The 144,179-nt window shown below is 41.7% G+C and overlaps 1 protein-coding gene across 2 annotated transcripts; it reads right to left on the minus strand.

Annotated features, from left to right (window-relative positions):
* Positions 1 to 2,219: 2,219 nt before the first annotated feature.
* SLC22A2 (solute carrier family 22 member 2) lies at positions 2,220 to 94,716 on the minus strand. Of its 2 annotated transcripts, none has more exons than XM_004044915.4 (11): positions 94,199 to 94,716; positions 92,473 to 92,576; positions 86,400 to 86,554; positions 85,068 to 85,236; positions 83,036 to 83,150; positions 81,292 to 81,398; positions 79,420 to 79,634; positions 78,142 to 78,250; positions 77,326 to 77,438; positions 60,210 to 60,309; positions 2,220 to 2,838 (listed from the first exon to the last, which is right to left on the minus strand). In XM_004044915.4, the coding sequence occupies exons 1-11, from the start codon at positions 94,610 to 94,612 to the stop codon at positions 2,796 to 2,798; spliced, it is 1,644 nt and encodes a 547-aa protein (XP_004044963.2). In that variant the 5' UTR covers positions 94,613 to 94,716; the 3' UTR covers positions 2,220 to 2,795. The 2 variants fall into 2 exon arrangements, with proteins under 2 accessions (XP_004044963.2, XP_030868468.2); XM_031012608.3 differs by lacking the exon at positions 2,220 to 2,838 and adding an exon at positions 46,651 to 48,919.
* Positions 94,717 to 144,179: the final 49,463 nt, after the last annotated feature.

Below are 144,179 nucleotides of genomic sequence, written 5' to 3' on the forward strand. Positions count from 1 at the left end.
TATGAATTGCGAAGATTACGTTTTCCACTGCCTGCTGGAGTACAGGCCTGAGGTAAGAAAAAAGTCACACAATTACAAGGTCATATTCCTTGCACAATTAACTTTTATAGCCTTAGAATTTATGGGGTTGTGCCATCTGTTGGTCCGCAGCTTGCTTTTTCAAATTAACTTCTTTCCATTTCAGCACACAGGGGTCTGACTGGTTTGAGCAGCTGCATAGCAATGTATTGAGTGCCATCATTGATTGAACCATTTCTGCTTTCTGTTCCTAGAGTGTGGTCCCCTTCATGTGAATGTCAATGATGGGGTTGTTAGTTGGTTCTCCCACCTCATCCTGTTTGTCACACCCCCCGCTTAGTGGTCCAACTCTCCTTGGGGGAGCCAGTGGGAGCAGTTAGGGCAGCGGGCAGTCCCCTGGCTAGTCACCCAGGGCCTCTGCACCAGGCCCTCTCCACCGCCTAGCCCAGACCCTCCTGCCTGCAGCCCAGTAGGATGGGCGGATCAGCTTGGATTCCTGTGTGTCTTGGGTGCTTATGGTGCTTGGCCCACCACAGAGAGCAGGTAAGGCACTGTTCTGTGTGTTCCCGGACTCACCTGTGCTTGGTCATCCTCTTGCACATCCTCTTGTGCCTTCCTTTTTTTTGTTTTTGTAAATGTCAAAGCTGTAGACTCTGTGTGCAAAACATATTTTTCTTGGTGAACCAAATCCTGTTTGCCTCATCTTACATATTCATTTTGTTCTATTTCTGTATATATAGAACAAAATATGTATTACATTTTATTTTTATAAATATATTTTAATGTATTTATAAATGTATTTTATAAATGTATTTATGTATTTATCACATAAAATACATAAATACATTTATTACATAAAATACATAAATATATTTAATGTGTAAAATACATAAATACATATGTATTTATTACATAAAACACATACATTTATGTATTTAGGTAAAACATTTATTGTGTATAAATGTATTTAGTAATATATTTATTGTGTATAAATGTATTTAGTAATATTTATTGTGTATAAATGTATTTAGTAATACATTTATTGTGTATAAATGTATTTAGTAATACATTTATTGTGTTTAAATGTATTTATAAATACATTTATTTATATATATTGCATTTTATATTGCTTACAACAGAGCTTACAAAATGATCTCAAACTTGCAGGGCTGTATTTGAAATCTCTCAATAGGTGCGTTTCCTAAACATATCACTTAAGCATTTTGCCCTGACTCAATTAAATAACTTTCATCTCTAATAGGCACTATCCTTAGTCCTCAAATGCAAGAGACAACGTTTTTACCTTCCAGCCCTTGAGAAGTGTACAGGGGAGGGGACCCGTACTGTCTCCAGTGCTGCAGTCCCCTTGGGGCGGGGGTGGCTGACAAAATAGATCTCAGGGGGATAGATGGCCTTGGTGCACAAAAGAGATCACAACAGCCAAATGGACTCCCAAAAATGTACTGCCTGTTTCTGTGGCTCTCACACAGACCCTGGCTGGTGACACTAGGATGGATTCTTTGCTAGTCCCAGGAGGGTAAAATGGGGATCCTATGAGCTAAAGAGCAGCTGAGAGGAGACGTGAGTAATCCATGACCCCATGTTCCATCCTCTTCATAGCAGATTCTAGCATTGTTTCAGGCTAGCCCTGGACAAAAAGGCTGAACTATTCAGAGCATCATGCTTGGGCATTCAGTTACCCTAGTTCAGGAGGGACACTTTCAGTTTTCATCTATCCCTCAAGGGAACCTCTGACTGTGACTAGAATTTCCACCCAGTCTCGGGTGGCCTGCAATTTATCAGCACACCCTTCATTTCCCAACTGCTCTCTTTCTTTTCCAAGCACAGCGCACGTTTTCTTTCTAGCCTAAACACTGGCTGCTCATAAAACCAACCCCTGCCACTTATTGTCCAGCTCAGAGGTCCAGACCTCTCTCTAACTGTTCCAGGAATGTTCAGGTTTTATCAGCTCATAGTCCCAGACATGAGCATTATTAATAACATTCACAATTGCTCTTCTTGACAAAGAGCTCTTTAAACATTGGATCGTTTACCCGTGGGAGGCAAGGCTTTTGTGGCCTCATTTTCATCACTCTTAATTTGTACTTTTAGATAAACGTCTTGAAAATATTTGCAATTTCACCCCGATTTAGTAATCATAGACACTGGTTTGTTTAACCATCTATTTGTTGGATGCACCACAGCAATTGAGATGATTGTCCAGTTTATGGGTGCCCAGATAGACCCCCCCCCTTCCAGTTCAGGACATAGAGAGGAGGCTGCCTTTTGCTTGTGGCTGCGGCCCCCCAGGGTCCCTGGGGTCATCTAAACCTCACTAATGGAGCTGTCAAACTTTACCTCTCTCCTCAAACCCAAGTATTAAACTCCTCCCACCCACGTATTCATTTAGGCCTTTATTTAGAAAACTCCCATTGAGTACCTGTTATGTGCCAGGCACTGTCTTAGATAATGAGAATTCAACAGTAAATTAAAAACAAAAGCAAAACCAAAAACCTCCGCCCTCAGAGAAGTTACTTTCTAGTGGGGGAAAACAGACCAAAGCAAAATAAGAAAATGATATATTATTAAATCTTTAGAAAGGATCAGGCCTTGTGGATAAGAATAAAAGAGCAGAGTTCAGCAGTTCCAGTTGGCAAAAGCTGGGGAGGAAGAAATGACGAATCTTGTCCAGGACTTGTTGAGTTTGAGCAAAGATGTCCAGTGGGTGGTCGGAGATGGCTTTGGGGCTTGAGCTCATGTCTGGAGAGGGAGAAACATCAGCATTTGATGGATACTGAAGACAGGAAATGGATGAGCAGTCTGGAATGAGAAAAGATGGCGTTCAGAACAAAACCCAAGATGGAGGACAGAATAGAGACTTCATAATAAAGACTTGGGAAACTGCTGAAAACAAATGGTAGTGTGGGGTATAAGTCAGCCAATGATCATCATTTCGCTGCTATTTGGGGAAAACCCTGTGCTCTCTGGCTTATTCTGACTTAAAATCTAGCAGAAAATATGATGGGCACTTAGAAGGAAATCCCAACCTATTCAGCAATTTAGTGACTACAACATACTAGGCAGCTGGTGGCTTCATTCTGCCATATGTAATTTGCAAGATGGTCTTGGGTCCTGTCTTTGTTCTGGAGGGGGTGAGGAGCAGGGTGCCTATGTTCTAGTTCTCATATTTATAAAATGGGGAGGGATTTTCCACCTTACATCCAAGGAGGAAAAACTACTGGAAGAATTATACTAGCTTCTATTTATTTACCATCTCATTTTCTTATGTGTGTTCTAAACATATACACAGTTGAAGCAATATTCTGATAGAAACTTCTTTTTGTCTTTAAAATTGCTGTCCCATTCCCATACATGTCAGTAGCTGGCCACAGTGGCATCCCTGCACCCTCGAATAGTTAAGTTGCTCACGGCACAGTCTTGCTTAAATATTTTTAAATTGCTGGATGACATCCTTTTTTTAAAATTTTTATTTTTAGAGACAAAGTCTCACTATGTCTTTCACCCAGGCTGGAGTACAGTGGTGCAGTCATAGCTCACCACAGCCTCAAATACCTGGGCTCAAACGATCCCCTCATCTCAGCATCCTAGGAGCTAGGACTACACGCATGCACCACCATGCCTGAGTAGTTTTATAAAACATTTGTTGTTGTTGTTGTTGTTGTTGTAGAGACAGAGTCTCCCTATGTTGTGCAGGCTGGTCTCAAACTCCTGGCCTCGAGCAATCCTCCCACCTTGGCTTCCCAAAGTGCTGGGATTACAGAGATGAGCCACTATGCCTTGCCTACTCTCCTGTTTTTTATTAAGAAGGAAAAATGAAGATTTATGAAGCTTTGGATAATATTATAATGTAGAGATGTGGTTTGGTGGGAGGAAATAAAGCATGGTACAACAAAGTTAACCAAAAGGATCTTTTATGTAAGAGAATTAAACAGTAGAGAAGAAAAGTTGATAGTTCACTAGGGAAATTTATTTTTACATGAGAACATGATACCCAAGGACTTAGTAAAATCAGTCTAATGGGAAACTCTACACGTGCTATGACTTTGAAGGTTTCCCTGGTCCCCTCAGTGGCTGGGGCTGCCTCTGATATGGGGCTGCTGTGGCTGGTCCTAAAGACAAGAAAAATGCAAAGTTCAAGAAGGTCAGGGAAATGTTTTTGCCAAAGAGCAAGGACTCTTGGAGATGTCTAGGGTAGTGGCAAAAGACAAAGATGCCTAAATATGGATGGTGCCCAGTGCCAAGCGGAGACAATTTCAACATCCTGATGACAGTGGTTAAAGTCAAGCAGAACAAGTTGAGCCTATAAACAAGTCCATGATAATACTCAGATGGAACAAATAGCAAGCACACCAAGGAAAAAGCACATGAGTTTCCAATAAAGTTTACAAGCTGTTCAATTAGTTCAACAAAACTGATGTGAGCCCTCCACTCAAGGTGAAACACCAACATTAATAATCATAAATAAGAAGCAGATGTAGCAAGGAAATAATTAAAACATGCTTAAAATATATGATGTCTATGGTTTGATCATTTTAAATTACAATATTTTGGCCATCCAGTATTGTAGTGACTTAGAAACCAAGGTCAAATCTTTCAGAGGCTCAATCCAAATTGAAGATGATACATTTGGAATTGAGAATGTAGACCTGCTTTGCCCCAATGGGAATAAAGGACCTGCAGGGTCGGAGGCTGGCAGCTGGAGGCTAGAGGCCCCGAGGCATTCCCCTCGCTGTGGCTTTCAAGGCTCAGATTCAGCTACTGGCCAACAAGCCATGGAGTTATGCCTTGGGCAGAAACAGCCACAGAACTGTTCATCACTTTCAAAGATAAAAAAATTAAAATGGTATCTTAAAACGTTATAGTTTAGGCTGGGCACAGTGGCTTACACTTGTAATCCCAGCCCTTTGGGAGGCTGAGGCGGGTGGATCACCTGAGGTCAGGAGTTCGAGAGCAGCCTGACCAACATGGTGAAACCCTGTCTCTACTAAAAATACAAAAATTAGCTGGGTGTGGTTGTGAGTGCCTGTAATCCCAACTACTTGGGAGGCTGAGGCAGGAGAATTGCTTGAACCTGGGAGGCGAAGGTTACAGTGAGCCAAGATCAGGCCATTGCACTCCAGCCTGGGTGAGAGAGTAAGACTCCATCTAAAAACAAAACAAAACAAATAAAAAAACAAAACTCTTTAGTTTATACTGAAAAATCTGAATTACAAGACAGTTCCTCCTACCTTAGCTGTCATACTCCTAACGGTAATTACAGTCAACTCTTCAAATGGTACTTTAAATTCCAGGCTAGAACTGTAAGATTCAGAAATTCCCACAGCCCCAGGCTCCCTCTCAACCTCCCTGCTCAGGGAGGGTGAGGTCAGGTGATGACACAACCTGTACAAACCTGATAAAGCCACCAGAAAGGGACCTGGGGGCCGACCACTGAGGAGGTCAAAATGGTCACCATCGTTGTGGAATTGGAAAACAGTAATCAGATATATGCACTTAAAACAATAAGTATTTGGGGTTTTCTAAAACAAAATTTGAGGGAATTATTTGATGCTGATTTACTGATTAGAGTTAGCCAAAAAGTCTACTGAAATGATAAAAACCCTCTGGCCATGGAAGGCTGAACGGGGAAGAGGTGTGGGGTGGGTGGCTGAGCGGGGAAGAGGTGTGGAGGAGGCAACAGTGTTCCTGGACCAAACTGAGGGTGGGGTTGCTTATTCTCGCAGCTCAGTAATGAGATGCAGACGAACTGGGAAAGAAGAGAATTTACTTCAGTAACCGGGTACAGGGAGAAGGGCGGGAAAATATCACCAGACCGACTCAAAATTATAATGTTTTCCAGAGCTTCTAGACCTTCTGAGCTATATGTCTATGTAAAAGTGTACATTCTTCTAAAGACGTAAGTGATTAACATTTTCTAATCTCTAAAGTCTGAGTCCTGAAGACCTTCCTCCGGAGCCTCAGTAAATTTACTTAGTCTAGATGGGTCCAAGTGCTAGGGTGATTACCCTTATCTTGTTTCCTGCTAAATCATGGAGGTTTGGGGAATTCCTTTAGACCCCAATAAAACTTGTTTGTGGATGTCTGGGGAATTCCATCAGACCCCAGTTAAACTCGTTTAATCCTAAACGGGTCCTGTTAAAAATTCCTTAAAAAAAAAAAAATTCCTTTGTTATCTTGTCATGCTTCAAGGCCCAGGAAAAGCCTAGACAAAACTCTTGGTGGGCTTTTGTTACATGTCAGCCTTTGTATAGGGACAGAGGCTCTATCAGCTTTTAATATTTAACTTAACCACTGAGTCAGTGCTCAAACAATTGTCATGGAGGTCTGCCCGTTCAGCTGTTAGTGAGACCTAGCCTGCCACAAAAGGAAGAGGTATCTATGACCTAAACCAAGGGCATGAAGAAAATTGTCTGGGGATTTGGGAAATATAACTTGTGATCCACAGTCATTTAAAATGGGGAGGTTCTAGAGACTTCCTTTTCCAGGGTGGTCCCAGGGATCAGCTGCTCTTGACATGACTGGTGGTGTTCAAAGCTCAAGACACAGCCCACTGCATCCCTACCACATGGTCTCTGATTTTGCAGGGTCCAAACCAAAGGCTGCTCTCTTTGTATGAGAAAAACATGTTTAAGACAAATGAGCCTGGGGCTGATACCTGTACCCCAAATGCCAATATGCATGAGTGGCCCTTGAAGCCTTGTTCCTGTGCTGGGTTTGTTCTAAAGAACAGTTGTGTAACATCTGACTACTACTATCCAAGGAAAAGGATAGGTCATTCCACATTTGGTGCAGAAACCCTGGTTAATTTGGTTAAAGGAGCATGTCTTCTTCCAGTGAGAGCCACTGTGTAAAGGATGCAGAGACTTGAATTAATGATTAGTTAAAGAAAACTGTGCACTGGGTAATTTTTAAAATTCAACAAGGCAAATGTAGTTGGTGAATTAATGACCTGTTTAAGACTAATGAATGATGATCTTCTGATAGCAATGGTAAAAAATGCTCTTACCTGGGTATTCTTGGATCATTACAAAATTAACCATCATTCTGGGGCTACACAGCCAACCATTATCTCCCCCCACCAACTTTTATTTTGTCTTGGGTAGAGTCCACATAACGGAAAACTATGGCTCAAGAAATTTCTTACCTGTTTTCATTAACTGATGCATCCATCATCCAACCATCCACCATGAACTCAGTTAGTAGTTGTTAATTGACCATCTATTATGTGCCAGGCACAGTTCTAGGTGTTGGGCTTTCAGTTAGAGAACAACAAAGGCACGATCTCTTGCCTTCATTGAATTTATATTCTAGTTGGGGGAGACAGACTAAAGACATTAAGAGATGATCAAAATACTTTCAGAAGGAGATAAAGTCAGTCAGGATGATAGGATGCAGAAAGACTTGAATAGATGCCCGGGGCTAATTTAGTTTAAGTATTTGTGGAACTATTTTTTCTTTTTTCTTGAATAGAGAGTATTAATACATGTTTACCATGGCTCCTGAATGAGTGTATAATCCCCTTTTTCTATTGAAGAAGGATTAATATTATGTAATTTCATTGATTTGAAGTTCTTTTCTTAGGGACCTTTCTGGATCCTGGTTATAATACCCCTCCCAAACCTACTTAGGGAGAAGTTTATGTCTTAGTTTAAGGCCTGTTCTTGTTCAGTAAACTCTACTGACATTAAACCCTAGCAAGGCTGTGAATACATTTCTTTATCAAGTTACAATTTCTGTTTCCTTAACCTTCAGTTGCTGGAATGGAATGGCCCCCAAATTCATACATTTTAACCCTAGGCCATGGGCACACTATTTTATTTTTCTGCTTCTAATAGGAACGGTAGCTGAGGGCCCTAGCCCTGCTCAAAGGCTTGAAGTTTCCCAAGCAGAAGCTGAAAGAAATACAAGTGGTACAGAGATACTGTCTGGGCGTTGCATTTTATCAGGAAAAACGAGTGGGTGGAATCCGCTAACCAGTATCAGACTATCAATGCCAGGAAATTTCCATTTCATTGTGAGCAAGAGAATCAGAGCAGTCTGGTCCACAGACAAGTAGCAAATGCAGTTTGCAGCAAGTGCCAAAACATGGGGCAAAGGGAAACTAGAGCAAATCTTAACTTTTCTATTATCCAGAGGTCCGTGCCCCAAAGATCTGAAGTGTGACTCACACATTGTGTGTGTGTGTGTGTGTGTGTGTGTGTGTGTGACTGTGGCAGTGACCTTGTCCATGGGTCTTCTACAAAATCATATTTATGTGTCATTGAGAAAACCATCTCATCTACTAATTCTGAAAAAGTGTAGATTTTGTCTACAAAAAAAATGAAGAATCAGAGAAAAGATAACCAACCATTAAAACCATTTTAGGAGGTCAATACAAAATGACAAACCTGAGATATCATAGAGTTATAAGAATTCCCCCTATGAAAAAGGGGAACATTTTTGAAAATCTCTATGCATGCTCTTTCCAAGATTCTAGAAGACAATGAAGTCACAGAAAGGGAAGCATTTGTTAATACATATATTGCTTTTAGAAAAAAATACCATCTGGAAAAGCAACAGAAGCAACGACGAGTAGATTGAATATTATGGAAATCAAATTTGGGAATTAGAAGATAAGCTTGAGAAATTCTGCTAGAATGCAGAGAAAAGAGACAGAAATGAATATGACGAGTAAAAAGATAAAGCACAAAGAAAGCAGACACAGTAGATGCCATGTGCATATGCAGAGGGGTGAAGTTTGAAATTAACTCCCATTTGTTTTGCTCCTGTGCTTGAGGCTTAGCCTGAGTTCCACAAAAGCAGAGGGGAATTTGATCAGGGAAGGAATCCCAGGGATGCCAGGAGTGTGGGAAGAGAGAGGTAGTGGAGCTGACGGGAGGATGCATTATTTTGGTGATCTCCAGGAACATCTGATCAAGTCCCAAGACCATGTATGTATGTATGTATGTATGTATGTATGTATGTATGTATGTATTTATTTATTTATTTTTGAGACAGTCTCACTCTGTTACCCAGGCTGGAGTGCAGTGGCTTACTGCAACCTCCACCTCCTGGATTCAAGTGATTCTCCTATCTCGGCCTCCTGAGTAGCTGGAATTACAGGTGCCTGCCACCACACCAGGCCTGACCATGTAGTTTGATCGCACCAAAGTTATTCCTCGAGCTTGGGAGAGCCCGGAGCACCACCTAAACATTGGAGTATTTTATCAATACTCTCCAATTTAAATGACAATATTCTGGTAGAATTATTTAAATGTGAAATATAAAACCATTTGAAATACTAGAATATGATAGGGGTCAACATTTATGTAATTTTTATTCAAGCAAGACTTTCTAAACATAATACCAATTAAGAAACCACAAAGGAAAACAAGTATAGATTTGTCCACTTAAAAATTTAAAAAAATTTCTCTCTATGAAAAATACCAAATAAAAAACTAAAGGGCGAATGACCAACTCCAAGAAACAATTTGAGAAAGGCTCTGACGGAAAAGAGAATATCCCAGAAGGAAAATGGGCAAAGAACAAAAATAGTCACTTCATAATATAAAGAAAATTAGCAATAACCATGAAAACATGTTCAACCTCACTCCTCAAAGAAATTCAGATAAAATGGCCAGGAGATATTATTTTTTGTGTGTGAGTGTGTTGTGTATGTGTATGTCTGAGACAAAGAGAGAGAAAGAGAGAGAGAGACATGCGAACGGAGAGGGAGAGGGAGGGAAGGAAGGAAAGAGAGAGAGAGCGAGAGAGAGCGCTGTGTGTGTGTGGCAGAGAAGACATGAAAAAGCCACACTCTGGCATTGTTTTGGTGAAATTAATTTGTAACACATTTTGAAGGACAAGCTGATGTTTATAGCAAAAGTCTTAAAATGTTCCAGCACATAGTAAAGAGAAAAAAAACTCCCTGATTTTCGCAATACCCATACTCTTAACCACTTCTTTCTACTGCCTCAGAAAATGATTGCAAGTAAAAATGTAAAGTAACTGCCCTAAAGACAGTTCAGTGTTTCCCTCCATCCCCCTCTCTCCCTGTCTTTTCCCTTCACCTTCTACTCTCCTCCTCACCACAGCACAATGACCGACTTTGTTCCGTTTAAGAATCCTGTTTAATGAATTTATGGTACTCTATTTAACTAGGGACACTGTATTTTGTACTGCTGTTACCAACTCTTGCCTCTTATGGAATACTTTAGAGAGAATCACTCCACTAATCTTAGTTAGCAGAGCTCCTTAGAGCGAAATTTAAAAGCAGGGGTCGCGGGGGGTGGTCTCCTTTTTTTTTTTTTTTTTGGAGTTTCCCTTGGTCCTCTCATCAAGTTAATTACTATTCTAAGTATACTTCACGTGGAACAGTTATTCTCTCGTACCTAGAACAGAGGAAATCTTTATTTTAAAATGTGAGCTAAGATAATGCTGTGTCAGTGTCTGACCTTGGGTGGCTCATTTCCCAATTAGGAAAACTGGAGACAGCCAGGCATGGCTTTGGAGGAGTCCCCTGAAAGCACCGTAGCTGGTCTCCCTTGAATATCCAGGCACAGACATTTCCCTGGCCTCCTGACTTGGTCTGTTTGGGCTGGTACAACAAAATACCTTGGACTGGGCAATTTATAAATTATTATAAACAGAAATTTATTGCTCAGAGTTCTGGAGGTTGGGAAGTCCAAGATCAAGGTGCCAGCAGATCTGTTTCTTGGGGAGGGCTCTCTGCTTCACAGATGGCACCTTCTTGCTGTGTCCTCACATGGTGGAAGAGCAAAGAGGAACTGACAGGCTTCCCCAGGCCTCTTTTATAAGGGCACTAATCCAATCATGAAGGGTTTGCCCTCATGACCAAATTATCCTCAAAGGCCCTACTTTCTAATACCATCACTTAGGGGTTAGGTTTTAACCCATGAATTTTGGAAGGATACAAACATTCAGACCATAGCACCTCCTAACAAGCCATGGCTAAAAGAAAAAAGCTACCTACCCTCTTGGCTGTGAGAACACATTTTTGTGCATTTTGTACCGACCCATGTTATTAAGGGCCCTAAACAGAAAGCCTGGGACAGTGGATGGAGTGTTGAGAGCCTGACATGCCCAGTTAAGTCCTGATGTGAGAACCCCAGCCAGGGAACATGCGGACTTGGAAAATACTTCTTGAATGGCAGCAGCCTTCAAGACAAGAGTCAGGCAACATCATAGTTAGGTCAAAAGGTTGATGCTCCGAGTCTAAATGGTTTTTGTATATGGGCCATTGTAAAACACACATTTACACAATAAACACTGTGAAACAAAATTGGAACAGGCCTGTTTGTGGCTCTTAATAGTACAAATTGGAAACTGGAGAAAAACTGTGATTTATTTAAAAACATTTTTGTAAAAGCTTTTGCCTTTTCTGGAGTGTGTCTCTTGATGATACGTAATGATTCTATTCAAGGTCTATGACTATTACATGAAAAACACTACCTCAGTCACACACACAAAAATCTGCCATGTTAATTGGAACCTTTTTGTATTGTTGGTGGTGGGAATGTAAAATGTTGCAGCTACTGTGGAAAACAGTATGGTGGTTCCTCAAAAAATTAAAAATAGAATGACCATATGATCCAGTAATTCCACTTCTAAGCACATACCCTAAAGAATTGAAAGCAAGGTCTCAAAGAGATATTTGTACACATATGTTCATAGGAGCATTATTTACAACAGCCAAGAGATGCAAGCAACCCAACTGACCATTGACAGATGAATGCATGAACAAAATGTGATGTATACATGCAATGGAGTGTTATTCAGCATTAAAAAGGGAGAAAATTCTGATACATACCACAACGTGGATGAACCTTACTAAGTGAAATGTGTGAATCATGCCAAATGAAATAAGCCAGTCACCAAAAGACAAATACGGTGTGATTCCACTTATATGAGGTACCCAGAGTAGTCAAATTCATAGAGACAGGGTAGAATGGTGGTTGCCAGGGGCTAGGGGAAGGGGAGAATGGAGAGCTATTGCTTCATGGGTATAGAGTTTCCATTTTGCAAGATAAAGAGTCCTGGAGAGAACGGTGGTGATCATTGCACAACAATATGAATGTATTTAATACTACTGAACTGTACACTTAAATGTGATTAAGATGCTAAATATCTTGGGTGAACTTTATCACAATAAAAAATCAAGCTAAATGCCCCACAGTGCTGTGGTGAGTTATTTCTGTGCATGGCAAGATAGTCTCAAGTAACAGATAAAGTTAGGTTTTCTCTCACATATTTGACTTCCAGCTGGTTAATTCCCATTTATCCTGCAGATCTCAGTGAAAACATTGCTTTCTTCAGGAAGTCCTCCTTGGCTCCCAGCCTAGGCCAGGTCTCCCTGTAACATTCACTTCTCCTCTGGGCTGCCGTTTCTTAAGTGCATTCTTTGTGTCAGTCGTTGCTCTTGGTGAGTATGTTCAATTCACCACGATAACCAGAACTGTAACTTCTTGCTTAATGTTTTCTCTTCTGCTACAACATGAATTCTATGATCCAGGAAAAGAATCTGCCTTGTTCTATGCTGTGTCTCCATGTCCAGTATAGTACTTGCTAGACACTTAATGAGTATTGGTCAAATAAACACTACTGTGAATGTCAATAAAATGTCTACTTTTGCTTGTCTCCCTGTAGATTTTAATACTGCTTTTCTCTTATGCATTGAGATTGGCAGAGGTTTTTCTGTAAGATCTATAGACAACATCAAGAATACAGTTTTAAAACCAGAAACTCTTAAAAATATTAATGGCAAATCTCATTTAGCCATTCTTGGTAGCTGCCAGAATCCCAAATATGCATTTCTAGTAGGTTCTCATGTCTTTGGTGACTGACTCTGCTGTGTTTCTTCTAGGCTTCTAAAGACTTAACTAAATAGAAGATGGCCATTAATGTCCTTCCTGATGTTTTTATACAATATCCTTTACTTTTCAAAAGAGAAAAGGCTTGAACTTTGGATCATGTAGTAGCCAAAGGTAGGTCATCTTTATTTTATTTTATTTTATTTTATTTATTTATGTTTTGAGACAGAGTCTCACTCTGTGGCCCAGGCTGGAGTGCAGTGGCTTGATCTCGGCTCACTGTAAGCTCTGCCTCCTGGGTTCAGGCCATTCTCCTGCCTCAGCCTCCCGAGTAGCTGGGACTACAGGCACCTGCCACCACACCCAGCTAATTTTTTTTTTTTTTTGTATTTTTAGTAGAGATGGGGTTTCATCGTGTTAGCCAGAATGGTCTCGATCTCCTGACCTCGTGATCCACCCACCCCAGCCTCCCAAAGTGCTGGGATTACAGGCGTGAGCCACCACGCCCAGCTGGTCATCTTGATTTATACTGATCCCCAAAGGGTTCCCAGAAAGTCTGGGGTTCACCCAAAGTTTATAGGCCAAGGAGTATTTGTGTTTCTCCCTCTCTTTTTTTTTTTTTTTTCACTCTACTCTTAAAGCTGTTTCATATGATCCCATTTTAATGACAGCTTCCTCCAATACTCTAGACTGGGCCTGCAATACGTTAAGCATTTCAGGGAGTTTACATTATTGTAGCTTTAATCCCAGAATCAAGTTAATTACTATTCTGTCAGAATCAGCTGCCAGAATATTTATTACTTTAGTCAATCGAAGCTGGCCATTCAAAACTTTGTTGGTGAATGCTTGCTTTTTTTTTTTTTTTTTTTCTTGAGATGGAGTCTCGCTCTGTCACCCAGGCTGGAGTGCAGTGGCACGATCTTGGCTCACTGCAACCTCTGCCTCCCAGGTTCATGCCATTCTCCTGCCTCAGCCTCCTGAGTAGCTGGGACTACGGGCGCCCGCCACCACGCCCGGCTAATTTTTGTATTTTTACCAGAGACCGGGTTTCACCGTGTTAGCCAGGATGGTCTAAATCGCCTGACCTTGTGATCCGCCTGCCTCAACCTCCCAAAGTGCTGGGATTACAGGGGTGAGCCACCGCGCCTGGCCGAATGCTTGCTTTTTTGTAGTTTCTGAGGTTAGCAGAAAGCTTGGTATGTTGTTTAATCTTACTGATACAGTTAGGTTGCAACATATGCAATGAGAGTTGCTTTCCATTCTAAATACTGGAACTTTTCTATTTTAAACATATATCAAAGGAAGTAAATAGGTTATTCGAAATCACATTTTCAAAAGATTACTACCAGATTTTTAGTGTTATCATCTGCTTTGAATGAATAAAAACATAAAGTCCATTTCATCTGCTTGCTTTCCAATTTTTAAGATTACTTATTGTGTCAACTGAATTAACATTGTTTTCTAACACATCAAAAGAGGTTGAATCTTCAATAACCAAAGAAAGCTCAAGTACATACTGATGTGTTTCTTTTTTTAGATAAACATTTATTAAGTTACTATAGCTTCTTTGCTCTCTTAGAATAGGAATTTGCAGGATATTTCCTTGGTTACTAACTTGCCTGATTAGTAATTAAATTTTACTTTATTCTGATTAGGGAAATACATTTTCCTTCAATGAAATGGAATGGTATATACTTGCTACAATTACCAGATAAAATATGGCCAAGAAAGACCCAGAATTTCTCCTTCGCTTATGAAACTTAGTTTGGCTGGATATGAAATTCTGGGTTGAAAAGTCTATTCTTTAAGAATGTTGAATATTGGTCCCCAATCTCTTCTGGCTTGTAGAGTTTCTGCCAAGAGATCAGCTGTTAGTCTGATGGGCTTCCCTTTACAGACAAGCAAATGCTGAGATATTTTGTCAAAACCAGGCCTGCCCTAAAAGAGTTCCTGAAGGAAGCACTAAACATGGAAAGGAACAACTGGTACCAGTCACTGCAAAAACATGCCAAATTGTAAAGACCATCAAGGCTAGGAAGAAACTGCATCAACTAATGAGCAAAATAACCAGCTAACATCATCATGACAGGATCAAATTCACACATAACAATATTAACCTTAAATGTAAATGGGCTAAATGCTCCAATTAAAAGACACAGACTGGAAAATTGGATAAAGAGTCAAGACCCATCACTGTGCTGTATTCAGGAAACCGATCTCATGTGTAGAGACACACATAGGCTCAAAATAAAGGGATGGAGGAAGCTCTACCAAGCAAATGGAAAACAAAAAAAGGCAGGGGTTGCAATCCTAGTCACAGATAAAACAGACTTTAAACCAACAAAGATCAAAAGAGACAAAGAAGGCCATTACATAATGGTAAAGGGATCAATTTAACAAGAAGAGCTAACTATCCTAAATATATATGCACCCAATACGGGAGCAACCAGATTCATAAAGCAAATCCTTAGAGACCTACAAAGAGACTTAGACTCCCACACAATAATAATGGGAGACTTTAACACTCCACTGTCAACATTAGACAGATTAACGAGACAGAAAGTTAACAAGGATATCCAGGAATTGAACTCAGCTCTGCATCAAGCAGACCTAATAGACATCTACAGAACTCTCCACCCCAAATCAACAGAATATACGTTCTTTTCAGCACCACACCACACCTATTCTAAAATTGACCACATAGTTGGAAGTAAAGCACTCCTCCGCAAATGTAAAAGAACAGAAATTATAACAAACTGTCTCTCAGACCACAGTGCAATCAAACTAGAACTCAGGATTAAGAAACTCACTCAGAACCGCTCAACTACATGGAAACTGAACAACCTGCTCCTGAATGACTACTGGGTACATAACGAAATGACGGCAGAAATAAAAATGTTCTTTGAAACCAACGAGAACAAAGACACAACATACCAGAATCTCTGGGACACATTCGAAGCAGTGTGTAGAGGGAAATTTATAGCACTAAATGCCCACAAGAGAAAGCAGGAAAGATCTAAAATTGACACCCTAACATCACCATTAAAAGAACTAAGAAGCAAGAGCAAACACATTCAAAAGCTAGCAGAAGGCAAGAAATAACTAAGATCAAAGCAGAACTGAAGGAAATACAGACACAAAAAACCCTTCAAAAAATTAATGAATCCAGGAGCTGGTTTTTTGAAAAGATAAACACAATTGATAGACCGCTAGCAAGACTAATAAAGAAGAAAAGAGAGAAGAATCAAATAGACACAATAAAAAATGACAAAGGGGATACCACCACCGATCCCACAGAAATACAAACTATCATCAGAGAATACTATAAACACCTCTATGCAAATAAACTAGAAAATCTAGAAGAAATGGATAAATTCCTCAACACATACACCCTCCCAAGACTAAACCAGGAAGAAGTGGAATCTCTGAATAGACCAATAACAGGCTCTGAAATTGAGGCAATAATTAATAGCTTACCAACAAAAAAAGTCCAGGACCAGATGGATTCACAGCTGAATTCTACCAGAGGTACAAGGAGGAGCTGGTAGCATTCCTTCTGAAACTATTCCAATCAATAGAAAACCAGGGAATCCTCCCTAACTCATGTTATGAGGCCAGCATCATCCTGATACCAAAGCCGGGCAGAGATACAACAAAAAAAGAGAATTTTAGACCAATGTCCTTGATGAACACTGACGCAAAAATCCTCAATAAAATACTGGCAAACCGAATCCAGCAGCACATCAAAAAGCTTATCCACCATGATCAAGTGGGCTTCGTCCCTGGGATGCAAGGCTGGTTCAACATACAAAAATCAATAAACATAATCCATCATATAAACAGAGCCAAAGACAAAAACCACATGATTATCTCAATAGATGCAGAAAAGGCCTTTGACAAAATTCAACAGCCCTTCGTGCTAAAAACTCTCAATAAATTAGGTATTGATTGGATGTATCTCAAAATAATAAGAGCTATCTATGACAGACCCACAGCCAGTATCATACTGAATGGGCAAAAACTGGAAGCATTCCCTTTGAAAACTGGCACAAGACAGGGATGCCCTCTCTCACCACTCCTATTCAACATAGTGTTGGAAGTTCTGGCCAGGGCAATCAGGCAGGAGAAGGAAATAAGGGCATTCAATTAGGAAAAGAGGAAGTCAAATTGTCCCTGTTTGCAGATGACATGATTTTATATCTAGAAAACCCCATCTTCGCAGCCCAAAATCTCCTTAAGCTGATAAGCAACTTCAGCAAAGTCTCAGGATACAAAATCAATGTGCAAAAATCACAAGCATTCTTATACACCAATAACAGACAAACAGAGAGCCAAATCATGAGAGAACTCCCATTCATAATTGCTTCAAAGAGAATAAAATACCTAGGAATCCAACTTACAAGGGATGTGAAGGACCTCTTCAAGGAGAACTACAAACCACTGCTCAATGAAATAAAAGAGGATACAAACCAATGGAAGAACATTCCATGCTCATGGGTAGGAAGAATCAATATCATGAAAATGGCCATACTGCCCAAGGTAATTTATAGATTCTATGCCATCCCTATCAAGCTACCAATGACTTTCTTCACAGAATTGGAAAAAACTACTTTAAAGTTCATATGGAACCAAAAAAGAGCCTGCATCACCAAGTCAATCCTAAGCCAAAAGAACAAAGCCGGAGGCATCACACTACCTGACCTCAAACTATACTACAAGGCTACAGTAACCAAAACAGCATGGCACTGGTACCAAAACAGAGGTATAGACCAATGGAACAGAACAGAGTCCTCAGAAATAATGCCACATATCTACAACTATCTGATCTTTGACAAACCTGACAAAAACAAGCAATGGGGAAAGGATTCCCTATTTAATAAATAGTGCTGGGAAAACTGGCTAGCCATATGTAGAAAGCTGAAACTGGATCCCTTCCTTACACCTTATACAAAAATTAATTCAAGACGGTTTAAAGACTTACATGTTAGACCTAAAACCATGAAAACCCTAGAAGAAAACCTAAGCAATACCATTCAGGACATAGGCATGGGCAAGGACTTCATGTCTAAAACACCAAAAGCAATGGCAACAAAAGCCAAAATTGACCAATGGGATCTAATTAAACTAAAGAGCTTCTGCACAGCAAAAGAAACTACCATCAGAGTGAAGAGGCAACCTACAGAATGGGAGAAAATTTTTGCAACCTACTCATCTGACAAAGGGCTAATATCCAGAATCTACAATGAACTCAAACTAATTTACAAGAAAAAAACAAACAACCCCATCAAAAAGTGGGTGAAGGATATGAACAGACACTTCTCAGAAGAAGACATTATGCAGCCAAAAAACACATGAAAAAATGCTCATCATCACTGGCCATCAGAGAAACGCAAATCAAAACCAAAATGAGACACCATCTCACACCAGTTAGAATGGCGATCGTTAAAAAGTCAGGAAACAACAGGTGCTGGAGAGGATGTGGAGAAATAGGAACACTTTTACACTGTTGGTGGGACTGTAAACTACTTCAACCACTGTGGAAGTCAGTGTGGCGATTCCTCAGGGATCTAGAACTAGAAATACCATTTGACCCAGCCATCCCAGTACTAGGTATATACCCAAAGGATTATGAATCATGCTGTTATAAAGACACATGCACACGTATGTTTATTGTGGCACTACACACAATAGCAAAGACTTGGAACCAATCCAAATGTCCAACAACGATAGACTGGATTAAGAAAATGTGGCACATATACACCATGGAATACTATGCAGCCGTAAAAAATGATGAGTTCATGTCCTTTGTAGGGACATGGATGAAGCTGGAAACCATCATTCTCAGCAAACTATCGCAAGGACAAAAAACCAAACACCGCATGTTCTCACTCATAGGTGGGAACTGAACAATGAGAACACATGGACACAGGAAGGGGAAAATCACACATCGGGGACTGCTGTGGGGTGGGGGAGGGGGGAGGGATAGCATTAGGAGATATACCTAATGCTAAATGACGAGTTAATGGGCGCAGCACACCAATATGGCACATGTATACATATGTAACAAACCTGCACATTGTGCACATGTACCCTAAAACTTAAAGTATAATATTAATAAAATTAAAAAAAAGAAAGACCGAGAATTATGTATAAATGCAACGACACATAAGCTTCAAAGTGTATAGCCTGAAAAATGGTGCTTCAGGGATTTAAAACTCCAACTGGTGAATTGTAATAGAAATATAAATTTTGTAAATGAAAAAGATGGTGAATTAAAAATCAAACCTCTTTCTTTTAAATGAGTTATATTTTTCTGGCATAGATAAATGATTATACAGGAAGACTTTCGCTTCTGACAGCGTGGAATAGAGAATTAGAAAAAGGACCGTCAAATTTACTCAAAGTAAGAAAAATGGAGAAAAAGAGCAGAAAATAATGAAATACAAAAAAAGAAAAGATAATGTCAAGGAAGCCAAACCTAGCTCTTTGAAAAGATTAATGAAATAGACAAACGCCTGGTGAGACTGATCAAGAAACAATGAGAGAAGGCATGAATAGACAATATCAAAATAGAAAAGGGGCATAATTACGGATCTGGGAGGTATTTATTTTTTCTTTTTAAATAGCCAAGTTCAAGAGCAAATTTCTGGGAGATATTACGAAGGTAAGAGAAAAGTGTCCACAACTTTCTGCCTATGCATTAGAAAACTTAATGAAATGAACTAATTCCTAGAAATGCTTAAGTACCAAAATTCATTGAAGAAATAGGAAGCCTAGATCATACTACAGCAATAAAATAAAATGAATGAGTGGTTAAATGCTTCACCACAAGAAAATATCAGCTAGATGGCTTTGAAGGCAAGCCCCACTAAACTTTCAGGCAGCAGATTTTTCAATCCTTTGCTAACACTTGTTTTTTTTAAATTTATTTTATTATTATTATACTTTCAGTTTTAGGGTACATGTGCACAATGTGCAGGTTTGTTACATATGTATACATGTGCCATGTTGGTGTACTGCACCCATTAACTCATCATTTAACATTAGGTATATCTCCTAATGCTATCTCTCCCCCCTCCCCCAATCCCACAACAGTCCCCGATGTGTGATGTTCCCCTTCCTGTGTCCATGTGTTCTCATTGTTCAATTCCCACCTATGAGTGAGAACATGCGGTGTTTGGTTTTTTGTCCTTGCGATAGTTTGCTGAGAATGACGATTTCCAGTTTCAGCCATGTCCCTACAAAGGACATGAACTCATCATTTTTTATGGAATCAAAACAAGTGTTAGCATGGAATGCTAACACTTGTTTTGATTTCTGTGTTAATCCAAGTCCTCTGAGAAGCAAATGCCAAAGCAGAATTAAAAGTGCAATAATTTTATTGGGCAAAATTCTTGTGATATAAAATGGTATGGAGCTGCGGAGAACTGTCAGAAAGGAAAGGAGAGGAAGAGAGGGGGCACAGAGGCATCCTAGACTCTTGGGCAGTCAAGGAGAGGTTTGGCAGAGTTGGAGGGCAGATGAATCACTCAGGAATGGACCGTCTGAGTCTCCCTGCAAGCTCAGTCATCATCTGGGCGCAGCCCAAGGGAAGCAAGGCCTTGGGCACATACAGCAATGGCACTCAGAGCCCAGCCTCGGCTCTGGGTTAGTTTTGCTTCCTCTTGCTGATCTGTGTATACTCATAGCAGCCTCAATTGTAAAACCAGGACTGGATGAGAAAGGAAACATAGAAGCCATTCCTATTTATTAATATAGATTTAAAAATCCTAAACACATACTAGAAAACCACATCCAACAATAAATAAAAATGATAATGCTATGACCAAGTCAGGTTTGTCATACAAACTCAACAGTAGTTTAACGTTAGACAATCTATAAACATAATTAACCACACTAGCAGGTCAAATGAAGAAAAACTCTTAGCAAATGAGAAACATAAGGTATTTTCTTAACCTGATAAAGTGGCTGGTTAACAATCTACAGCAATTATCATTTTTAATGATGAAATGTTATAATTATTCCCTTTAAAATTAGGGCTAATGCAACGATAGTACACTCAATAAGGCTTCAACACTGTGCTGAAGTCCTAGCTAGTGTAGCTGGAGAAATACTGGAAAAGAAGAAGCAATACTATCATTATTAATATATAACATAATAGTTTGTGTAGAAAATAAAAAAGAATCTACAAAGTGTCAGGAATAATAAGACAAGTATACAAAAGTAAATTGCCTTGCTATGTGCCAGCAGCAATGACAAGAAAAACATAGTTTCATAAATATATCATTTAAAACAGTAACAACAAATAAAAGATAGCTAACAATAAATCTAAGATTTGCAACACTTGTAAGAAGAAAATTTTTAAACTTTACTGAAAGATATTAGAGAAGATTTAATTCAATGTATAAACATATGATGCTCTTGAATACGAAGATTTAACTTTACGAAGATGTTAATTATCTCCATATTGATTAAGAGGTTTAAAACAATTCCAATAAAAAATCCCAACTAGGTTTTGAGTTTCTAGGGGAATCTGAAAAATTAATATGTAAGAGCAATGGCCTAAGAATAGCTAATACACAGAAGAAGGAGGAGGAGAAGGAAAGAGGAGGAGGAGGAAGAAAGAGGAAGAGAAAGAAAAAGTATACTTGCTCTGGCAGATACAAAGACTTATGACAAGGATACAGGTATTGACAGAATCATGTTGATGCAGGGATTGAAAGTCAAAACAGGAAAGAGAGCTCAAAAACAGATGACATCTATTTCTATGGAAACGGAATTTAAGACAGAGAAAGAATAACAAATTACTGGGTAAAGAAGAGACAGTTTTCTTGCCATACACAACAGTTAAATCCTGAGAAATTAACAACTTGAGTGTGAAAAGCAAATCTTTGAGACTTTTAGAGGCTTATGCATGTTCAGGCTCTGTGTAGTAAAGGATTTCTTAAACAAGATATTACCCATGCAAATCTAAAAGATAAATTTAGCTGTGTTAAACTCAAGAATTTCCTTTCATCTAAGGACACTAGAAAGATAGTAAAAGACATGTTGCCAACGGAAAGAATATATTTGCAACATTTATAACTGATAAAAATATTAGAGCAATACATGATTTTTTTTTTCTTTTTTGATGGAGTCTCGCTCTGTTGCCCAGACTGGAGTGCGGTGGCGTGATCTTGGCTTGCTGCAACCTCCGCCTCCTGGGTTCAAGAAATTCTCCCTGTCTCACCCGCCCCCCCGAGTAGCTTGGATTACATGCTCCTGCCACCATACCCAGCTAATTTTTTTATTTTTTAGTAGAGACAGGGTTTCGCTATGTTGGCCAGGCTGGTCTTGAATGCCTGACCTCAGATGATCCACCCGCCTCGACCTCCCAAAATGCTGGGATTACAGGCATGAGCCACTGCTCTCAGCCAGCAAGCAATACATGATTTGAGATGCCAGGCACTCATCCTCCACACAAGAAAGGATAAAGGCCACGAAAGAGAGCTAAGGTTTGACTGGAGGTCGAAGGGAGAGTGCTGGAGTGTAGTGTGGAGTGGACAGACACTTCTGAAGCCTTGTCTCCCCTTCCCAGATTAGGCTGGCATGGAGTGTGGAAGGACTTCCAAATGTGGGGAAAGGAAAGCAGAAGATCCCAACCAGCCCCCATTGCCATTGCAAACACTAACAGCTTTTACTACAGAAGAATCCCATAGTCCTTGCAAGCCCTGAGCCCAGTTTGGAGAGCTGCCAGGAACTCACACAGTTGTATTGCTCCAGATTAGAAGTGCAAAGTGTGCACTCCCTTCCTCCCACCCACTCCCTGTGAAGCTACTTTAGCATGGCACCACCTCTTGAGTTCATTCTACTCTGGCAGCCAGCAGCCACTGGACTTTTCTAGCCCTGAGGCTTTGTCTTCATTCCACCAAGCCCATACAGGTGGCTGAACACCACAACTCCAGCTGTGCAGATCCTGGGCCTAGGATCAGCTGTGACTCTAGTCCTGCACAGTAGGGAAACTAATCTCTGTGACCTCCACTTCCAGCAAGAGAAACAGTCTGGCAGTCCCCCCAAGGCAAACTTGCCCTTGAGCCAGTCAAACTTCTATGTGCCTTCCCCCAAGCAGGCAAGGTCCTCAAGCCACTAAGCAGCTGGCATGTCCCCAGGCTGGCAGGGTGTCTACATGCCCATACCCAGAGCCTGAGAAATAGCACAGGTAGTTCCTGGCCTGCCCAAAGGCCCTGTGCCCACAAGCAGAGCCTGAGTAACAGTCTTGTAGGTTGCCCCTGGCAGACACATCCCCAGACAGAGAACCCCCAGGCCAATTGAGCAGACTGGTACCTGTGTTCTGGTCTTGAGAAACATCCTCATGGGCCATACCTGGTAGACACCTCCAGGCTGGCTGTGAAACCACATGCCTGTGCCCCCAGCCAGAATAACATCACTGTGGCCCCAACCTCAGCAAGCTGACCCAAGTTGTCTGACACACTGCGTACGTGCACATGCCCACAACCTGAGAAACAGCCCAGTGAGCCCACACCTGGCAAAGTTAAACTGCCAACACAAATGGTCATAGCCTAGGCCACTGAGACACTCATAAACATCACTGGTGTGGATTATAGCTGAAGAAAATACATATAAACAATAGTATTGTGTCCACCTAGAACTAAAGCCAATGCACTCCACCAAATTGACATCCCAAGACCCACACATATGAGTAAGTCTTTTTCTACAAAGTGCACTCCATAAAATTGGAAGAGGTGAATTTTCCACCAGATGCATAGACATCAATGTAGGTATACATCAAACATGAAAAAGCAAAGAAACATGACACCTCCAAAAGAACAAAATAATTCTCCAGTAACAGACCCTAATCATAAGGAGATATACAAAATTCCAGAAATAAAATTCAAGATAAGAATCTTAAGGAAACACAGTGAGATACAAGTGAACACAGATAATTCTAAAAAACTAGGAAAACAATTCATTATTTAAAAGAGAAGTTCAACAAAGACACAGAAATAATAACAAAGAACCAAACAGAAATTCTAGAGCCAAAATAACACAGTGAATGAATTAAGAAATACAATCAAGAGCTTTGACAACACATTAGGCCAAGCAGAAGAAAGAATTTCTGAACTTCAAACAGGCTTTAAAAAATATCACAGGCAGACAAAAAATAATAAAAAGTAAAAAGGAATGAAGAAAATCCATAGGATTTATGGGACACCAGTAGGTAAACAGATATTCACCTTAGAGTGTTCCAGAAGAAGAGATTGGAAAATGTATATAAAATATACTTAATAAAATAATAACTGAAAAATTACCAAGTCTTGAGAGAGAGATGGACATCCAGATTCAGGTTGCCCAAAGAACCCTAAACAGATTCAACCCAAACAGGTCCTCTCCAAGGAACACTATATTCAAATTGGTAAAATGTAGAGACATAGAAAGAATTCTAAAAAAAGCAAAAGTGTCAAATTATATATAAGGAAATAACATTAGACTAACAGTGGATTTCTTGGCAGAAACCTTACAGGCCAGGAAAGGATGGGATGATATAGTCAAAGTACTGAATGAAAAGAAAAAAAACCTGCCAACTTAGAGTATTATACCCAGCAAAGCTATTCTTCAGAAATGAAGGATAAATAATATCTTTCAAAACAAATAAAAACTAAAGGGATTCTTCACCACTAGACTAACCTTACAAGAAATGCTCAAGGGAGTCTTACATCTGGAAGTGGAAAATTGTTAACTACCATTATAAAAACATGCAAAACTATAAAACTCACTGGTAGAGCCAATAAACAAAGGAGAAAGAAAAAAAGGGATTAAAACCTTATCACTACAGAAAACTGCTCAACCACAAAAATAAGCAAAAAGAGAAGAAGGAACAAAAGATGTACAAACAACCAGAAGAAATTTGATAAAATGACAGGAGAAAGTCCTTGTGTATCAATAGTAACCTTGACTATAAATAGATAAATTTCCCATTTAAGAGTTATAGCCTGGCTGAATGCTTTAAAAAAAAACTCAAAAAAACAAAAACAACAACAAAAAAGGCAAGACCCAAGTCTATGCTGCCTATAAGAAACTCACCTTATCTGTAAAGACACACATAAACTGAAAGTGAAAGAATTGAAAAAGATATTTCACACAAACAGAAACCAAAACCAAGCAGTAATAGCTATATTTATGTCAGACAAAACCAACTTCAAGTCAAAAGCTGGAAAATGAGATAATTAAGTATATTAATAATAAAGGAATCAATTCAGCAGAAGAATATAACAATTATAAATATATATGCACCCAACATGGAAGCACCTAGATATATACAACAAATATTAGATCAAAAGGGAGACATAAAACTCAATACAATAATAGCTGACAACTTCAGCACTTCACTGTCAGCATTGGACAGATCATCTAGACAGAAAAATCAACAAAGAAATATCAGACATTTACAGAACATTTCACCCAATAGCTGCAGACACACATTCTTTTCATTAGCACATGGAAAATTTTGCAGAATTCACCATATGTTAGGACACAAAACAAGTCTCGAAAAGTTTTTAAATATCAAAATTATATCAAGTATCTTATCAGACTACAATATAATAAAACCAGAAATCAATACAAAGAAAAACATTCAAAACTGTATAAATGCCTGGAAATTAAAAAAAAAACATGCTCCTGAATGACCAATAGGTGAAGAAAGAAATTAATAATGAAATTAAGAATCCCTTGAAACAAATGAAAATAGAAACACAACATAAAAAATTCTATAGCACACAGCAAAAGCAGTATTGAGTCAAGTTTATAGCAATAAATGCCTACTTTTAAAAAGCAGAAAGATTTCAAATAACCTAAAGATGCCTCTCAAGGAATAAGAAAAGCAAGAACAAATCAAACTCAAAATTGGTAGAAGGAAAGAATAAAGATCAAAGTAGAAATAAACAACATTGAGACTAAAAAAATACAAAATATCAATGAATAAAATGTTTTTTTTTAAAGTTAAACAAGATTGATAAATCATTATCTGAACTAAGGAAAAAAGAGAGAAAACCCAACTAAATAAAATTATAAACAAGAAAGGGGAATACAAAAGATCATTAGAGACTACTATGAACAACTACATGCCAATACATTTGAAAACCTAGAGGAAATGGATAAATTCCTAGAAGCAAACAATCTACCAAGACTGAACCAAGAATAAATAGAAAACCTGAACACAGCAATAACAAGTAACAAGATTAAATAAAAAGTCTCCCAACAGAAACAAGTCTAGGACCAGATGGCTTCACCACTGAATTCTGCCCAATCTTTAAAGAAGAATTAATACCAATTCTTCTCAAACTATTCTTAAAAAATTGAAAAGAAAAGAACCCTTTCTAACTTATTCTATTAGGCCAGCCTACCCTTGATACCAAAATCAGACAAAGACATTACGTAAAAAGGAAAATATAGGCCAATATCCCTGATGAACATAGATGTAAAAATCATTAAAAAAAATACTAGCAAACTCAATCCAACACTACATCAGAAAGATAACACACCATGAACAAATGGGATTTATCCCAAGAATACAAGGATGGTTTAACATACACAAATCAATAAATGTGATAAATCACATCAACAGAATGAAGGACAAAACCCACGTGATCATCTCAATGGATGCAAAAAAAGCATTTGGTAACAGTTAACATCCCTTCATGATAAAAACTCTCAATAAATTTGGTATAGAAGGAAAGTTCCTGAACACAATAAAGACCCTACATGACAAACCCATAGCAAACACCATACTGAATGGGGGAATGCTGAAAGCTTTTCCTCTAGGAACTGGAACAAGGCAAGGATGGCCACAATCACAACTCTTTGTCTTTTTTCTTTTTCTTTTCTTTCATTTTTTTTTTTTTTTCTTGAGACAGAGTCTCACTCTGTCACCCAGGCTGGAATGCAGTGGTGTGATCTTGGCTCACTGCAACCTCCACCTCCCAGGTTCAAGTGATTCTCATGTCTCAGTGTCCTGAGTAGCTGGGATTACAGGGGTGCACCACCATACCTGGCTAATTTTTTTTTATTTTTAGTAGAGACAGGGTTTTGCTATGTTGGTCAGGCTGGTCTTGAACTCATGGCCCCAAGCCACCTGCCTGCCTTGGCCTCCCAAAGTCCTGGTATCACAGGCATGAGTCACTGCATCTGGCCTCTTTTTCTTTTTACTTTTTCACCTTTATTTCCACAGGTGTTGATACAACCCTTTCAACATAGTACTGGAAGTCCTAGCCAGAGCAATTGGTCAAGAGAAAGAAATAAAGATCATCTAAATTGTAAGAGAGGAAGTCAAATTGTCCCTGCTTGCAGGTGACAGATCTTATATATATAAAAACCTGAAAACTCTACCAAAACATCTTAGAACTAATAAATGAATTCAGTAAAGTTGCAAGATACAAAATCAACATACAAAACTCAGTAGTATTTCTCTACACTAATTACAAACTAGCTGAAAAAGAAATCAAGACAGCAATCTCATTTACTATAGCTATAAAAAATAAGACACCTGGAAATAAATCTAACCAAAGAGGTGAAAGACCTCTACAAGGAAACCTATAAAACATTGATGAAATAAATTGAAAAGGTTACAAATGGAAAGATATCCCATACTCATGGATAGAAATAATTAATATCATTAACATGATCATATGACCCAAAGCCACCTAAAGATCCAATAAAATCCCCACCAAATTACCAATGAAATTCTTCACAGAAAGAAAAAAAAAACTATCTTAAAATTTGTATGGAACTCAAAAGACCCCAAATAGCCAAAGCAATTCTAAGCAAAAAGAACAAAGCTAGAAGCATCACCCTGCCAGACCTCAAAATATGCTACAAAGCTGTAGTATGTTTAATGAAGACAGCACGGTACTGGCATAAAAACAGACACAGAGGCCAATGGAACAGAATAGAGGATCCAGAAATTAATTCATGTGTCTATAGACAACTGATTTTTGACAAAGTTGCCAAGAATACACAATGGTGTAAAGACAGTTTCTTCAATAAATGGTGCTGGGAAAACTAGATATCCATATGCAGAAGAATGGAACTAGACTCCTGCCTCTCACCCTATATAAAAATCGACTCAAAATGCTTAAAGACCTAAATATGACACCCAAAAGTACAAAACTACTAGAAGAAAACATAGGGGAAACATTTCAGGATATTGGTCTGGGAAACAATTTTATAAATACAACCTCAAAAACACAGGCAACAAAAGCAAAAATAAACCAACTGGATTATAACAAACCAAATGGCTTCTGTACAGCAAAGGAAACAATCAACAGAGTGAAAAGACAATCTACAGAATGGGAGAAAGTATTTACAAACTATTCACCTGACAGGGGATTATATCCAGAATATAAAAGGAACTTAAATAACTCAACAGCAAAAAATGCTCAATCTGATTAGAAAAGGGGCAAATGATCTGCGCAGATATTTCTCAAAATAAAGACATGTAAATGGCCAATAAATATAAGAAAAAATGCTCAGCATCATTTAATCATTAGGGAAATGAAAATCAAAATCACAATGAGGTAATACCTCATCCCAGTTAGAATAGCTGTTATCAAAAAGACAAAAACAAAAAACAAAACAAACAAATAAAGAACAAATACTGGTGAGGATGTGGAGAAAAGGGAATGCTTTATTTTTATTTTCATTTTTATTTTTATTTATATGTTTTTTTGAGGCAGAGTCTCGCTCTGTCACCCAGGCTGGAGTGCAGTGATGCGATCTCGGCTCACTGCAACCTCCATCTCCTGGGTTCAAGTGATCTCCTGCCTCAGCCTCCTGAGTAGCTGGGACTACAGGTGCGTGCCACCATGCCTGGCTAATTTTTTGTATTTTTAGTAGAGATGGGGTTTCACCATGTTAGCCAGGATGGTCTTCATCTCCTGACCTCGTGATCCGCCCACCTTGGCATCCCAAAGTGAGCCACCGTGCCTGGCCAAGGGAATTCTTATACACTGTTGGTGGAAATGTAAACTAGTATAGCTACTATGGAGAACAGTATGGAAATATTTCACAAAACTGCAGATAAAACTACAATATGATTCAGCAATCCCACAACTGGTCATTTATCCAAAGGATAGGAAATTGGTGTATCAGAGACATCTGCCACCACCCCCCTCCCCACTGCCCATGTTTATTGCAGCACTATTAGCAACAGCCAAGATATAGAATCTACCTAGGTGTCTATCGTCAGATGAATGGATAAACAAAACGTGATAAATATACACCATGGAATACTATTTGCCATAAAAAATGAAATCTTGTCATTCATGGCAATATGAATGGAACTGGGGGACATTATGTTAAGTGAAATAAGCCAGGAACAGAAAGTTAAATACTACTAGTTCTCACTCATCTGTGCAAGCTAAACATTGATCTCATAGAAGTAAAAAGTAGAACAGGGGATACTAGAGGCTGGGAAGGGTGTGGGGAAGAGAGGGTTAGGGAGAGATTTGTTAAATGACACAAACTTACAGCTAGGTAGGAGGAATAGGTTCTAGTATTCTATACCACTATAGGATGAATATAATTAACAATAATGCATAGTTTCAAATAGCTAGAAGTAGGGTATTGAATGTTCCCAACACAAAGAAACGATGAACATTTGAGATGATGGACATGCTGATCACCCTAATCAGATCACTATACATTATGTGTTTCAAAACATCACTATGTATGCCATAAATATGTACAGTTACTATATGTCAATTAAAAAATTAAAATTAAAAAAGGAAGAAACTAAAACCCCGATGAAAAAACTGCCAAAACACTTAGGCAAGCATTTCACAGAAAAGAGAATACAAATGGCAAATATGCACGTGAAAAGATGCTTAACCTCCTTACTAATCAAGGACAGGAAAATTAAGGCCACAGTGAGATTAAAAATGTTATATTCACTAATTGCTAAAAAGTAAGAAATGTGAAAATATAAAATTGGTATAATAATACCAAATATTAATGACGATGTAAATTGACAGGACATTTTTGATGCTGCAGATGGGAGTGTAAATTGATACACTTTAAAAAATAATTGAGAATTCTATTGTAACGGTGAACATTCCCACATCTTATGATTAAGTAAATTCTAAGTGTGTGCTGTATAGAAATTTGTGTACAAGCCCTGGGACATCACAAGAATGTTTAGAATTGCATTGTTTGTAAAGCCCCCAAGCTGAAAACAACTTGAATTTCAATCAGTAGGAGAGTGGACATATAAATTGTACTAAAAAGAATCACATGCTGGTTTCACAGTGAAACTTCCTGTGGCAGTGTAATGAGTAACTAGTGCTCTCTGCAACAATGCACATAAAACACGGACAGTGTTTGGCCTCAGGAGCAGGACTGCAGCTGGTGGATAACATTCTGGCTTCTCATTCTCATTCTTTAAATGAGATAAATGGTGGATAACTTTGTGGCTTCTCATTCTCATTCTTTAAATAGACAATTCAGGATGTGTTCTGTCTGTTTCTCGTGGTAGAATTCCCTCACTAGTGACCATGATGAATGCCCTTCAGTGAGTTTCTCTCCTTCCCCTCTCACTTTCCCTGATCTCTCACTCCTGGTTCCTGGGGTTACTTCCTCAATAAACCACGTTTGCCCCATAATAGTGAGTAAAAAGGCACTTCAGAGAAGACTATAGTACAATGTATTATTTTTATAAATTTCAAAAACATGTTTATTTAGCCGCAGAACGGGAAGAACGATTGACATACACAACAACATACATGACAAATCTCACAATAATTATGCTGAGCGATAAGAAAGTCTGACTGGTTTCATTTCATTTTCCAGAAAATGCAAATTAGTTTACACTGAAATAAAGCTGATCAGTGGTTTCCTGAGGGGGACAATGGGGAGGTGTGAGTGGGATTATCAAGGGGCATTCAGAAGCTTTTGGGGATGATGGATATAAATTCATCATCTCGATTATGGTGATGATTTTACAAGTATGTAAACACACCAGAACTTACCAAAGTGTATACTTTAAATAGGTATATTGAATTACTGTATGTGAATTATACCTTACTAAAGCTGTTTAAAAAGCTAAGTAAAACTAAAATATATTTCATTTAGAGATACATATGCATGTGCATGCTTGTGTGTGTGTATGTGATAAAAATAAAAAGCAAGGACGTAATACAGACAAAACTGGAACAGTCTTCCCTTTGGTGTGGTGAGGGGGCTGGGTAAGGGATGAGTTAAGGAAAAAAAGATTTATTGGTGGCCTGTGTGTCACATATATGCTTTTGTATGCGTCAAACGCTACCTAACACATATTTCAAAGAAATACACACTCTAAAGAAAATTGGGAAAATGCAAAAATTATAAAGAAGAAAACTAGAAATTATCCCTACCTGAACTCTTACCTCTATTTCCATTTTAACCATTTTGGATGAAACTGTTTCCAAGATGTCTTATACGTTTTCTTGCTTTTTGAAAGAGTACTGTAAACGTACCTATTAGTCTGTTCTTGCATTGTTATGAAGAAATATCTGAGACTGGGTAATTTATAAAGAAAATAAATTTAATTGGCTCACAGTTCTGCAGGCTATACAGGAAGCATAGCAGCATCTGCTTCTGGGGAGGCCTCAGGGAGCGTACACTCAGGTGGAAGGTGAAGGGGAAGTGGGCATGTCACATGGCAAAAGTAAGAGCAGGAGAGTGAGGTGGGGAGGTGCCACACACTTTTAAACGGCCAGATCTCATGAGAACTCACTCACTAAGGCAAGGACAACACCAAGTGGATGGCTCTAAACCATTCAATCCGCCCCCATGGCCCAATCATCTCCCACCAGGCCCCACATCTGACAGGGGAGGTTACATTTCAACATGAGATTTGCAGGGGACACACATCCAAACTATATCAGTACTTGAACCTATTTTTATGTTTTCTGATTATTTTCGGTACCAAAGTTACTGTATCGTGCTCTGTGATACTGGTGATCTCAGGACCTGTAGACCTCCAGATGTTTGCTCCCATACTAAATGTCCCAAAGCTGCAGAGCATTTAGGGTTAGTTTCCAGTTTGTTTGTTTTCTGTTAGATTATTATGGAATCATTCTCATCACTAGACTTGTCTTAAATTCCTCGTTTGACCTCTTGCCCCACATCTAATCACATCATTTTGTTTTCCTTCCTAAGTCTGTTTTTCATTTATTTGCTTCTCTCCACCCACCCCACCTCCTGTTGCCCTTCATTCCCTCCCCACCTCTCTTCCCACAGTGCCAAGGCTGTGCAGTCCCGGCTTGCCTCCCTCCTTTCCGCCTTCTGTTCCCTGCCTCCAGCATGCACCCTGTCCCTCAGCCACAAGGGTGTTCCCCCAAACCTGTCCTGGTGACATTCTCCAGTGCTGCTATCTCTGTAGGGAACATGCTTTCTCCTACCTTTCCTGTCTGCCTGGAAAATCTTGTTGATTTCTAGAATTGCAGCTAAATGTCAGCTCCCCAAGGAAATGTGTACCAACTCAGCAGGCAGGACTGAGCTCTGACTCTGAGAGCCCAAGGCTTTTCTTCCTGTTCCCAGGGCACATTGATGGTACTGCCCAATTCCTTGCCTCTATCCCCCCTGTGAAAACAAAACCCTGTCCGTCTTGCTTATCTTGTTGCGGTGCCTAGTGCAATGCTGGGGTTACTATTCCAATATCCAGGATTATTGAATAGAAAAGACCAACACCAACTCTTGCCACCGTGCTGTGGTGGTAGTCTGATGTTCTGGTGACATTGCTCACACAGTGCAGTTCTGGTTACAGCAGTGTAATTTGTTGTGTTGGAATTGTGGTCTCATGAGACTGTGTGGCCCAGAAGGTCAACAGCTGTGCTTCACAGCTCCTGGTGTCTCTAAACCTGACATAAAAATAGTTATTGGACATCTGTTTTTTTGGGTAAATAGCTTATGATATTCCTGGAGATGAGAGATGGCTTAGAAAATGGGCAAGCAAAATATGAATATGGAATTTTTCAGAATTCTTCTTATCACGATCTAAAGATAATAGGCATTTTAAACGTCTGCAGCAATATTCCAGTGAGAAATGGTGTTCACGGGAAACCCTCAGGACACCTAAATGGCAATGTCTGGAGACGGGAAGAGAGTTCAGGGCTCAAGTCATTGATGTGAGAATCACAGCGGGTACCTAGTGTGGAGAGTCACAGCTTTTTAGGAGCCTCTGGGCACACAAGTGCTTCAAATGATTTAAGGCCCCAGGGCTCTCTGGACCATAACTCCTGGTTTCACAACATGGCTAGGTTAGTTTCCAGGATACTGTCCTCTACTCCCATGCTGCACTCTGTGGCAGAATCCTCAGATTCTGGGTGGTGGTGCCTGTGTCTTTTGATGAGAAGCTCAGGGGAGACTGCTTGGTGTCACAGGAAAAGGGCTATGGACTAGCTGGGAAGGTGGGCTATGGACTAGGTGGGAAGAGGATAGAGTTGCCTGGGAACAAGGGAACCTGGGAGATGAGCGCCTCAGTTTTGTCAGGACTAGTCCTTGTGGAAGGAGTGGCGTTGTGTGCTCTGTGACTGAGGAAAAGCATTAATGGCACAAGATTTATTATATTCTAGACTAGCCAGGGAAGGTATAGAATGAGGCAACATTGATGTCACAGAAACCTGAAAATTCCAGCAGCTGGAGAGGGAATGGACAAGGACAGCCTCTTATTCCACATCTTCCTGCCTCAAAGAATTGTCGTCAAATACATCAGAATGTCAACGTGAGCCCAAGACCAATTTGTCTGATGATGTGAAGTGGAGTCAAACTGTTTTGGAAAAGATGTCTTTGCCAAGTCACTTTTGATTCCAGAACTTAATGGAGGGCACTCAGGCTGACCTGAGTCCTTGTTTTAGAATCCTTGCTAATCATGGATCTCGTGTTAAAGTTTGCCAAACAGAGAAAGAGAAGAGAGTTTTATTCTTGGGGTTTCATCAGGGTGGAGTTTTATATACGTGGTTCTCTTCAAAGAGGCTTGTGTGAGGGAAATAAAAACAATTGTATGTTTTGTTTAAAATATCAGCATTGAGCTTAGGAGAAGCTCACAAAACCAGATTCTACTTAGTCATCTGGCAGGACCACCCCTCCCTCTGCAAAATCAGCTGACCAGCCCACACCTCCTGCTAGGTGGTCACATTCTAGCGTGCTCAGCCACCCACATCTACCAATTGAGTTACAGGCTGACCAAGAGTAGGTTGGATTTGTTCCCAGATGTATTTTATTTTCTCATTAAACTTGGTATTGAAATTGCCCAACTTTACTACTTATGTAACGTGATGAAATATGAATGTGAAAATGAGTTACTTTTTTATTGTATTTAATGTAAATTAAATGCTTTCTTAATATTCCATAAATGTTAATCACTATAAATATCATTTAATTAAATGTGAGTGAATCAAATGTAAAAAAAGTGTTATAAAAATCTGGGATTTGGGATTCAGAATGTTTCAGAATGTTTTCAGTTCTAGCTCTACTTTAAAGAAACCAGAATTGCAAATCATAAACAATACATTATGAATGTGGTATATGCAAGAAAGAGCACATGGAACTCTTACCAGACGACCCACATTTAAAGAAAAAATATGTGTCCTTCATCAAAGACAAATAAATATGCCTTTTAGAAAATTTTAGGTTAAATTCAAATAATATTGTTTTTGATAAATGGGCATTGGATCCGAGGGATTCTCCTGAGCTAGTCATGAGTAGTCTGTTGACCTTCCATTTGTAAGTCACCTCCAAGACCTCAAGAGCAAGGGGGCTGCTGGGAATTCCACACCCTGAACACACCCCAGGCCCTGGGACCTAGGGAGATGGGCAGCACAGCCTTATCACAGGGATATGGGGAGGGACCTCCCGGGTCACATTCACAGAGTGCTGAGCACTGCCCACATTCCAGGAATGTTCATTTTTATTTTTCTTTCCAAATTGCCCCCTGGCTACTTGCCTGCATACAAAAAAATGATGTTTAATTCCAGGCACATAGAAAAAGAAATGCAGGTTTTAGAATGTCAAAGGCACTGTTTTCTCTGTTCATGTTTTTTTTTAATTCCAATGTTTCTTCAGGTTATAGAGATGGAATATTACCTGGGAGTTGGCAAACTTTCTCTGTAAAGGACCAGATAGTAAATATTTTAAGGTTTGTGGGCCAGAGAGTCTCTCTGGCAATAACTCAGTTCTACAGCTGATTTATTTCAATCTACTGTAGATTGAAAGCAGCCATAGACAATACATACATGAATGGGTGTGGCTGGGTGCCATTAAAACTTTATTTAAAAAACAGGTGGTGGACTGGATTTGGCCTGTGGACTTAAGTTTGCCTACTTCTATGTCTACAGCAAGAGTTCTTAACTGGGTGAGGAATCAATAAAGTCTGTGAACATTTGTATAAGTTTTGGTTACGTATTTTTCTGGGGAGAAGAACTATATTTTTTTCAGATTTCAAAGATACCATAATTGATAACTTTAAGTCACATTGCTATAGAGAAATGGTCTCTTCTGGGATTTCATAGCTTTTTTTTTTTTTTTTTAGAAATACTGTATGGTTAGTCATTTATTTTTTAAAATTTTATTTTGAAATAATTATGGGTTTATAGAAAGTTGCAGAGATAGTACAGAGGGCTCCTCGTTATCCTTCACCTAGTCTCCTGGTGGTTACAGCTTCTTTAATTATAGTACAATATCAAAACCAGGAAACTGTCATTTGTGCAATATGTATATAGTATATAGTTCTATGTTGTTTTAGCATGTGTAGATGTATGTAACGACTACCGTCATCAGCCACCAATCTGTTTTCCATCTAAAAAATGACCTTTCGAGATTGGCTTTTTTCACTCAGCATAATGCTCTTGAGATCCATTCTAGTTGTGTGTGCATTGTTTTTGTTGATAAGTACTATTGCTTGGCATGGATATACAACACTTTGTTAAACCATTCACCTATAGAGGGACATTTTGGTTGTTTGTAACTATTACAAATAAAGCTGTTGTGAACAATTGTGTATAGGTTTTGTGTGGACATTTGTTTACTGGGATAAATGCTCAGGAGTGCAACTGGTGGGTCATATAATAAGTGCATATTTAGTTTTTTTAAAGAAACTACCAAATTATTTTCCAGAGTTAAAAATGTATGTTTCAAAGTGACTTGAACATATGACATGAACATGCACATGAAAGCATAAAAATGCAAGAATTTCAGGAAAATCTAAAATGTCTCCTTGCCCACTGCCCAGTCCCAGACGCCCTCTTCATAGGCCATCAGTGAGTGTGCATCCTCTCTTTCCCATACTGTCATTCTAAAACCTGGCTTTGCCTTTCATCTTGGAGGTCTTTCTATGGAGCATTTATAAAGCTTTTTCATTCCTCTTTAACTGAGGAGTGGATATACCACTATGTAAGCATTCCTCATGTTTATGAACTTTGGTTATTTTTAAGTTTGCTGTCATCAATAAATGATGCAATGAATATCTCTGAAATGCCTCTGTGTGTACTATTGTGTTTTTCTAAGATAGATACATAGGAGTAAATTGTTGGGTCACAGACATGCCCATTTGTAATATTGATGAACACTGCCAAATTGCCTTCTTAAAGGAATGTATCAATCAGTACTCCTACCAGCAATTAGGAAAGTTTACTTACACACTTGTCCACACCCAATATGTTCAATTTTATTAATTTTAAAAATTAATCTGATGAATGAAAACTATTTCTTTGTTATTTTAATTTGTATTTTTCTGATTAGCAATGAGGATACAGATCTTTTTCATAACTTAATTGACCATTTTATGTTATCTGCTCTAAATATTTGTATTTTTGGATCTTTTTTTCCCTTACTTTTTCTTATTGATTTTTAGTAGCTCCTTATTTCTATTAGACAGAAGTCCTTTGGATATTTTTTATATGCTGAAAATGTTTTTCCAAATCTGTTACTCATCTATTAAATTTGTTTTTGGTCTGTATGATGGTGCATGTGTGTTACTCACCTAGCTTCACTTAACTTAGTCTTGTTTTGTATAGCCAAATGGATCAATCTTTTGTTTTAAGCCTCCTGGATTTTATTCTTACCTAAGAAGCCCTTCCTCATTATAAATTATGAAAACATTCCCTTACATCTTTTTTTTTTTTTTTTTTTTTTTAGATGGAGTCTCGCTCTGTCGCCCAGGATGGAGTGCAATGGTGCAATCTCAGCTCACTGCAAGCTTCGCCTCCCAGGTTCACGCCATTCTCCTGCCTCAGCCTCCCGAGTAGCTGGGACTACAGGCGCCTGCCACCATGCTTGGCTAATTTTTTGTATTTTTAGTAGAGATGGGGTTTCACCATATTGGACAGGCTGGTCTCGATCTCCTGACCTTGTGATCTGCCCACCTCAGCCTCCCAAAGTGCTGGGATTACAGGCGTGAGCCACTGTGCCCAGCCCCCTTACATGTTTTCTAAAGTTGTTGGTCTGCAAACTACTGGAACTGGTGGCCAATGGTTCAGCTAGCACATTAAATCTAAATCTTGCATTAGGGAACTCATATCAATAAATTTGACTTGCTCCAACATTATGTTCACCCTCCTGGGTCTAGCATCATTGCAATTTATTTCTAAATCTCCCCCCTGACTTCTGCCAATGTAAACTAAAAAATCTTGAAATTCTTTTCATATTTAAGCTATATCTTTCCTAGACTGCAATCTTTTGACTTGTCTTGAGATGTACATGGGAATCTACTCTAGACATATCTGGGGGCAATAATGGGTGGAGGAGGTCTTAAGGAGTACTGGCATTCCCTCTCAAGGCAGCTACCTCAGATGAGATGATTACAGTGTTCAAGCAAGGGAAGTTCGTTTTTCTCAAAAAGGAAAAGAAAGGTTGCATCATTTGGCAAAACAGGTTCAGGGGGTTTGGGGTGTATTAGTCTGTTCTCACACTGTTAAAAAGACATACCTGAGTCTGGGTAATTTATAAAGGAAAGAGGTTTAATGTACTCACAGCTCTACATGGCTAGGGAGGCCTCATAATCATGGTGGAAGAAAAGGAGAAGCAAAGGCACATCTTACATAGCAGTAGGCAAGAGAGCTTGTGCATGGGAACTCCCATTTATAAAACCATTAGATTTCATGAGACTTATTCACTACCATGAGAACAGTGTGGGGGAAACCACTCCCATGATTCAATTATCTCCACCTGGCCCCACCCTTAACACATGGGGATTATTACAATTCGAGGTGAGATTGGGGTGGGGGCACCAGGGCCAAACCATGTCATTCTGCCTTTGGTCCCTCCCAAATCTCATGTCCTCACATTTCAAAACCAGTCATGCCTTCCCAATAGTCCCCCAAGTCTTAACTCATTGCAGCATTAACTCAAAAGTCCACAGTCCAAAGTCTCATCTGAGACAAGTCAAGTCCCTTCCTCCTATAAGCCTGTAAAATCAAAAGCAAGTTAGTTACTTCCTAGATACAAGGGGAATTGGGTAATTCCTAGATACAGGCATTGGGTAAGTATACCCATTCCAAATGAGAGAAATTGGCCAAAACAAAGGGGATACAGGTCCCATGCAAGTCCAAAATCCAATGGAGCAGTCAAGTCTTAAAGCTCTGAAATAATTTCCTTTGACTCCATGTCTCACTTTCAGGTCATGCTGATACAAGGGGTGGGCTCCCACGGCCTTGAGCAGCTCCATCCCTGTGGCTTTGCAGGTTACAGCCCCCCAACTCCCTCCTGCTTTCACTGGTGTTGAGTGTCTGCAGCTTTTCCAGGCACACAGTGCAAGCTGTTGGTGGATCTACTATTCTGGGGTCTGGAAGACGATGGCCCTCTTCTCACAGCTCCACTAGGCAGTGCCCCAGTGGGTACTCTGTGTGGTGGCTGCAACTCCACATTCCCCTTCCTCACTGACCTAGCAAAGATTCTCCATGAGGGCCCACACCTGTAGCAACTTCTACCTGGACATCAAGGCATTTCCATACACCCTCTGAAATCGAGGTGGAGGTTCCCAAACCTCAATTCTTGACTTCTGGGCACCTGCAGGCTCAACACCAAAGGGAAGCTGCCAAGGATTGGGGCTTGCACCCTCTGAAGCCACACGCTGCACTGTATCTTGGCCTCTTTTAGACACAGCTGGAGTGGCTGGCACACAGGCCACAAAGTCCCTAAGCTGCACAGAGCAGGGGGGCCCTAGGTCTGACCCACGAAACCATTTTTTCCTCCTACTGCTCCAAGCCTTTGACGGGAGGGGCTGCTACAAAGGTCTCTGACATGCCCTAGAGACAGTGTCCCCATTGTCTTGGGGAATAACATTTGGCTCCTAGCTACTTATGCAAATTTCCACAGTGGCTTGGATTTCTCCTCAGAAAGGAAGTTTTTCTTTTCTATTGCATCATCAGACTGCAAATTTTCCTAACTTTTATGCTCTCCTTCCCTTTTAAACATAAGTTCCAATTCCAAGCCATGTATTTGTGAATAAATAAAACTGAATGCTTTTAGCAGCACCCAAGTCACCTCTTGAATGCTTTGCTGCTTAGAAATTTCTTCCACCTGATGCCCTGAATCTTCTCTCTGAAGCTCAAAGTTCCACAAATCTCGATGGCAGGGGCAAAATGCCACCAGTCTCTTTGCTAAAGCATAACAAAAGTCACCTCTGCTCCAGTTCTCAACAAGTTCCTCATCTCCATCTGAGACCACCTAAGCCTGGACTTCATTGTTCATGTCACTATCAGTCATTCAACAAGTATCTAGGAAGTTCCAAACTGTCCCACATCTTCCTGTCTTCTTCTGAGCTCTCCAAACTGTTACCTAGTTACAAAGTCACTTCCACATTTTCAGGTGTCTCTACAGCAGCACCCCATTACCTGGTAAGGACTGAATTCTGATTTTTTTTTTTTAAATCTTGAACAAATTCCTATCTAAGGGGCCAGGGGAGTCATGCCCTACATATCATAAACTCTCATCAGATAAATTTTATTTAACCCTATATATTGTGACTTACTTTCCAACCTGACTCTGGCATAACATTACAAGACAAGGAATAAAATACAAATATTTTACCCCAAAACATGTTTCTTTGCATATTTTGAAATGGTCCTGCAAAGCTGTTCTTTGTGGGGGAAAATTTGCATCTGTAAAGAATCTCTGTTAACATAGCTAGATCTTTGTCTTCCAGACCCTCCCAATCCTAAAGAGATTAACTAAGATCTGAATAGGAAACATTTGTCATCTATTTTCTCTAAGGGCAGCCACTATAAGACTTCAAAAGAACTTTGGTCTCCACAATCTTTATCTTTTTTTTTTTTTAAATTACACTTTAAGTTCTAGAGTACATGTGCACAACGTGCAGGTTTGATACATAGGTATACATGTGCCATGTTGGTTTGCTGCACCCATTAATTCATCATTTACACTGGGTATTTCTCCTAATGCTATCCCTCCCTCAGCCCCCCACCCCACGACAGGCCTTGGTGTGTGATGTTTCCTCCCTGTGTCCAAGTGTTCTCATTGTTCAATTCCCACCTATGAGTGAGAACATGCAGTATTTGGTTTTCTGTCCTTGTGAAGTTTGCTCAGAATGATGGTTTCCAGCTTCATCCATGTCCCTGCAAGGGATATGAACTCATCCTTTTTTATGGCTGCATAGTTTCCATGGTGTATATGTGCCACATTTTCTAATTCCAGTCTATCATTGTTGGACATTTGGGTTGGTTCCAAGTCTTTGCTATTGTGAATAGTGCTGCAATAAACATACATGTGCATGTGTCTTTATAGTAGCAAGATTTATAATCCTTTGGGTATATACCCAGTAATGGGATCACTGGGTCAAATGGTATTTCTAGTTCTAGATCATTGAGGAATTGCCACACTGTCTTCCACAATGGTTGAACTAATTTGCACTCCCACCAACAGTGTAAAAGCATTCCTATTTCTCTACATCCTCTTCAGCATCTGTTGTTTCCTGACTTTTAATGATTGCCATTCTAACTTGTGTGAGATGGTATCTCATTGTGGTTTTGATTTGCATTTCTCTGATGACCAGTGTTGATGAGCATTTTTTCATTTGTCTGTTGGCTGCATAAATGTCCTCTTTTGAGAAGTGTCTGTCCATATCCTTTGCCCACTTTTTGATGGGGTTGTTTTTTTCTTGTAAATTTGTTTGAGATCTTTGTAGATTTTGGATATTAGCCCTTTGTCAGATGGGTAGATTGCAAAAGTTTTCTCCCATTCTGTAGGTTGCCTCTTCACTCTGATGGTAGTTTCTTTTGCTGTGCAGAAGCTCTTTAATTAGATCCCATTTTTCTATTTTGGCTTTTGTTGCTACTGCTTTTGCTGTTTTAGTCATGAAGTCCTTGCCCATGCCTATGTCCTGAATGGTATTGTTTAGGTTTTCTTCTAGGGTTTTTATGGTTTCAGGTGTAACATTTAAGTTTTTAATCCACCTGGAATTAATTTTTGTATAAGGTGTAAGGAAGGTATCCAGTTTCAGCTTTCTACATATGGCTAGGCAGTTTTCCCAGCACCATTTATTAAGTAGGGAATCCTTTCCCAATTTCTTATTTTTGTCAGGTTTGTCAAAGATCAGATGGTTGTAGATGTGTGGTGTTATTTCTGAGGCCTCTGTTCTGTTGCATTTGTCTACATATCTGTTTTCATACCAGTACCATGCTGTTTTGGTTACTGTAGCCTTGTAGTATAGTTTGAAGTCAGGTAGCGTGATGTCTCCAGCTTTGTTCTTTTGGCTTAGGATTGTCTCAGCAATGTGGGTTCTTTTTTGGTTCCATATTAACTTTAAAGTAGTTTTTTCCAATTTTCTGAAGAAAGTCATTGGTAGCTTGATAGGGATGGCACTGAATCTACAAATTACCATTGGCAGTATGGCCATTTTCACGATATTGATTCTTCCTATCCATGAGCATGGAATGTTCTTCCATTTGTTTGTGTCCTATTTTATTTTGTTGAGCCGTGGTTTGTATCTCTCCTGGAAGAGGTCCTTCACATCCCTTGTAAGTTGTATTTCTAAGTATTTTATTCTGTTTGTAGCAATTGTGAATGGGATTTCACTCATGATTTGGCTCTCTGTTTGTCTGTTAATGGTGTATAGGAATGCTTGTGATTTTTGCATGCTGACTTTGTATCCTGAGACTTTGCTGAAGTTGCTTATCAGCTTAAGGAGATTTTGGGCTGAGAAGATGGGATTTTCTAAATATACAATCATGTCATCTGCAAACAGGGACAATTTGACTTCCTCTTTTCCTAATTGAATAGCCTTTATTTCTTTCTCTTGCCTGATTGCCCTAGGCCAGAACTTTCAACATTATACTGAATAGGAGTGGTGAGAGAGGGCATCCCTGTCTTGTGCCAGTTTTCAAAGGGAATGCTTCCAGTTTTTGCCCATTCAATATGATATTGGCTGTGGGTTTGTGATAAATAGCTCTTACTATTTTGAGATACGTTCCATCAATACCTAGTTTATTGAGAGTTTTTAGCATGAAGCGCTGTTGAATTTTGCCAAATGCCTTTTCTGCATCTATTGAGATAACCATGTGGTTTTTTGTCTTTGGTTCTGCTTATGTAATGGATTACATTTATTGATTTTTGTATGTTGAACCAGCCTTGCATCCCAGGGATGAAGCCAACTTGATCGTGCTGGGTAAGCTTTTTGATATGCTGCTGGATTCGGTTTGCCAGTATTTTATTGAGGATTTTTGCATCGATATTCATCAGGGATATTGGTCTAAAATTCTTTTTTTTGTTGTGCCTCTGCCAGGCTTTGGTATCAGGATGATGCGGTACTCATACAATGAGTTAGGGAGGATTCCCTCTTTTTCTATTGATTGGAATAGTTTCAGAAGGAATGGTACTAGCACTCCTCTTTGTACCTCTGGTAGAATTCAGCTGTGAATCTGTCTGGTCCTGGACTTTTTTTGGTTGGTAGGCTATTAATTATTGCCTCAATTTCAGAGCCTGTTATTGTTCTATTCAGAGATTCCACTTCTTCCTGGTTTAGTCTTGTGAGGGTGTATGTGTCCAGGAATTCATCAATGTCTTCTAGATTTTCTAGTTTATTTGCACAGAGGAGTTTATACTATTCTCTGATGGTAGTTTGTATTTCTGTGGGATCAGTGGTGATATCCCCTTTATCATTTTTTATTGCATCTATTTGATTCTTCTCTCTTTTCTTCTTCATTAGTCTTGATAGCAGTCTGTCAATTTTGTTGATCTTTTCGAAAAACCAGCTCCTGGATTCATTGATTTTTTGAAGGTTTTTTTTTGTGTCTCTATCTCCTTCAGTTCTGCTCTCATTTTAGTTATTTCTTGCCTTCTGCTAGCTTTTGAATTTGTTTGCTCTTGCTCCTCTAGTTCTTTTAATTGTGATGTTAGGGTCTCAATTTTAGATCTTTCCTGCTTTCTTTTGTGGCATTTAGTGCTATACATTTCCCTCTACACACTACTTTAAATGTGTCCCAGAGATTCTGGTATGTTGTGTCTTTGTTCTCATTGGTTTCAAAGAACATCTTTGTTTCTGCCTTCATTTCGTTGTTTACCCAGTAGTCATTCAGAAGCAGCTTGTTCAGTTTCCATGTAGTTGTGTGGTTTTGAGTGAGTTTCTTAATCCTGAGTTTTAATTTGGTTGCACTGTGGTCTGAGAGACAGTTTGTTGTGATTTCTATTCTTTTACATTTGCTGAGGAGAGCTTTACTTCCAGCTATGTGGTCAATTTTGGAATAAGTGCAATGTGGGGCTGAGAAGAATGTGTATTCTGTTGATTTGGGGTGGAGAGTTCTGTAGATGTCTATTAGGTCTGCTTGGTGCAGAGCTGAGTTCAAGTCCTGGATATCCTTGTTAACCTTCTGTCTCGTTTATCTGTCTAATATTGACAGTGGGGTGTTAAAGTCTCCCATTATTATTGTGTGGGAGTCTAAGTCTCTATGTAGGTCTCCAAGGGCTTGCTTTATGAATCTGGTTGCTCCTGTATTGGGTGCATATATATTTAGGATAGTTAGCTCTTCTTTTTGAATGGATCCCTTTACCATTATGTAATGGCCTTCTTTGTCTCTTTTGATCTTTGTTGGTTTAAAGCCTGTTTTATCAGAGACTAGGATTGCAACTCGTTTTTTTTGTTTGTTTTGTTTTCCATTTGCTTGGTAGATCTTCCTCCATCCCTTTATTTCAAGCCTACGTGCCTCTTTGCACATGAGATGGGTCTCCTGAATACAGCACACTGATGGGTCTTGACTCTTTATCCAATTTGCCAGTCTGTGTCTTTTAATTGGCACATTTAGCCCATTTACATTTAAGGTTAATATTGTTATGTGTGAATTTGATCCGGTCATTATGATGTTTGCTGATTATTTTGCCTGTTAATTGATTCAGTTTCTTCCTAGGATTGATGGTCTTTACAATTTGGCATGTTTTTGCAGTGGCTGGTGCTGGTTTTTTCTTTCCATGTTTAGTGCTTCCTTCAGGAGCTCTTGTAAGGCAGGCCTGGTGGTGACAAAATCTCTCAGCATTTGCTTGTCTGTAAAGGATTTTTATTTCTCTTTCACTTATGAAGCTTAGTTTGGCTGGATATGAAATTCTGCATTGAAAATTATTTTCTTTAAGAATGTTTAATATTGGCCCCCACTCTCTTCTGGCTTGTAGAGTTTCTTCTGAGAGATTCACTGTTAGTCTGATGGGCTTCCCTTTGTGGGTAACCTGACCTTTCTCACTGGCTGCCCTTAACATTTTTTCCTTCATTTCAACCTTGGTGAATCTGACAATTATCTGTCTTGGGGTTGCTCTTCTCGAGGAGTATCTTTGTGGTGTTCTCTGTATTTCCTGAATTTGAATGTTTGCCTGTCTTGCTAGGTTCAGGAAGTTCTCCCGGATAATATCCTGAAAAGTGTTTTCCAACTTGGTTTTATTCTCCCTGTCGCTTTCAGGTACCCCAATCCATCATAGATTTGGTCTTTTCACATAGTCCCATATTTGTTGGTGGCTTTGTTCATTTCTTTTTACTGGTTTTTCTCTAAACTTCTCTTCTTGCTTTATTTCTTCATTTGATCTTCAATCACTGACCCTTTCTTCCACTTGATCAAATCAGCTACTGAAGCTTTTGCATGCGTCATGTAGTTCTCATGCCATGGTTTTCATCTCCATTAGGTCATTTAAGGTCTTCTCTACACTGTTTATTCTAGTTAGTCATTCGTCTTTTTTCAAGGTTTTTAGCTTCCTTGCGTTGGGTTCAAACACCTTCCTTTAGCTCAGAGAAGTTTGTTATTACCGACCTTCTGAAGCCTACTTTTGTCAACTTGTTAAAGTCATTCTCCGTCCTCCTTTGTTCCGCTGCTGGTGAGGAGCTGCAATCCTTTGGAGGAGAAGAGGTGCTCTGGCTTTTAAAATTTTTGGCTTTTCTGCTCTGGTTTCTCCCCATCTTTGTGGTTTTATCTACCTTTGGTCTTTGATGTTGGTGACCTACAGATGGGGTTTCAGTGTGGATGTCCTTTTTGTTGATGTTGATGCTATTGCTTTATGTTTGTTAGTTTTTCTTCTAACAGTAATGTCCCTCAGCTGCAGGTCTGTTGGAGTTTGCTGGAGGTCCACTCCAGACCCTGTTTGCCTGGGTATCACCAGTAGAGGCTGTAGAACAGCAAATATTGAAGAACAGCAAATATTGCTGCCTGATCCTTCCTCTGGAAGCTTTGTCCCAGAGGGGCACCCGCCTATATGAGGTGTCAGTCAGCTTCTACTGGGAGGTGTCTCCCAGTTAGACTACATGGGGGTCAGGGACCCACCTGAAAAGGCAGTCTGTCCATTCTCAGAGCTCAAAAACTGTGCTGGGAGAACCACTGCTCTCTTCAGAGCTGTCAGACAGGGACATCTAAGTCTGCAGAAGTTTTTGCTGCCTTTTATTCAGCTATGCCCTGCCCCCAGAGGTGGAGTCTATAGAGGCAGCAAGCCTCGCAGCACTGCAGTAGGCTCCGCCCCATTTGAGCTTTCTGGCAGCTTTGTTTACCTACTCAAGCCTCAGCAATGGCAGATGCCCCTTCCCCTGCTGGGCTGCTGCCTTGTAGGTTGATCTCAGACTGTTGTGCTAGCAGTGAGCAAGGCTCTGTGGGCATGGGACCCACTGAGCCATGCATGGGATATAATCTCCTGTTGTGCTGTTTGCTAAGACTGTTGGAAAAGTGCAGTATTTGAGTGGGAGTGTCCCGTTTTTCCAGGTACAGTCTGTCATGGCTTCCCTTGGCTAGGAAAGGGAAATCCCCTGACCTCTTGTGCTTCCCAGGTGAGGTGACACCCCACCCTGCTTCAGCCCTCCATGGGCTGCACCCACTGTCCCACCAGTCCCAATGAGGTGAACCAGGTACCTCAGTTGGAAATGCAGAAATCACCCATCTTCTGCATTGATCACACTGGGAGCTGCAGACTGGAGCCGTTTCTATTTGATCATCTTGGAACAGACCTCCACAATCTTTATCTTAACCTGAACATTCCCTTTCTATCAATTCCAGATCTTTAGACAAACCCAACCAATTGTCAATCAGAAAATGTTTAACTTCACCTATAGCCTGGAAGCCCCCGCCATGCCCTCCTCACTTTGAGTTGTCCTGCCTTTCTGGACCAAACCAATGTATTTCTTAAATGCATTTGATTGATGCCTCATGCCTCTCTAAAATGTATAAAACCAAGCTGTGCCCCAACCACCTTGGGCACATGTTCTCAGGACCTCCTGAGGGCGGTGTCACGAGCCATGGTCACTCATATTTGGCTCAGAATAAATCTCTTTAAATATTTTATAGAGTTCGACACTTTTCTTTGACACTGGTACCAATTTATTGTATTATTCTGTTCTCATGATACTAATAAAGACATACCACACTGGGTAATTTACAAAGGAAAAAGTTTTGGCTTACAGTTCCACATGGCTGGGGAGGCCTCACAATTGTGGTGGAAAGCAAAGGAGGAGCAAAAGCACGTCTTACATGACAGAAAGCAAGAGGAGTCCTGGCATGTAAAGGGGAATTCCCTATTATGAAACCATCAGATATCATGAGACTTATTCACTACCACAAGAACAGCACAGGAAAAACCTGCCCCCATGATTCAATTATGTTGCATTTGGTACCTCCCATGACACGTGGGGATTATTACAATTCAAGGTGAGATTTGAGTGGGGACACAGAGCCTAACTATATCATGGGGGTTCAAGATCTTCAGATTCATTTGGGTTCAGTCAGTGTCTCCATTCCAGTTCTGAGATTCCCTCCTTCCTACCCATTTTGTAACTTTTGTTTAAGAGACCTGATGAGGGTATGAATTCAGCCTATGGTGCAATTCTACAGCCTATAATATCAATGTTTCTCTTCTCTCTTGCTCCTTCCTTCCCATCTCTGGCCAGTGTGACCCACTGGTAGAGCCGTATAGGAAGCCAGGTGGTGAAGGGTCTGAGAAATGTCATTTTCAGGTTTCAACAGTTGATGCCACAGAAGAGAGTGCAGGAGGACAGGCATACCTGCTTTCTCAGGAAGCTATTGGAAATTATGCTTCTTTAAAATGTGACAAAAATCAAGAAGGAGATGGCATCTAGGAGACAGGAGACAAAAGGAACACTCAGGAATGTGGGGAAAGAGAGCCCAGGGCAACAGCTCTGCTGCAGACCTAGAGATCCACCAAGCGAAAGTGGAGTAGGAGGGCTGGGGGCTACATGTGGGAGGTCTCTCAGAACAAAAGAAAAGAAGAGAAACCAATGTGTGAAGTATTTGAATACATTGAGGGGAGAGCTATTATTCTGTCAGACAGCTTGGAGGAAAATTAATGATGAATATGTAGAAAACAAAACAATAAAAAGCAGTGTTCAGGAAAAGCAAGGTACTGTAAAAGAAAGGAAGCATAATCATAGTACACGAAATGACTCAGTGTTAATAGCCATAATGACATGAAAGTTCAGTATTTGATTTAATAAAAATGTGACAAAGTTTAAAGGGAACAGAAAAGCTGTGTGTTGGGATGAAGGGAGAGATGAAGAGAGTTACATTTTTATCTTTTATATTAAAAAGTAAATAGATAATATTTAAGCTGAAAAATCAAGAAATGTCAATATAAAGAAGTTATTTATATATATGGAGATGAATCTCAGGGGGAAAATTCACCTAAAAGAGTTGAAAATTTTCTCTGAGAAATTAGTAGAGGTGAAATAGGGCAAGGAAATTTTGTTTTCATTATAAGCCTTATGATATTTAGCTTTTAAAAATGTATTCATAATATTACTTTTATAAAATATTAACATGTATTTTAAAATCCACAAATGTTGAGACATTTTTACCAGACTAAAAAATGATCATCAATGGTTTTATAACGCTAACACTTTTTATTGAACTCTTCTCAAGGTCTTTTGTAGAAAATACACATTCATGCTTACCCAGTCTAAATATGGAAGGACCTCATGATTACTGAAGTTGTATTCCTGATTCTTTTATTTGAGATTCACTTTAAGTCTAACCTAGATAATAATCAATGTATTTTTAAAAATTTCTTCACCTATGTTACTGAAAGGCCTATCTATAGTTCTTGACATACATTCTGGACAACTTTATATTGTTTTGGGTGTTTTATTTCTTTAAGAAAATAGATGCTCCTCTCCCAACTTTACTGTTTTTCACACTTTTTTCTATTTTGTTTGCCTGGCCCACAGTTCCCCTATGTATTCTGGTTAGATAGCATTGCAAAGAAAAGAATCAAATTTAAAAAAATACAAAGATGGAAAAAAAACCCTCCAGAAAACCAATGTCCAATGTCCTAGGAATGCTGAGAATAAAGTGAACTGGAAGAACTTGGCAGGATCTGGTCCCATAGGTATTTTTCCACAGTGTACAATAGACTCCACTGGCTGTAGACCTAGGTTGATAGGGCTCAGGGGTAAGTTTGGTTGAGTTGTATGGGCTTTGTGATGAGTGCAGGGATTTCTACTTTTGGTCTTGCTGCCATCAAAGCTAGGTCATGACAGCAGCAACGGTCTCTCTTCTTAGTTCAATGGAATGTCTAGTTTCTGAACTTGGAGGTAAATCATCTTTTCTTTATTTTTTCTTGGTCTGCAATAAGAAATAAAAATGGAGAGGGGAGAAAGAAATTATGAGGAGGTTGAAAACCAAAATAAAGTGGGTAATAAATAAGAGGAACAACAAATGATTATAAACTTTGTTCAGGATTAGTCTTGCAATGTGTTCTGAGTGGTGGTTCTCACAAAGAAAATGGACAGAACTTGTTGATAACTCATGTCGACAGAGTTATTCCTAAAATTATCTTATTGAATTGGAACTGGCCTAAATAAGTTCCTTTTTTAGGGTGTTCACCTTTCTCTGTAATAGAGAATGTGGGTAAAGTCTAAACTTAATCTTATATCAGTTAATGATGAAGATTGCAATATCTTGTTATCATTAGTTATGCAAATAGAATTTTAAAAATTATTTTTTCAAAGTGTATTTACTTTTCAACAGCTTGATAAATGAAGACTGCAATTAAAACATTTGTTCAAATTGCAAGTTTTCTCAATCATCTTGTCTTCATGAATGCCAGGACATTGCTGATATTCATCGTAGAAATGCTGCTTTCTTCATTTTGTTGTTCCCAGCCATGGCCTTTGGACCTGTTCCTGTTTATAGCAATATTGAATCAGCTGTGGGCTGCTCCCAGCCACCCAGCATCTCACAGAATTTCCCCCACCTGGAGTTGGTTAGTCTTGTCTCATTTTCTGGACCAATCCAATCTGAGACGAGGGATGGCAGAAGCTTACCCAAATCACCCTATGGTTTTGGAATTATCTAAAGCTCCAGATGGGGAGGTAAAATCAAGTCAGTTGAGCTCCTCTGGTCTCTCTGCCAACAACAATAACAACAACTACAGAAGCAGAAACAACAACAGTAGAAATAGCAGCAATAGAAGCAGCAGCAGGAACAACAAAAGCAACAACAGCAGCAACAGTAGCAGCAATAGTAGCAACAGCAGCAACAACAGTAATAACAGCAGCAACTGCAATAGCAACAGTAGAAGCATCAGCAACAACAGCAGCAGTAACAACAACAAAAGCAACAGCAGCAACAACAGTAATAGCAACAGCAACAGTAACAGTAGCAGCAACAGATATGGCAACAGTAATACCATCAGCAGCAACAGCAATAGCAACAATAGGATCCTCAGTAGTAACAGCAATAGCAACAGTAGCAACACGAGCAACAGCAGCAGCAACAATAGTATCAGTAATAGCAATAGTAACAGTAACAGCATCAGCAGCAGCAGCAACAGCAACAGCAGCAGCAACAATAACAAAAGCAACAGAAACAGTAACAACAAAACCAACAATAGCAACAACAGCAGCAACAATTGTAGCAATAGCAGCAACAATAGCAACAGAATCAACACCATCACAATTAAGAGCAACAACAGCAGCAACAATTGTAGCAATAGCAGCAACAATAGCAACAGAATCAACACCATCACAATTAAGAGCAACAACAGCAGCAACAATAGCCGCAGAAATAGCAAAATCAGCAGTAGCAACAACAGAAGTCACAGCAATAACAGCAACAGAAGTAGCAGTAGTAATAGCAGCAGCAACAGCAGCAGCAGCAGTAGCAGCAATCATTACTATAGTAGCAACAACAGTAGCAGCAACACCAGCAGCAGTAGCAGCAGCAATAGCAACAGTAATAGTAGCAGCGACAGCAATAGCAACAGTAGCAGCATCAGCAACAATAACAGCAACAATAGCAGCAGTAACAACAGCAACAGCAGCAGCAACAATAATAGCAGCCACAGCAACAGCAACAGTAGCAGCAGCAGCAACAACAGCAACAATAATAAAAGCAACAATAGCAACAGTATCAGCAACAGCAACAGCAATAGCAACAGCAGCAGCATCAGCAACAACAGCAACAATAGCAGCAGTAAAAACAGCAACAGCAGCAACAACAGCAACAGCAGCAGCAACAATAAGAGCAGCAGCAACAGCAACAGTAGCAGCAGCAGCAACAACAGCAAAAATAACAAAAGCAACAATAGCAACAGTATCAGCAACAGCAACAGCAATAGCAACAAAAGCATCAGCAACAGCAATAGCATCACAATTAACAACAGCAACAGCAACAGCAGCAGTAGCAACAGAAATCGCAGTAATAACAGCAGCAGCAGCAGTAGCAGCAATCATTACCATAGTAGCAACAACAGTAGCAGCAACACCAGCAGCAGTAGTAGCAGCAATAGCAACAGTAATAGTAGCAGCGACAGCAATAGCAACAGTAGCAGCATCAGCAACAACAGCAACAGCAGCAGCAACAATAAGAGCAGCAGCAGCAACAGCAACAGTAGCAGCAGCAGCAACAAGAGCAACAATAGCAGCAGTAAAAACAGCAACAGCAGCAGCAACAACAGCAACAGCAGCAGCAACAATAAGAGCAGCAGCAACAGCAACAGTAGCAGCAGCAGCAACAACAGCAACAATAACAACAGCAACAATAACAAAAGCAACAATAGCAACAGTATCAGCAACAGCAATAGCAACAGCAGCAGCAGCAGCAACAAAAGCAACAATAGCAGCAGTAAAAACAGGAACAGCAGCAGCAACAACAGCAACAGCAGCAGCAACAATAAGAGCAGCAGCAACAGCAACAGTAGCAGCAGCAGCAACAACAGCAACAATAACAAAAGCAACAATAGCAACAGTATCAGTGACAGCAACAGCAATAGCAACAAAAGCATCAGCAACAGCAATAGCATCACAATTAACAACAGCAACAATAGCCACAGCAACAGCAACAGCAGCAGTAGCAACAGAAATTGCAGTAATAACAGTAGCAGCAGCAGCAGCAATCATTACCATAGTAGCAACAACAGTAGCAGCAACACCAGCAGCAGTAGTAGCAGCAATAGCAACAGTAATAGTAGCAGCGACAGCAATAGCAACAGTAGCAGCATCAGCAACAAGAGCAACAACAGCAGCAGTAACAACAGCAACAGCAGCAGCAACAATAAGAGCAGCAGCAGCAACAGCAACAGTAGCAGCAGCAGCAACAACAGCAACAATAACAAAAGCAACGATAGCAACAGTATCAGCAACAGCAACAGCAATAGCAACAGTAGCAGCATCAGCAACAAGAGCAACAATAGCAGCAGTAACAACAGCAACAGCAGCAGCAACAATAATAGCAGCCGCAGCAACAGCAACAGTAGCAGCAGCAGCAACAACAGCAACAATAACAAAAGCAACAATAGCAACAGTATCAGCAACAGCAATAGCAGCAGTAGCAGCATCAGCAACAACAACAGCAGTAACAACAGCAACAGCAGCAGCAAAAATAATAGCAGCAGCAACAGCAACAGTAGCAGCAGCAGCAAAAACAGCAACAATAACAAAAGCAACAATAGCAACAGTATCAGCAACAGCAACAGCAGTAGCAACAAAAGCATCAGCAACAGCAATAGCATCACAGTTAACAACAGCAACAGCAACAGCAGCAGTAGCAACAGAAATAGCAGTAATAGCAGCAGCAGCAGTAGCAGCAATAATTACAACAACAGCAGTAAGAGCAGCAACAACAATAAAAGCAACAACAACAGCAATAGCAGCAGCAATCATAACAGCAACAGCAGCAGCAGCAACAACAGCAGTAACAATAGCAGTAATGACAACATCAGCAACAGTAGCAGCAACAACAGTGTCAGCAACAGTAGCAGCAGTGACAGCAATAGAAACAGCATCATAATCAACAATGGCAATAACAACAGAAGCAGCAGCAATAACAAAAGCAACAATAGCAGCAATAGTAGCAGCAACCACGACAGTAACAGTAGCAGCAACATCAGCAGTAGCAACAACAGCAGTTGCAGTAGCAATAGTGGTAACAACAGCAGCAGCAGCCAAAGTAGTAGCAATGACAACAGCATTAACAACAACATCAACAATTTCAGCAATAGCAGCAGCAGCAACAGCAACAGCAACAGCATCATAGTCAACAACAGCAATAATAATAGAAACAGCAACATAGCAGTAGCAGCAACAACAGCAGCAGCAACATCAATGTCAGCAACAGGTAGCAGCAGCAACAATAACAAAAGCAACAACAGCAGCAATAGCAGCAACAACAACAAGAGGAGCAACAAAAGTAGCTGCAACAATAACAAAAGCAACAGCAGCAATAACAGCAGCAGCAATAATTATAACAGCAGCAACAACAGCAACGTCAGAAAAAGCAGCAACAGCAATAGCAGAAGCAGCAACAGCAGCAGCAGCAAGAGCAGCAACAACAGTGGCTGTAACAATAACAAAAGTTAACAGCAACAGGAGCAAACAAAACAACACCCACAGCAAAAGCATCAGCAACAGCAACAAAGAAGGAACAACAGTAGCTGCAACAATAACAAAAGCAACAACAGCAGCAACAGCAGTGACAAAAACAACAGCAATAGTAACAGCAGCAACAGTAACAGTAGCAGCAATAGCAGCAGCCACAACACTAACAGTGGCAACAACAGTAACAGCAGCAGTAACAGTAACAGTAGTAGCAACAACGGCAGCAGCAATAACAATGGAAACATCGGCAACAACAAGAGCAAGAGCATCACAGTCAACAACAGCAACAGCGGCAACAATACCCACAGCAATAGCAACAGAAGCAATAACAGCAGCAGCAACAACAGCAGTAGGAACACCAGCAGTAACAACAGCAGCAGCAACATCAGCAACAACAGCAGCAACAACAGTAGCAGCAGTAGGAACAGCAGCAATAATTATAACAGCAGCAGCACCAACAGTAACAACAGTAGAAATAAGTACAATAGCAATAACAACAGTAATAGCAACAGCAAAAACAATAGCAGCAGTAACAATAACAACAGCAATAGCAGCAACAACAGCAACAAGAAAAATGACAATAGCAGCAGCAACAACAGCAGCAGCAGCAACAACATCAGCCACCAGTGAGTGACTACTAACTAAATACCAAGCACTGTGATGGGTGCTTCATCGCATTGTCCCATTCATGAGCCCAACCCTCTGATGGTGAGACAAGTTCATGGGCCACAAAATCTAGCTGCCAGGATTGAAACTTTGGCTTTGTCGCTTATTGGCTGTGTGGTTTTGAGCAAGTCCTTTACTTTCTCTGGCCTGTTTTTTTTTCCAGTTGTCAGTGGAATTAATAATAATAACGCCTATTTCATAGGGTTGCTGCAAGGATTCAATGAGGGAATACAGGCATACCTCAGAGATATTGGGGATTCAGTTCCAGACTACCACAATAAAGTAAATTTTACCATAAAGTGAGTCATACATTTTTGTTGGTTTCCCAGTTCATATAAAAGTTACGGTTACACTATATTGTAGTCTATTAAATGTGCAATATTATGTCTAAGAAAACAATGTAATTTAAAAATACTTTATTTTTTAAAAATGCTAACAATCATCTGAACCTTCAATTTGTGTTAATCTTGCTGGTGGAGGCTCTTGCCTCTATGTTGATGGCTGCTGACTGAGCAAGACAGTGGTTGCTGAAGGTTGAAGTGGCTGTTGAAACTTCTTAAAACAAGAATATGAAGTTTTCAATGTTGATTGACTCTTCCCTTCATGAAAGATTTCGCTATAGCATGCAATGCTATTTCATAGCATTTTACCCACAGTAGAGCTTCTTTAAAAATTGGAGTCAATCCTCTCAAACCCTGATGCTGTTTTGTCAACTTAGTTTATGTAATATTCTAAATCCTTTGTTGTCATTTCAACAATGTTCACAGGATCTCCACCAGGAGTAGATTCCATCTCAAGAAACCACTTTCTAAGCTCATCTGTAAGAAGCAACTCCTCATTGTTCAAGTTTTATCATGAGGTTGAAGCAATTCAGTCACATCTTCGGGCTCTACTTCTAATTCTAGTTCTCTTGCTATTTCTATCGTATCTGCAGACACTTTTTATGCTGAAGTCTTGAGCTCTTCAAAGTTATCCATGAGGACTGTAATCAACTTCTTCAAAACTCCCATTAACGTTCACATTTTGACCTCCTCTAATGATCCACAAATGTTCTTAGTGGCATCTACAATGGTGAAAGCTTTCTAGAAGGTTTTTCAATGTGCTTTGCCTAGAACAATCAGAGGAATTACCATCTACAGTAGCTATAGCCTTATAAAGTATATTTCTTAAATAATAATACTTGAATGTCAAAACTACTCCTTGATCCATGGGCTGCAGAATGGATGTTGTGTTAGCAGGCATTAAAACAACATTAATCTTTAGGTACATCTCCATCAGAGCTCTTGGGTGACCAGGTGTATGTATTGTCAGTGAGCAGTAATCTTTTGAAAGCAATCTTCTTTTCTAAGCAGTAGGTCTAAACAGCAGGCTTAAAATAGTCAATAAACCATGCTGTAAACGGATGTACTGTTATCTGTACACAGGCTTTGCTATTCCATGAGCACAAGCAGATTAGATTTAGCATAATTCTTAGGGACCCTAGAGTTTTCATGGTAAATGAACACTGGCTTCACCTTCTAGTCACCAGCTGCATTCACCCTTCACAAGAGAGTCAACCTGTCCATTGAGCTTTGAAAACCAGACATTGATTTTTTCCTCGCTCTTCACGAAAGTCCTAAATGGCATCTTCTTCCAATAGAATGCTGTTGTGTCTATATTGAAAATCTGTTGTTTAGTGTGACCCCCTTTATCAGTGATCTTTGTTAGATCTGGATAACTTGCTGCAGCTTCTACATCAGCACTTGCTGCTTCATTTCGCACTTTCAAGTTATGGAGATGGCTTCTTTCCTTAAGCCGTATTAACCGAACTTACTCACTTCGAATTTTTCTTCTGCTACTTCTTCACCTGTCTCAGCCTTCATACAATGGAAGAGAGTTAGGGCCTTGTTCTGGGTTAGGCTTTGGCTTAAGGGAATGTTGTGACCGGTTTGATCTTCTATCCAGACCACTCAAGCTTTCTCCATATCAGCAATAAGGCTGTTTCATTTCTCATTTGTAGCATTTTTCAACTTCCTTCAAGAACTTTTCCTGTGCATTCTCGACTTGGCTACCTGGTACAAGAGTCCTCACTTTCAGCTTACGCTGGCTTTCAACATGACTTCCTCATTGAGCGTAATCATTTCTGCCTTTTGCTTTAAAGTTGAGACTTGCAACTCTTCCTTTCATTTAACACCTAGAGGGCATTGTAGAGCTATTAATTGGCCTAATTTCAATATGGTTGTGTCTTGGGCAATAGGAAGGCCCAAGGAGAGGGAGAGAGATGGGGGAATGCTCAGTGTGTGGAACAGTCAGATCACATGCATTTATCAATTAAGTTTGCTGTTTTACACAGACATGGTTTGTGGTGCCCTAAAACAATTACAATAGCAGTATCAAAGATCACTGATTGCAGATCACCATCACAGATATGATAATAATGGAAAAGTTTAAAATATTGTGAGAATTACCAAAACATGCCACAGTGACATGAAGTGAGCACCTGCTGTTGGAAAAATGCTGCAAATAAACTTGCTTAATGTAGGGTTGCTGTATACCTTCAATCTGTTAAAAAACACAATATCTGCAAAGCACAATAAAATGAAGTGCAATAAAAGAAGGTGCATGGGAAGGGCATGGAAAGCACTGGGTAGAGCTCTTAGTAAACGTTAGCTATTGTTATCCTCATTTTACAGCAAGGAAAACCAGCTTAAGAAGTGAGATAAGGGGCCGGGTGCGGTGGCTCACACCTGTAATCCCAGCAATTTGGGAGGCCAAGGTGGGTGGATAACTTGAGCTCCACAGTTCGAGACCATCCTGGGCAACATGGTGAAACCTGTCTCTATTAAAAAAATACAAAAAATTAGCTGGGCATGGTGGCACATGCCTGTAGTCCTAGCTACTTGGGAAGCTGAGGTGGGAGAATGACCTGAGCCCAGGAGGTCGAGGCTGCAATGAGCTGAGATTGAGCCACTGCACTCCAGCCAGGGTAACCTGTGGGAGACCCTGTCTCAAAAATAGAGAGACAAAAAAAGTGAGAAGTGAGATAAAGAATAGGGTATAAGTCCATACAGGCTATATTTGTAACTATGACAGGTTTAGTGCCCTTAGGAACCAAATGACTTGGTTGGTGAGGGAGGGACTCTTGCCCTGCCCTGTTTCTGCTGGCTCTCCTCAGCACATGTGACACTGTTCTTGGAGTCAGTTTTCAGTGCCAGCTGTGGTCTGCCCTCTTGCTCCCAGACATCCCTGCCTCCTGCAGGCCACACCTCCCACCCCTCCCTCTGTAGGCGCACTGTTCTCTGGCTCTGTCTCAGCCCTCACCACTCCCGCTCTTCTGCAATTCTCCAAGTCTTACACATATCTCTCAGTGCGTGGTGAACTGGGTTATGTAATACAGAAACAAGAACAGTGCAAATCTTCATAGGAGTATTTGTAGATCACATACATGGAAAGAATACAAAATAACAACAGGAATGGTCTTTTGAAATATCTCTTTAGCCTGCTTTGAACCAGCCTGATGAAAATGAACAACTGACAAGCATATGTGTGCGTCGCTGAGCCACACTTCTCCAACTTACAACAACAACTCGGAATGTATTTTAAAATTTGATTTCCAATAAATAGTCTAGGCATATATTTTCCTGTTTTATAGAACAGCTACAAAAGCTTCTATGAGTAATAGCAGTGGCTTGTAGATGTTAATTAGTGTCAGGCACTTTATTGACACTTGGTGAGTGTCAATTGGAAAGCACTGGGTGAGAGCACTTAGTAAATGTTAGCTATTGTTATCCTCATTTTACGGAAAGGAAAATAGGCTTAAGAAGTGAGATAAGGTATTAGGTATAAGTTCACAGGTTATATTTGTAACTAGGACAGGTTTAGCGCCCTTAGGAACCATAACAATTTAATCAGGAACCAATCGACACTTAATTAGTGTCAGGCACTTTACACATATTTTCTTCTTTAATCCAGTGAGTAGGTACTGTTGTCCCCATTTACAGATGAGGAAACTGAGGCTTTGAGGCATTAAGGCAATAAAGCCACACACATGGGAAATGTGACGGCAGGGCTCAGGCTCTACAGGGCTTGCTCTTCACCACACATATTACTGCCTGCCTGGCACTGGCGCTGGCTAGAGAAAGAAACTTCAATTAGGCATGCCATAGAAAGAACTTCAGCATTTATTCCACAAATAATTGGTAAGCTCCTGCTCTGTGTATGCCAGGCACTGTGCTGAGTTCCAGTGATACAGCAGTAAACAGGATTTAGACTGTCTTTGACGGGAGGTGCCCATGTGTGTGGGAAGCTGCATGGGGAGAGGGGTACGGGGTTGGAGGTGGTTGGTTTAGATGAAAGGTCTCCAACTCAAATGTCTGCATGCACCAAGCAGATCATACAATGTACCACAGACAATAGGAAACAGTGGGGACTGTGGCCTCCTGCAGAGGGCGTGCCCTTGAGAAAGCCAAGCGATCATTCAGCTCCTACAAATTGCCAACAAGAGGAAATATCTTCTCAGTGTTACCAAATCTTCTGCTTTTTTAAAACAGATCCTGGAAATCCAGTTTATGTGGAATTTCCCACTTTAAAAAAATACTGTGTAGGCCAAAGAAAGCACTGGAGAACTTGGTGGCCTGCAGGCTGCGAGTGTGTGACCTCCGCTCGGATTCAAAGGCCTCTTCCAACTCTAAGACTCAAGTTCTAGGAAAAGCCTCAGTCCGCTGTGATTTACCAGCATTTTGCCCAAGTACTGAAAATGTCAAACATGAAGGTTTGGTAAAATGAATAAAAGTCAGTTGTTTGTGGTATCAGCAGGCCAAAAGTGGAGTAAGAAGAAAATAAATAAAAATATCTAAACATACTGTATAAACAAACTTGTGGGGAGAGTGTCAGATAGGTTTGTCTTTATCTAGAATTTTTTTAATGTACTGTTTGAATGGGTTCATATGGTCCAAAATTCAAAATTACAAAAAGGTAAGCATTGAAGTCTCCCTTCTACCTGTATCTCACAGTCACTCAATTCCATAGACAACCAGTGTTATGGTTCTAGTACATTTTTCCAGAGATACAAGTATTTATATATATGTCTTTCACTATTTTTACACAAATGATAGAATATATACATTTCTATGTTTTGCCTTTTCCCCCATTAGCAATATATCTTGGAGAACTTTCCTTGTCAGCGTATGTGAAATGGCCTCATTCTTTTTAATGGCTGTATAATTTTACAGAATGGCATATCATTTATTTAACTGGTGTTCTAATTCATGGTCATTTAGGTTGTTTCCAAACACTTGTTATAAAAAATTGCCTTAATGACTAGTCCTGTACATATATCACTGTGTACACGTAAACTTCTAGAGGTGTAGAGTTACTAGGTTAAAGGATATACATGTTTATAATTTTTATTTAATTTATTTTTATTTTTTTGAGACAGAGTCTTGCTTTGTCGCCCAGGCTGGAGTGCAGTGGCACGATCTCAGCTCACTGCAACCTCTGCCTCCCAGGTTCAAGCAATTCTCCTGCCTCAGCCTCCCCAGTGGCTGGGATTACAGGCGCATACCACCACACCCAGATAATTTTTTTGTACTTTTTTAGTAGAGACGGGGTTTCACCACGTTACCCAGGCTGATCTCGATCTCCTGACCTTGTGATCCACCCGCCTCGGTCTCCCAAAGTGCTGGGATTAGAAGCATGAGCCACTGCACCCAGCCCATGTTTGTAATTTTTATACTACTATTGCATTGCCCATTATAGAGGCATCTAATTCCTACCAGCAACACGGGAGACTACATTTCTCCCCATTCTTCCCCAACATAGTGTGTTACCAAGTAATTTTAGTTTTGACAATCCAAGTAGTTATTAGTGCAGTGTTAATTTGAACTTCTCTTACTATGAAGGAAGTTGAGCATATTTTCATATATTTAAGAGCTGTTTTTATTTCCTTTTCATTGAATTATTTGCTCAAATCTGTTGCCTATTTTTTTTTTCTATTAGGTGGTTGCTTTTATGGAATTGTTAGGAAAATTAGCCCAATGTAAAGTAGTAAATATTTTCTTCAAGTTTATAATTTTATTTTTAGCTTATGGTAGTTGTTTAATGCAGAATATTTTATTTTTATGAAAGCAAACATATTGACCTTTCTTCTATGGATTCTGGATTTTTTGGGTCATATTTAGAAAGACCTTCTCCACATGAAAGTTTAAAGAAATTCTCTTATAGTGTCTTTGTAATTTTACTAATTTTTTTGATGCTTTCAAGTCTTTGATTTAGTTTGAATTTATCTCAGTGTATGGTGTGAAGTATAAAGTCAATTTAATTCTTTCCAAATGGCTACAGGGTTGTCTTCAAACCTTTATAGAACAATTCATTTAGAACTTTCAACTGCCTACCTTTGCATATTTTCAGCTTCCTCGATGGTCTCAGGCAAAGCTTTCCCTTTAGTTTCTGGAAGCAACAGCACCAGACCTCCAGCAACCAAGCCAAGCACGCCTGAAAGCCAGACAGATGAATATCACATTAAGAACTGAAAAACTCAAGGTCTATAATTAGAGTTTCCCTTATTTTTGTTTAAAACATTTTTTTGGCATTTTTCTATACTTATTTACAGATTCCTTTGCCATCTCTGACTGCTGTATTTTCCATTATAAATATTATACCAGTTCCAAACTCCATTGAATTACTATTCCTAATAGGGAAATGAAATACTTAACATTTTGAGTCAAGGTTATTCTAGGGTAGAGGACATTGCCACCATATTAAGATACTTTGGAGTTAGAAAATAACTCTGCAAAAAATTAACTGTATGAAAAGGAGGACAGTAACCCTGCCAGTTTAAAAAACTTAGTAAGGAAAATAAGTCAGAAACTTGGATCATTTCTAGCAAATAAAAGTAATGAATTATGTATCTATTACTATGTAAGAGCACTAAAAAGTATAGCCAGGATTTTAGTTAAAATTCAGGTGTTCATTAAATTCCCGTTATTCCTTTTTTTCTTTGTCTCTAGCTATAATCTTTAATAATAAACACTTACGTGTTTTTGTTTCTTTAGATTCTGATAAAAGTTTTGATCTTTTAAAGTTGTATTTATATGTGTTTCACAATAATAGAGTACAGAAAATAGGATGTGGGTTCTTTACTAGTTTTGAGGTCTCAAAACACTGCATGCCAGTCTCTATTTTTACACCCTCAGAAAATGGCTGAATTAGAAGCTGTAGGGCACAGATCCCAAGCTCTGAGGGCCTGGGCTCCAACTCTGGCCCCTCACATACTGGTCTCAAGGCCTTGGGAAGTTCCATAATCTTTCTGATGCTCCAGACATTCCTATATAAATTGGGATAACATACTGTCAAGTCAAGTTTAGCCTACAGCTGCCTCCTTACATATTTTAAGTTTGGCCTAAAGGTTTCTCTATACATTGTGAACTATAACCTAGATGGAATGGTAAACACACTATAGCCTACTCTTGTGCCAATTAAAACCACCTTTGCAAAATTATGACTGAGACAGTGAAACAGATCTAACTTAATCGACTTCATCTCGCTTCTAACCTCCAAGCTGTCCTTGTCATTCTTTGGGTATAGGCTGAACTAACTTTGGGAGAAACTTAGTTTATAGATTAAAATAAAGATGACCACAGCAAAAGGAGACCTCTTTGTTGCCTGGGGACTAGGTTGCCTTTGTAGGACTAACATTAGCCACAGCATAAGAAATTATGGTTTAGGAGTCATGCAGTTGGAGTCTACAAGATTCTGACCCTTTCTAAACTGCTGCTAAAATCAGTGCTTGAGGTATTTTGCAGAGCCTGCACTCGATGGATCAGCTGACACCACCCCGATCAATAAACTGGCTTATCTGATCTTGTGGCCCCCAGCAAGAACTGACTCAGCGCAAGAAGACAGCTTTGACTCCCTATGATTTCATCCCTGACCAATCAGCACTGCCGGAGGCTTCCCCCACCCACAAAGTTATGCTTAAAAACTTTGCTCCCCAAATGCTCAGGAGACTGATTTGAGTAATAATAAAACTCCAGTCTCCCACACAGCCGGCTCTGTGTGAATTACTCATTCTCTATTGCAATTCCCCTGTCTGGAGAAATTGACTGTCTAGGCAGCAGGCAAGGTGAACCCCTTGGGTGGTTACAAAATCACCAAGTTTTAGCCAGTCAAATGCGGCCAACTGTTCAAACCATGTTCAAATAAGGCAAATGCTAAGCTGTAACCAATCCCATTATTTCTGTACCTCACTTCTGATTTGTGTACGTGATTTTCTTTTGCTGTCCATAAATCTTCTTTCACCGTGTGGTTGTGTTGGAATCTCGGAGCCTACTCTGGCTCAGGAGGCTGCCTGATTCTCGAATCATTCTTTGCTTAATTAAACTCTTATAAATTTAATTCAGCAGAAGTTTTTCTTTAACAATACCACCTCACAAATGTAAACTAAAAATAAAATTCGGAGATCCCCAACTGATTGAGTTGAACTGAAAAACTTCAAGGTTTTTCACCCCCACCCCTTCCCATTCAAGCCCTGATGGAAAGGGGTGGGGGTCAGACATATTTCATTACACCCTCTCCCTTTTGGAGTTCAAGCACAACTCAACAGTGTTAACATTAAAACATATCTTAAGAATGACACAACAGACTCTTTGTAGCAATAAGATAGCAAATTCCAGCCTGACCATAGAATAATATCACGACAGACAAAAAAAATTAAAATATTTTACCCCAAAATATATTTCTTTGCCCTATTTTGAAATGGCCTGGCAAAGCCATCTTTTGCAGAGAGAATTTGCATCTGTAAAGAATCTCTATTAACATAACTAGATCTTTCCCTTTCCAGACCCTCCCAATCCTGAAGAGATTAACTGAGAGTCTAGCACCTTTTAAAGGTCTGTATAGGAAACATTTGCCATTGATTGTCTCAAAGGGTACCACCTATGAGACTTCATCTACATAATAAGAGCCTTGGTTTCCATAACCACTTATCTTAACTCGGGCACTCTTTTCTATTGATTCCAGATCTTCAGATAATAACTTAACTCTTTCAAGCAATTGCCAATCAGAAAATCTTTGAATCCACCTATGACCTGGAAGCCCCTGCTTTGTGTTGTCTTGCTTTTCTGGACCAAACTAATGGATACCTCGCATGTATTGATGGATGGCTTTTGTCTGCTTAATACGTATAAAACCAAGCTGTAATCCAACTACCTTGGACACATGTTCTCAGGACCTCTTGAGACTGTGCCTCAGGCAAGTCACTCATATTTGGTCAGAATATGGTCACTCATATTTGGCTCAGAATAAACTCTTTAAATATTTTACAGAATTTAGCTTTTTTCCTCGACATGTCAGAGGTGTTTGAAACACAACAACTTTATCTTGACTAGGGACTGGGTAAAATAAGGCTGAGACTTACAGGGTTGCATTCCCAGACAGTTAGGCACTCTAAGTCACAGGATGAGATAGGAGGTCAGCACAAGATACAGCTCATAAAGACCTTGCTGGTCAAACAGGCTGCAGTAAAGCCGGCTATAACCCACCAAAACCAAGATGGCAATGAGAGGGACCTCTGGTCGTCTTCATTGCTACACTCCCACCAGTACTGTGACAGTTTACAAATGCCATGGCAACATCAGGAAGTTACCCTATATGGTCAAAAAACGGGAAACTTATTAATAACCCACCTTTTGTTTAGCATATAATCAAGAAATAACTATAAAAATGGGCAACTAGCAGCCCTCAGGGCTGCTCTACCTGTGGAGTAGCCATTCTTTATTCCTTGATTTCCTTAATAAAATTGCTTTCACATTATTCTATGGATTTGCCCTGAATTCTTTCTTGTGTGAGATCCAAGAACCCTCTCTTGGGGTCTGGATCAGGACACCTTTCCAATAACATCTTTCTGGTGAACCCTGAAGGGAGGATACTGAGGAGACCTCCCCTCCGCCAGCGCAAAGGAAACAGACTGCAGCACTGATTAATTAACTTTGGGTAAGTGCTGGCGTACCCAGGTAAAGGACGTGATTGGGTTAGAGGCCCAATTTAGGGGAGTTAGAGTCTCTTCTAAGACAGAGAGGGTTAAAAGTCCCTCTTAATAAAAGGCAAAGACACTTGACTGAACTTGGGTTTGAGGACTAACTTAGAAAGGTTAGAGTCCTTCCTAAGACTGAGGGGATTAGAGGTCCCTCTCAGTAAAGTCCCTCTCAGCTAAGAACTAGTTTGGCACTATGGGATGTTAACTGCTATTTTCTTTGAATTAATTTCCCTTGCACTCTGCTGATGTCTATGGGTGACAGGATTAGGCATATACAGGATCATAGAAACATGGATAGTAATTGTCAGGCCTCTGAGCCCAAGCTAAGCCATCATATCCCCTGTGACCTGCACATACATATCCAGATGGCCTGAAGTAACTGAAGAATCACAAAAGAAGTGAAAATGGCCTGTTCCTGACTTAACTGATGACATTACCTTGTGAAATTCCTTCTCCTGGCTCATCCTGGCTCAAAAGCTCCCCCACTGAGCACCTTGTGTCCCCCACCCCTGCCCACCAGAGAACAACCCCCTTTGACTGTAATTTTCCATTACCTACCCAAATCCTATAAAACAGCCCCACCCCTATCTCCCTTTGCTGACTGTCTTTTTGGACTCAGCCCACCTGCACCCAAGTGAAATAAACAGCCTCGTTGCTCACACAAAGCCTGTTTGGTGGTCTCTTCACACGGACACCAGTGAAATTTGGTTCCGTGACTCGGATCGGGGGACCTCTCTTGGGAGATCAATCCCCTGTCCTCCTGCTCTTTGCTCTGTGAGAAAGATCCACCTGTGACCTCTGGTCCTCAGACTAACCAGCCCAAGGAACACCTCACCAATTTTAAATCTGGTAAGCGGCCTCTCTTCACTCTCTTCTCCAACCTCTCTCACTATCCCTCAACCTCTTTCTTCTTTCAATCTTGGCACCACACTTCAATCTCTCCCTTCTCTTAATTTCAGTTCCTTTCCTTTTCTCGTAGAGACAAAGATGATGCATTTTATCCGTGGACCCAAAGCTCCAGCACCAGTCACGGACTTGGGTTTAATCATGTGGGGATGCCTGCCTGATTATTTACCCACATTTCATTGGTGTCTGATCACCGCGGGGCTGCTTGCCTTGGTCATTCACCCACATTCCTTGGTGGCAAGTGAATTGCGGGGATGCCTGCTTTGGCTGCTCACCCACATTGCAGCCCAGGGCTGCTCACCCAACCCCTTCTCTCCATGCAGCCACCCCTTCTCCACTTTCCTGGGGGGCAAGCACCTCCCACCCCTTTTACACTTTTCTGGGGGGCAAGCAACCCCCACTCCTTCTCTCTGTGTCTCTACTCTCTCTTTTCTCTGGGCTTGCCTCCTTCATTATGGGCAACCTTCCACCTTCCATTCCTCCTTCTTCTTCCTTAGCCTGCATTCTCAAAAACTTAAAACCTCTTCAACTCTCAGCTGACCTAAAATCTAAGCATCTTATTTTCTTCTGCAACACCGCTTGACCCCAATACAAACTTGACAGTGGTTCCAAATAGCCAGAAAATGGCACTTTTGATTTTTCCATCCTACAAAATCTAGATAATTCTTGTCATAAAATGGGCAAACGGTCTGAGGTCCCTGACATCCAGGCATTCTTTTACACATTGGTCCCTCCCTAGTCTCTGTTCCCAATGCAACTCATCCCAAATCTTGCTTCTTTCCCTCCTGCCTGTCCCCTCAGTCCCAATCCCAATCTTCACTGAGTCTTTCCAATCTTCCTTTTCTACAGACTCATCTGACCTGTCCCCTCCTCACCAGGCTGCTCCTTGCCAGGCTACTCCTTGCCAGGCCGAGCTAGGTCCCAATTCTTCCTCAGCCTCTACTCCCTGACCCTATAATTCTTTTTTCACCTCCCCTCCTCACACCCGGTCTGGCTTACAGTTTCGTTCCACAACTAGCCCTCCCCACCTGCCCAGCAATTTCCTCTTAAAAAGGTGGCTGGAGCTAAAGGCGTAGTCAAGGTTAATGTTCCTTTTTCTGTATCTGACCTCTCCCAAATCAGTTAGCATTTAGGCTCTTTTTCATCAAATATAAAAACCCAGCCCAGTCCATGGCCCTTTTGGCAGCAACCCTTAGACTCTTTACAGCCCTAGACCCTGAAGGGTCAGAAGGCCATCTCATTCTAAATATGCATTTTATTACCCAGTCAGCTCCTGACATTAGAATAAAGCTCCAAAAATTAAATTCCAGCCCTCAAACCCCACAACAGGACTTAATTAACCTCGCCTTCAAGGTGTACAATAATAGAGTAGAGGCAGCCAAGCAGCAATGTATTTCTGAATTGCAATTCCTTGCCTCCACTGTGAGACAAACCCCAGCCACATCTCCAGCACACAAGAACTCCAAATGCCTGAACTGCAGCTGCCAGGGGTTCCTCCAGAACCTCCTCCCCCAGGAGCTTGCTACAAGTGCCAGCAATCTGGCCACTGGGCCAAGGAATGCCTGCAGCCTGGGATTCCTCCTAAGCCATGTCTCATCTGTGCAGGACCCCACTGGAAATTGGACTGTCCAACTTGCCCCGCAGCCACTCCTAGGGCCCCTAAAGCTCTAGCCCAAGGTTCTCTGACTGACTCCTCCCCAGATCTGCTCAGCTTAGCAGCTGAAGACTGATGCTGACCAATCACCTCGGAAGCCCCCTGGACCATGATGGACACTGAGCTTTGGGTAACTCTTATGGTGGAGGGTAAGTCCGTCCCCTTCTTAATCAATATGGAGACTACCCACTCCACATTACTTTCTTTCCAAGGGCCTATTTCCCTTGCCTCCATAACTGTTGTGGGTATTGATGGCCCAGCTTCAAAACTCCTTAAAATTCCCCCACTCTGGTGCCAACTTGGACAACATTCTTTTATGCACTCTTTTTTCAGTTATCCCCACCTGCCCAGTTCCCTTATTAGGTCAAGACATTTTAACCAAATTATCTGCTTCCCTGACTATTCCTGGACTACAGCCACATCTCATTGCCATCCTTCTTCCCAACCCAAAGCCTCCTTTGCGTCTTCCTCTTGTATCCCCCAACCTTAACCCACAAATATGGAATACCTCTACTCCCTCCCTGGCAACCGATCACACGCCCATTACTATCCCATTAAAATCTAATCACCCTTAGCCTACTCCGCGCCAATATCTCATCTTGCAGCACGTTTTAAAAGGATTAAAGCCTGTTATCACTCACCTGCTACAGCATGGGCTTCTAAAACCTATAAACTCTGCTTAAAATTCCCCCATTTTACCTGTCCTAAAACCAGACAAGCCTTACAGGTTAGTTCAGGATCTGCACCTTATCAACCAAATTGTTTTGCCTGTCCACCCTGAGGTGCCAAACCCATATACTCTCCTATCCTTAATACTTCCCTCCACAACCCATTATTCTGTTCTAGATAAACCTAGCTGACCCCATAAATCCTAAATCCTTTCCCCACTCCCCTTTCCATTCCTTAAAAAACAGCCCTAAAAGCTGCTCCTATGCTGGCTCTCCATAACTCTTCACTCCCTTTTCATTACATACAGCTGAAGTGCAGGGCTGTGTGGTCGGAATTCTTACACAAGGACCAGGACCGTGCCCTGTAGCCCTTTTATCCAAACAACTTGACCTTACTGTTTTAGCCTCGCCCTCATGTCTGCGTGCGGTGGCTACCACTGCGTTAATGTTTTTAGAGGCCCTCAAAATCACAAACTATGGTCAACTCACTCTCTACAGTTCTCATAATTTCCAAAATCTATTTTCTTCCTCTCACCTGGCCCTTCAGCTATACTCACTCTTAGTTGAGTCTCCCACAATTACCATTGTTCCTGGCCTGGACTTCAATCCGGCCTCCCACATTATTCCCGATACCACACCTGACCCCCATGACTGTATCTCTCTGATCCACCTGACATTCACCCCATTTCCCCATATTTCCTTCTTTCCTGTTCCTCACCCTGATCACACTTGGTTTATCAATGTCAGTTCCACCAGGCTTAATCGCCACACACCAGCAAAGGCAGGCTATGCTATAGTATCTTCCACATCTATCATTGAAGCTACCGCTCTGCCCCCCACTATCTCTCAGCAAGCTGAACTCATTGCCTGAACTTGGGCCCTCACTCTTGCAAAGGGACTACAAATCAATATTAATACTGACTCTAAATATGCCTTCCATATCCTGCACCACCATATGGGCACAAAGAAATTTCCTCACTATGCAAGGGTCCTCCATCATTAATGCCTCTTTAAAAAAAAAACATTTCTCAAAGCTGCTTTACTTCCAAAGGAAGCTGGAGTCATTCACTGCCAAGGCCATCAAAAGGCACCAGATCCCATTGCTCAGGACAATGCTTATGCTCATAAGGTAGCTAAAAAAGCAGCCATCAAAAGGCATCAGATCCCATCACTCAGGACAATGCTTATGCTGATAAGGTAGCTAAAAAAGCAGCTAGCATTCCAACTTCTATCCCTCACGGCAGTTTTTCTCCTTCTCATCTGACCACTCCCACCTACTCCCCCACTGAAACTTCCACCTATTAATCTTTTCCCACACCAGGCAAATGGCTCTTGGACCAAGGATCTCCTTCCAGCCTCACAGGCCCAATCTATTCTGTCATCATTTCATAGACTCTTCCATGTAAGTTACAAGCCACTAGCCCATCTCTTAGAACCTCTCATTTCCTTTCCATCATGGAAATCTATCCTCAAGGAAATCACTTCTCAGTGTTCCATCTGCTATTCCACTACTCCCCAGGAATTTCTCAGGCCCTCTTCCTTCTCTACACATCAAGCTCGGGGATTTGCCCTGCCCAGGACTGGCAAATTGACTTTACTCACATGCCCCGAGTCAGGAAACTAAAATACCTCTTGGTCTGGGTAGACACTTTCACTGGATGGGTAGAGGCCTTTTCCACAGGGTCTGAGAAGGCCACCACGGTCATTTCTTCCCTTCTGTCAGACATAATTCCTCGTTTTGGCCTTCCCACCTCTATACAGTCTGATAACGGACCAGCCTTTATTAGTCAAATCACCCAAGCAGTTTCTCAGGCTCTTGGTATTCAGTGGAAACTTCATACCCCTTATCGTCCTCAATCTTCAGGAAAGGTAGAACAGACTAATGGTCTTTTAAAAACACACCTCACCAAGCTCAGCCTCCAACTTTAAAAAAAGGACTCTGTCAAGAATAGAGCCCAAAAACTCACCAACCAAACAAGTAATTACACTGAACCCCCTTGGACACTCTCTAATTGGATGTCCTGGGTCCTCCCCATTCTTAGTCCTTTAATACCTATTTTTCTCCTTCTTTTATTTGGACCTTGTGTCTTCTGTTTAGTTTCTCAATTCATACAAAACTGCATCCAGGCCATCACCAATCATTCTATATGACAAATGCTCCTTCTAACAACCTTACCGCAAAATCTTCCTTCAGCTTAATCTCTCCCACTCTAGGTTCCCACGCTGCCCCTAATTCCACTCGAACCAGCCCTGAGAAACATCGCTCATCATCTCTCCATACCACCCCCAAAAATTTTCACCACCCCAAAACTTTACCAATATTTTGTTTTTTGTTATTTTTCTTATTAATATAAGGAGACAGGAATGTCAGGCCTCTGAGCCCAAGCTAAGCCATCATATCCCCTGTGACCTGCACGTATACATCCAGATGGCCTGAAGTAACTGAAGAATCACAAAAGAATTGAAAATGGCCTGTTCCTGCCTTAACTGATGACATTACCTTGTGAAATTCCTTCTCCTGGCTCATCCTGGCTCAAAAGCTCCCCCACTGAGCACATTGTGACCCCTGCCCCTGCCTGCCAAGAACTACCCACTTTGACTGTAATTTTCCTTTACCTACCCAAATCCTATAAAACGGCCCCACACTATCTCCTTTCACTGACTCTCTTTTCGGACTCAGCCTGCCTGCACCCAGGTGAAATAAACAGCCTTGTTACTCACACAAAGCCTGTTTGGTGGGCTCTTCACACGGACACGAGTGAAAGTTATTTCTTCCTAAGAGGGATGCTTGAGAGCTGATAGGACTGCTGGAAAAGATCCCTTCGCTACCAACAAGTGGTCACCTGAACAGTGTTGCTGTAATGGGTGGGTCTTTCTCTGGCCTCCCTGAGCACCTCTCCTTACCCACCCTGCCACAGGAGGAGCTGCCCCTGCCGCCCCACCAGGCAATGTTTTTCTCCCTTTCTCTCCTTTCTCTTTTCTATTTTTTCTGTTACTCAGGGTAACTGTCTGCTCTTTCATTGTGCCCAGAGACCACATGTTGAAAAATGTCCTTGGGAGCTTGAACTTGTAACCACATGGCAGTTCTTTCTCTTGGTTTCCACCATCCAACAGATAGGAATTTGGGGGTTCATGTCATACTTATCCCTAAAAATTATCTTGAACAGTTAGAAGACTTTGCAAGCTCAGAATTGGCTGCTCTAAAATCCTTCTGGGAAGAACAATGGAAACCAGCCAATGCTGTAGCTCAATAGCTAAGGCTTCACTGTTTTACAATGGTGGCCCAGGGTTCAATCCTGGCTTAGGGAATGAATCCTTTCTGGTTTAAAATCTGTATAACCTTTACCACTGGTTAATTCTCTTCCTCTCCACAAACCGTCTTGAACTTTCCTTTCTCTGAGCAAAAAATATCGGCTGTTTGGCATGGCTAAAGTCAGGTAATAAGATATTTAAAAGGATTTGAGTGCTATGGTTAAAAGTCAGTTTGTTCAAGCTCTAACAGCCTGGAACTCCTTGGGAAAAACAGAGGAGATATCACAGACCCCCTTTTGGTAAAACCTCTGTTTTCCTCATAAAGCCCAAGGAATTAAAGTGAATAGATCCATCTCAAAATCTAAGGGTCTGTTCGGTTTTTCATTGCATTATCTGATGTTTTTGACTTGGAGGGTATCAGAAATTACTACACATTATGAGAGAGCTTTGATGTGTGACCAGGTAGGAAATATAGTTTCAGGGATAGCTAATGGCAGTTATGGGGAGAGCCTCAGCTCTTTGCAAGTTTACATCAGAAAAGCATGTTCTTGGCCACCTAGAAGTTATGAAAATGTCCCCATTCCCCACTGACAGATAAGATTCCTATAGGAAATGGGCTGATTTCCTCTTTTTGGGATAGAGGATATGGTATAAAAATGAGACCCTTGATTTCGGGGAATCTGTTTTTGCCTTTCAGCTGTGTCTGCTTAATAGGCCCTAGAAGCTGCATACTTTGAAGAGAAACTTAAAGTAGCAAATGAAAAATTTTACAAGTACTGACTCTTCTGTCTGTGAATTTATATGTGCTGTGTGTATGATATGAAAGAGTTTTGATTAATAGGTTGAAAAATAATGAGCTTAAGTCAAATATTCTTGGCAGAAAAGTAAAAAGTGTAATGCTTTTTAGTTCATGTGACTTAAGTAATCTGGGAAATAAAAACAGTTGTACATGCTAGGTGTGTAAAAAAAGTGAAATGTATTTTTGGTAAAAGATTATAAGAAGTCATAGAAATATGGCTTTTTCTGCCTAGATTAAAGGGTTAAAGGATTGTTTAAAGTTAAAGCTGAAGGTTTCAACAAGTTGTGGAGGATTTGTGAAAAATTAATCATGTAAAAGAAATTCTGTGTGTGAATATATTGGCTAAAGTTAAAGGGGTATCATTCAGTTTTTCCATAAATTGAACATTAGGATAAAAGCACAATAGGTTTTTCTTACAGCACTGATCTGCTCTTTAATAAAAAGTTTGTAAAGAGTTATAAAAGGTTTATGAGAATCCTACCTTACGGTCAAACATTAAAATTGGGTAGATATGTCTATGAAGGTTTAACATTAATAGTACACTAATGTAAAAGTGAAATTTGACTTATGTAGTATAAAAGTCATACAGGAAGCATTGTCAAACATAAAATGGTGTTTGGTTGTCTTTGGGCTCTATTTGTATAAATACATTAATGGTATGTGTTCCAAAATTATATGAAACTCCTATAATTCTGATAGGACTTAGTGTGCATTATCAGTAATAATTGTAATTGCTATGTTAAATTAATGTGTGCCACAGAAGTAACATATTTATTTGTCAATTGTGTTTTTGACTGTGGCTACCCTAAGACTTTACCATCCACAGACAATTGCTGTGTTGTGTTGATCCTCTTCAAAAGGTGGTTTTATAATCAACTATAGGACTTTAACAGGTATTCTTGAAAGCAGGTTTCTGATAACTTTGGAGATTGTGACATTAGAATAGAGGAAAATACTTTCAGGACTCTCATGGAGAGGTGAAATGTCATGTATATCAAACAAAGCAGGAGTTAACTGCATGGACTGAATAAAAGACCGAAGTAGTCTTTTTTAATTTTTTGCTTAAAACGTTGCTGATCCTTTGTTTTGTTTTTCAGAGTCAAGGAAACTTTTCTTTTGAGCTATTAGTATTTACAGCTTGTAGCAATTAAGTCAAGTATATTCCTGTGAAAAACTTTGGAGCACATTTGTTTCTCTCTACCTGATTTCTCCAGAATTTGAAAATTATTTGTGAGTACTCTTAACTTATGGCAATATAGTTATTTGCATAAGTGCAATAAGAATCTGTTTTCTTTTGCAACAGGACACAGTTGGAGAAACTGGTTATTTTTACCAAGGCTTTGACTGGAATGTTGTGCTTTCCTTTAAGAAATCAAACTTAACTGGTAGAGCCAATAAAAGCCCCCTGGGAAAACTGACATCATACCTTGTCTACATAGTCCCTGTACAGGGTTCCTGACCTGTGGTAAGTAAAAAATGTCACTTTCTGATAGACCCAGGAGCCTGAGTTACCTAGGGACCTCAAGAAGAGAGGCATTTACTCAACTTATTGGTATTAGAGGGTACAAACCCATGGCTGGGCTTGGCTTTGAAAAAAAAATTCTTATCTGAGATTCCTTTTATGGAACAAAGTTTTGTCAAAGCCAATTTAAAAAGCCTATGTGAAAAATAATTATTTTTGCTGCACTTTATACAAATAATCAGGCCAAGTACAATAAAGCAAATCAGTCCTACCATGATTCGTCTTTAGCAAAAATGGGAAACTGAAGAGAGAAAAATTATGTTTCAAGAACAATGGTATACCTGTTATTATATTCTAGTCTCATCAGTTGTTTTAAGCTTTTCTTCCTGCACTTTAGATGTGACCCTGCTCATTCCAACCAATGATTCCTGCAGCTCAGAAGAAACAAGAGGGATGGGTAATATTAAAATCTGGATCAATATTCTAATTCTGGGCTCATTGGAATCAGGTAGTGACCCCATATCAGCATGGTTTCAACAATTGCCAGGTTCATGGAAAGCCTTCTAATTTAGTTTGCTTGGGATAATTTTGCTTATTTTTCTTTACTGTTGTGGAACATACTGCCGTTGTACTCTTTGTGTAGGAATACACAAAGGGTTGTGCAGGATAAGCTTACCAAATGTTTTCTTAAATTAAACTCTTATTAATCTTTCAGATATCACTTTTTTTCAGAACTCAGAGTTATGAATGGCCCTCACCATACTGATGCTTTCTGACTGAGCTCCTCTCTACCCTGAATACAAGAGACCCTAACAGTTAATCAGAAATATCATCACCCTTAATCAGAATGAAAAAGTTACAGAAGATGGATCTTTGTCTCTCTGCAACCATTAAGATTAAGAGTTCTCTTACAAAAGGGAATGGGGAAATCTCAGAGGTGTTTGAACCAGAGAAATTTATCTTGAAGAGGTGCTGGGTAAAATAAGGCTGAGACTTACAGGGCTGCATTCCCAGACAGTTAGGCATTCTAAGTCACAGGATGAGATAGGAAGTTGGCACAAGATACAGGTCATAAAGACCTTGCTGATCAAACAGGCTGCAATAAAGAAGCTGGCTACAACCCACCAAAACCAAGATGGCAATGAGAGTGACCTCTGGTTGTCCTCACTGCTACACTCCCACCAGTGCCATGACAGTTTACAAATGCCATGGCAACATCAGGAAGTTACCCTATATGGTCTAAAAACGTGAAACCCATAAATAATTTACACTTTGTTTAGCATATAATTAAGAAATAACCATAAAAATGGGCAACAAGCAGCCCTCAGGGCTGCCCTGCCTATGGAGCAGCCATTCTTTATTCGTTTACTTTCTTAATAAACTTGCTTTCACATCACTCTATGAACTCGCCCTGAATTCCTTCTTGTGTGAGATCCAAGAACCCTCTCTTGGGGTCTGGATTGGGACCCCTTTCTGGTAACAGAGACAGGCTTGTTATGAGGCTGAAATGAATTAATATTGTCAAAGGCTTAGAATAGTGCCTGGCACATGGTATATACAGTGGAAGTGCCTATTAAATAATTAACCTCTCAAAATGTCTCCAAGCCTCCCAAGATTCACTTGGTTATTGTATTGTAAGTAATGCAAACAAGAAACACATTCATCTGGCATCTGAATCTCTGAAGTGAGTGAATCATGATGAATACAACTGATTAATAAAATTACCATTCATTTGGCATTTTATATTTGCAAAGACAGGCCTAGTTAACCAGAATAATCCTTGTTGATTTTTCCAGTGCTCTTTCAGCCAGGATTTTCCAGTGTGTTGACTTTCAGTCTTCTTTGATTATCGTTTTATGGCTATTTCAAGACCACAATTAGCACACCATTATTGTGTGGAAAAGAAAGAGAAAGAAGTTAAAATGAAAAACTATTAGGTTTTCTTTCCACTAGCTACTCATACTAAAGGTTAGTGAGGGAAGAATATGAAATTACTTTCAAGAATAAAATTAGAATTGTCTTTGAGTTTACTTTAAATATTGAAATGTAGTTATAATCCTTTATCTTTCCTGCAGGAAGGTGTCAGGCAGGAACAAGGGTCAATAAAGTACTATTTGTTAAATAGTACTTAGAGAAACATGAAGTTGTCAAAGTTGTTTGAACCAGAGTGACTCTGTCTTGGATAGGGGCTGGGTAAAATGGGGCTGAGACCTACTGGGCTGCATTCCCAGGAGGTTAGGCATTCTTAGTCACAGGATGATAGGAGGTCAGCAAAAGACACAGGGTCACAAAGACCTTGGTGATAAAACAGGAAGTGGTAAAGAAGCTGGCCCAAACCCACCAAAACCAAGATGGCGATGGAAGTGACCTCTGGTCATCCTCACTACTCATTAAACACTAATTATAATGCATTAGCATGTTAAAAGACACTCCCACCAGTACCATGACAGTTTACAGATGCCAGATGCCATGGTAATGTCCGGAAGTCACCCTATATAGTCTGAAAAGGGGAGGAACCCTCAGTTCCAGGAACTGCCCATCCCTTTCCTGGAAAACTCACGAATAATCCACTCCTTGTTTAGCATATAATCCAGAAGTAACTATAGGTTACTCAACTGAGCAGCCCATGCTGCTATTCTGCCTATGGAGTAGCCATTCTTTATTCCTTTACTTTCTTAATAAACTTGCTTTCCTTTTACTCTATGGATTGACCTCGAATTCTTTCTTGTGCAAGATCCAAGAACCCCCTCTTGGGGTCTGGGTCAGGACCTCTTTCCAGTAACGAAGTAACCATCTGCTATCCAGAAATGTCCTGCTGACCCATTAGTCACCCACTGTCCACCTAAAGGAGTGGCCAAGATTGAGTGGTCTCTAACTTCCTCCATGGCAGGAAGGAGGACAGAGGGTTTGATGGGTACTTCCTCATGATGAAAAGAAGGTTCTGAGGACAGTTTCCTTAGCCAGTGTTGGGGGAGAAAGAAATAGGGGTCACATATGTCTCAGGAGTAGCACCAGCTACTCTGTGGCCAAGTTATCTCAGGATAAAGAGCTTGTGCTCTGTCAACTTTGGCCATCTTATTGCTATTAAACTGGATCATGGAGGAATTCATTGCATCTGTTTTGCAGGTAAGTTCCATCAGTGGTTTGGAACTTTTGCTGGCAGATCTAGAGTGGTGGAAAATTTTCCCCCTCACAAATTCCGTGAGAAGAAGGGGAAGAAAAGGAATGAGCAGGGTAGCTGTGTGGGGCATTGGGCAGCCTTAGGAGTGAAGTGGTGGGAGCTTCCCCTGATAACGGAAATGAGTGACTGAGGAAAATGTCCCAGTCAGTCGAGGTTTATTAAGTCAGCTTTAGGGCATGTCCCTGAAAAGCAATGAGCCACAGACACATCTGTGGCTGTTTTTACAAAGAGGCTTTCAGGAGGTTGGTATTTATACATTTCCTTAAAGTAGGGAGGCAGGTAGGGAGAGGGGCAGGTAGGCCGTAGAGGAATGGTTCCATCCTCGTGAGACTTTAACTAGTGCCCAGTTAAATTTACATTTTACATATGATAAGGTGAATGTTTAAAGAGAAAATGGGAGTAAAAAAAAATCAATTATGCAGGCCTCTCTGAGTAGGTGGAGGAATGACTGATCTTGTCTTTATTCTGTACAATGGGAAATAAGCTTGCAATCAACATTATCAGTGTGGAATCAGCAGACTTTAGTTTTAGAAGCTAAGCTTAGATTGTAGACCTAAAATTCTTGTCTACAGGAGGCCAGCAAAGAATTTACTTATGAATGACCTGCAGGGGTGGTCCTTTGTAGATAACTGAGGCATGATGTATAATGCTTGTAACAGCTATTCATCTGGAAGAGGGTGTTGCATGACTCAGCCTCCAGGCTTAGTCTTCCCTTTTGCATAAGGATTTTGGGGGTCCTGAGATTTTTAAATTTCCTTTCCCTTTACACCCTCATGTACTTCTGAGAGTGAAATCTCTTCTTCTTCTCTTCCCCTAAATTGAGTGCTATATGCCCATGGGAAAAAGCATCACATATTCAATTAAAAGCAGCTCAGAATGGGTGTCAAAGGAGCCTGAAATGGGTGCATTGAGGTGTTCCAGTTAACCAGAGAAGGCTCAGTGCTGGTGTGTTCCTGCTGGCAGCAGCAGAAGGGAAGTGCTATGTGACGCTCCTGAAATCTAATTGCTCCAGGTGCATCGACACAGGTGCTCCATTATGCTGATGCATTTTCTTAATGTGGGTCTTTATTTCCTCTGGGTTTTGAAATTGCCTTTTGCAAAATTTTAACCCCCTTCTTTGAAGTAAGAAGTAAAAGGGCTTTGTGTTTTACCACCTCTGGGCATGGAAGAGTTAACTCTTTGACAGAGACCTCAGGAAGGGTGGAAATCAGCAGAGAGAGAGTTAGGGGCCTGCTGCTGGGAAACTTTCTTCCTTCTCATTCTTCTCTTCAATGTTCTGCCTCTATGGCAGAAGTCCCATACTTGAGTATTAGTACTGACTGATAATATTATGAATACTGAACTAGTATTATTGATTAGTATTACTAATACTAATATTACTAATTACTAGGCACATCCAGGAAGAACGCAAGCCACAGACACATCATTACTACTATGAGTAGTAATTAGTAGTTACTAATAGGCATGACACCTGTTTTGAATGAAGTAGAAGAGAAGTGAAGGTCTCTAGAAAAATAAGTTTTCACTTAAAGACATCTGTGAAGATTTCTTACCGAAAACCATCAGCGGGAGCTCAAGCCAGATGTTAGTGAGCCGGTAGACCAGGAATGGCGTGATGATGCCACCAATGTCACACATTGAGGAACAGATGTGGACGCCAAGATTCCTAGAATGCAGGAAACTGATTTAACTTGTTAACTTATCACAGTGCAGTAGTTATCTCCCATCCACCCCTGAATAAACACTTCCTCAAATAATTAAAATGTTCAAGAGCTATAGTGTACACTGCTCAGGTGACGGGTGCACGAAAATCTCAGAAATCACCACTGAAGAACTTATTCATACAACCATATACCACCTGTTTCCCAGAAACCTATTGAAATAAAAAAAAACACCAAAAATAAAATGTTCAAGAGTTTAAAAAAACATTCACGTTATTTTCAATGCACAATATTTTATATATATATATATACATAATTCCATTCATATTCTGTCATTCTTGTTTTGTATAAACCTTAAAATTTTTTTAATGATGGGAGGAGCAATTGTTTCTTTTTACTTCCATCACCTGGCTTCCCTAAGCTGTTTCTATGGACCTGTTTGTGCTGTTCCACAACAACCTCCCCTGTAGCCATTGGGTAATCCCTGTCTTGCAATTCAATTTTCTGTTCTCACCATGGCCTCTGTATTTTACCCCAGCCTGTAAGTGTGAGAGGTGAACTGCTGGGCCTGGCTGGACCTTTACGTGTTCTCACCTTCCCTTACACTGTGTTTTGAAGGTAAGATATCCTTTGTCTGCACTTGTGGTGGTTCCAGCCAATGAACAAATGTCTCACCCACCCTCGTCATCCTAAGGAAAATGCACTCACCTAATGAATGTGGGGTACAGCTCAGCATTGACCAGGCAGACTATCTCATAGGCCATTGTGATCCCCATTCTTCCCAAGCATGAGATAATAATTTTTAGCCATTGTAGATCTAAGAGGGAAAAGCACAGTACTTATCCGTACACAGATGATTCCTCATCTTCAGACAGTGCTCCAGAGTGGGACTGTAAGGACAAATTCCCCATCCCAGAATGGGACAAGAAAGAAAAATGACTTCTTCTATAGGCTCATGTTAATGTCAGCAGATTCTCACGTTTGTTCATCTTAACCTCAGACACAATGCTAATTCTCTCTTTTTTAAAAAAGACATTTTTTTTAGAGCAGTTTTAAGTTCACAGCAAAATGGAGAGGAAGGTACAGAGATTTCCCACATAACCTCTGCCCCCACACGTGCATTCCACCCCCCACCACCCATCATCGACATTCTCCACAGAGTGGTATGTTTGTTACTTGATGAACCTTCAGTGGCAACGATAATCACCCCAAATCCATAGCTGGCATTAGGGTTCACTCTTGGTGGTATACCTCCTGTGGGTTTGGACAAATGCATAATGACCTGTATCCACTATTTTAGTACCCTATGGAATAATTTCACTGCCCTAAAAATCCTCTGTGTTCTCTTAACTTTAGACCTCAGTTGTTAATGACAACGGAGTTATACCAGTTTCCAAAGCTGGGCCAACTTTAGTCTATAGAAGTCAAAGAAAGAGCAAAATATGGGCACATTTAAACAACTGCTAATAACAAAAGGATTCAAACGAAGCTCCAGATTGCTAAAAGGATTCTCTTATCCAGGTATTTGTTCCTCTTCGTTGAGGAAGCATTTTAAAAGGAAAAAAAGGAACTGAATAGTTATTTATGGATGGCATTTACTTACATTTTTCTCATTTATTCTGCAGGTTGATGCAGGGAGGTCAAGAGAGTCCCCAGTTAACACCCAGGAAGGGCTGGAGTGAGACCTTGACCTGGGCCTGCTTTACCCAAGGCCCATGCTCTCTGCTCCAGGTCATCTTGATGGCCTGTAGCATGGGGCTGTAAAGTCTCTCTTGTTACATCACATCAAGGAAAAATTGGGTACAGTTTTTCCTAAAGGGAGGCTGGCCATATGAATTTGCTCAGAAGGGTCCCAGATACTGCCCTCCAATTTGTCTTTCCAAATTGATTTGGATGACAAATTACATGGTTTTCCTATCAATGGGCCGTGACACTCCCTTTCTCCAGGGTCTTGGAGATAAGACTCCAACTTCACCTGAAACTTACCACCAGGGATAAAAACTGAGGCCAGACAGGCTGCCCCTGCAACCATATTTGATGCAGCCCAAGGGTAACGGCGTCCGATGCGGTCGATGGTGAGGATGATCATAAAGGCAGCTGGGAATTCAACCAGGGCAGAGTAGAAGAAATCCAGGTACATATTGTCCCCTGCAAGGCCCATGTGCATGATGAGGCCCTGGTAGAGCACAGAGCTCGTGAACCTGAGCAAAGAGGAGAGTTCAGGTCAAGTCAAGCACCAAACACAGGGCACCAAAAAAGAGAGGCTTCTGGAAAAATAATGTGGATTGTAGGTCACCTTTCCCTGTGACCATCTCCTTGCTAGTCCCTCATCCCACTGCTTTTATAATCTCTGATCTACTTCAGTGGCTGGCTGTGGCTGGGTAGTTTCCAAAACCAGGAGAAGGGAAGAAATTGGAATAGTTAGAACTAATTAGAAATTACGATAATGTTTCCTGGACAAATTCAAAGCCAAGAAGAATGTCTTAATGGAATGATTTATTTTATTTATTTATTTTTTGAGACAGAGTCACTCTGTTGCCCAGGCTGGAATGCAGTGGTGCAATCTTGGCTCACTGCAAACTCTACCTTTCAGTTTCAAGTTATTCCCCTGCCTCAGCCTCCCTAGTAGTTGGGATTACAGACGTGTACCACCTGCTAATTTTTGTGCTTTTAGTAGACATGGGGTTTTGCCATGTTAACCAGGCTGGTCTTGAACTCCTGGCTTCATGTGATCTGCCTGCCTCGGCCTCCCAAAATGCTGGGATTCCAGGCGTGAGCCACTGTGCCTGGCCAATGGAATGATTTATTTAGTAAAACTATATCAAGTTATTAGTGGTTGTGAATTATTTCTCTCTTTGGGGTATTCTAGTGCAATTGGGATCGAAAGAACTGACTACTTAATTCAAATTTTAGGAAACCAGAAGACCAAGTGAGTACGGCCTCCCTTCTTGATGACTTCTCTTCTGGCCTGTTACGAACAACATTTGGACAATGTTTCTAGTTTATTAGCTAAACATAGTCATTACATGTAATGGAAAATATGAGGATAATCAACAAAAGTCACGATTACTCAGAAAAGGAAAGAAGGATAATGAGGCCGAATTTCAAAGCTGCCTCTCCTGTGCACTATTGTAAAGGTTGCTAAAGTAATTCCTGATGAGCTTTGCTTTTGTCAGTGATTGTAAATCTCCATTTGCCTGGGTGGAGATCCAATGTGCCCTGAAAAGATGCATTCCCCACTAGAGAAAGCATGGCTTGACGCTCTGACAGCAGCCTGTAGATAGCAAACACAATAAAGATCAAGTCACTGGGCTGTGAAGCCACCGGAATTATTCTTGTTCAGAAATTTATTTTTTCTCCAGGTAGAAAAGAAAAAAAGGAAAGAAAAGGCAATCCCCCCACAACCCTGTTTTTTGTTTGTTTGTTTGTTTTTTGCCAGTTCTGTACTACAATAGAGATCTACATGCACCATCAATTAAGTTATACCAATAGTTCTCTAGTTGGGCTATGCATTTGAATCACCTGGAGAATTAAAAAACTATTGGTTTCCAAGCCCTACCCTAGAACAATTAAATCAGTATTTCTGGGGGTTTTGGCTTTGGTATTTTGTAAGCTCCCAGGTGATTCCAATGTGAAGCCGAGGTTGCCATTGCCTTGATCTGTGCTTAGGGGCTACATCGATCTTAATATTTGCCCAAGAAAAACACGATCAGGAAAACCTACCAGACACACAACCCACATTGCTGCCCACCGTCAGCGCTAATACCGGGATGAGGTCATGTTTTCTTCCCTTCCTTACTATGGATGACTGTGATTAAAACAATTTGGAGGCATTTCAAAGTGAAAAATATTCCTTACCAGTTGTACATCAATATCATAGTATGTTTCCTTATCTGAGGAGTTCTGACCAAGTCAAGAAATGAAGGGTTTAATTTCTTGCCAGTTTCCTCTTCAAGTCTCAGGTGCTAAGAAAAGGAATAGAAAGGATGGCTTTGTATATTTAATGCTAGTGTCCCTGGGTCACATAGGGAATAACAATAATTTCTTACCCGTCCTGAGCGCCCATCTCATGCCCAGCACTAGAGCAAGCACTTTCCATACTGTGTCCCATTTCATTTTTTTTTTTTTTTTTTTGAGACGGAATCTTGCTCTGTCACCCAGGCTTGAGTGCAGTGGTGCAATCTCGGCTCACTGCAACCTCCACCTCCTGGGTTCAAGCAATCCTCTGCCTCAGCCTCCTGAGTAGCTGGGATTACAGGCATGCACCACAATGCCCAGCTTTTTTTTTTTTTTTTTTTTCCCCCGAGACAGAGTCTTGCTCTATTGCCCAGGCTGGAGTGCAGTGGCACGATCTTGGCTCACTGAAACGTCTGCCTCCTGGGCTCAAGGAATTCTTCTGCCTCAGTCTCCTGAGTAGCTGGGATTACAGGCATCCGCCACCACGCCCAGCTAATTTTTGTATTTTTAACAGAGATGGGGTTTCACCATGTTGGCCAGGCTGGTCTCAAACTCCTGACCTAGTGATCTGCCCGCCTTGGCCCCTTAAAGTGCTGGGATTACAGGCATGAGCCACTGCGCCCGACCAATTTTTGTATTTTTAGTAGAGGTGGGGTTTTGCCATGTTGGCCAGGCTGGTCTCGAGCTCCCAACCTCAGATGATCTACCTGCCTCTACCTCCCAAAGTGATGGCATTACAGGTGTGAGCCACTGCATCTGGCCTATTTTCGAATAAGCTTAATCGTCTCTTTTCTACCCGCTGTGGAATGAAAATGTTTGAGGTCAACGTGGTGAGATCTACTAAAGGCAAACAATAAACACAGGTAACGAACACCTCTGTAACTGGATTCTATTTAAGAAGACAGGGGATTGCTTAAAAGCTTTTCAGCCTGGTGCGGTGGCTCATGCCTGTAATCCCAGCACTTTGGGAAGCCGAGGCTGGTGGATCACCTGAGGTCAGGAGTTCGAGATCAGCCTAGCCAACATGGCGAAACTCTGTCTCTACTAAAAACATAAAAATTAGCTTGGCGTGGTGGTGCTCGTCTGTAATTCTGGCTACTAGGGAGGCTGAGGCAGGAGGATCGCTTGAACCTGGGAAGTGGAGGTTGCAGTGAGCCGAGATCGTGCCACTGCACTCCAACCTGGGCGACAGAGTAAGACTCCATCTCAAAAAAAAAAGCTTTTTGTACAATTTCTATCCAAAGTGTTTACAATTCTAAGAAATCATGTGTGTTTAAAGAACTGCTTTACTGATCTAAGAATCTGACCTGAGGATGGCGAATATGCAGATGATGGGGGTGCTGGGCACCTGGGCATAGGAGACTGGTGAAGGCTTAAGTTGCACAAGACAGAAGCTCCTCACGTGACCTTTAAATGATTTCTGGTTCTCTTTTAGTTTGATGGTTTCCACCTGTTTGAAATATTCTCCCACGGAACCACAAATCTTAGTATATAAAATTCTCTGTTGCATTCCGCTACAGGTAAGCCAAAATGCAAGGGGGTGGGTGCTTCCATGGTTCCCCGCTGAGATCACTGGCATGCATGAATCTTACCAGAGCCTCCCTTTTCTCCATCCCCTGATTTGATACTTAAGGCCCTGGCTCACCTGAAGGGAGGCGGGTAGAGATTTTCCATTTTTCTTTGCGATGTGCTTAATGATTCTCATGGCTTCAGCATTCTTATTCTGGGAGATCAGCCACCTGGGAGACTCAGGTATGCACCTAGGGTACAAGGTGAGCGGAGGGCAAATCTTACTGAATCCTCCTTACCCCATCCCCCATTTTTTTATAATCAGATTTCTCTGAGGATGTTAATACAGTTGGATCTCCAAAGAAAATAACACTCGTGTAGGGGGATATGTGGTTCTTTCCTCCCTCAAATGCTAAATCCCTCCTCAGGGATTTCTAAGCAGAAACACAGGAAGCAAGCTGCAAAGCAGGGTGCGGCTGAACATCCAGCTCCTGTTGCAAGGAGGAGAGGCAGGTCCCTCAGGATGGCCCTGGGCTTTGCAAAGGCCTGAGAACTGGCAGAGGGGTCAAGGACTGGATGCTGGAGTATGCAAACCATTGTGGGGGTGGGGAGCAAGTATGTATATGTGTTACGCTCAATTTCCCAAAGGAGTGAGATAAGAATTTGAGGTCAGAGGGTGAGGTAACTGAAAAGCGAGACTTCATAGTTTGAGCTCGATGTAGCAGGGCTCGGGGAGCTCTTGCAAGTTTTTGAGCAAGACTAGAACTATTGACTCTGTGTCTGGAGGGAACTCTGAGCAGCTGGGTTCAGGGTGAATGAGTTCAGGGTGGAGGTTCAGCGGGAGGAGAACCTGGAGAAAGGAGATAATAGGGCTGCTGCTGTGGCAGTTATGGTGTAAATGTAGGAAGGCCCCAGTTGGGATCATCACTCTGGGAGCAAAGTTGCTCTGAGAGGCAGGGCTTAAAAGGAATTTGGAATGGATGTTTTTGTGGAAGTGTAACGGAGACAGCAGGAAGGGTCACTCTCAGGGTATAATGGACTGAATGTTTCTGTCCCCGCTGAAGCGCATGCACTGATGCCCTCACCCCCAGTGTGCAATTTGGAGTTGGGGCCTGTGCGAGGTAATTAAGTTTAGCTGAGGTCTGGAGAGTGGGGCCCCCAGATATCCTTACAAGAAGAGGAAGAGAGACTAGAGTGTTATTTTTTCTTCACCATGTGAGGGCCCACAAGTGGGATGTCTGCAAGTCAGGAAGTGGGCTCCCATCAGGAACAAATCTGCCAGCACCTGGATCTTAGACTTCCCAGCCTCCAGAACTATGGGAAATACGTTTTTAAGTACCCGGTCCATGGCATTTTGTCACTGCAGTCTGAGCTGGTAAAACACAGAGTTTTATTGGCTTTTGGATAAGAAACAGGCTTCTGGGAAAGAGTTGAGATGTTTAATTCTTAGGCAAGACAGCCACGGGAAGAACAAGTGGGTAAATCCAGGGGAAACTAAATAAATGGGTTGTAGCATGGGAGAGAGATTTGGTCTGATAATCCAGTATCCCCTTTGCTTTATTTCAGATAATCTCACATTAGGGGTTTCTAAGAGTTTCTGGTATTTCCCATGTGTTTCCCTTGGGCAGGGATGACTAATATATTTTACTTGCCTTGGTAACTCTGATTGATTGGTTTGGTCTGTCTGGAGTGTCGTGTTGGCCTTATCTGTGATGAAGAATACTGTGATTCACTGGGGATGTCTGCCTTGGGCATGAGTATTGGGAAATGGTGACACAAGTGCCATGCTCTGCTTTCTCCACCCTAAAGTTTCCTCTGAGTGGGGAGAGAATAGTAATAGTGATATTTTCAGTCTCTTCAAAGGGTCTACCGTTCAAATTGTACCACAGCTGCTAGAAGCTAATTTAAACACCAAATAAATAATGTGGAAATGTAAGATCCAAGTCATAAAAACTTTAAGCCCAAAGAGAAAGGACATTTGATTTACAGACGGAGAGGTGAAGCTTGTGGTTTTTATTCCTGAAACATGGAATTGGGCTCTTTGTGAAATGGGTCTGGAGAGTGAAAGCAATCTCAGAATCAGAAAGATAGTGTGCATTAAGGAAGGTAGACTTCTTAGCAGAATAAAATACTTTGATTTATTTCCTTTTTATTCCAAATGGACTTACCAGTAATAGAGCAAGAAGAAGAAGTTGGGCAGAGCAACTGTGAACTGCAACCACCTCCAGTGAGGAAGTGCGTAAGCCACCCCAGCTAGCACCAGGAGCCCAACTGTATAGGCAACTTGGTAAAAAATCCCCACTGTTCTCCGATATCTCCGTCCAACAAATTCTGTAACTGCAGAGAGAATTTGAATGGTTAATGCAATTCAATACAATAATGAGTTGGCTGTCCAGCTATCAGGAAACTAGAACGCCAACCTCAAAAACATAGACAAATTCTAGAATATTCTATGCAACTCTCTGAATATTTTTAAGTGTTTTTTGGTTTTTATTTTGTTATAACTATTGCTATTTTACTAATTAATAAATCTTATAGTCCCATTGTAGATGGGATGAAAGGCCTGCCAACATAAGCAAACACATTTGATTTATAATTTTCATGATGCAATTGTATTTCAGATACATGCAAGATTTTGACCTAGAGTAGTAACTCAAGACCTGAACAAATGAATCAAACATTAAATTTAGACCGTAGATGATTTTTATGTAAATGAACACCTGAGTATAACTTGTTCTCTTACATGGGTTTAACATTTATCTTGCACGTCCTATTTGTTTATTTGTATAAATGGCTTGGTAACTTAGCAGAGGGCTGGAATCAGCTAGTGCTGGCTGGCAGGAACTGGTTTTACATGCTGGGGAATTTTACAAGCTGGTGGTTGAACCCGTTGGTATCAGCCATAGTGAGAATATTGCTATAAAGATGCTATGATGTTAGAAGTCAAATATTCTCTTATAGTATATGGAACTTAACTGTAACTCTGGCTACTAAGGAATAGGATGTAAGTGATATTCCTGGTCCTAAAAATGGCTGGCTGAGTAACCTAGGTTGACTACAGTACTTGTGTTTTCAGTTTCCTTATGTGTAAGTTGAGGATAATTGTAGTTCACTAGAATAGATTTTTGCAAAGTATTAAAGTCCTTTATAAATCTACTATATCTCTCATCACTGATTCTTCTTTATGAATAGGTCTGGTAGGATGAATTTTCTTTCCACACAATACTCCAAGGTACAGAAAACAAAAATTCCAAAAAAGTTACATAAGAATCTGCGTGGCATTATGTTTACCCTTGTTTCTGCCCTCATTTTTTTAGTTTATAAGGAGGAATGCTGAATGAGTTGATATGCTTTTAGGAATTCTTTTGATACAGAAATAAAAAAATCTCTCAATATTGTCTTGAAGCTGGGTCCCTTTTCCTGCATGCCACCCCCCACCTGACTCTATTTTGGCAGCGAGGTTGCTTTGTTCTCACAGTTGCAAGCACAAACATTCTTACTCAGGATGTAGCCTATTAACCAGCCTGCTTTGCTGACCAGTCCTTGGATTAAGCGAAAAATTAACATCCACGTATAGGTTGGGGAAATGGCCATGAGAACTCCAGCTGCAGCATTTATGAGGACTGTAGTTAGGAGGCAGAGCTTACGGCCAAACCTGCAGGAAGAAAAACAAAGAGAGGGAATTGAATTAATTTTGATTTGTGAAGATTGTAGAAAATGCATGGAAGTTATGGAAATCTAAACAAAGTTAGAGGTTAACTTTAAATTTTATGAATCCAGGAGGCACAGACTGATAGCCACAAAGGGAATCTGTGACTCCAGGTCCAGGTAGCACTTTTTATCAGCACACTATGTGTAAGTTTTCAGCATGATAAGCCCCATTCACCCCAGGGTTCAAGTACTTTCTCAGTCCCACACTGTGGCAGGTATTCAGGGAAAGAGTAATTCATCCAGGCCATCCCGTGCTGAATACCCTATGGTCCTATCTAGGTCTTACATCACCATGTGAGCTGCGGCCTTTGCACTAACAATTTCAACCAATTATCCACCCAAGAATGTTTTCACTTTTTCACTTTGAAAACAAAATTCAGTGTTCAGTATATACCCCCTTTCTTTTTCAACAGTGCTTTTAGGCTTTGTGAAAATTGTCTTTGGTGCCACACATGTTACTATCCTATGGGGGCCTCTGTTTGGAGCACCCTGGGAAGACAGCTTCCACACATCAGATTTGGGAGACTTAGGTTTATTCAGTTTAGGGATTTGGAAAGTTGTCCCAGTACATGGAATAGAGGAAAACAATTGGCAACCTGGGTTTCATCATGACCTTCCTACTTACTATGATGTTGGGCAACCTATTCAACCATATTCAGTGTCTTCATCTGGAAAAGACCCATCTGACCCAGCTGAAAAGAGGATTAAGTGAGATATTAGAGGTAAGGAACTTGGCACATAGCCTGCCTCCGACCCCTTCCTTCCTTTTTTGCTTCTGTTTGCAAACCTGGCTCAGCTCAGAGAGTTGACCTGGGGCCCAATACTGTTATTTTCACCATGTCCTGGTTTTCTTGTAAAAGACACCCTAATCCACTTAGTGGATATTTAAAAAAATTCTTCACAGAAAACAATGTTTATTTAATCTTTGTTTTTCCACTTCAATTGGAAGGATGGCTTTTTGTTATCAGGATTGCTCCTTTTAATGGTGGATAAACATTGTTTAATTGATGCTTTTATTATTATGCAACTATATTCTAGTGAAGGTGTCAAATACTAACCATTTCAAAATAATCCACATTATTAATTATTTTGGAAGAGTAATATTTTAAATATGAAATTTTAAGGTTAAGCAGTCACATTGGTAATTAGTATTAACTAGTAAATTTCGTAAGTCTTAAAACTCTGTTTTGACCATGTAATTTCATTTTTAAAAATTTTTATTTTTAGTTCTGGGGTACATGTGCAGGATGTGCAGGTTTGTCACATAGGGAAATGTGTGCCATTGTGGTTTGCTGTACCTATCAACCCATCACCTAGGTAACGATGTAATTTCTTAATTCTCAGTCAATGGCTCCCTGCTGTAAATATACAACCTCTTGGCCTCTAATTCAAAGCCTTCCAAAGTCATATCTCAACTTAATTTTTTAGCATTTCTTCCCACATTTTCCTACCCAAACCCCTTCCTTTACCCTCAAAGAGTATATAATCTATAAACATTGACTCAAATGGTACTTCTTCAACTTTCAAAACTGCTTCAGGCACACAATAGAACACCACAGTAGTGCCCCATGTAGATGGACAAAATCTTTTAGGTGATGAGAGGGAATATTCATCATCTGAAACTCAGAGCAAGAAAATCAAATCCATGATGTGGAAAAACTTCACTGGAGACATGTGCCACATAGGGAAGCAATGCTACTTAAAACAATAATAAGGCATGGCTAGAATAAATTTGGGGAATCTGGGATAGAGGTCTGAGACTCCTCCTACCCCTCAGCAGGGCTATTTAAATGGTTAAATGAAAAACAATCAGAAGAAACAGGACAGGAAGGGTGGACTCCCCATACTGCTGGCTTGGTAAGTCTTTTAGCTACTTGTGACTCAGAATGTGGCTGAGGACTATTAGCATGGGCTTGGGAACAGCATCACCTGGGAGCTGGTTAGAAATACAGAATTTTGGGCCCACCCAGATCTGCTGGGTCAGAATCTGAATTTTAGCAAGATCCCCAGGAGATTTATATGCAACTTAGCATTTGGGAAGCAGCGCTTTAATTTCACAGAGCCTCGGTTTCTTCATCCATTGTAAATTATGGATAATGAAATCTACTTTAAAAGGCTCTCATGATCCTAAATGAAATATAACAAATGAGGATGCCCAGTAAAGTGACTAGCACACAGTAATCAGTGGTGAACGTGTTTTGGAAGATCCCATATAGTTGGGTAAGTATGACTGCAACCCACTGGGACTTTAGTTCTGCTTTTGATGCAGGACAGGCAAGCACCAAAATTGGGGCTTAGCCCGGGAGGGTTCTTGGCTTTGCCCAGGAAAGAATTCAAGGGCAAGCTGGTGTTGTTAAATAGCCATTTTTATTGAAGCTGCAATGTATAGCAGCAGCACCTCTGTTCCTTGTGGAGCAGGGATATTCCATAGGCAGTGTGCCTGGAACAGCAGCTCAGAGGAGTCTGTTCTGTACTCATATTTATTTTTAATTATATGCAAATTAATTTAAATTATAAATTTGATTATATGCAATCCACTTTTAATTATATGCAAATTAAGGGGTGGCTTATGCAGAAATTTCTAGGAAAAGGGTGGTAACTTCTGGGTTGTAGAGTCATTGCCATTAAAAGGGGCTGGTGATCGCCATGTTGCCATGGCAATAGTAAACCGACATGGTGCACTGGTGGTCATGTCTTATGGAAAGCTGCTCCTGCCTGGGACCTGTTTTAGCTAGTCCTCAATTTGGTCTGGTGTCCAAGCCCTGCCTCCAGAGTCAAGTCCCTCCTCCTAGCTCACTTTGATCTAGTTCCATCACAACACATAAAAGTAGGGTGCTGGCTCTTAAGAGCTAATGATCAGACTTACAGAAAATTTGCAAGCTAATTGTTAGCATAACCATTATTAAAAATTAAATTATATACATTTACAACTAAATTATATTGAAAGCAAGTGTAATATGCAAAACATCACTTTCCAATGATTTTACTATATTTGGCCATCTGTGTTTGTGAGGTTATTTACATCTACTGTATCTGCATGGTGGAAATGCTGTGTAATGGTGCACACTTCTAGCCAACTCTGTGTCCTGTGATGTCATTTTTGTAGGCTGAAGTGAACCACAGTGGGTATATTTATGCCAGAGCAATCAATAAACACTACAAACTGGGGCTTTCCCTCCCAGAGAACTAGTTGTTAAGCATTTACAAGCATGACACAGTAAATATAGCACTTATGGCCACATGCAGTGGCTCATGCCTATAATCCCAGCACTTTGGGAGGTCAAGGAGGGCAGATCACCTAAGGTCAGTAGTTCGAGATCAACCTGGCCAACATGGTGAAACCCTGTCTCTACTAAAAATACAAAAATTAGCTGGGCATGGTGGTAGGCGCCTGTAATCCCAGCTACTCAGGAGGCTGAGGCAGGAGAATTGCTTGAACCCAGGAGGCAGAGGTTGCAGTGAGCCGAGATTGCACCACTGCACTCTAGCCTGGGCGATAGAGTGAGACTCTGTCTCAAAAAATAAAAAAAAAAAAAAATATAGTACTTATAATTGCTGCTCGTTAGAATTAAAAAAACCCTGGGATTGGTGAGGAATTGCTTTTTTTGTCTCAGGTGACACTCAAAATCATTGATTAGGAAGTTATGGGTTATACTTGGGTCCACTCTTAGTCTTATTTACAATCTTTTCATAATGCCTTACTGTTTTTTTTTTTAAAATTATTCATGGAAGACAATGTGTTTTATTTAAAGTTGGCTTAATCTGTGAATACAATGGGGATCCATGACATTCTTGTCCTATTGTATAAAATCTGGAAATTGTAGGCATTAACTATACAAAAAACAAATTGCTTTCTCATTTCTTTAGGCTAGGCTTCTCACTCCTGCCTGCAGGCACAGAACAGAAGAAGGGCAATGACCGGCCAAGCTTCAGATGGTGTAAGAAAAAGAAGTCAAGGCATGGAGACAGCCTTCGGGGGAAGAATAATGAGTATGTACCTTGACAGAAGGGATTTCAACAATAGGAACAAAATAATGAGATCATCTAAGAAGGTGGATAATTGACCGGGGCTTATAACACAGGAATGCACTGTCAGTAGGGATTTATAACCAATCTCCTACTTGTTGAGTGGGATGTGAATAATTAACTAATTTCTTAACCCACTGAGCAAGGGTTAAAGATTGAGTCACCTGTTTACTCACAGCCTGTCAGGGAGTGAGTGTTAGCACCTCTACCTGGTGGTGGAGGAGGGAGTGCAGAGAGAGTGAATGCCTGCAGGGCCAGAGCTGCCCAGGGGTGCAAGGTGGACTCCGGACCTCCCCTTGTTAATGTGTCTCTCCTGACTTAATGCGTCATCTTTAAAGAATCATCCTAAATTCTGCAGCAATAAAAATAAAAACAAATGACCTTCCCTTTCACCTTGCAAGCCTCCTGCAGAAAGCCCCAGGAAGAGCCTTGTCAGGGCAGCTGAGGAGACAATTAATAACCATGGGTGATGGATGAGGTGCACGTGGCCTGTGCCTCCACTTTTATCCCTCTTCCCTTCTGTTGCCAGTTGGGCCCCAGGCCCCTGTGAAGTGCATATGCCTTGGGGGTGTGATATATTAAGCCACCATTATTCATCTTTAACACATTTGCAAGTTTTAATTCAGCCTAAAATAACATAATCAGAGAAAATGTTCTACTTGCATTTAACATTATACTCACAGGTTTGGATTATATCATAGGTGTAGTTGGGGATGGCATGGGAGGGCAACAAGCATAAAATGCATTGACTTTACCATGTATTTCAGTTATATATTTATATTTTACATGTAAATTCATAATTATATATTTATATCTAGATAAAATTATATGTTTGTGTATTATATATAATAATCTATAGTTATGTATCACTATCTCACTAGGTGATTGCTGATTAAGGGGACTACTACTACCCACAATGTTGAACACAGTGCCTGGCCATGGAAAACACTCAATAAACAGTGTTATGAATATTAAATAATTAGCCCTGATGGCCAAGTTATCTAAAGTGCCTATCAACTATGAAGCAAAATTTTGGTTCCTTTTCCTTTTGAGGACTTCTAAAAATGTCTCATTGGTCATCAAGAGAGCAAAGCTGCATGTTGTAGGAAACTTGCAGCACAGTGAGTGTGGGATTCCAAAATGCTGGATAAGTAAGAGATACAGCAATAGCTTGATCCGTACAAACACTGACTACTAGCTTGCTGAAGACAAGACTCATCAGAGAGGCCTCTCGTCATCTCTCCAGGGACAATGATATTGCAGAGGTGGACATTTACCCCTCTTGTTGTAGGCAGACCCTGTTTCCCTTTCTTTAAGTTATGGCTTCCACACATATGGTCATATATGGCCCCAGGAACCCAATTCAGGACTCTTGCAATCCCACGGGTATTAGGGAGATTCTACATCGGGCCTGGTGCTGGGGGCTCCCAGCATATGAGAGACAAGCAGAGGATAGGATTGAGCTCAGAGGCCCTGAAGGCTGATGGCCAGGTGGATGGTGATGAGGCCAAAAAATGAATTGGGAATTACAAAAGGGATGAGATCATCTGTTACTCTCCCTTCCGACTTGAAGCTTCTGCATAGCCCCCATGGAAGATTTGCTGTGTAATGTTGAAATATCTGTCTATGACCCCAGAGAATTTGAAAATAAAGACATTGGTCATGGTTATCCAAGCAGCAGAAGAAATTTAAGACTGTAAAAACACCAGCATGAAGGCCAGGAGATTGTGGTCTGTGTGCTTGGGAAAGGATGGGATTCAAGCATGGGCAGGTGCATCCAAGTGTTCTCCAAACTTTTGGGATTGTTTAAATTCCACCACAGGTGATTCAACCTACCTGTCTGCTATGTAGCCGATACTCATAGAGCCAATAAAGAATCCTACATTCACTGATGACTGGAATAGGTCCAACATCCAGGAGTTGGCACATACCAGGTTAAACTGCCAGCAGGGGAGAAGTGTTCCAAGTTGGGAGAGAAAGGAAATGAAATCCTGTTACAATCCTGTTGGATATAACTCAGCTAGGGTACTCATTAAATATTCCTTGAATTGAACTGTATAGTTAAGTGGCAATAAGCCATTGTTTCTTGATCATGCCAATTTTCTTCTTCTCTCTCTCTCTTTTTTTTTTTTTGTGAGACAGGGTCTTGTTCTGTCACCCAGGCTGGAGTACAGTGGTGATCATGGCTCACTGCAGCCTCGACCTCCTGGGCTCATGCGATCCTCACACCTCAGCCTCCCAAAATGCTGGCATTATAGGCGTGAGCCACTGTGCCCAGACTCAGTTTTCTTTACACAACCAAAAGGCTTGCCCTTCCATCTGGCAATATGTCATTAAGCTAAAACTACAGCATTGGCTAAATCAGCTGAAACTGGGTAATTACTTATAGACAAATTTATTTTTTCCTTTCTAATTTCAATGCACATGCAGATAGGTGTGTGGACGTGATACAATGCAGGCACCAGGAGGTTGGGCCATTTAGCATCTCCCTGCTGTCTGTTTAATAAAAGGGGATTAGGAGTGACTGCTGAAGGCTGCTGCATTTGCTCTTATTTGGAATAAGAGGAGGTGGTCGGGTGGAGCAGGTGCTGGACCAGGTCAGGAGACCCATCTTTTAGGGCTAACCCTGCTAAGTTACTCACTGTGTGGCCTGGGGAAAAACTCTTCTCTGTTTGGGGCCTCAGTTTCCTCATCTCTGTAGGAAGCAATGAGATTGGCCATGTGAGAGAGCCTCGGAGAGCTTGTGGTGTGAAGCCCATGAGCTGCCACATTTCCTGTAACTCTCCGACCACTTTAGACCCTTCAAATTAGACTCTACCTACCCATCTGTTCACACAGAATATCTTCCCATTGTCCAAGCAGTCATTTTAAATTAAACTAGGCAACTGGCTCTCTCAGTATTTTCAGGATAACTTAATTCCCCTATTTTGCTTTGCTTTCAATAAAAGCAAGCTCCATTTTTTGTCTTTTTTTTCTATTATATTTATTGGAATCAGGCTTCACAAATAGCTTTTGATGTCATCTGTAGTTTTTAACAAAATAATAGTGCCATGGCATGATCTCCAGCCCCAAATGATTTTATATGAACACTTTGAGGAAATTAAAGAGAAAAAATAGGTATCGAGAGAAAAGCACATCCTATCACACAGTCAGGCACAGTTCAGTTGAGTTCCACGGGCTTTCAGGTGTGTGTGGGCATCTGCGGGATGGAGGAATAGAGGGGGAGGTAAGGCTTCCAGAAAAAGAGGAGGATCCACAATATCCCTATCTTGGCAACATTTCCAGGAGTCCTAATATGCTTTGGCCTGTTCCTTCTTGCTGGGACATGCACAAACTAGAATCATTATTGTCAGCATGTGAGGACGTTTTAACTAATCCAGTTATTCTCCAGACAAATTAGAAGCTGCATGTTTTCATTTGGAAACTAGGATTTTGTAAGATACATGCAGGCCAAAGAGCATGTCCAGGCAGGGTTTATAAGAGCCGGGCCTTCCCTGCTTGCTTCCTTGAGAAAATCTCCACCATTTGCTTCTCCATCTGAGCCCTGAGCTCACTCTCTTACCTCGGTGACGATGGACGAGCCAGGCGTCTCGTACACCCAGCCGTCCCGGCAGGGGCCCAGTGGCAGGCGGCTCCTGTTGGTGTCCAGGCTGGCCAGGGGGTCCACGCAGTCGAAGGTGCTCTGGTTCCAGTCCACCTCGTAGCGCCTACACTGTCTTGGGGAGGCTTCGCCCGCAGGTCCTGGGCCCGGCACCGTGTAGTTCAGTTCCTCTGCAGGACTCCAGCCGCAGCGCAGACTCAGCTCGGCCACTCCGGGGCTCCGGCAGCGGTGGTCAGGGGTGAAGCCCAGGAAGACGATGCCCACGTAGATGGGTGCGAAGGTAGCTGAGAGCAGAGCCAAGAGGAAAAACATTTGCTTCTGGAAAAAGTGAAACTCCCCTCCATGCTCCAGGACATCGTCCACGGTGGTGGGCATGATCCTGCAGGCAGGAGGGCCCGAGGCTGCCCGACGTGCCCGGAGCGAGGCTGAGAGCGGCTGCAGCCAGCTCAGCACAAACCCTGGCCAGAAGTCAAAGAGGGGAGTTTACCTCTGCAAGTGACCAGCCTTCAGGGCAGGCCTTTCCTTGGTCCAGCTGACTTCAAAGGTGCACCCCTCCAGCGGGGGTGTGTGTCCTTCTGCACTTCCCAAATGCCCTGAGCTCACTCCCAGGATGCCTGTCGTGTTTATTATAACTGGTTCTCCACAGGCTTGTCGGTGCTCCACGCCAGCAGCACAAACAACCCGCCCTCTGTGTCCCACCGCAGGGAATCTGAGTGCTGGCCCATATCACAGCCCAGTAATCTTCCCGTAGTGCCCCGAGCAGCCAGGAACTTAATATACTATCTCATGCGCACCGCCAGCTTTTCTTCAAGGCCCTATGGAGAAAACACACGTGTTTGGCCACAAGGCCCAGCGTGATGTGAACCAGGATCCGTGTCAGAACCCTGGTCCAGATTCGAAGTGGGTTGCAAGCCTGACTGCTGGGCTCATTCTCCAACCAACAAGAGCCGTCGGGATGCATGCTGGGGCTGCTTGTTTTGATGTTGTCCAGATTTTATAACTCTGCTTTTAAAAAGTGTTTGCTCCAATCTGGTATTCCTGCGTTTCAACCCTGAAGTGTCCTTCCCCTTAACCCATCTGGAGGGAAAGAGGAAAGTGTTTACGTCGCAGACAGGTCAAGTGTAAATGCAGGCAGGTGTGTCCAAGCCACTATCTTTGTGTCCTAGATTTTTCTGTCCAGGTCTGTTGGGGCTCAGAAATCCATGCCCCAAGGTGGAGGCCTCAGAAGCAAAGTCTCTCTCTCTGACCTTCTCCTGCCCTCCTGTCTCTTCTCTCACCCATCATTCTCCCCCGGGGCAAGCCGTAGAACTGAGAATCCTTCTTCCTCAAAGCAGCTCGTGGAAACCAGACTCTTTTCTCCCCAAAGCCAGCCAAAAAGCCTAGAAATACCACTGTAACTTCCCCGCTGTCTTTCTGTGTAACAGTGGGCCGTAAAGAAATCCAGACCCACATTCCAGAGGAGTCTTGTCCTCGGTGCCTGGAGGAAGGAGTGCTGCACAGAGAGGCCAAGACGGATCTGAACGGACAGGCCTTGCTGGGTTTTCCCCTCAGCCTGCGAACATGGGCTGCTGCCCTTTTTGTCCAACTACAGTTCTATAATGCCATCCAGTTTTCCCTGTATCTGTGGGTCTTCATTCTGAAGGCTCCTGTGTCATGTAAAACTGTGATCAAATAAATTTGTCATGCTTTTCTCTTGTTAACCTGTCTTTTGTTATAGGGGTGTTGGCCGTGAGCCTTAGGATAAGGAAGAAAGGGATCACCCCTTTCTGCTCTTACACATCAGGGGCATCTCTTTAGGATGATGTTGTTGCAACTAAATGCAAGACAAACAGGAAATTTGTCTTTCCTGGTGGACAAAAGGATTCTTAATACATCGTGATCCTGCCAAGTAGAGAAGGTGGCCTGCTGACATATCTGCAAACTAAATACCAGAAAGTTAACCCAATTTTCTTTCTCCTTCTTTTTTCTATTGGATAGTCAGCAGGTGTAATAGCGTAGTCTAAAAGGAGCGACCCACGGGGTCTTTCTCCTTGCTGCAGCTGCAGGCTTCTTATTTTCTTAAAAAAGCAAAAAGCAGGGCGCCGGCAAGGACATCCATTGACCTCCACTGCGGCTGTGTTGGGCACACAGAGGCACTCTGCTTCGTGGTGCCCTGGGCTGCTGCCAGCCCCGTTTGCTCTGAGCTGAATGAGGGGGCTCAGTTCTGTTTAGGGACTTCCCATTCGCAGCCAGCATCGTGAGTGCATGAGCCGGAAGCCAAGGCTGCTCTGTCTGCACCTGTTTCCCGTCAAAGAGCTGTAGGAGGGCGAGTTAAAGAGTTAAAAAGTGACAGAGGTTGTCAAACTTTACTCCACCCCAAGGGCCAAGAGATGCTCCTGACTGCCTCTTACAAGAAATTTGCAGACATGTGCACTTGGGTTTGACTCACTTAACATGTCAAGACATCAGATCTTCACGTCATGAGCAAGGGGCACCAGGTAAGGGCCAGAAGAGCTTTGCTGGCCAATGGGAAACAATGTTGAAATTCGCTACAAATTACTTAGAGGGAACAATCAGATAAGGAGAAGTTCAGACCTCAGGTTGCTTACAGCAATGCATTTACATAGTCATTCAACATTGTTCTGTGGATGCACGAGTCACAGCACAGCTGCCATAAAATCAATCCCATAAGGTAACAGACCCTACAGAGAAGCCACATGGGCAGTGAGCAACTCAGGGAAAGAAACCACAGAGAGGAGGGGTAGACACCCTACGGTTTGAATCCAGGTATCTTGGGAAATTGTCACTTCTTTTATGGGGGTGCTTACATATTCAGAAGCATGACTGGAGTGTAATCTGATCATTTAATCCATATAACCTGGTAATATATTATAATTAATGTCAGAAGTATTTCTCAACCTCTTATCAGGTTTCTCTGCAATGTAAATAAATATTGCCCCAGTGTACCACCCTTTCTATGGCACTGAGGAAGGCCAGTTGTGCCCAGACTAACCTTCTGGGCCCCCTGCACAAGAAGACATGGGGGCAGTTAGGGTGGGAAGTTAGAATGGATGAATCCTACCTATCCCATGGCAAGCCAGACATCAGGTACTTAAAGGATGACATGGCAGAAGCAGTGAGACCCAACTTCAATGGAACGTAGGCTTTTGGGTCATTTGTTAAGCAGGATGATTTTAGAAATCAATATCTGGCCTATTGAGGTCTATGCAACCTGCTTGGCTAAGGTGACGTCTACCTGAGACAAAAATGATAGAAATAGATTGTCTCACAGTGACGGGTGCCATCTGTCCTCTATGCAGCTAAGATGGAAAAGCAGTGGGAGCAAAGGGGAGGGTCAGCAGAGCAGCAGAGCCTGGACTGTAGCCCAGCCTGGCCCTAATGTATCCGTGTCACCAGGGCAAGTTCTAATACCTCTTGTAACAGGGCCATTATCCCTAAGTCAGAGAGCTGATGGATGAGATTGCATAGGACTATTACTGAGCACAGTGGCTTCAATAGTTGGAAGTTATTCACAGAGACACTTTCACCCTCTCTATTCCTCCCTTGTTTTCCTCCTCGGTGCACCCCATCCATCCGTCACATGCCTTGTTCTCCTTCCTCAACTTCCTGCTGCCCACTTGTATCACAGCAGGGTGGGCTGGGTGTAGGGCTCCTGGCCAGGCACAGCGGCAGGTGATCTGTGGGAGGATCGCAGAGCCTCCCAGAGGGAAGGCAGCTTAGAGGACAGTAGGCAGCACCATCTGACACTTCAATTCCTCAACACCTGTCCCAAGTAGTTACACGGAAATGCTTTCAGTATTGGCTGAACCCAGGCTGTTGTTGGACTTTACAGATTGCTGGAAAGATCTTCCTCATAGCACAACAGGATTCATCTTCCAGAACTTTCCACACGTTTGGACACTATTCTCCCTTTTGGGGTCAGGTAGATTAAGTTAAAACCTTCCTACACAGAACTTCGGATATTTGAAGCTTCTGTTTACCTCCGACTCTTGTCTTTTCAGAGTAAATGTTCCCAGCTCCCCACATAGTGAACATGCTCTTCTCACCACCAGGGACAGCCCTGAACTCTGTTTTGGTTTGTCTCTTGCCTCCAGGAGAGGAGTCTGGGGCCTGGCACATCACTTGGGTGGGTCCCCCGGGTGCGCTGTAGAGCCAGTGGTTATCTCCTCCTGCAGAGCTGGGGCTAACATCCCTCAGTGAGTTCAGTGTGCAGAAGGCAACTCTAAACCACTTCTATTGCCATCCTGCTGAGCGAGGCTTCCGGGAGGGCTGACTAGAACTCTCCTTGGGCTTTCTTCATCAGTGTCTTTCTGATTTTATTCATTTCTCTTTACTGGTTCTATTTTCCCTACAAAATGATAGCTCTGTGCCGATATCCTTTGAGGCAGGAAATTGGAATTTGCCTGGTGATGATAGGAGGAGGCATCCATTGGGGGAGGAGGGGGCTTGAGGGTGGCTAACTCACCCCTCCTGTGGTTCCCGCTCCACTTTCCTCTTATACTCCCGGCCTTCACACTAAGCCTGTAGCTCTAGAAATCACAAAAGGACTGGACCCTGTTCTTTAAAAGGCAAAGCATGAGTCTAACACAAAACCACAGAGAGGATCCAGCGGACTTCACGGGTGTAATTTTGAAGAGTTCTAGGGAATCATTTTGTAAAAGACCCAGTTAAGTAAGTACTAAGTTTTCTTTTTCTCAGATATTCATTTTTAAAGGCTGTATTATTACTCTATGTAAAATTAAGTGCAAAGTATTTGGTTTGGCCCTGGGCTTCCAAGTTAGTGGTGGGGTTTAGGACATGCCGCCCCAAAATTCAGAACCCTGGCATTTGAGAAAAGAGGCAGAGGCAGAAAGATCTCTCACGTTCCCTGTTCTTCTCCCCTGAAGCAGGTCAGTCATAGGACCTGCGTTTGAGACGTGCCCTGTTGATACCTGGAGGAAAGAAACGTCCTTATCTCTGAAGACACAAGGACTTCAGAGATAGATCTGAACAAACACCCCTTGCTAAGTTTCCCCTGGTTTATTGCCATTAGATCATAGCCTGTTTGTGCAATCACACTTCCCCACACTGTCCACTCTTCACCAACCTAAGCTTAAAAATATTCAGATTTCTCTGTTTCTTTGGGCCTTCTCTTCTGAAGGCCCTGGTGTCTTGTAAAATATGGGTAAATGTATATGATTTTCTTTTGTTAATCTCTCTCGTGTTAGTAGGGGCCACAGCTGTGCACCTAGCCAAGGGCAAGGAAAAGCTGTTTTCTCCTTCCTCTTCCATGAGGTTAAGTGTGCAGCTGGGATGTGCTGCAGGACCAGGGCCAGGTGTGGGGCTCATGCCTATCAACCCAGTGCTTTGGGAGGCCAAGGTGGGAGGATCCCTTGATCCCAGTAGTTCAAGACCAGCCTGGGCAACACAGTGAGACCCTGTTCCTAAAAAAATTTAAAAAATTAAAAAAATAAAAACATGCCACAGGACCACTGCTCAGAGCTCTTGGGTCTGGCAACCCTGGACCTTCACATGGTTTTGTTTGCCAAAGCAAAGTCCTTATTAATATCCAAATACAGTTTGAGTTTTCTTGGGCTTTATCCTCTCCAGAAACCCAGGAGTGTGTCAACTTCTTGGTTGCATTTCTTTCTTCAAAGAGAGAGTGAATCCAGTAGAGATAGAAAGGATGTCCTTTATGTATCCCACAGCGGCCTCACGGAGAACGATAAGAGAACAATCATTAAAACTTTCATTGCCATAATTTTCTGCTTTCGTTTTTTAAAAGTTTGGGTTAGCAACCAATTTCCTCCTTGACCAGGTGATTATTTCCTAAGACTGTTTATCCAGAGCATTAAGGAAAACAGAGCATACCACCCTCCCACCATAGATGATAAGGGGATTCAACACAGGTGCGTGTGCTAGAGTTAAGGGAACATATTATGCTAACATGAATCTAGACTGACTTAAAAAATAGATGTCTGAAGCAAGTCTTTTAATTCACAGCAAGGCTGTGGCTCACCACTGGAAGTGTAACTGTTGTAATCTGGCTAGAGAGGAAAGTCCATTACATTTTAATTTTTTTATGACTTCATTCAGCCTGGAGCAGGGTGAACTGGATAAAAGAGAGAGTTGTCATCTTAGAAAAATTGCTGATTTCAGATCAGAAGAAGGAAATCAACATCAAGAGCCTGGGACATTCTGTTGGGCCAAAACAAAATAAACAAAACAAGAAAGCTGAGACTATTGGCTATGTTGACAGGAACAAGGGGCCATCTGAAAATGCTCCCATTGGCCTAAAGTGGGGGAATTTGGACATTAAAAAAAATTAACTGCAACAGGCTAGGAGTGGTGGCTTACACCTGTAATCCCAGCACTTTGGGAGGCTGAAGCAGGTGGATTGCTTGAGGCCAGGAGTTCAAGACCAGCCTGGCCAACATGCTGAAACTGCGTCTCTACTGAAAAATAAATATGAAAATTATTAGCCAGGTGTGATGGCACGTGCCTGTAGTCCCACTTACTTGTTAGGCTGAGGCAGGAGAATTGCTTGAACCTAGGAGGTGGAGGTTGCAGTGAGACAAGATTGCGCCACTGCACTCTAGCCTGGGTGACAGAGTGAGACTCTGTCAAAAACAAAAAAGAAACAAACAAACAAAAAACAAAAAACAATTAAGTGCAACAGATTGAAATACATGAAGTATATTTTAAAAATCTATGAGTTCATAATGATGTTTTTAAAATCCCATGAAATAATGACTCTCAGCACTGATCTGCAATAGATATTAAGTTTATTCAATGAAATGCTGATGAGAAATTTCATATTGGAGGGGTCAGGCTGACACCATCACTAGAAGTGGGAAAACTTGACTTTGTGGGCGGCATGTTGTAATGCAATTGGTTACAACACACAGCATACAACCTAAAACATAAACCTGAATGCACTCAAGCCTCTAAATCTGTCAGTTTACAGCATGTGTTGGGGACAAAGTAACAAGCTAAATGACAATAGAAGGAAGCAATCGGACAAATGTAGGATTCAGAACATTCTGCCAATGACCTGGGTTCTCCAAGGAATCCATGACACTTCAGAGATGTAAAACCAGACCCAATGAGTGGACTGTGTTTGGATATAACTGGGAAAAAATATCTTTCAAACCATTTGAATGTGGGCTGGATATTAAATGATATTAAAGAATTATTTGTAATTTTATTAGGTCTGGTCCTCGTGGCCTTGCTTTAAAAAGGGAGGCCTAATTAATTAGAATACATCATACTGAAGTATTTGTGGGTGACATGGCACATGGCCTGCTATTTTATTTAAAATACTTTTTTGTTAATAAAAGTGAATGCAGATGGAGAAAACAAGAGTGTCAAAATTAAAGCCACCAAAATGTAGTCACTGTGACAAAGGACGTTACCCATGAGCCACCTCCGGCCTTCTGATCCTTGTGCTTCTGGTGGTATCCTTGGTCAGCTTTCAATGGCTTTCTTACTTTATTAGTTTCAAAAGACCTTCCTAAATCCATCCACTTGTTCTTTTAGTTTTTTACTGCCTCATTTTCCCTACTGTAGAAGTTGGTGTCAACGAAGTGGGATTTGCTAGAATGACCATGGCTCTGGGAAACATGGTTTGGGAAGAGAAAGGATAAAAGGGTGGGCGGTGAGGAACCTTCGATTCCTTGGTGGCCACGTGCTCAGCCATGTGTGGAGCCACAGTTGTGCTGTGCTCAGTTACTAAAACTGAAAGTTATCAGTGGTACTGAGAGACGGCTCCAGCTCCCTGGGAGCTGGTTCACTGGATGTGTAAGGAAATGCAAACTAGGGTAAAATGTTCAATTCCTTGGTTATTGTTATATGTAACAGCTAAAATGAAACTAAAAGGCAGTGCTAGCTCAGACCTTGATGCTAGACCAAGCTCACATTTCAGTGGGTCTGAGTTTCAGCCACTGGCCTGAAAGCCACCCTCAAAGGAAAAGTTATGCAGGAACAACGTGAAGTATCTCTAAGATCTCTGGTCACCAGAAGGTAGTCCATGTCGGGAGAGGGCCAAACCAGAAGACTATTGAAACCAGAGGTGCCGTATGAAGGAATTGTTCGTTTTGTAGATCAGTATCATCAGCTTCCTGAGGAGTCTTTAGTAAAAGTGGGTTATGACAGCAACAAATTTAGGATGAATATCTTTGGTTTGGAATGCTGCAGAGTGGAAGAGCGTGTTTGGGTTCATGCAGTACCCACAGCTTGCTATGGAACAATCACAGGTGGCTCTAAGTGATCAGACACACAGAAGGTTATTCTCAAGGGAACAGCCAGCCTGGTGGACTGGTTACAGTCACTGTAAGATTTGTGTATCCTGAGAAGAGGGACTGTTGTCTCCTCCTATGACTGAAGTGGAGCACCCCAGATGAAGCGGCTGACATGCTTTGCATGCAAGCCATGTGGGACTGTCTTTTTGATGACCGTGATATTCACCTGTTAAACATGCCTGTTACCCATGTAAAGAAATATATATATAATAGAGAGAGACAGAGAGAGAGAGAGAGAGAGAGATGGAGTCTCACTCTGTTGCCCAGGCTGGAATACAGTGGCATGATCTTGGCTCACTGCAACATCCACATCCCGGGTTCAGGCAATTCTCATGCCTCAGCCTCCTGACTAGCTGGGATTACAGGCGCCTGCCGCCACGCCCAACTAATTTTTGTATTTTTAGTAGAGACAGGGTCTCACCATGCTGGCCAGGCTGGTCTTGAACTCCTGACCTCAGGTGATCCACCCGCCTCGGCCTTCCAAAGTGCTGGGATTACAGGCATGCGCCACTGCGCCCTGCCGTAAAGCAGTATTAATTGGGCATGCTAAATGGGAACCAGTGAGACTGTCTGAGCCCACAGGGGAGAGTTGAAGCTGGAGTGTTGGTATGGCCAGATTCTCTCTGTGTTAGGTCTGTGTGGTGTGTGCACTGGAGCTTACATCAAAGCCTGTGAGCACCTCCCAGCGACAACTACTGGGACTCTGGACTGGAGAATTCTCATTTAAGGGGTATTTACTAACTTGGTCTCAGACATTAGTGGAAACTACTCTTATGACTGAAGGACATAAAATGATCTTAAAACATGAAATACCCCTGATGTCTTGGGTGATATCAGAGAAATGCTCTAATGGGAATGGCAGTACCCTAGAAGAGTCCTGTAATAAAATGGAAGTGGTTTATACAGGATCATGCTGCCTAGGGAATACAAGGAGGCGATATGAGCAGGGAGCCCATTTTCCTCTAGGACTGAATCTGGAGCTATGTGAGGAGCTTCTGGACTCTATCTTCAGTTGAACAGAGCCCTGTCAACCTCTCTCAACTGACCGACCAAGAGTTGCTTGGTTTGTGGGTGGCAGTTCCAAGGTGAAGAGACACACAGTCCCGTTGGAAGGGCTACTTTGATCAAAGCAGGCTGAAACAAATCAACTTGGTGGGCTGAAATGCACGCTGTTACCTAACAGTGATGGAAGAATTGAATGGTTGTAGAAGCTCCTGTGTTTGGGGTTTTATTGACTTTCGGGCAGCGACCAGTGGCCTGGCCATACACTCAGCAAGAGGGCCATGGAAACCTGGCTATTAAAAGGACTCCCCCATGGAGCACAGCCCTGTGGAAATCTGAGGGTGCCTTAAAGTAAAACAAGTCAATGCTCATCAGAACTCCCTTCCAGATTCCAAAGGTGACTGGAGTCAACAAGCAGTTATCCCTGTGTCCTCCCCTGACGTGGGCAGCTGGGTCCATGAAATAAGTGGGTAGCTGCGGCAGTGCAGAGATGGGCTGAATCTAGACATGTTCTGTATAGATGCTGACTCTGGTCTCGGCTTTGCTTACCCGGTGGAAGATGCAAATGCTCACCGTGCCATTCAAAAGCCAGAACAGAAGATATTGCACCAATTTGGATGGCCCAGTCACATTTCTTTAGACCAAGGAACACACTTTGCAGCCTGTAATATCCAACAATGGGCAGAGCTAGTCTCCTCAGGGTAATAGTTTGATAGAAAAGTAGAACAGGCAATTCAAACATTAGTTGTCCTAAACGGGGGGAGATGAAGACACGAAGGGCTGGCTTGCACATCTTCACAAGTGTAGTGCACACTCACCATGAGTGGGGCTAAAGGCGTGTTCCCCTAACACTTTCCTCCGTTTCCTGGTGGATCTGGGGTAGAGGGGTGGGAGGATGCTGGTGTGACTATGCAGTTCTTGCCAAGGGAGAAGTACACAGGCATAATGACTGCAATTCTTTTTTCCTTCCCTCTCCACATCACGTTAACTTTTTTTCCCCTACCTGATGCAGGGGTCATAGGCCCAGGGCTGCAATTATAAACGCTGACAGCAGGGATGATTCCTAAGCAGGAAATTGTCACTATGTTTTTAAAACTTGTGTCAGAATTCCCAAGGGCCTGATGGGGATGGGTTGTGCCTTCACCCCATCTGGCAAACTGGGGTTAACACAGAATGAAGCTATCTTGTTTGGTGGTAAGTATAGCCCACTGCTTTGTACCCTGTCTGAACGGAGTGGACCCAGGGAGGGGCACTTGCTAGGCCAGTAATGCTCCCAGCAATCTAGACCAGCACAGTGGCTGATCTGAGTGTCCCTTCCAAGGGTGGAAACGTTTGGGTCTAAACAAAGAGAAGGAGAAATCATAGCTGAGGGTAAAGGAGTGAATAAAACGCTCCTGTAATGAGGGAAGTCTCATATTATATTAACACTGAAAATGCTCCAGAGCAAGAGATATCATTGCCTCTTAGCTCAATTATCCCAGATGCCCAGAAGGGTAAAGCTATGTGTTTGCCGAGGCCACTCCTGCTTTTGAAGCCCTACAGGATAGGGTGGAAGCCTGCAAATCTGAGTAGCCCCACCCTGGGAGACATTTCCATAAGATATGATGATGGACTGGACTAACTATTAATGAATGAATGGGATTCTAGTCATGTGACAGTATCTTTTGAGTTGTATATCATTTTGCTGTAAGAGATCGGTGGCCAGAGACGGGGGTGGACTGTGATACTGTACTATAATAAGAAATATCTATTGGTCTCTGCCCCGAGTTCCTGGTGCAGACCTCCTAAAACCCTTGTAATTTCCTGGGCAATAGGGGTGCTAGGTGCATCTTTTATTCTGATGTTTGGTCTTTGACTCTGGTTCCTGACACAAAACTCCTAACCCCTGGAATTTCCTGGGTGACAGGAGCGTCTTTTTTTCCTGGTGGACTCCTGCATGGGGGCTGGTCACCAGAAAGACCAAGCCATCTCCTCTGGGAAGAGAAGAGGGGCCGGAAATGGAGTTAATAATCGATGACACTTATGTGATGAAGCTGCCATAAAAATCCCTGAACTGCAGGGTGTGGAGAGCTTCTGGGTTGTTGGACATGGGGGAGTGCCTGGAGGGAGGGAAGGTTCCCTCTGTGCCCCTTCCTCATGCCCTACACTGTGCATCTCTCCATCTGGTGCTCATCTGTATCCTTTACAATATCCTTGATATTAGTAGTAAACTGGTAAATGTAAGTCAGCTGTTCCCCGGAGTTCCATGAGATGCTTTAGCAAATGAATCAGACCTGAGGCGGAAGTCACGGGAACTCCTGATTTATAGCTGATTCATTGGAAGTTCTGGAGGTCCAGCCTTGCAATTGGCATCATACAGGCAGTTTTGTGGGACTGGGCCCTTAACCTGTGGATGGCAACTCCCAGTAGATCCTGTCAGAATTGATGTGTGGGGAAAAACCCGGACATCTGGTCACAGAAGTGTTCTGTGCTGTGCTGAGAGCATAGGAGGGGAAATCAGTTTGCTTGTGTTTTCCTGCCACGTAACAGAGCCTCTTCTGGGAGAACCTGGGATTCTCTTCTTTCAAGCCTGATGGACACAAAGGACTTCATCTCCCTGGGTCCTTCCTTCTACACAGGATTTTCTTTTTAAGGCTGTTAAGCACAATCACCATGGAAAAAAAGGACAGAAGGTTACTGTTGGGTTCCCCCAAAATATATGTTGAAGTCCTAACCCCCAGCACTTCAGAGGTGACCCTGTTTGGAGACAGGGCTGTTACAGATGTAATTACTTGAGGTCCTGCTGGGGTAGGTGGGCCACTGGTCCGATGTGCCTGGCGTCCTTACAAGAAGAGAACAGACATATGCACATGGCTGTGGAGATGCAGGCACAGGCTGGAGCGCTGCAGCTGTGAGCTAGGGAACACCAGGGATCCACGTCCACCCCAGGAGCTGGGAGAGGCAAGGAAGCATTCTCCCTTACAGATTTCAGAGGTGGCATGGCCCTGCTGACACCTTGGTATCAGACTTCTGGCCTCTAGAACTATGGGAGAATAAATTTCTGTTGGTTTCAGCCACCCAGTTTGCGGTCCTTTGTCACCGCAGCCCTAGAAGCCAACACAACTATGGCAGGGGATTCCAGAATCTAGTAGTAATTCTGTGATGTGCTTTACGGCAAGGCGGGGAGCATCTTTGCTGATCGGCTTCTCGCTGAAATCTCCAGGCCCTCATAGTCTCACTCCTGTATTCCTAGGGACAAAGCCTGCTATAGTCTGAATGTTGGTGTCCCCTGCCAAATTCATATGTTGGAAACTGATGCCCAATGTGATAGTATTAAGAGGTGGGGCCTCTGGGAAGTGATTAAATCACAAGGACCCCACCCTCGTGAATGGGATTAGCGCCCTTATAAAGAGACTTGAGTGAGCTTCCTTGCCCTTGCTGCCATGTGAGGAGGCAGCAACAGGACACCATCTATGAAACCTCACAAGACCCTTAATCTGCTGGCATCTTGACCTTGGACTTTTGAGCCTTCTGAACTGTGAGCAATACATTTGTGTTGTTTATGAATTGCTCAGTTTAAGATATTTTGTTACAGCAGCTCAAACGGATTAAGACAGAGCCCAACCAAACACCCCCTCCTTGGCTCGCTTCCCTCCTTCCTTTTGTTGCCTCTCCCCTCATTAAGGAACGGGAAGGGAGAGATGAGGGATAAACAAATGTGGTGACGGATTGGTCCTAGACTGATGCAGATGACGTATGCATCAGAGATTTCCTGGGCCTTTCTCTGACTTTGGTCTTCCAGCAGTGCGCAGGCCTGCTCTGCCCCACTCTGCCCCACTCTGCCCCGCTCTGCCCTGCTGTGCCCCGCTCTGCCCTGCTGGCCTCAGCCTTCCTCTTTCATCATTGTTCACCTCACTCCCATCCGCCTTCTTCCCTTGTTCCCAAACCTAGCCTGATGAGAAGTTTGAATTCTGTTTTAAGGAAAGACCTTCCAATGCAGTGTGGAGTGAGGGCCATTCCCACATACATACACACTCCATACTCGTTTGAAGCGATTTTGTGAATTACAAAACCACCGTAATTTTCAGGAGTAGTGGCATGTCTTAGTAGGAAATGTTGAATGGAATCACAAAAAGCTTGAGAATAAGAAAAATAAAAAGATAGGATGTGCTGACATTTTTGAAAGCCCTAAAATAATTTGGTGCCCATAGTGGGAACCTTGTCATACTTATTTACATAGTATGGAAGGCTATTTGACAAAAAAATCAAATGAGGTATAGGAATAGTAACTCATTATAAATTGGGGACAATAAAGCCAAATTCCACTGGATTTTAAAGTTATACAAATGATTCTCTAGTCCCTAAATTAGGGATATAAAAGTCCATAGGCAGCTTTGGGGCTGAAAGGGGTTCAGTAAGCATCTTGCTGTATAATGGAGCAAGTCCTGACCCAGAAAAGAATCTGTACTTTGTCCCAGATGGGCTATAACTTGCTCTGTGACTGCCATCACGTGCGTTCTGGCAGAGATTCATAGGCAGGCAGAGGAGTGGGGAAGCTTCATAGCAGAAAAGGGAAGGTGTCAGGTGTGTGCTGACTGGAGGCTGCTGGCCGGGGAAGCTGGAAGGAAGTGGGCTATCCAGAGGTGGTGCATCCATCCTCTGTAGTTGGTTAGGGCACTTAGTTCACTCTCTCCAGTTGGGGTTGATTATAGAGTTCTAACTTTATACGTGGTCTGGCCATTGTCCATGTGTATATTCAGTCTCTCCCAAGCTAGTAAGCTTTAGTTACTCAATACAAAGAAACCAAACCAGCATTAGATGGGGAGGAGAGTTCCATCTAGAGATCTAACACTGTGATAGTGGAAGCAGTCCCAAAGAATGATAGCCTATGATACCATGCTTGGGGGTGTGGCCTTCCAGTCTCATCAGAAAAAGTACAGAGCTCAGAGCAGAATCACATGGAAGCAGCTCTCCCCTAGACTCTCCTAGATGTTAGGTCTCTGAGATCATAGTAATGCAGTCAGCAATGAAACCTACCTGGTTAATTAGAGAAACACAGCTCCATCGATGTAAGAGAGAAGTCTGGTAAGCCTTCTTATGGAAAATTCTTTACCTATTTTCCCTTCAAATATTGTTTCTGCTCCATTCTCTCAACTTTCTCTAACTGGAATCTTTCCATAAATAAGTTGGAGCTTTTCATTCTTTTCTCCATTTCTTTTCACTTTTTGTCTATATTTTCTATCTCTTTAGTTCTCTGGGTCAAAGTCTATTTTGTGTTCTCAGATGTAGTTTCGGCTCACTGGTTTTCCCTTCTGTTGCGTTTGGCTTACAGTCTAACTTGTCTGTGGCATTTTATTTTAATGGCTGAATTTGTACTTATGGTGTTTTTTCAATCAATCTCCTTGTTCTTTTTAAATGTAATTTTGCATTCTTATATTACACATTAAATACTTCCTTTATATGTTCAAACTTTGAAAACAGACCCACTTAAAATATTTTTCACATTCCCTTATTTTTCTGTTCCTGGGAGTGAGTTACCCCCAACTCTTAGCTTTATTTGGGGAACTCAGTTTCAGCTTCTCATCACATACAGGCTTGAGGCCACAAATTCTGTTTCTCCTTGAGTACTAAACTCCAGTGCCAAGGGATTCACTGCACCCCATGGACTCAAATCATGTTGAAACTCAAGAGCCACCTCTCCGATTTCAGTTTCCTTCTATGACTCTATGACTCTATGACTCTAGCACCTTTCTTGCTTTTGAGCTCTCTTTCCCACAATGGTTCTATTCAGCATTTATCTGTGGGAGGAGCAGCCAGGTCTGCTCAGTCTCACATGTTAACCAGTGTCAATGAGTATTTGTAATGCACCTACTGTGTGCCCCCTGGGGCTATGCACTGAGGATACAGAAATAAACAAGGCATGGGCTTTTCCCTCAAGAAACTTATAGTCCAAAGGACCAGACAGCAAATGAACCAACATTTATAATAAAATGCAAGATGTGCGATGGTACAAGTATTGCAGGTTTTATGGAAGTCCCAAGGAGGGGCATCTGACTCAGGCTTAAGGGGAAGTAAGGGGAGGTCAGCAAAGAAAATGCATGTTCTTCTAAGCAAAGATCTTATTGGAACAAATGAATGAGAAAGGGCATTTTTGTGGGGAAATCATTTTGGCTTTATTTTCTTTTTAAATCTGTGTGTAGGCCCTAAACCCACAGTCGTACACGGACATCCTTGCCTCCCTACTTCTCATAGTATGAGGCTTTCGTGACTTACGTGTTTCCTTTCAGCACCAAAGGTATCATCTGATGAATCATTTATTCAGCAAACATCATGCAAACAGTTATTAAGGTCGCTTCCCAAAAGGTTAATTTTACTGCTTGGATATAGGTTATAACCTGGAAGACTTTGAATCATTGCCAACTGCCATTGTAAATATTTATGAGAAGTTTGTTCCCAATGTCTCAGGAAGCTTTATTCTGTTGTTTTTGTTTTTCTGTACACATTAACATGGATAAAGAAATATCCATGTTATGTGCCATCCACATATTTTTGGTAAGGTATAAAAATTAGGCTGGGCATGGCAGGTCATGCCTGGGCAACACGGTGAGACCCTGTCTTTACAAAAATAAAAAAAAAAATTAGCTGGGCATGGTGGCTCACATCTGTAGTCCCAACTATTTGGGAGGCTGAGATGGGAGGATTGCTTGACCCCAGGAGGTCGAGGCTTCAGTGAGCTCTTGACTGCACCATTAAACTCCAGTCTGGGTGACAGAGTGAGACCCTGTCCCAAAAAATAAAATAAAATAACAAAATGAAATAAAAATTATTTTTTTTTATATTGAGGATAAAGGATCTGGAATGAAAGAAATATACTGAACTATCTGTAGGACCATAAGATGTTTAAGCTGGATGTTACCTTGTTGAAAATGAGGTAAATCTAGGTGAAACCAGGGTTTCTTACCCTCAGTACAATTGAAATTTTGGGTCAGATAATTCTTTGTTGTTGAGGGGCTTTTCTGTGTATTGTAGGATGTTGAGCAGCGTCTCTGGTCTCTATTGACTAGGTGCCCATAGTCATGACATGCTGCATGTCCCCAGATGAGAACTGCTGGTCCAGATTCTTTATTCTAGAGCTAAGAAATGAAGGCTCAGAAAGGGAGGGTGATATGGCTTAGACAGCCAGTGAGAATCAGAATTTGGACAAGCACCTCTGGGTTGCTGACTTTATAAGGCTCTTCTCACAAAAATGAACTGCAACAAAACCTGCTGGCTAATATTAGCCTCTCAATCCCATTTGCATCAGAGCCCTGGGCTCAGACCCTCAGAATAACGTAGCTTCTATTGAAAAACTCAAATTTGGCAAGCTTGTCCTGTTTGAGTTGTCTCCAATTCACTTAAGAACCAGGATTTTTGTGAAATTTCAATGACAGTCATTGAGTTGATTCTGAGTGACCAAAATGTTCCTTCCAAACTGACACTTTCTTTTTCAACAAGTGTCTGTTTCTCTTTCCGTCTGCTTGTGAAAAAACAAATCCTTTGAGCCAGTCCCAGAGGATTATTTTATACTTGATCATTTTCCATGGTACTAATGATTGAGTGACTGCATGCATGCTTGCCAAACAGTAAATAAATCCGTACATAGCTTTTGTTCATTTGATAATCGGGTGTAATATATGCAAAGTTAAAGTTCACTTCATGAAAACACCCGGTTTTATTTGAGGTTTTTTCTTCTGGTCAGTGAACCCAAAGGCCTCGGGGAAAAAATCAATTCACATGTTTGAAACACTGTGGTCCTGCCATTTGCCTCTCGTTCATCATGTTGACAAACAAGTGTAAGGGAAAACAGAGGGTGAATGAGACCAGGCTCCAGAATGTTCTTCCTCGGGGAGCGTACCGTTGCCGGCGCAGCCCTCTCTGGTTGGCAAGAGGCTCCCTCACCTCCAGGTTGCCCAGGGTCATTTGGCAGGCCTGTGTTGGATTCTGACACTTTGCAGAGCTGTTGTCACCGAGACCAGCGGCTTGTGGTTGGGAAAGACCACCCGAGCCAGCGAGTGGTCAGTGACATTCAAGCTAAGCTCAATTTATGTCAGTATGCCGGTGACGAAATTCACAACTTGATTCTCCCTCAGGGCTGCCGAGTGTCTGACGGGACAAATCCTTCCAACAGCCGCAGCAGGTGCTTCTTCTAGCCCTGTGTTGCAATGACCTGCAGCTCCCGGGGATGACTCAGGCACGCTGCTGACGCCATCAGGAGGCTCAACACCCTCACCCGCTTACGCTACGACCAGCAAAAGCAAACCCCGCAGCTGCCTGCCAGCCGGGAAGAAGGACTGTGTTTCCATGTTGTGAGTCTCCTCATTGCAGCCAGATGATGAATTTGCTGCTGGCTTTGTGCGAAACCAATAAATACCCAGCGTCCAGCTGAGGGCCCGGGTGGCAACAAAATCAAGCTGATGAATTAAAGAAATATGGCCTGGTCAGGATGCCTGGAGGCCTCAGAGTTCTGATCTTTCTTCTGAGTTACTACATCTTCTGAACTGCTCCCAGGATGGTGTTTGTGATAAGGTGGTTTGCCCAGTAAAACTGTCGCCCAGTGGAGGCAAGCCCTACCTCCTGTCCTTTCTCATGCAGTGGTGTGGAGCATGGTGGGGAAGAAAGGGCATTCGACAGCAAGTCAAAAACTTTGGATTTCATTCGTGGCTGTGACACTTTTGGGAGTTGGGGTCAGTGGCTCAGTGTTGGGGGGGGGGGTCTTATTTCTCTCCAACTCCATAGGGCTGTGAGATCACCCACAGCTTTGATTTGCATGTCCAAGCTCATCCCAGCACTTTCTCCTCAGAATCTGGCTAACACTTCAAGTCACTCACTAGCTTCCAGAACTATGGTTAGCTCAGACTCAGTTGTAGCTTCCCCAAACTGTCATCCTACTGTTTTTATCTTACAGTTGAAGGAACTGAATCCCAAACAGCCCGAGCAACCCATTCAGAATCACACCACAGATTTCCTCACCCCTCTTCCACACCACAGAGCCTTCCCATTTTTACATGTCTTTTATATTAAGACAAAACCAAAAACTCATAATTAAGGCAGTAGTGTAGAAACCTGAAAGATATTTTGTTATAAAAAGTTCACTGTAAACCAGGATTTAGAAAATGCAAACCCTTGGGTAAAATGAAGTGTTTACAGGACACTCACCAGCAGGATCCCTGGCTCCAATTCTGAGAATGTGACCATAAGGACAAGAGGCCTGACTGGTCACCCCGGGCCAGGCCACCTCTCTGACAGTCTGGGATTCTCCCTGCATGCCCCAGATCCAGCCTAATGATGCAGCTCAGGTGCTGAGAGCAACTGATCAGATGTTGGCAGAGTCATCTAAATCCACAGGCAGCCAAGCAGCCACTCTACTTTGCCTGGCAGAGCTGCAGCAGGCACCTGCAGACACCACCCAAGAGACATTTCTGCAGTGGCTGAAATGTCTGGAATCTGTACTCCTGGAGCAGTGGCAAGTGGGCACAGGTGGCTATGGAGACTTAGAATGGGGCTAGTGCAAGTGGGAAACTGCATTTGCAGTTTTATGTCATTCTAACTGGTTTAAAGTTTATGCAGCCACATGTGGTTAGCAACTAAGGCACTGGACAACACAGTTAGAAAAGTCCGTCTCCTGGGCACTGCCAGCTGCAGGCACATTCCTAACCTAAGACATCCTGCTTGTTCCTCTGGGTGTGTGGGCTGCAGTCTCAGTGTCTGCTCGCGCATGTGGACACACCTGCCTTTGCCAGCACATAACTCACCCACCCCTTCGCACACACATACACATGCACCCAATTCACCTTAACTTTGAGTGTCCAAGTCTTTTCTTGGCCTCACCTGCAGTCTTGATGCCCCAGGTAGGAATCTTTGCATGTTGAGGGAGGGGCCTGTGGGAAGCAAACTGCATTCTCGTCCTTACTCCGTGATCGTCAAGGATTCACCCCTGCCATCTTCTCCCCCTGACCTCAGCGAGAGCACCATTCAGCAGTTTGCTCAACTGAGAATCCACAGCTCCTTGTCCCTGTCTGGCTCCCTGTCTCGGAAGCAATGTTCTCGCATCTTCCTCCAGACGGGCAGCTGCTGGCATCTTCACAGCTCCCTCTCTTCGCGGCTGAAGTCAGGACCCACAGATGGTGCCGCTTGTTTTCCTCGGCAGCTCTGCTTACCGCATTTACAGGGGTGGCAGAAGCCAGTGCGAATGAATATTAAATTAACTAAGGCAGAACTTCTCAAAATACACTCCTCAAAACAGGTTTCTTTCTTTTTTTTTTTTTTTTTTAACCCCACAAACTGAGTCCATTTTAGCTTCAGCGAAAACCACACTCTCACCTTCCTTTCTGTGAATTACCAGGAAAGAGTTCAATTTTACTTTTTTTTTTTTCTGTCAAACATTTTCTTCCTAAACTTTTTGGCTGCTACCTGTTTTCAAGCAGACGGCTAATCCCGTAGCAAATGAACTGGGTTTTTCTTAGGCTTGACATATCTCTGTCAATAGCCTTTTTCTTTTTTTTAAACTAAGCCCAGATTTTTGTGCAAAACCAAGAAATACCCAGTGTCCAACTGAGGGCCCGGGTGGCAACAAAATCAAGCCGATGAATTAAAGAAACATTGCCTGGTCAGGATGCCTGGAGGCCTCAGAGTTCTGATCTTTCTTCTGAATGACTACATCTTCTGGACTGCTCCCAGGATGGTGTTTGTGATAAGTTGGTTTGCCCAGTAAAACTGTCACCCAGTGAAGGCAAGCCCTACCTCCTGTCCTTTCTCGTGCAGTGGTGTGGAGCGTGGTGGGGAAGAAAGGGCATTCGACAGCAAGTCGAAAACTCTGGATTTCATTTGTGGCTCTTACACTCCTTTTTGAAAGGAGTTTTGAAGCAAGCTTGCATGCAGTTACACCTGGACTCTCAGTTAAGAGCAATTCCATTCTTCCAGTTGCTTGGGCCAAAAACTTCTGTATCACTCGTATTTCTCTCATACACATATGCAGTCTGTCAGCTCCACCTCCACCAAAAATGGACATCTGGATGCCATTCCTACCTCCCCTGCCAACCCCCTGGTCCAAGCGACCATGGCCTCTCAGCTGGGTGAATGCAAGAGACCCTTCTCTGATCTCCTTGTATCACCCTTGAGCTTTTAAAATCTATTTCCCACCCAGCAGCCTAAGAACCCCATTCCTCCTCTGTGGTTCTCCTCCTCACTCAGGAATAAGCCCTGCACGATCTAGAGCCCCTTCTCGGCCTCTCCCTGCACAGGCATCCTGCCCTCGCTGCCCCTTCCCCCTTCCCCCTTCCTCACCCCTCCCCCGCCTCTTTCCCGTCGTCCAGCACACCCTGCTCCACCTCCGTGGGCACTTGCTGTTTCCTCTGCCAGAACACTTTGTTCCCAGTATCTTCACAACCCAATCCCTCACTTCCTCCATATTCTGGCCTTCCTAAGCATTTTATCTGAAGTTCCAGCATCCTCTTGCCCCAACACGTAATACAGACACACATTCCTGGCTTTAGTGTTCCTTGCTAGCATTTCGCTCTTGAAAGCATATCTTAGGCAGTTACTCTGTTTATTTTCAATCTCCCGCGTAAGAACGTAGCTTCCTGAGGGCAGGAATTTGGGTCTGTTTTGTTCACTGCTGTGACCTCGTTGTCCAGAGGAGTGTCTAGCCCTCCGTAGGCACTCGGGAAAAGTTAAGCGACTTCATGAAGGCGTCTTCTCCACAGCAGTACCCACATTCTGTATTGTGGTGTCAACACTGGCTCACTTTGAAATGACTGGCCTCTAATGTAGAGATAACCCAACCCTCAACACAGTCACTGCCCGACTCTTCAAAAGCCCTGTAACCATTGAGGTAGGTTATTAAACTTAGTATCATAGGCTTTTTAAAAAAACAACAACAAGGATTTTTGAGGTATAACTGGTGTACAATAAACTGCATACCATTTAAGTGTAAAGTTTGGTAAACATTGATGTGTACACATCATTACCACATGAAATATAATGAATATGCCCATTATCTCCTCCAATTTCCTCATGCCCTTTGTAATTCCTTCCTCTTGCCCCCTACCCTTTTCTACAAAACTATTGATCTGTTCTCTGTCACTATAGATTCGCTTGCATTTTCTAGAGTTGTAAGTAGATGAAATCATGCATTACGTACTTTTCCCCTAGCTTCATTCGCTCAGCATGGTTATTTTGAGAATCATCGATGTCATTGTGTACATCAGAATCCATTTCTTTTTACTGCTCAGTAGCATTCCACATTTATCCACTCATCTGTTGATAGGCATTTGGGTTAGTTCCAGTTTGGAGCTATTACTAGTCAAGCTGCTATAAACATTAGTGTACAAGTCTTTGCATGGGCATCTGCTTTCATTTCTTTGTGTAAATACTTGGGAGTGAAAATGGTTGAGTCATATGATGGGTACATGTTTAGCTTTTAAAGAAACTGCCAAACTGTTTTTAAAAATGGTCATAACATTTTGCACTCCTGCCAATAGCAAATGAGAGTTCCTATTCCTCCACATCCTTGCCAACACTTGGTATGGTTGGTCTCTTTAATTTTAGTCATTCAAGTGGCTATGTAGTATTCTCTCACTGTGCTTTTTATTTGCATTTCTCTGATGATGAACAACTTTTTAAGGTATAATTGCCATGTATTAAATTACACATGATTACAATATACAATTTAATCTTGTACATCTTTTTGTTTACTTGCCATCCATATATCTTCTTTCATAAAGTGTGTGTTCAAACCTTTTGTCCATCTTTTATTGTTCATTTTTTATTGTTGAGTTTTGAAAGTTCTACGTATATTCTGGATGCAAGATTGTATCCTAAGATTGTAAAGATTTCTCTTATGATATCTACTATAAGTTTTATAGTATTCAGTTTTGGTCATGTATATATTTATATTCTCTATGATGTACATGCATTAAATTTATGACTCATTTTGTGCTAATTTTTATATCTGATGTGAGGTATGTATAAAGTTAACTTTTTGGCATATGAGTATATCCTGTTTTTTAGCAGTATTTGTTGAAAAGGCTATGCTTTCTCCACTGAAATGCCTTTGCACTTTTGTCCAAATTATTTGTCCATATATATGGATCTATTTCGGGACTCTGTTTTCTTGCGTTGATCTATTTGGCTATCTTTATACTAACACCATACTGATTTGATTACTGTAGCTTTACAATAATTCTTGAAACCAAGCTGTGATGGCACTCCAACAAAGTTGTTTTGTCTGTTTTAGGTCCTTTGCATTTCTTTCTTTCTGTTTTTTTTTGAGACAGAGTCTCATCCTCTTGCCCAGGCTAGAGTGCAGTGGCATGATCTAGGCTCACTGCAAGCTCCGCCTTCTGGGTTCACGCCATTCTCCTGCCTCAGCCTCACAAGTAGCTGGGACTACAGACGCCCACCACCACGCCCAGCTAATTTTTTGTATTTTTAGTAGAGACAGGGTTTCACTGTGTTAGCCAGGATGGTCTCGATCTCCTGACCTTGTGATCCACCCACCTTCGCCTCCCAAAGTGCTGAGATTACCGGCATGAGCCACCGCGCCTGGCCAGGTCCTTTGCATTTCTATATGAATTTTAGAATTGGCTTGTAGAATTAAATTCTAGAAAAAAAGACTTCTGGAATTTTGACATAGATTGTGTAGAATCTATAGAACAATTTAGTGAGTTAACATTTTAATAGCACTGAGTCTTCTGTATGACATATCTTCCTGTTTATTAGGTCTTCTTAATTTTTCTTGTTCATCTTCTGTAGGTACTCAATGTAGAGGCCTTGGATATCTTTTGTAAATATTTTCCACTAAGAATTTATTATTTTTGGTGCTATTTAATTTCAATTACCGACTGTTGCCAGTATATACATAAACAATTTTTGCATATTTATTCTGTATCCTACAACCATAATAAATTATTAGTTTTAGTAGTTTTTGTTGCTGTTGTTGATGTCAGATGTCATCAAGTTGTCTGCAAATAAAGAAAAATTACTTTTCCCTTTCCAGTCTAGATATTTTTTCTTTTTCTCGCCTGAGTGAGCTGTATATCCTCCAGTACAATTTTAAATAGAAGTGCAGAGAGTGAAAGTCTTGTTCTGTTACCAATCTTAAGGGAAAACAATTAGTTTTTCACCATTAATTATAATGATAACCGTAGGTTATTCATAGATCCTTATTATCAGATTGAGGAAGTTCTAATCTTAGTTTGCTGAGAGTTTTTTTTTAAATCACACATGTTGGATTTTGTTGAATGATTTTCTGCATCTATCAAGATTATCATATGGTGTTTCAATTTTAATTTGTTAACATGATAAATTTTATGGATTAATTTTTAAATATTAAATCAACCATGCACTCCTTGAAGAAATCCCACTTGGTTGTGATGTATTTTCTGTTTGAAATTTTTTTTGATTTAGTTATTAATATTTTGTTTAGAATTTTTGCATCTATTTTCAAAAGGAACATTGGTCTATAGTTTTCTTTTCTTGTAATATCATTGTATGATTTTGGTGTTAAAGCAATGTTAGTCTCATAGAATAGTTTGGGAAGTACTCCTTCCTCTTCAAGTTCCTGGAACGGTTTATGCAGAATTGAAATTATTTCTTTTTAAAATAATTGGTAGAATTCATCAATGAAGACATGTGAACCTCGGATTTTCCTGTTGAAGAGGTTTTAACTACAAATTCAATTTAATAGCTACAAGGTTATTCAGGTTATCTGTTTCTTCTTAAGTAAGTTTTGGTTGCATGTGTCTTTTAGAAAATTTATCCATTTCATTTAAGTTGTTGAATTTATAGGCGGGAAGTTGTTCATATCTTCTTCTTATCTTTTTATTATCTGTAGACTCTTGTGATATCACTTCTCTCATTGCTGATACTGGTAATTTGTGCGTTCTCAATTTTTTTTCCTGATCGTTCTTGCTACAGGTTTATCAATTTTATTGATCTTCTTTAAGAAACAGTTTTTTTGTTTTATTGATTGTTTATCAATTTTATTGATCTTCTTTAAGAAACAGTTTTTTTGTTTTATTGATTGTTTTTAATGCTTTCTATTTCATTGAGTTGTACTCTGATTTTTCTTTTTTTCCCCTTTTTTTGTGCTTACTTTGGGTTTAACTTTCTCTTTTTTTCTAGTTTTGAAAGGTGAGATCTGAGATTATTGACTTGAGATCCTTTCTACTTTTAACTATAGCCATTTGGTGCTCCCAGTTTCCCTCTAGGTACAGATTTAGTGTTATTCCATATAATTTGGGGTTTTATGTTGTCATTTTTATGAAATTCAAAATATTTTCTAACTTCTCTTTGCTTTCTTCATAGATTCATGGGTTATTTAGAACTGTGTTCTTTACTTTTCAGCTATTTGAAGATTTTTAAGTGATTTTTCTGTTATTGATTTATAATTTAATGGTCAGAAAACATACTTTGTATGAATTAAAGCATTTTAAATTTGTTGAGAATCATTTTATGGTCCAGAATATGACTATCTTGATAAATATGATATATGCACTTGAAAGGCATGTGTATTCTGCTGTTGTTGGATGGAGAATTCAATAAATTCACAATTAGGTCATTTGGTTGGTATTGCTGTTCATGTCTTCTATAACCTTTAGTTTCTGTCTACTTGTTTTATCAATTATTGAAAGAGTGGCATTTAAATCTGACTATAATTGAAGATTTCTTTGTGTCTTTGTTTCTCCTTTCACATATATAAGTTTTTGCCTCATGGTTTCTGAAGTCCTGTTGTTAGGTACATAAACTTTTATGATTGTAGTACCACTTGATGAATTAACCCTTATCTTAGTGAAGTAAATTTTTTAAACTGTGTAATATTATTTGCTCTATATTTGTCTTTGTTTGATATTAATATCCACTTCAAATTTCTTTTGATTAGTGTTAGCATATCTTTTTCCATCCTTTTCATTTTAACCTGCTTGTTTCTTTATATTTAAAGTACATTTCTTATAAACGGCATTTAAATGAGTTTTGCTTTATTTATACACTCTGACAATCTTTGCCTTTTTACTTTATTAGCTTTATTTAGATCTATTAGATTTTTTTATTTAGATTTATTTAGCTTTATTTAGATTTAATTAGATTTAATATAATTATTTATATAGTTAGATTAAAGTCTACCATTTTGATATTTGTTTTCTATTTGTTTTGCCTGTTTTTTTTCCTTTTTCCTTATGTTCTTTCTTCTTTTGAATTTTTTTAATACCTCATTTAATTTGCTTTGTTGACTTATTAGATAAAGCCTTTTGCTATTTTAGTGGCTTCTTTAGGGCTGATAGTTACATACTTCAAATGGTATATGACTTTCATATAGTACAAGTATGTATAATAGTTGAACTCTGTATTTTTCTTCTCTCAGGTTTTATGCTATGTTGAAACACATTTCACTTAAACCACAGAAATCTATAAAATCCATAATGACTTACTTTTAAAAAATGTCTTAAAAATGAAGACTTTGTAGTTAAAAAGAAATTATTTTTGCCCTTGAAATGTCAATTATGTTTAAAAAGATTTTAAAAATAGAAAGAAACTTACATATTTGCCAATATCATACCATTTCTGATGTGCTTCATTCCTTCATATAAATCACTAGTTCTCAACTGGGTATAATTCTGCCCCTCAGGGGACATTTGGCAATGTCTGGATACCTTCTGTTTTTATTGCTGTCATAACTGAGGAAGGTTACCCCTGGAATTTAGAGGGTAGAGGCCAGTGATGCTGATAAACATTCTATAGTACACAGGATAGTCCCCACAACAAAAATTATCCAGCCCTGAATGTCAACAGTGCCAAGGTTGAAAATCACTGGTATAAATCCATATTTCCATTTAGTTTCAGTTTATGCTGAAAGAGCTTCTTTTTAACATTTCTTATAATGTAGCTCTGCTGGCGATGAATTCTTTCAACTTGCTGAGCATTTAGAATTTTTTCTTTTATTTTGCCTTCATTTTTGAAAGGTATTTTACTGAATATGGAATTTATTATTGACAGTTTTTTTCTTTTAGCACTTAAAAGTGTTTCATCATGACCTCCTCACTTGCATTGTTTCCAAAAAGAAATCTGCTGTCATCCTTATTCTTTGTTCCTTTGTATCTATTATCTATTATGTCTTGTTTTTTGGCACCTTTTCAGATTCATTAGTGGTTTGTGCAATTTAATTACGAAGTGCTTTGGTGTGATTTTTAAATGTTTCTTGTGCTCAGGGTTAGATATGCATCTTGGATCTGTGAGTTTATACTTTTTTTAAACCAAATTTGGAAAAATTTCACCTTTTTAAAAAAATAGTTTTTCTGTTGTTCCCCTCTTCACTCTTCTTTAGGGACTCAGTTGCAAAATATACATGTATTTGGCCATTTGAAGTTGTCCCACAGTTTGATGATGATTTTGTCATTTTTTTAAAGTTCTTTTTTCTTCAAATTGATTTTGAATAGTTTCTATTGCTGTATTTTCAGTCAACTGATCTTTTCTTCTGTAATGTCTAAGTAGCTATTAATTCATATCTGGTATATTTTTCATCTAACAGTTTATAGTTTTTTTCTCTAGAAGTTTCATTTGGATCTACTTAACTTCTTGAACAACTAGAATACAATTATATAGTTATAATAACTGTTTTATGTCTTTATCTGCTAATTCAAACATTTGTATCAGTTCTGGATCAGTTTTGATTGGTTGAGTTTTCTCCTCATTGCAGACACTTTCCTGTTTCTTTGCATGCGTGGTGAATTTTACTTTGGTGCTGAGTATTTTGATATATCTATGGATATTATAGAGCTTTGTTCTAGAAGGCAGTCAAATTACTTGGAAAAATTTGATCCTTTTGGGTCTTGCTTTAAAGAACCTTTACTTGGAACGGAGCAGTGCTTCATCACAAGCTAACTATTCCACATTACTGAGAAAAGACTACTTTGGGTGTCCTATCTAATGACACATTAATCCTGATGCTTTTCTCTCTCAGTGGTGGGAAGAGCCTCTTTATCTGGTCGTGGTACTCTTCTCTAATACTCCATGACACTTCCTTCCCCAGCCTCACATAGTTTCCTTACGTGCATGTGCTTATCAACACTCTGCTAAATTCTTTAGGGGCATGTTCCACGAATCTCAGAAATCCTCTCTCCATGCAACTCTCTTCCTCTCTGGCACTTTAATCTGCAGACTCTAGGCAGCTTGGTCTCTCAGAGTATCAGCTGTATTTACTTACAGGGTTCTCTTTACCTAGGGAGTTCACTGGGTGCCACCTGAATTCTCTTTTCCTCCACCATGGACTGGAAACTTTCTCATGGCAGTAAGCTGGAGTAATCATAGGGCTCATCTTGTTTATTTCCCATTTCTCAGGATTACTGTCCTTTACTGCCTAAATGTCCAGTGTCTTGAAAACTACTGTGATATATTTTGTTTGGTTTTTATGATTTTTTTCAGACAGGAGGATAAGTCTGGTCTCTGTTATTCCATCTTGATCAGAAGCAGAAGTTGTAATTGGATGAGTTTTTGGTTCCTTCTAACAAACATGTATGCACGTTGCTATGCTTTTACATTGCATATTACAATGGACATTTTCTCTAAGTAAAATCGATCCTTGTTTTTGTACTGGAACTAAACAGATGACTAATTCATGGGTTTTGTTTGTTAGGTAAATCATACCTGCCAGGTACTGAAGATGCTAGAGAATTCCTACCCTTGTTTATCTACCTATCATAAATGTGCCTTCACAGATCTCTTTTCCCATCAAAAGAGTGTATCTCCTTTTCAGTGGGATTCTTCTTTGCTCCTATCAAGGTTTCTCTTGGAATTTAGTTAAGCTTACTCCTTAAAATTCCAGCTTTTCCTTCCCTCAGAATTTTACAGACTGACTTCTCCTTAAGGGACCATCTCACATTTCTTTTCCAGTGTTAAAAATCTAAGCCTAAAGTTTCATGCGCGTCCATGTGAAAAGACCACCAAACAGGCTTTGTGTGAGCAACATGGCTGTTTATTTCACCTGGGTGCAGGCAGGCTGAGTCCGAAAAGAGAGTCAGCAAAGAGAAATAGGGGTGGGGCCATTTTATAGGATTTGGGTAGGTAAAGGAAAAAGGGGGGTTGTTCTCTGGCAAGCAGGAGTGGGGGTCACAAGGTACTCAGTGGGGGAGTTTTGAGCCAGGATGAGCCAGGAGAAGGAATTTCACAAGACAATGTCATCAGTTAAGGCAGGAACAGGCCATTTTCACTTCTTTTGTGGTGGAATGTCATCAGTTAAGTCAGGAACCGGCCATCTGGATGTGTACGTGCAGGTCACAGGGGATATGATGGCTTAACTTGGGTTCAGAGGCCTGACATTCCTGTCTTCTTATATTAATAAGAAAAATAAAATGAAATAGTGGTAACATGTTGGGACAGCGAAAATTTTTGGGGATGGTATGGAGAGATAATGGGCGATGTTTCTCAGGGCTGCTTCAAGCGGGATTAGGGGCGGTGTGGGAACTTAGAGTGGGAGAGATTAAGCTGAAGGAAGATTTTGTGGTAAGGGGTGATATTGTGGGGTTGTTAGAAGAAACATTTGTCGTGTAGAATTATTGGTGGTGGCCTGGATGTGGTTTTGTATGAATTGAAAATCTAAATGGAATAAGAGAAGGAGAAAAACAGGTATAAAAGGTCTAAGAATTGGGACGACACAGGACATCTGATTAGAGAGTGCCTAAGGAGATTCAGCATAGTCCTGCCAGCAAAGATTATTGATTTACTTCAAGAGTTAAGAGTGGCAGTATGGGGATAGCACCAGGAGATACCAGCTGTGATGGCTTAGAGAAACAGTGTAAACCGGCAGTGTAAACAAGAGCAGGGCATGTATGAGTAGTCGAGAACGGTAAATAGGAGTATGACTAGACAGAAGATAGTAGGGATGACAAGTTTTTTTGGGGCACAGTCTAAGTTGGTCTGGTGTCTGGTATGAGACTGGGGCCTAATAAAAAGGAGCGTCTATACAGGAGCTCAAATGCGCTGTACCCTGTAGCATTCCGAGGACAGGCCTGACTTCTGAGAAGGGAAAGTGGTAAAAGTATTGTCCAGTGCTTTTTAAGTTGGTGGCTGAGCTTGGTGAGGTGTGTTTTTAAAAGACCTTTAGTCCGTTCTACTTTTCCTGAAGATGGAGGACCATAAGGAATATAAAGGTTTCACTGAATACTAAGAGCCTGAAAAACTGCTTGGCTGATTTGACTAATAAAGGCTGGTCTCTTATCAGACTGTATAGAGGTGGGAAGGCTAAACTGAGGAATTATGTCTGACAGAAGGGAAGAAATGACTGCAGTGGCATTCTCAGACCCTGTAGGAAAGGCCTGTACCTATCCAGTGAAAGTGTCTACCTAGACTAAGAGATATTTTAATTATCTGACTTGGGGCATGTTGAGTAAAGCTAATTTGCCAGTCCTGGGTGGGGGCAAATCCTCGAGCTTGATGTGTAGGGAAGGGAGGGGGCCTGATTAATCCCTGAGGAGTAGTAGAATAGCAGGTGGAACACTGAGAAGTTATTTCCTTGAGGATAGATTTCTATGGTAGAAAGGAAATGAGAAGTTCTAAGAGGCGGGCTAGTGGCTTGTACTATAGCATAGCCTGCCTTTGCTGGTGTGTGGCGATTAGGCCTGGTGGAACTGCCATCAATAAATCAAGTGTGATCAGGGTGAGGAACAGGAAAGAAGAAAATATGGGGAAATGGGGTGAATATCAGGTGGATCAGAGATGCAGTCATGGAGGTCAGGTGTGGTATCAGGAATAATGTGGGAGGCCAGATTGAAGTCCGGGCCAGGAACAATGGTAATTGTGGGACTTAACAAAGAGTGAGTACAGCTGAAGGAGCCGGGGAGCAGAAAGTATATGCATCAGGTATGAGGAAGAAAATAGATTTTGGAAGTTATGAGAAATGTAGAGAGTGAGTTGAGCATAGTTTGTGATTTTGAGGGCCTCTAAAAGTATTAGGGCGGCAGCAGCCACTGCACGGAGCCATGATGGCTAGGCTAAAACAGTAAGGTCAAGTTGTTTGGACAGAAAGCCTACAGGGTGCGGTCCTGGCTCTTGTGTAAGAATTCTGACCACACTAACCATGCCTAGGAAGGAAAGGAGTTGTTGTTTTTTAAGGGATTGAGGTTTGGGAGATTAATCGGACACGATCAGCAGGGAGAGCATGTGTGTTTTTATGAGAATTATGCTGAGATAGGTAACAGATAAGGAAGAAATTTGGGCTTGACTGAAGTAATGGGGGCTATCTGTGAAGCTTTGCGGCAGTACAGCCCAGGTAATTTGCTGAGCCTGATGGGTGTCAGGGTCAGTCCAAGTGAAAGCGAAGAGAGGCTGGGATGACGGGTGCAAAGGAATAGTAAAGAAAGCATGTTTGAGATCCAGAACAGAATAATGGATTGTGGAGGGAGATATTGAGGATAGGAGAGTATATGGGTTTGGCATCATGGGGTGGATAGGCAAAACAATTTGGTTGATAAGGCATAGATCCTGAACTAACTTGTAAGGCTTGTCTGGTTTTAGGACAGGTAAAATGGGGTAATTGTAAGGAGAGTTTATAGGCTTTAAAAGGCCATGCTGTAGCAGGTGAGTGATAACCGGCTTTAATCCTTTCAAAGCATGCTGTGGGATGGGATATTGGCATTGATCGGGGTAAGGGTGATTAGGTTTTAATGAGATGGTAAGGGGTGCATGACTGGTCGCCAAGGAGGGAGTAGAGGTATCTTATAGTTCTGGGTTAAGGTGGGGGAATACAAGAGGAGGACGCAAAGCAGGCTTTGGATTGGAAAGAAGGGCAGCAATGAGATGTAGCTGTAACCCAGGAATAGTCAGGGAAGCAGATAATTTAGTTAAAGTGTCTCAGCCTAATAAGGGAACTGGGCAGGTGGGGATAACTAAAAGGAGTGCTTAAAAGAGTATTGTCTAAGTTGGCACCAGAGTTGGGGAGTTTTAAGAGGTTTAGAAGCCTGGCTGTCAATACCCACAACAGTTATGGAGGCAAGGGAAACAGGCCCTTGAAAATAAGGTAATGTGGAGTGAACAGCCTCGGTATTGATTAAGAAGGGGACAGACTTACCCTCCACTGTGAGAGTTACCCGAAGCTCGGCATCCGTGATGGTCTTGGGGGCTTCCGAGGCGATCGGGCAGTGTCAGTCTTCAGCCGCTAAGCCAAGAAGATCTGGGAAGGAGTCAGAGAGCCTTGGGCCAGAGTTCCAGGGGCTCTGGGAGTGGCTGCCGGGTAAGTTGGACAGTCCAATTTCCAGTGGGGTCCCACACAGATGGGAAGCGGCTTAGGAGGAATCCTGGGCTGCAGGCATTCCTTGGCCTAGTGGCCAGATTTCTGGCACCTGTAGCAAGCTCCTGGGGAAGGAGGTTCTGGAGGAATGTCTGGCCGCTGCAGTTCAGGCGTTTGGAAGTTCTTGTGTGCTGGAGATGTGGCTGGGGTTTGTCTCACAGTGGAGGCAAGGAATTGCAACTTTTTTCTATTATTGTACACCTTGAAGGTGAGGTTAATTAAATCCTGTTGTGGGGTTTGAGGGCCGGAATTTAATTTTTGGAGTTTTATTTAGTGTCGGGAGCAGATTGGGTAATAAAATGTATTTTGAGAATAAGACAGCCTTTTGACCTTTTAGGGTCTAGGGCTGTAAAGTGTCTCAGGGTTGCTGCCAAACGCGTCATGAACTGGGCTGGATTTTTATATTTGATGAAAAAGAGGCTAAATGCTATCTGATTTGGGATAAAGAAAAAGGAACATTAACCTTGACTATGCCTTTAGCTCCAGCCACCTTTTTAAGAGTAAATTGCTGGGCAGGTGGGGGAGGGCTAGTCACGGAACGAAACTGTAAGCCAGACCGGGTGTGAGGAGGGGAGGTGATAAAAGGATTATAGGGTGGAGGAGCGGAGGCTGAGGAAGAATTGGGACCTAGCTCGGCCTGGTGAGGAGCAGCCTGGGGAGGAGGGGAGAGGTCAGATGGGTCTGTAGAAAAGGAAGATTAGAAAGACTCAGTGATGCTTGGGGTTGGGACTGAGGGGACAGGTGGGAGGGAAAGAAGGAAGATTTGAGACGAGTTGCATTGGGAACAGAGACTAGAGAGGGACCGATGTGTAAAAGAATGCCTGGACGTCAGGCTCCTCAGACCATTTGCTCATTTTATGACAAGAATTATCTAGATCTTGTAGGATGGAAAAATTGAAAGTGCCATTTTCCAGCTATTTGGAACTACTGTCGAGTTTGTACTGGGATCAAGCAGCATTGCAGAAGAAAATAAGACACTTAGATTTTAGGTCAGGTGAGAGTTGAAGAGGTTTTAAGTTCTTAAGAACACAGGCTAAGGGAGAAGAAGGAGGAATGGAAGGTGGAAGGTTGCCCATAGTGAAGGAGGCAAGCCCAGAGAAAAGAGAGAGTAGAGACATGGAGGGAAGGGGTTTGGGGGTTCTTACCCTCCAAAAAGTGGGAAAGGGGTTGGGGTACAGAGATATGAGGTTGGGACATGGAAATAAGGGATTGGGGTGCAGAGATATAAGAGGTTGGGGCACAGAAATAAGGGATCAGGGTGCAGAGATATAAGAGGTTGGGGCACACAAATAAGGGATCAGGGCACAGAAATATAAGGGGTTGGGGTACTTGCCCCTTCCCCAGAAAAGCGGGACTTGCCGCTAAGGGTGAAGGACCAAGGCAGGCATCCCTGCGTGGTCTGACACCTCTGAAACCTGGGTGAATAATCAGAGAGGTGTCCCTGTAATGATTAAATACCAAGGGAAGGCTGCCTTCCCTAGTCCCTGACCAGCACCGGAGTTTTGGGTCCACAGATAAAACATGTCTCCTTTGTCTCTACCAGAAAATGAAAGGAATTGAAATTAAAAGAAGGGAGAGATTGAAGTGTGGTGCCAAGATTGAAAGGAGAAAGAGGTTGAGGGATAGTGAGGGAGGTTGGAGAAGAGAGTAAAAAGAGGCCGCTTACTGGATTTGAAGTTGGTGAGACATTTCTTGGGCTGGTGGGTCTGAGGACCTGAGGTCATAGGTGGATCTTTCTCATGGAGCAAAGAGCAGGAGGACAGGGGATTGATCTCCTAAGGGAGGTTCCCCCATCCGAGTCACGGCACCAGATTTCATGCGCGTCCATGTGAAGAGACCACCAAACAGGCTTTGTGTGAGCAACATGGCTGTTTATTTCACCTGGGTGCAGGCAGGCTGAGTCCGAAAAGAGAGTCAGCAAAGAGAAATAGGGGTGGGGCCATTTTATAGGATTTGGGTAGGTAAAGGAAAAAGGGGGGTTGTTCTCTGGCAGGCAGGAGTGGGGGTCACAAGGTACTCAGTGGGGGAACTTTTGAGCCAGGATGAGCCAGGAGAAGGAATTTCACAAGACAATCATCAGTTAAGGCAGGAACAGGCCATTTTCACTTCTTTTGTGGTGGAATGTCACCAGTTAAGGCAGGAACCGGCCATCTGGATGTGTACATGCAGGTCACAGGGGATATGATGGCTTAGCTTGGGCTCAGAGGCCTGATATAAAGTAATAAAACTTCTAAAAAAAATACTTAGCATGATGAGATCCTGAGGCACGGAAGTATTTAGACATTTTAAATAGATATTCAACAATGCTGTAAGTAATTGGTAGAATTTCCATACCAGGTCTCTTCCTACGTCACTAGCCCATGGGCACAAGAGGTCATGAAAGAGGAACAGAAATAGGAAAACCTGCATCAACACAGAAACAGCCTGTTCTTTGCCAGAATGGAGAACAAGGCAAAGCTGGTACTTTTAGAAAGCTGAAAATTTGTGCCAGTGATTTTTTTCCTAGCTTATTTTTGGCTTTTTGATTCTAAGGAGTTTTAACCTACAAAGATGCTCAATATTTAAATAGACAGATATTTTTGTTTTATTTCTTCCATTGCTTTTATACTTCGGCATCCTCCTTACTGGGATGAGATAAAGTTTTCAAAAACATTGTATGGAATTATTTTCTATGTATAATTATTTAATTCATATGGAATTTATTAAGGGCATGAGATAAAAAATAATATTTCTTCCAAAAGGAAAGACAACTCTCTCAGACCATTACTTAAAAAAATCCCCATTGATTTGTGATGCCACTTTTATAAAACATGTCCTTTTGATGTATACTATGATTTGTTGATGGGTTCTCAGCTCTGTTCTGTTTGTTTTTCTGGCTCATCTTACTTCCCTAGAATGCTAATTGAAATTATTTAAACTTTAAAATATCTTTCCAAATTTGATAGAAAAAAATCTCCTGTAGAAAAAATTAATATAATTCCTATTCGCCAACTATTCTTATTTATTCTATTTTCCTCATAAACTTTATGTTAACTTTTTTAACTTAAAAAAACATTTTCTTTGGGATTAAATGGTACACCTCAATTATTTAGAGGAGTATTGCTATTTTCATAGTATTTTAACCTTCCCAATCTTCCTATGCAGAAACATTTGGACTTTATTTCAATTTAAATTATTTTAATATTTCAGTGTATGCAACTCAGTAAACATACGTTGTGTGTGTATGTGTGTGTATCCTATGCATTTTAAAATAAGATTTTCTCAAGTTACTTGTTTTTTTCATGATTTATATTCGTCTTTGCTGGTTGAGAGCAAAAATATTAAGGCCCACACATTTTTTTGTCACATCACCTTAATAGTTTCCTGTAGTTTTCAGTTGATTTTATATGGCTTTTTCTTTCACCAATAGATCACTCCACAATGTATGTTATATTGTACAAGGAAGTCTTATGAGATGATGGAAGGGGAGAGACCACTAAACCCAAACTTCCAAAATATAATATCCTCATCATATGATATATTTTGCTATAAAATCTTAGAGTTCTTTAGAATTGAGTGGAAATTTAATCATACCAAACCTAATTCTTTCATTTTCAGGGAATGAAATAGAGAATGTGACATGTAGCTGTTGTCACGTTAAATGTTGGGGGGTGAAAGAAACATTGGTGACCACTTTATGGCGAGCAGTCATCAACATTCCAATATGTTATAGTCACATTACATTTTGTGACCTGTAATTTTCCCCATAAGTCATTTCAGCATAGCCCCCTTTGTCTTAAATGGACGTGCTTTATTTCAGAACAGAGGCAGAAGGGAAGGTTCCCCAGCTGTTGCTCTAAGCTGTTGTCTCAGCACATAGCACGCTAGCATGGGGCCACATGTTGCATTGGTCAAATCTCAAGGAGTGTCTGTAATGAGCCAATACAAACAGATGAAGCCTCTACATGGAAACTCTCTGCTCTAGACTCACGTTTGGCCAGGGGGCGTGGCCTGGAGGGTGTAACTCAGGGAACTCCACAGGATAGTCCCGGCTGGGAACTTGCGTCCCTAAACCCACCAAAACTGCTATAACGAGCTCTGCGAGTGTATACTGTTATTTGCTCTGAAAGGCAGGGCTGTTACCCAAATCCCCTGGAGAGAGCCAGATTTGCAAAGTGTCTGATGTGAGCCCAGAGATCAGCAACAGATACCATAGACCTTTCTCCCCATCTGCAACCAGTCGGAAATAACTCTGTCCCTGCTCACCTCATCTTTGCTTCTGTTGTGGCTTGAAAATCTTATGAGAGTAACATCCTGGGATGAAAAATGCAGCTCGACTCCCTCAGGCTCCACTGCAGCTAAGTCCCCCAGATGGCTGAGGATCATTTACACAGAAGATGGGGGACTGAATCTCCGTCTTTTTCTTTTAATTTTTTTGAGACGGAGTTTCACTCTTATTGCCCAGGCTGGAGTGCAATGGTGCGATCTCAGCTCACTGCAACCTCCTCCTCCAGGGTTCAAGCGATTTTCCTGCCTCAGCCTCCTCAGTAGCTGGGATTACAGGCTTCTGCCACCACGCCAAGCTAATTTTCTGAATTTTTAGTAGAGACGGGGTTTCACCATGTTGGCCAAGCTGGTCTTGAACTCCTTACCTTGTGATCTGCCCACCTTGGCCTCTCAAAGTACTGGGATTACAGGCATGAGCCACTGCACCTGGCCAAATTTCCGTCTTTATAAAAAACATTCATGGCCGGGTGCAGTGGCTCACGCCTGTAATCCCAGCACTTTGGGAGACCGAGGTAGGCGGATCACGAGGTCAGGAGATCGAGACTATCCTGGCTAACATGATGAAACCCCCTCTCTACTAAACAAAATACAAAAAATTAGCCGGGCGTTGTGGTGGGCGCCTGTAGTCCCAGCTATTCGGGAGGCTGAGGCAGGAGAATGGCGTGAACCCAGCGGAGCTTGCGGTGAGCCAAGATCGCGCCACTGCACTCCAGCCTGGGTGACAGAGCGAGACTCTGTCTCAAAAAAAAAACAAAAAACAGAAAACATTCATAAACGTCTCCAACAAATACAGAGTGAACTCGTTGTGTGCCTAAGATTCTGAGAATTACAAAGGATGGGGAAGACCTGGTCTCAGACACCATGGAGCTCCATAGGCTAAGTATGGGTGAGGATATAGGGACAGGCTTCCACGTTCACTTACAGAATCTCTACTAGTCTCACCTGTAAGTGCTAAGTGCTAGATAGGTATATTAATAGAACACATAGAATCATTTGAAGGGAGCATCTACATTATTGCAAATACAGTGATTCTTGTGTATATCATCTGTGAAAGTTACGAAGGAGTAAAAATAAGGGGATACACCAGAACATCGGGGTTGGAATCTCTGTAATCTTTCTCCTCATCTGTAAGATGGAAGTTGCTGTATTTATAGATCACAGTGTTAGAGCGATATTTATTGAGAAAATGTAGGTATAAGATTTTTGCAAACAAAAAGTCCTCTACAAATACAGTTTTGGGTGGTGAGCTTTATTAGAAATAGTTTTGTTCAAATTATTTTACCAGCCTACAGAGCATATGTAGGTAACTTCTACCAGGCTAAAAAACAAACAAAACTGTGCATGATCCCAAAAGAGAGCACATATTAGTTAGATAAACCATTGGTTTAAGGGTTTAGGGAAGACAGTGATTATTTTCATGGTTGGTTGGCCTTGGTCACTGCATGGGTGCCAAGAGGCCCTGAAATGAGTTGTATACGGTAGGATTAATCAGGAAGTCTTGTTGGAAGAGGTGGTTTTTGACCTGGCTTAAAGAAGGCAGTGCCAGGAGGAAGCCCGAGATGGTGGTGGATTTATCCCTAAGAATTTAGGAACACAAGTTCTGCTTAAAGCTATACAGGCACAGTGTTTCCCAATGAAAACAGAGAACTCAGAGTGTGTTTTTCAGTCACAACCAGCATTCAGCCCTTCCTACTTACAAATTTTAAGACTTTGGAGACTTGTTTCATGGATTATCAGAGACCTCGCCTCAAGGGGTTAAGGTCAAACATCGGTTCCTCATGTGGCCGTTACACTGAATTGTTCCATAGTCACAGTCTGTACCTCTAAATGTGTGTGTGTGTGTGTGTGTGTGTTTCTAGAAGCTTTAGCCAGAGTGTGGTGAAAAGGTCACTATTCTACATTACTAAGGAGGGGTATCCAGTGGGGGCACTGGCCTCATGTTTGCATACCAGTCAGGGATTTACTGAATGCCCATATTGCTTTTTTTTTGTTCACCTGTTGCTAGACCATGAGGTGAAGGTCTCCAAGGACAGGGGCTGTGACATATTCATCGGTGTGTGCTCAGTTCCCAGCACTATGCCTAGAAGAGGGTAGTTTTCAGTAAAGGCATGAGTGAATAACTGAATAAACCTCTAGCATAAAAATAAATATAAGGTATACTTTCTCTCCATTATGAGCTGGTGAACACTGTCCCTTGCTTCATATTTTTATTTTTTACAGCTCTATTAAGATAGAAATGACAAATAAAAGTTGCATATATTTAAAGTGCACAACATGATGGGACACATATACATTGTGACATGATTACTAAAATCAAGCTAATTAACATATCAATCACCTTACTTTTTTTAATTACACCTTACCTTTTTTTGGTGATAACACAAGATCTATCTTTAGCAAATTTTAAGTACACAGTACAGTATCTTTAACTATATTCTCCGTGCTGTAATAAGATCTCTAAAACTTATTCATGTTGCTTAACTGAAATTTTGTACTCTGAGGCCAACATGTCCCCAAATCCCCTCCCTCAGCCCCTGATAACAACCATTCCACTCTCTACTCCTATGAGTTAAACTTTTTTGGATTCTACATGTAGGTGAGATCATGCAGTATTTTTCTTTCTGTATGTGGCTTATTTCACTGGGCATAATGTCCTCCAGGCTCATCCATGTTGTCACAAACGGCAGGATCTCCTTGTTAAAAGCTGAATAGTATTCCATTGTGTGTGTGTGTGTGTACACCACATATTCTTCACATATTTATCTGTTGATGGATGCTTTAGGTTGATCCCATGTCTTGATTATTGTGAGTAATAGCTGCAAATTGCAGCAGTGATCATGAGGGTGCAGATGTCTCTATGAGACACTGATTTCATTTCCTTTGGATGTGTACACAGAGGCAGGATTGCTGGATTAAGATAGCATTACAGGTAATACAGGATAAGACGACATTGCATCTCGGGTCCAGGTAGTGAGAAGGTTCCCTGCCACCCTGTTACATGGAGCGGTCTGAGGGAGGCAACCACACTCAACAGGGAGATTGATCTGGTCTCCAAAAGCCAGGATCCAAAAGCCAGCTCTGGAGTGGAGCTGGGAAGTGATCCTGATCCCCTGAGGGAGATTGAGTCGTTAACTCCACCTTGTGGTGGCTGCTGAGCCCTGGCCACCCTGACAGGATGCAGGGTGAAGGCTGGGAGGCTCCAGGCACCTGCTGCCCATGCCCAGCGTAAGGCCCCTCAGCATCTGCTTCAGGAGGAGGAGGACTCCCAGGGATGGCTGGGGGCTGAGTGAGGCCCGAAGAAACTCTCTGGTCTCCAAAAGCCAGGATCCAAGCCTCATAGAGCTGTGTTCCCAGGATCCCACCCTCCAGAGCACGGTCCCTAGAAAGGATGGGCTGCCTACCCTTGAAGCAGGACAAGGAAGAAGAGCATGTAGAGGATGCTGGCAAAGTGGCTGTCTGAACATCCTCTGGATGGTCCAAGCATGGAAGGGCAGCTGGGAGGTTTCCTCTCATATCCCCATTTTCCCAGTGATGAGTGTGACATTCAGGGGAAAGTAGTGAGGGTGACCCAGCTCTTCTGGCTTCGAGCCAGCCCTCTCATCACTGCAATGCAAAAGCCATCTCTCACCTCCCATGTGCCCAGGGCTCCGCTATTGACTTGGCACTTCATGCATGAGCTAGGACCCACCTGGTCATCCAGTGAAAACACAGCTGTCCCAGGACACAGGTAAGAAGCTGGACAGTTGAGTTGTGGGTGGCTCGATGAGGGCACCCAGTGAATGAACAGTGGCGTGGGACCAGACCCAGCTCTGCGCTCTTCGTGCCCCACCACGGTGGCTAAGCTTTCAGAATCAATTAGTCCTGCTGCTTTATGTCCTTGCCAACGTGTGTGTTCATACTTCTGGCAGTTGGTTTGAGGAATACCACAGCCAAAACCTGCTACAATGTGGTCTGCTTCAGAGAGCTTTGCTCAGTGGCTTCCTTCTGTCATCTTGAGTGAGTTGAGAAAAAGAAAGAGAGGATTTGAAGGTTTATTCGAGGCTGTTCTAGAGTCAGCGAAACACTTCCCATATTTCTGTGGGCATGGCCAGATGGGGCATTGAGATGCTGCAACACCAAGCCCACAGTGAGCATTCCAAAGACAACACATATTATTCCTATATAAATCAGGCACGGAGATGGCAAACATCTTCTTCATTTAGGTTGTGTTGAATTGTTCACTCACCTTGGCTATGTGGGACTTCGTTATGGGAGAAGACAATCCCAGCTGTAGGTAAAAGCAAAGGGTGTAGAAAAAAGAAAAATACGTGTGGGCAGAGGATGAAATGGACTTGAAGAGGTCACAGAGTGAGTGAAGACAAATAAATAATAGGGGCAAGGGAGGGATATGAAAAGTAGAGCTCACTGAGTGGTCAGATTTGTACTTTGCTTAACCCCAAAGGGGAAGAAGACGCCATGTGTTATTTCATAAACATCCTGCCATCAGAGAGCACCACCCAACCGGCATCATTTACCAGGACTGGGCTAACCTAAAATGAAACCACAGTCATTGTTGCTTTTGACTGAAATTAGAAAACCCCAGGAAACACACAACCCTATAAAAATATTTTTTTAAAGAGCAAGTCACCATGTCTCTCTCAAAAAGAAGTACAGACCAAGTCAGAGCAGATGCACGCTGTGCCTGGGAAAGGACAGCATGATCCGATCAGAGTCAAAGTACACACACACACACACACACACACACACACTGTCTCTTTCTCTCATGCACATGAACACACATATATACACACATGCGCACACATGGGCACACACACGTACACATATGCATACACATAAACACATGCACACACATATACACACATACACACATGCACATGCCCACACACATACACATATGCACACACAGGCACACACACATACATGCGTATATGCACATGCACAGCACACATGCACACATCTATACATCCACGTGCACACACATCCACACATGCACGTACACCCACATACACATATCCACATGCACACACACATATACACACATATCCACACACACAGAAACACATATACACATGTGCACATACACACATACATACATATAAACACATGTACACACATACACACATACATATCTAACCACATATATACACCACGCACACAAATATGCACACATACATACACATATTTTACATACATACACACATGCACATGCACATACACAAACATACATACACACATATACACACATACATACACACATACATACCCCCCCACAGACACATATATACATATACAAACACGCACAACACACACACATATATACACACCCATATACTTACATATATACATACATATGTGAGCACACACATACCCATCTATGCACACATACACATCCACACACACATACACATACACACACAGCCTGGATTAATTGTGTCCCCTGCAAATTCCTATGTTGAAGTCCTAACCCCGAGTACCTCAGAATGTGGCTGTGTTTGGTGACAGGGCCTTTAAAGGGTGAAGTTAAAATGAGGCCTTAGGGTGGGCCTAGATCCAATCTGACTGGCGTCCTTCTGAGGAAATTTGGCCGCACACAAAGACCAGGGATGCGCATGTGCAGAGGGAAGACCACGTGAGGACACAGCCAGAAGACGAGAAGACGGCTTGGTCTTCCTGTGGATGGGCGTTCCGTTGTTTCCAATGTTTTGCTGCAATAACCATCCTTTGTGTGCCGTTATGTCCCGGAATATACTTTTATTTCTATGGGACAGATTTCCAGGAGTGGGATGGCAGGATCAAAAGTAAAGATTTTAATAAAAACCGGCAATTCTGTGACCATCTCTAAGAAACTGTTTGTTTCTTTCCATGGGGAAACTGAGGCCCTGAGAGGCGTCTGATTTCCACAGTAGCCAGGGAGCTTCAGCAGATTTTGGCGGGGCTCAGGGAACCCAGGTACATAAATCCAAAGATGACGGACTCTTCTCCAGGAGCCACTTCCGCCAGCAAAGCTTCCCTCTAAATCTTGTAGTTCCCTGTCAGGGAGCAGAGTGCACCCCGCCCCCGCCCCAGCCTTCAGAAGTCCCGGGCTCTGCCCTTCTCCTCTGGCTCCTCACTCAGCTAACTCCATGCCGGGCATGGTGCTGGGCCCCGGGGCGCGATCTGAAGGCGCTCATCGCCTGCAGGGGACCATGACCAGCAAACTCAAGGTGGTTTTACAGCACGTGCCAAGGGCTTGGGGAGATCCAAACAGGGCACCTCCGAGACGGAGGAAAGCGGGGGCAGCCAGGGCTTCCCAGAAGTGTGACACAGCACGTCTTCGCTGTTCTGGAAGGGCAGGCAGGGGCCAGCCCAGCAAAGGAGTGGGCAGGGTGTGTCTGACAGAGGAAGTGGGTGGGAGGAGGTGTGGCCCGTGCAGGAAACACAAAGTCCACACTCTCCCATCCAGGTGCCAGATGGGGTTGGGAGACTCGGCTACCCTCCACAATCTCACTCTGACAGGCCCCAGCTCCTCACCCATCCCCCACTGCAGCAGGTTCTGGCCAGCCTGTTGCTTTACTCCTGCACTCTCCTTACCATTCTCTCTAGGAAAATCCACGTGTTGGCTCCCACCGTGTCTAGGATGCCTTCCCTGGATGCTGCCACTTGTCCCTTGTCTCCCACAAGCAGCCCAGTGCCTGGCGCTTTGTAGGTGTTCACTGAGTCCCTGTGGCACTTACCTCTGGAAATCCACATCTGGCATTTGATGCTATGCTATGAAGGGTTTTAGGCTCGTTAGGGCATTGTCTTTTGCACTCACCAAGCCCTTTGCCGTGCACACCATCGGGGCTCAGCCAGGTGCTGAGAGACACAAACAGCATCCTTTGGGTCTCTGTGGACATCGCAGCAACCTCATTTGCTGAGAATCATTTACACTATGCTGAGGCTTTGTTGAGAATGTGGCTGCACAAGCAAAATCCTCCTTCCCCCAAAGTACAGTGATTCAATTTCCAGCCTTCCCATCCAAAGAGCGGGGAGATATAGAATAATGTCATGCCCACAGGAAGAGAAAAGGTTTTTTGTATGTTTTCTCTTCCCACCAGGGCAGAAAACCATTAAATATTGGCAGGCTGAGCTATCCCTGTCTCTTGTGAGCTTGTAAGGATTTCCCTTAGGTATTTGGCTCAGAGAGTTTTTAGGCAGATCTGGTGTACGGTTTAAACATACTTAGTAGAATCAGTACTTCTCTGAATAAGTGAGGAGTAAGGGATCATAAGAAAGCCCATTGCTGGGGTCTCCCAGGTTCCGGAGCTTCCCTGTGCTGCCTGGGCAGTGGCCAAGCTCCCAGCATCTCACCCATGTCAAGAACACAGTCTTCTGATCAGCCACCACCCTGCCTGTGATGGACACGGGCAGCTGAGACCCACTTATTCTGCTGAGACAGGATCACATGGGCATTCTTGAGTCTTGCCTTTTAAAGACATACTAAAATTGTCATTAAAGCTCATTTCTAAAGGCCCTTTTCTTCAGTTAATATTTTGCAGTCTAAACAAAAGTTGCACTTTATCTCAAATTGAAAGAACTTAAGAAATCTATGTTTGCTGGAAGTAATAACGTATTAAGGAATAGGATGTTTATGCTAAGAAAATGTTCACTTGGGGCACTGTGCTTTGAGATAACTGTACAGGCCTGCTCTGGAATTATTAGACATCTAGTCCTATTCTGTCCATAGGGCAGCCATTTGCAGCTGCAAAGTAACTTCAAAGGCCTCAGAAAGGGTCTACCTTAGAAAATAGCCAGCTTGAAAGACTTCGATCTATTCTGGGCAGAGGCTATTTCTAGAAAACGATTGCCCCGATAGCTGATCTCTAAGAGAGCCCTTTATCTAAGAGGTGTCATCTGGTTGGATTCTGAAATCATCTAGTAGGGTTTAAGGTGGGGCATTAATCAGAGGAGTTTTTTTCAGGAACCATGACAAGAGGGCAGTGGGGTCAATATCATCAATCCTGGCAGGAAGAGCCAGGTGCTGGGAACTGGTCCCTGTTCTTCTCTGAACAAGATTTGCAAACTCGGGCAAGTCACTTAGCCTCAAAGGCCTCTTCTAGTTAATGATCTGATTTATTTAACTTTTTGGAGATAGTTACAGAGTATTAGGTAGAGGAAAGCATTACTGGTGAGAAAAAGAGAAACATATATCTAGTATAGTCCACACTTTCTGACATGGGTTGGTCCCATTTTTCCCTGATTAATGGTATCAGGATATAATCACTTAGATTACAGTGCCTGGAAGAGGGTGGAATAATTCAGGAAAAGTTTATGAAATAGGCAAATCTTCACTTGAGTTTAGAGGAATGGAGGAGGAACCTGGCCTGGAAGGGGAAGAATGTCCTGGGAGGGAGAGGATTTGCTTTTCTGGTGCCTTGAGGAAGCGGTGGCTGGAATGGAAAGTTGGTGCTAGAGTTTGGACAAAAAGACAAAGGTTGAGAAACTAGAGTCATAGGAAAAAAATGTGTTAATTGATTTGCTGAGCTAGATAATGCATGGGCTTACTAGAAATAAGAGCTGTGGATTCAGATAAGAAATCTGCTGATCAGTTCCAGCTGGTTGATGTGTTAGTCTGTTCTCATGCTGCTAATAAAGACATACCAGAGACTGGGTAATTTATGAGGAAAAAAAGAGGTTTAATGGACTCACAGTTCCACTTGGCTGGGGAGGCCTCGCAATCATGATGGAAGGCAAAGGAGGAGCAAAGGCATGTCTTACATGGTGGCAGGCAAGAGTGTGTGCAGGGAAACAGCCCTTTATAAAACCATCAGATATAAGACTTATTCACTATCACTAGAAAAGCATGGGAAAAACCCACCCCCATGATTTGATTACCTCCCACCAGGCCCCTCCCAAAACACATGGGGATTATGGGAGCTACAATTCAAGATGTGATTTGGGTGAGGACACAGCCAAACCATATCATTCTGTCCCGGCCCCTCCCAAATCTCATATCTTCACATTTCAAAACTAATCATGCCTTCCCAACAGTCCCCCAAAGTCTTAACTCATTTCAGCATTAGCTCAGAAGTTCACAGTCCAAAGTCTCATCTGAGACGAGGCAAGTCCCTTCCACTCATGAGCCTGTAAAATCAAAAGCAAGTTAGTTACTTCCTAGATACAATGGAGGTACAGGCATTGGGTAAATACACCCATTCCAAATGGGAGAAACTGACCAAAATGAAGGGGCTACAAGCCTCATGCAAGTCTGAAATCCGATGGGGGTCATTAAACCTTAAAGTTCCAAAATCATCTCCTTTGACTCCATGTCTCTCATCCAGGTCAAACTGATGTAAAACGGTGGCTCCCACAGCCTTGGACAACTCTGCCCTTGTGGCTTTGCAGGGTACAATCTCCCTCCCTGCTGCTTTCACAGCTGGCATTGAGTGTCTGTGGCTTTCCGAGGCACACAGTGCAAGCTGTTGGTGGATCTACCATTCTGGAGTCTGGAGGACAGGTGCCCTCTTCTCATAGTTCCACTAGGCAGTGCCCTAGTGAGGACTCTGTGTGGAGGCTCCAACCTCACATTTCCTTTCTGCACTTCCCTAGCAGAGGTTCTCCATGAGGGTTCCACCCCTGCAACACACCTCTGCCTGGACATCCAGGCATTTCCATACGTCTTCCAAAATCCAGGTGGAGTTTCCCAAACCTCAATTCTTGTCTTCCACACACCCACAGGACCAACACCACGTGGAAGCTGCCAAAGTTTGGGGCTTGCGCCCTCTGAAGCCATGGCCTGAGCTGTACCTTGGGCCCTTTTAGCCACGGCTGGAGTGGCTGCGAGGCAGGAGGCAGTGCAACAAGTCCCAAGGCTGCACATAGCAGGGGCGTTTTTCCCTCTTAGGCCTTTATGCCTGTAATGGGAGTGGCTGCCATGAAGTTCTCTGACATGCCCTGGAGACATTTTCCCCATTGTCTTGGTGATTAACATTTGGCTCTTCATTACTTATGCACATTTCTGCAGTTGGCTTGATTTTTTTTTTTTTAGATGGAGTTTTGCTCTTGCCACCCAGGCTGGAATGCAATGGCTGACTGCAGCCTTCGCCTCCCATGTTCAAGCATGGGATTACAGGCACCCATGACCATGCCTGGCTAATTTTTTAGTAGAGACAGTGTTTCGCCATGTTAGCCAGGCACTTAAATTTCTACCCAGAAAATGGGTTTTTCTTTTCTACAGCACCGTCAGACTGCAAATTTTTCAAACTTTTATGCTCTGCTCCCTCTTGAATGTTTTGCTGCTTAGAAATTTCTTCTGACAGGTACCCTAAATCATCTCTCTCAAGTTCAAAGTTCCACAGATTTCTAGGGCAGGGGCAAAATGCCACCAGTCTCTTTGTATAGCAAGAGCGACTTTTCCTTCATTTTCCATCAAGTTTTTCCTCTCCATCTGAGACCACCTCATCCTGGGCTTTATTTTCCACGTCTCTATGAGCATTTTGGTCAAAGGCATTCAACAAGTCTCTAGGAAGTTCCAAACTTTCCCACATCTTCCTGTTTTCTTCTGAGCCCTCTAAACTTCCAAACTCTGCCTTTTACCCAGTTTCAAAGTTGCTTCCAAATTTTCGGGCATCTTTACAGCATTGTCCCACTCCTGGTACCAATTTACTATATTAGCCTGTTCTCATACTGCTAATAAAGACATACCTGAGACTGTGCAATTTATAAAGAAAAAGAGGTTTAATGGACTCACATTTCCACATGGCTGGGGAGGCCACACAATCATGGTGGAAGGCAAAGGAAGAGCAAAGGCGCATCTTACAAGGTGGCAGGCAAGAGACGATGTGCAGGGGAACTGCCCTTTATAAAACCATCGGATCTCGTGAGACTTATCACTATCACATGGACAGCACAGGAAAAACCTTTCCACATGATTCAATTACCTTTCCCAGGTCCCTCCCATGACACATAGGGATTATGGGAGCTACATTTCAAGATGAGAATTAGGTGGAGACACAGCCAAATCATGTCAGTTGGACTTCATGGACTAGGAAAATAAATTTTAAAAATAGAATGATTGACACAGGGTTGCCAACAAGATACTCAAAAACAAAACAAATAAAAAAACAAGCCAAACCAGCAATGGCAAAAAAGTTATATGGCTGGACATTGTGGCTTATGCCTGCAATCCCAGCACTTTGGGTGTCTGGGGCGGGAGTTTGCTTGAGGCTCAGAGTTCAAGACCAGCCTGGACAGTAAAGTGAGACACCCATCCAGAAAAAACGAATGAAAGAAAGGAAGGAAGGAAGGAAAGAAGGAAGGAAGGAAGGGAGGAAAAGAAAGAAAATTAGCTAGGCATGGTGGCATGTGTGTTGTCCCAGCTACTTGGGAGGCTGAGGCAGGAATATCACCTGAGCCCAGGAGGATGAGGCTGCAGTGAGCCAAGACTGCACTCCAGCCTGGACAACTGAGCAAGACCCTGTCTGAAAAAAAAAAAAAGAACACGTGGATGTCAGAAACAGTGGGAATCATCTGCAAATTTAGAATAGAAGAAATTTAACCTTATAAAAATGTAATGACATTGTTTTTACACTCCTCTCCCATTTTGACAGAAATGAGCAAATGCAGTCACAGACCAGCACCATGATCTAACTAACCCATTTTGCAGACAGGATGATGGAGGCCTTGGAGATAGAATCAAAATGTGCCTTGATGTTCATGGGCTCTTTAGTTTACAGTGCACTTTAGTGAGATCTCTGAAAATAAAAAGATGTGTCTTTTCTTTGCAAGGGGTCACTGAAGATAGGGAAGTGGTAACAAGAGATCTTTATTTTATGCTTTGTTATTAGCTTTAGATCCTGAATTTATACTATAAGCTCTAGAAGCTTTAAAACTTGAATAGAATTAAAATTGTAGAATTATGAAACTAAGAAGGCAAACGAATCTGGTCTGTCCCCTCATTTAACAGAAGAGCCAACTGAACCCCGCGAAGATCATGATTTATCTTGGTTCCTGACACACAGAGCTGGACACTCTGTGTCTGGTTTTATGGCCATTCATAAAACCCAGAAGTCATGTGCTGACCACCAAGGTTGAAGACTGGCATCAAAATGATTAAGATCAATAATTGTAGACTAAAGGTAGTGAAGCAAAGTACATCTGATTGGAATTTTTGATATAAATATTTGTAATAAGAACATGTTAAATAGAGGATAATTTAAAATTGGTTAACTCACACATTGATATCTGTGGAAGAATCTAAAGTAAACTTCCCAAATGCTTGTGTGCCGTGCTGACTTTCTAACTGGGCTCAGCTGAGGCTCTAGGAAGCCTGGACACTCCCAGGCTCACCTGCCTGCTGTGTGTATTCCACTGGGGAGAGTGGGGGCGGGTGGGGTAACCAGGGTGACTCCACCAGATGCCAGGCTGGGTCTGTGCCCACACATGGGGCCAGCCAGACAACATAGGAGCCTGTTCAGCTTCCCCCAGAACAAAACGCAGGATTGTTCCAGGGCTGCCCGACAGATAGGCAATAGTTACACTGGATGCTACTAAAGGAAATCCTGCCTTTAGATCAGGAATGCTGTAAAAAGACCAATCATGCCTCATGCCTGGGAAGTACCTTCTTAAAAAGAACAGCATCACCTCTGTCTTATCATTTATTCCCCCACAATGATCCAATAAACTTGGTGGGGGTGTGGAAGCTATCCAGGAGACAGAGTAACTCATGTCTGGGCCACCAGGCCAGTATTTGCCAGGAGCTCAACTAATGCTTGGATGAAGAAAGAAAGGATGGAAGGAAGGCGGGGGAGGGAAGTGAGGGTGCAGGTGGCATCTCTATTTTAGACAGGAGAAAACAGGCTCAGGGAAAAAGTGACTTGTCCAATGTAACACAAGGGATTGATGGCAGGAATGTGTATGGGGGTGGGGGGCTTTGGGCTCCTGGCCCAGGTCTCTTGCTTCCCAGGACCCCTCCAGGGCCTCTCAGCTCTTTGCTAACAGGTACATTTGAGTTACACTTTTTAAAAAAATCTTATTTTAATTGGCAAATACAAACTGTATATAATTATCATGTACAACATGGTGTTTTAACATATGTACATGTTGTGGAATGGCGAAATCAAGCTGATTAACATATGCTTTCCCTCACAAACATCAATTGTTTGTTTGTGATGAGAACACTTAAAAATCTCCTTTCTTAGAAATTTTCAAGAATACAATACAATGTTATTAATTGTAGTCGCCATGCTACATAATAGATCTATTGACCTTATTCTTCCTGCCTAACAGAAATTTGTGCCCTTTGACCAACATCTCCTCTCCCCTAGCCCCTGGTAACTGCCATTGTACTCTCTGCTTCTATGAATTCGACTTTTTCAGGTTCCACATATAAATGAGATCACATAGTATTTGTGTTTCTGTGTCTGGCTTATTTCACTTCACATGATGTCCCCCAAGTTCATCCCTCAAACGACAGGATATCCTTCCTTTTTAAGGCTGGATAGTATTCAATTGTGTATATATACTACATTTTATTTATCCATTTATTTGTTGATGGACACCGGTTGATCCCATATCTTGGCTACTGTGAATAGTGGTACAATGAACATGGGAATGTAGGTATCTCTTCAACATACTCATTTCATTTCCTTTGGATATATACCCAGTAGTGGAATTGCTGGATCCCTTTAAGTTATTTGTAGTTCATACTGTTATCCATAATAGGTGTACAATTTACATTCCCACCAAATGTGGAAGGGTTCCCTTTTCTTTACATCCTTGCCAACACTTGTTATCTTTCACCTTTTTGGTAATAGCCATCTAACAGGTGTGAGTTGATGCCTCATTGTGATTTTAATTTGCATTTTCCTGATGATTAGTGATGTAGAGCATTTTTCATATACCAGTTGGTCATTTGTGTGCCTTCTTTTATGCAATCTTGTTTATCTATTTTTGCATTTTTTTCCTGTACTTTTGGGTCATATCAAAAAAAATTATTGCCCAGGCCAATGTCAAGAAGTTTTTCTCTTGTTTTCTTCTAGTAGTTTTACAGCTTCAGGTCTTACATTTAGGTCCTTAATCCATTTTGATTTTATTTTTAATATGATGATGTTAGACAAGGATTTAATTTCATTCTTCTGCATGT

Source organism: Gorilla gorilla, chromosome 5, assembly GCF_029281585.2.
Source record: "Gorilla gorilla gorilla isolate KB3781 chromosome 5, NHGRI_mGorGor1-v2.1_pri, whole genome shotgun sequence".
Classification (NCBI taxonomy): domain Eukaryota; kingdom Metazoa; phylum Chordata; class Mammalia; order Primates; family Hominidae; genus Gorilla; species Gorilla gorilla.

What these genes read in the sequence shown, in the direction of transcription:
- SLC22A2 (XM_031012608.3), bottom strand. Translation starts at nt 94,612, where the DNA reads ATGCCCACCACCGTGGACGATGTCCTGGAGCATGGAGGGGAGTTTCAC. An exon ending in ATCGGCTACATAGCAGACAG is followed by an intron (nt 86,555 to 92,472) that starts GTAGGTTGAATC and finishes TTCTTCCTGCAG; the next exon opens with GTTTGGCCGTAAGCTCTGCC. An exon ending in GAAGCTGAAAATATGCAAAG is followed by an intron (nt 48,920 to 60,209) that starts GTAGGCAGTTGA and finishes TTCTTATTGCAG; the next exon opens with ACCAAGAAAAAATAAAGAAA.